Source organism: Stegodyphus dumicola, chromosome 9 (genome assembly GCF_044657685.1).
Source record: "Stegodyphus dumicola isolate Sdum_Otavi_A_Nest chromosome 9, ASM4465768v1".
Lineage (NCBI taxonomy): Eukaryota > Metazoa > Arthropoda > Arachnida > Araneae > Eresidae > Stegodyphus > Stegodyphus dumicola.
Genome location: NC_140776.1, coordinates 89,853,718 through 89,970,150, shown reverse-complemented (window position 1 = coordinate 89,970,150; position 116,433 = coordinate 89,853,718). Strand labels below are relative to the sequence as shown.

The following is a 116,433-nucleotide window of genomic DNA, read 5'->3' as shown; positions in this document are numbered from 1 at the left end:
TACGAAATCTTTTTTTTTATTTATAATATATGCAGTTTATGAATACGTGCCTCATTATATTTTTTTAATATTTTGCTACTGTTATGTATTTTATAAATATATTTTCATATTTATGTAGGTTTTTATGTTTTTGATATCAAAGAAAATTTCTCGCATTTGACGGTTATGGGATAGGAATAGATCGGAAGAGAATTTTTTTTAAAAAAAGGAGAGTATTTATTATTATTGGCAAAACAAAAGCAATGTTGATGTATATCAACATGACTCTTTTGCAGAAAACTCGAAGCACCATGAAGGAAGTGGCTGTTTTTGATAAAATTGAATATGTGTATAACTCATACACAGATAATAAAATAATTAAAAAAATCAAGGTCATAGTACTTGTTCACGGCTCACAATCACCCATTCAGTGTTCAAATTAGTAGTTGGTCGAACTGCCCCTGGCGGCAATGCATGGTTGAATTCGTCGAGGCAAGGAGTGGTAGAGTTTCCCCATCCTGCGACACATTCTGCCAGGCATTCATCAGTTGTCGCTCCAGATCTGCGATATTTTGTGGTGCCCGAATCTGGCGGCATAACATGTCCCATACATGTTCGACTGATGATAGGTCTGGTGACCTGGATGTCCAAGGAGAGTATCAACCGCAGGGAGACAATCCAGAGATATTCGAGCGGTATGTGGCCTGACATTATTTTGTTGAAAAATGGCCCCAGGATGACGTGCCATGAAGGGTAATGCAACCGGCCGCAGGATGGTATCAGCCGCAGGATGACTAAGACGACCTGCTGTCGAAAAGATGTCCTGCTGTCATAAGAAATAGTTCCCCACATCATCACAACAGGGGTTATGGCTGTATGCCTTTGTAAAACAAAAGCTGATTGGGACTGCTGGCCCCATCCTCTGCGGACACGAACACGGTGGTCATCTGCTTCAAGAGTGAAGCGGAATTCATCGCTGAACACTATACGATACCAGTCCGATGTCAGCCATGATGATCGCCGATAACAGTCGATGTCAACCATGAACTCTGAATATGAGTTCAAGAGTTCCCAGCTGGATACGCAACCGTCCCTTCACGTGAAGGGAGACTTCATGTACCACGACCCAGCTCTTGCACCAAACACAGACGGCCCAGGAGTAATCATATTTACAGCCGGGTCCAAATTATATGGAGAAATGGGGTGTGCTTTTGTAGCATCTAATAAAGGAGATGTACTAGCAACCTGGAAAGAACATATGAAACCTGGAAACATAGTGTTCCCGGCGGAAGTTCTGGCACTGCATAAAGCAATAGGTTGGCTAACAACAACCCGCCAACGGTACGCAACAATCTCCACCGACAGCCTCTCAGCAATTCATGCAATTAAAAACCCACGACATTCAGCACATCTTATTACGGAGGTGGAAAATGCTAAGAGAGAACATCCCCACTTCAAAGATCCGCATATCCTGGGTAAAGCCACCCGCTGGAACTAAGCATGTGGCAGGAGGAATGGGATACAATCCAACAAGGCCAGAGAGCTCATAACTTTATACATAGAATGACGACAGATCGCGTTATCTCCGCACCCTACCTCACGCGCTTCATAACGGGTCATGGATCTTTCCCGTCTTATTTCAAAAACAGAGGCATACTACCACCAATACCTGTGTCTGCGGCAATGAAGGGTCGCCCGATCATTATCTTGTGGAATGCCTTTTAATACAGAAAGGGTACATTAGCTTCGGTGGTTCTGAGGTCCCATTCAAGCGCTTTCTAATAAAACAACCGGCACTTACAAATAAAATTAAATGTATAATGGATAAACTCGAAGCGCTTGGACAAGAGCTGTGTCAAGCAGAATAATGTCTAAGAAGCTCCAAGTAGTGAGCTAAGTTATATGCAGCAAAATATTCGCTTAGTAAGTCTATATTTGTATTCCTGGTAACATTACATATATACTGCTTGACGTCCTGTTTTTGTCTTTTGTGCTAATTCACGAAAAGTCATGTTTCTGTATGCAATGTTGTGTAGGCCATGTATGCTATGACAATAAGCTCTTCTATGTTCAATCACATTTGTCTACGCTATGCTATGCCCACCTGCTGTACAGGTCATGTTATGCTGTTTATATATATATATATACTTATTTTGTTTGTTTGTTATAAAAATGTTGTGTCAATATGTATGCATCTAAGCTATGTCCATATGCAAGGCTATGTTCTGTATGCCGTGTAGGCTATATGACGCTATGTATTTTATGTCGTACATCTGTGATGTCAATATGTTATGTCGCAATGCTATGTATATTATGTCTATGAGATGCTATAGTATGTCGCTACGCTATAGCTACCTTTCATGTAGTTAAGTTACGTTGTCTATTTAATTCTTTAAATATGTAATCGTTTTCTGTGCTATGTCATAACATGTTGCAATGCAGTATCATGTTATATCTACGCTAAGCTATAATATGTCATCATGCAACATCCACCTATCGCATAGGTCATGCCACACTGCGAATTGTATGTCGTAAATATGTAACAACAACATGTTATGTCGCTATGTCTTATCTATGCGGTAATACAACGCTATGTAGATAATGCAACGCTAGGTATTTTATGTTGTAAACATGTTATGCTATAGATGGAGCGGGTGCCGGACTATACCCGATTAGTCTTTGAAAGCCGTCCGGGTGTCCGGCCCTGCTGTCACCTGTCACCTGTACCACGGGAGGTATAGACGTGGCTGTAGTGCGTTGAATATCGACAATGATACCGTTAGGGCGGTTCGGGCCTGGTGAACAATCATCCAATCTTGCTTCGCATTTGTGCTCCTTGGCCTTCCAGAGCCTTCATTTTGTCGGCAATTTTCTTGTAGCAACCATTGCTGCCAACATCTTTGCACACCAGTATCTGTACGCTGCAGGTGGCGGCCTATTGCTCGGTATGACCACCCAGCTTCACGCAACCCTACAATGCGACCACGCTCGAAGTCGTTTAGCTGTCTCTAAGGTCTTCGATGTCGTCGTAATGGCATCTTTAGTTGCTTCTTAACGGAATTACAATGGCAGCAACAAAAAAAAAAAAAAAAAAAAAAAAAAAAAAAAAAAGATAAATTTTCCGCCTTTGTTACTGGTTTTATACTTTGCGAATTGCGCACTAGAAATGCGCGCTATGATCGCAATTCCTGTTCATTTGCCTTAAAATTTTGATCATTTGCATGTTCGATGAAGATATTTTTGCATACCAAATTTCGTCATGATTGAAAAGTCCTTCTTGGTGCTTCTATTTTTTTGCAAAAGGGTGTATTTTGTAATTAAAAGTTAAAGATTATCATAAACAAAAGTTTATAAGGTATTTCTCACACTTCCCTAGCGTGCCTTCGTGGTGTAGTGGCTCTGCACACTGAGCAGGTATTTCAGAGGTCCGTGGTTCGATTCCCGGCGAAGGCGGTTGCATCTTTTTCATCTTTTCTGCTTCCAATTAACCTAATGTCTTTACAAGTTAATAAAAAGTTACAATTTATTTTGTGTGAAATTTCATAATTCATGTTGTTATTTGTATTCTTATTACTAGTATATGACATACACGTAATGCTGCATTAACGGATGCTTACATGATATAATATGATATGAGGGACGCAGCCCGACCCTCCTGGCAGACTTTACGTCACCCTATGGCCTTTTTGCGGGCTGCGCCAGAGCAAGCTAGAAACAACAACACCTCCAACAAACATAAAGAACATAACTAAAAAACAAAATCGAAATCAAAATCCTTACTGCAAGCTTATTATGATTAACCTTCTCCACCCTTTTCCTAGCAAATTTTTTCGGTCTTTTAAAATCACTTAAAATATCATATATTTAAAAACATTAATATTTACTATTATTACATGTATTATATATTTACAAGTTTTCTCATAATGCTCCGCAGTGCCCAGTTCTTTACAGATATCACAGATGTCAGACTCTTGTAATTTAAAACTTTTAAAATAGAATGGAAAACGGTCATGACTTGTAATGATTTGGTTAACGTGAATGTCTGAATAACATAAAACTTTTTTAAGCTTAACAAATTTCATTTAACATTTATTTCGATCAGTCCTTTCCCACTCCTCCTTCCATTCATCATAAATATAAAATTTTCATAATAATCACAGATTTCCTTGTTGATCCCTGTACATTAATATCACGAGCATTAACATAGGTAATTGCCTCCTTGGCCAGTGAATCCGCCCTCTCAGTTCCAGAATGTCCAACGTGTGCCTTCACCCAATTAAACACGATATTTTGATCTTCTCTTAATTCTTTATATAATTCTCTAATATCTACCATTAAAGGATTGTCTTGTAAATCAGGTCGTAAGAGAGCTTGAAGAACTCTCAGAATAAATATATTTATCATATTTCCCTTTAAGATTCTTTTTAATTCATTTCAATGAATAAAAAATAGCCGCTTGATAAACTGAGTTATAAATATTGAGTTTAAATTTATTATTCTCAATCTCTGTTCCATAATAATATATAACATATGCGAAAGCGATGGCGTCTCTCAGACCTGACCCGTCTGTATAAATGTCAATTTTTCCTATATTTGGAGCATCCAAATATAGGAAATAAAATTTTTTCAGTAGGGTGAATCAAATTTAAATCAAATTTTTCAAAAGCACACAGTGTTACAATAGAATTTCCATATAATTTAAAAATCAATATTTTCTGTTCTTAAACGAAATTTATCATAATAAAAAACAAATAATTTGGAGAAAGAGGGCACACCGGCTATTGATACAAACAACCTCAGTAGAGGTCGTTCTGAAGCATCTCGTAAGCATTAATAACCAAGCTCTCTGCATTGTGTTCAGTTTCATACGAAGTCTAACCAGCTCCTTTGTCCAGCTTAATTTATCATCCACAATCACACCAAGATATTTAATTTCTTTTCTAAACTTTATTCTCTAATTCTTGTATTTCAACCTTGGTTCTTGTGTCTGCTTTCCTGTACGGGGAAAGAACACAGCATTTGTCTTTTGAATATTAAACTTTAATCCTTTTCTACCCAATCTTCTAATTCCAGAACTAATTCATTAAAATAACCTTCGATTATTTCCAAAGATTTACGATTTATAAGCACCAGAAGGTCATCAGCATAGGCTACAAAGCGTATATTTTCAGGAAAATGTCTTTTCAATAAATCATTTGCAATGAGGTTCCAGAACAAAGGAGCACTAGAAGACCCCGGAGGACAACCCTTGCTAGAATTAATAATTATAGATTGACCATCTTCATTCTCATACGCAATCTTCCTTTTATTTAAAATAATCTATAAGAATGTTTAAAACTTCCTTGGTATTTTCAATTCAAGTAACTTGACAAGGAGTCACGGCCAATGAATAGAGTCAAATGCTCCAGTCACATCAAAAGAGACGGCCACCACATTATCTATCTTATTATTATCACTTATAAAATTAATAACATAATATAATACATCTTCTATGCTCCGACCGGCAGAAAAACCATATTAATTAGAAGACATAGATTTCTAGAAGAAATAAAATTAGATGACATCGTTTTTATATACTTTTGGAAGCAGGCAAGATGAAAAATTAGCAAACGCCTTCGCCGGGAATCGAACCACGAACCTTTGGAATACCGGAGAAGCGTGCAGAACCACAACACCACGAAGGCGCACTAGGCAGGCGGGAGAAATACCTTATAAATTGAATGGCTTTTTTATATGTTAAAAAAATACATCATATTATTATGCGTTTATCTGAAACCGAGATTTTTGTATTTTGAACGAATTCTCTTAAATAGAAGGGAGTTCATTGCAATGGAATCGATAATTACATCGAGAAATGCAAAAATTATATCAGAGTTTAATTTTAAATATTTAAGTGATTTTTATTTAAAATTTGTGCTTAAAATATGTTTTTGATCCGTATATTTTGAAGTTACACATGCAGCGCAAATTGACTAAAGCAATAAATTCCTATTTCAACATACCGCCAAGATATTGTTGAAAAGGGCTTTCTGCGATCTGTATAATGAAAAACTAACTCATAGAAAGATTCTGCATGTGCAAATATCAGCATCAGGACATCAGATATCAGAAGATACTCCAGGGTTCGCAAGTCAGCGCGGCCAGTGCAAGGCAACTTCAAAAGAAAAAAGTAAGGAACATTCCTCGCATTCTTCATGTGGAAGTGAGATTGTATGTGTAGTATGGTTACGAGGAAACATCGTAACACCTTAACACGGGGTAGAGTGACTGCCAAGCTTGAGAGCGGGCGTAGGTTGACGTACGTCGCCCAAGAGTTTGGGACTGATAAACAGGGCCGTTATGTTTAAAAAAACTTCATTCTCCAATATCACAACTGCCTGAAAAGTCATCATTCCTCATCTAATTGTTATTTTGAACCTCGATTGTCAAGTGTGCCTTTCCACATAGAAGAATAGATTTTCCGAATAAGAGCAGATTAGAACCTAAATGCATAAATTATCCGGATCTGCCGGATCTGTTGGTCATCCAGCCTCGCACCGTGGATGCCCCAAATTCTCAGTACTCAGAATTAGCACGTTTAAAAACGATAGCACTGTAAAAAGCAGTTACTTATGCTGAAGCATTAAGAAGTTCATCGTTTTGATGGCTCGAAGGATCAAGCCACGGTGGATAAATCTCATGTGGATAAAACTGTAAGCAATGATCAGCCCGTAAATTCAAAAATCAGCGAAGCTAATGAGCATCAACCCCCCGAAATGACTGAAGTCATGGAATTTCTTATTACAATTAAGGAAATGAATGATATTGTTGGTAAGAACAACATCTCTGCTATGCGCTATATTTTTAAGAAATACATGGCCAAGTTAAAAGATTGCAATAATTTTTACGATAAATTCATCGCAATCTTTGAAATTATGAACGAAACTAACGGTTAAGATAAAATAACACGCCGAACAAGTATTAATTTAGAAGTCAAAGAACAAAACCCAGTGTTATATTTTCGATTTTATTATTCAATGTTTTTACCAAACCATCGAATAATGAAATCGAAAATATAACTCTGATTTTTGTTGTTTGACTTCTAAATTAACGAAATTAACGGTATTTGTAAATAATACGTAAAAATTAACTCTAAACTATATCAATAAATTCTCTTAATCTTACATTTTTTCTCATTTTTCTTATTTATCTTTTATAACTGTGCAATGTGCATTCTCAGTTCGGACAATATTTTAATGTGTTAATCTTAAAAAATAACTCTTTCATTGCTCCACGTTTCCCACCCTCCCCCCATATATTCGGTTCTAACTTTCTAAAATGTTCTGCCACTGGATTTCAGTCTTTCCGCTCCTACCCCTGAAACCTGGTTATGCTACCTATTCACTTACAATCTCTTCCAGTCTGAATTGTCTTGGATTATTTCTCAGTTATGCCTTTAAGTAGATAATCATTATGTTCTTTGCTGTATTCAAATTAGCAAACAAATCATAATGCGCTGATCGTTTCTTGTACAGGCAGCTAGTCATTTAGAAAGATAAATTAGATATCTAACGCAAGTGAAGTAGCAACAGTTTCACATTTTGCTAACAAGCGAATTTTCTATTAGTAGCAGACTCAAACATTTAGATAAAACAATAATCTGTTTTCAGGTGTTAATAAATCAAACTTCAGCAACTATATAAATATATACGTCACTATCCTTTAATACTAATTCCATTTTTCTAGACAATAGTTACAGATCTAGTAGAGAACAGAAGGAATGCCAGTTTTTACTTAATGTAAAAGATACATCTAAATTTTAGTTAATCAGTGTTAGACAAAACTACATCTTGTCGAGTACTAATATCATTTTTAAACTACCATTTTGAAATTACTACACAGTTGTTATAAATTTTAAAAAAATTATAGTTTGATTCAGTTGCATTTTTCTGTTTTTCTATCCTTATTGCATCAAGGAAAGAGGAATAGGTTAAGTACTCCAAAAAAAAAAGCCACATAAATACATCAACATCTTTTTTGTTTAAATTATCATTCCAAAACTTATAAGTGAGTCACGTGCTCGTGCTCGTGCTCGACGATATATTGCCACTGCCATTCTGCTTGGTGTGATAATGTTTTCCGTTTTACATTTCGCATAAACTTCCTAAAACGAGACACTCTTTATGGTTTAAAGTGCACATTCACTATGATTTATCTCATTCTTCTGCATTCAGTAGCATTTCAAATGAAAAAAAGATGTTAACCAGAAGAAAGTAACCAACAATATGGTAAAATAAATAAAATTAGATCAATTTCTTAAAGAATTAGATTTGAAATCCTGTTATAAAATGAAAGACTTGTAACGATTAGTTTAAAACTTTAGAGTTTATAAAATAAAAATGTCCTTTAAAAGGTTTAGTTCGCATAGCTGAGAAGTAATCCTGAATCAATATTTTAAACATATTATTTAATTTTAGTTGCAGCTGAGTTTAAATTGTTCTTTGTAAGCATCTTGCAGCTGTGCTCCGAAACAGTTCAAGAGAATGAAGTAACCTCTTTCGCAGAATCAATTGCCTGAATGAGGATACAAATGCTCCCTTTGCTTGGAGAGCAATCGTCGGCAACTACAGATCGACAGGAAATTGTCTTTAATACTCACCATGCAGTTAGCAGAACATTGTATTTGAAAATGCTGTACAGCTTCTATGCAGAGAAAAACATCGACTAGCATGATCTCATCTTATTAAGTATTGCCATTTTGTTAACTTAATAAACTTATATAATAGCAATACTAGATCTTCCGATTACTAAAACATATCTATCACATAATTTTAAAAATTAAATAACTAGGATAACAACTAGTTCTTAACACGTAGCTAATAAAAGGAATAACTGTCAGAAGTCTATATTTTATTCAGTTCCACAGAAATTGATATGGAGACATTGTACGTTAATTTTCAATTTAAAAAATAAAATAATTAACGTGGACGCAGAGTAAGCTTTATGACAAAAAGTCTCGATGTTAAGTGAACGCTATCAGAACTACAAGCCGTTAAATCGAACCTTATAATTACTATTTAATTGCTGAGAAAATAACATCATTTTTTCTAGTTATTTAGTTTATATTGTAGAGTCATTAGGTTATTTTTGGAGCAGGAGACATGAAAAATGAGCAATGTCCTTACTGGGACTCGAACTTGGACCTTTTGAGTACGCGTCAAATTTGCTTCCAGTTACACCACAAAGGCATGCTGAAAGGAAAGAGGAAGTATTTTATAAACTTTAAATTGGTTTTTGTAAGAAAATTAATTTCATCAAGCTATCATTGGTTCTATGTGCATTCGGTCCATTATGAATATAATAATAATTATGTAACATCATTTAAAGCTTGGGATGAATTATTTTTATATAACCGTAAATTTTAATTACTGAACGAATAAGATTTTCTAATATTATGTGTAAAGGAAGAATAATAAAACTGTACTAAAAATTAATATATAGTATACGTCCTCTCAATAATGCATATCCAATACATGATAGGTTCACCTTTTTTTTGATCAGAATCTAAAAATTTATAAAATATAGTACGGAATATCTGGATAACATCATGGCATTCTAATTTGCGGCATTCTTTCACATGATAAAAGCATTACCCGAACTTTTAACAATTTTTCTTTTAATGCCTACCAAATATGTATTTAATAAATGTTTTTTATGAAAAATTTTTACAATACCTGAAATATAGGAACAGCGATTTGTAGCCTTAACTAAATATCCTATTAATAAAAATAAGGAATTTCTCTATCATGTTTTTGTTGGAAAATCGATATCTTAGAGTAAAAGAAGAGGAGAAAACAAAGTCGTGCGTTTCGTACTTTTTAAAGCAATTCTTAAATTTTCTCTTATCAAGTAGGAGAATGAAAAATTTGGATGCTGTGTTTCTTTGTGTATTCGCCGCACTGATAAGAACCCTCTTAATTAAAAGTCCGACAGTTAGTAGACATTCTTATAAATACAGATATAATGTGAAAGGTCAATTGTCCAAGCTTCATACAGTAACACTAAATAAACTTCCACTTTTGAAATGCCTAATGAAGGAGCTCATATTCAAAATATCAGCGGCAGCGAAAGCATGTTGGATTACTTACAGAATAAATTTGTTAAAGAATTATATTAACTATCATATCATAACAAGATACGTCAAACCATTTGAGAACACGGGCTACTCATGCAAAGAGACAGCACATAATGGTCTTCCATCCATGAAAAATGAAATCGGGAGTTCCATTCTCGATCACTAACCAATCACTCACACCTGGAAATAAATCCAAATATCAGGGAGACAAGCCGAAGGAAGAGCGCTTTTGCCTGTCGGTATGATACTTGGCTTCTATGTAACAGATCTCATTTCGACCTTCAAGGCCGTTTACAACATTCAGTGTGCCACAGGATTTGACGGCGCCACATTTCCCATCCTTGCTATCAGTTGATAAAATATAGAAAGCTTACCTGACGCTGAGGATACCACACTGATGACTATGAACACGATAAGAACACACACCTCCGTCCGCCCATGAAATATGTCGAACGCTATCACACGCTGCAAGGCGCCCCGCCCTATTGGAGCTGCACCCTACCAACGCAACGATCAACCACATCAGTTGACAGGGTTTGCAAACAACTGCCTGGGCTCAATTGCCATAACCAGCCGCGTCGTCTAGTACAGCATTAAAATGTTCCTGGGGAATGTATGGCACTTGCAACAGAAAATATTCAAATATCGGTAAGACAGGCTGAAACGCGCTTTTGCCTGGCAGTACGATATTTCAGTTCTACACAGTAAGTTTTAACCCAAAGGTCGTTTACCAATTTCAGAGACATTACGGATCTCGCAGCGATTCGCTTCCAATCCTTATTAATAGATGACATAATAAAACAATAGTAATAGTATGACGCGAGCAAACGTCGAGTCCCGTCAAGCAGTAACCAACCACGAGACTTTTTCAGCAACTTAATGCATGTAACCAACAGACAAATGCATAATGAGCAACAATGTGGCGCATATTACACAAGCAATTACGGTTCATGTCGCTCAAGTTTCAGATAGTACAGGTGCTGAAAACAACCCATAATCTGAAATGGAGAGAATTCTGCATGGATTTGCAAGAGCATTCGGAGGTGGATGCTTTCGTGATAGGCTCGTTTCCCCTGACGAAATCATATTTCACTTTGAGAAGTTGTCTGAAATCGTGGTCCACGGGCCGTATGTAACCTCTGAAGAAATTAAGTACATTTCCAAATGTATTTATTGCAAATTCGGTGCTTATACCTTTAGAGACATAAAGATATGGACTGAGCGATTGCTATTGAAGAAAGGAAATTAGAATGAATAGTTTGGGTCTTCGTCACCGTACATGTTTATGCCTGACCACGTGACTGGGGTAAGGTGGGAGTTTGCCAGCCGACAGCTGGTAGCGTTTTAATATTTTTCTGCATACTGTTTTAGGTTAGGTTAGGTTGATTATAGCAAACACTCTACGGCTATCTAAGGAGAATGAGTCCTTCCCCTTAGATACGCCAAGAGTGTGGACGTTTTAACGGAACCTGGCTCGTATCCAAATTATGACGGAGAATGAAGTCTTATCCCTAGGTAGACCAAGAGTGGGGACTTTTTAATCGGAACTGGCTCATACCCAAGTTAAACATGCGGAACAACTACGAAGACGCACATTAAGAAATCCCGTGATCGAACTACCCGTGTTCAGCGACCGCTCGGCAGCTGGGATGTTAGGTGAAAAGCAAACAACATAACCGGAGTTACCACTTGAAATAAAGGTCAGTTTAAAACTTAATATTTAGCTGTAAGTACGGTTGAATTAGGAAGTATAACCAACAAAAATATCTTGCAGGTATTAAAAACCTTTAGATACAAAATAAATATAAATTTGAATTTCTTCCTTTGTGTTGTTATTATTATTGTTTATGTATGTTTTGATAAGTAATTAGTAAGTAAAATTTAAAATTTAGTTTAATATTTTTACATTTTTTAAAAAAGCTATTCTGGACCGTCAGATTCTTTCAGATCATTCATTCGGTCCGCGTGTAATTTGAGACCAGGGGGCAAAAAAGGGATTTGATTTAGGAGATTTGAAGCCAAAGAAAAACCGCATGCCACAATAGAACATAAACTTAATTCTCCAAAGGCACAGGTGCAAGCATTTACCTCAAATCACATCTTCTAGAAAGCCAGAATGGCCATGCTTATTGAAATGGTGTGCCACTGACATTCTAGCCTTTCAGTTCGTCAGACTTAACGCCTAATGATTTATATATATATATAGCGTTATGTAAAGAACAAGGTTTTCATATCCTCACTTGCACCTGACTGCTGTAAATTGGGTTTAAATCGATTAAGTGTGTATGTCCTTAGAAACTTGAAAAGCTAATATTTCATGTTATAACTAAGTTTGTAAAATTAATTTCGTGCTCACATGTTATGCTTTCTTTTTTTTTTTTTTTTTTTTTTTTTTTTTATCATTTGTTTTGAGCTACGCTCTACTTTTAACTATTGGTATGCAAATGCTGATAGATTGTCGCCAATAGCGCGATAAACAGTGTAATCTGGACACTCTGCAAAAACGTTAATTTGTGTAACTCGCTTTCTACCTTACCTTTTTCTTTTCTCACATCTTAAGGAAAGGACAGTGATATGACTTACTCCTATATAACTCTCTTTTGTACTGCAGGATTTACGTATAAGCTACACAAGCTATGTTAGCCCCCTCCCCCTCCAAAAAAAATTGTCCCGAGTGAGCAATTGTCATATATACTTAAATATACTGTATCATTATTTCTCCCAGTGCCGTACGTACGGAACGTCCCATACTGGTGACCCAATTTTTTTAGCCTGTTTTTTCGAAGAACAAAGCAATATTGTGCCTAGGGTTTGAATTTGATAACCAGTATTACCGATTAATTATGATTACCGAAATTACTGATAAATTCCGACAAGAAATTCTGGTAATTTCGGTAATTTTAAAATTAAAAACTAAACTATACGCAGCCGCACAAACAGCCCTTAGAGAGCCATGGGCAGCAGTGCCCTGATATCTGCTTTCTAGACTGTGGACTCCGGGCTGCTTGTGCATCTTAGCCTGGACAAGTGGTCAGCTTGTCGCTGGATCCTCGGTGTTTAGTCCCCAAGCGAACTTGGTACGCATTTTATAGACCCACTCAACCTTCCCCAGCCCGGGGATCGAATCCCGGACCTTGGTGCTGGTGCTAGCCACTACGCCACCGGACTTTTAAAATTATTTCAGTATTATTTTTAGAGGCATTAGCATTTTTTTATGAACCAGGAAATGTGAAATCAGCAACGCCTTCGCCGGAAATCGAACCACGGACCTCTGGAATACGCGCCCAGCGTGCAGACTACACCTTGAAGGAAGGCACGCTAAGAAGGCGGGAGAAGTACCTTATATATTTTCCCTTTTAAAGGGCAACTGTGGTTTTTTGGGGACCCAATCGCCAAATCCTGGGTGTGGAGAATCATTATCCACCACCCTTTTTAGTTCGGGCGCCTGTAGAGACATTAGGATTTGTTTGGAAGCAGGAGATGTGAAATGAGGAACGCCTTCGCCGGGAATCCAACCACGGACCTCTGGAATACGTGCCCAGCGTGCAGACCACTACACAACGAAGGTATGCTAAAAAGGCGGGAGAAATACCTTATAATTTTATAATAGAAATGGAACGTGTAAAGTATATAATTTCTTTTACTATACACACTGGGATTTCCCTGTGTTGCTCCGCTACACTGGCTCCGGCCGTTACAAATTGCTTTGAAGAAAGATCTTTTTCTCAGCTGAAGAGGATAATAAATGAATTTAGGACAATAAATGACTGAAGATAAATTATGCTCCCCTCAGTCTTATGTGCATAGAAAGTGGCAAACTATGCAATTTATCATTTGATAATGTCATCACTGACTTTTTCTGGGAAAGACATGAAATAAAATATTTTAGTTTAATATAATTCCTTAATTCTTATAACATATTTCAAGAGATTAGATAATAAGCTTTTTAAAAGAACTTTTGTTTCTTTTTTACCAGAGTTTGCGTTTTTAAGTTTGCTAAGTAAAAATAATTTTAAGATAAAGATTTATTATTTCACTATCCATATACTTCTTAGTTTTATTTCAGTTTAACCCTCTAAGTATCTGAAAATCATATTTGGCACTGACCTATAACATCTGGACTTTTAAAGGGCCCCATATCTCAAATAGTTTAAGGCCTTATATTGTAAGGATCTTAAGTTTTACTAACGTTTATTTTATTTTAAATCTTTACTATCACTTCTTATTTTCCACTTCCGGCCAGAATTAAAAGCTTTAACTTATTTATGCAAATTTGTCTGGCGAACGCCAAGTACTTAAGTTGTGGCTTTTTGCCAAGCGAGAGAGAGGAAGGAGTTAGTCGAAGCAGGCCGCTTACCTTAGCAGTTTTACTCAGTTGCTGGTTGCCTTCCAGGCCAGAGGTTTAATCCTCGTGATAATTTTTAAACGTATTGTAGTGTTAACAGTTCTCTGTACTACATACGGCTTCCTGTTAATATACGGCCAATCTTCCACGTAGGCCCTTGTTTGTTACTCCAAAGTTAAGTTAGAGTTTAGTTAATGTTTTTATATTCTTACGTTCAGACCACAAGTAGTTGGTCTCTGTATTCCGAAGTACGGAAATTATTGTAAAGAGTGAAAAATAAAGGGTTTCGTATACCCTTCCTGTGTATCTTGTCTACTTACCACATTTATTGAACATAGCTTTAGTAAGCTCCCTGTTCCGAGTCAGGTCTGTGCATGTTCCCAAAGAAAGTAAGACGGAACATTGAACGTGATAATATCAAGTCTAGTAAATCCGGCCCTGCTCCTTTGATATGTATTAGAAAAACTACCGAATCTTAATCTATTATTATGTATTAATAAAATTTGTTTAAGATCTTCCAATTTCCGTCTTCAATCTCTTTTTCGATTACACGTCTCAGTTAGCTATGATCACGCTGACGCTGCGCTGGATACAAGATAAGAGAAATTACTTTACTCTCTACTTTGATAATTTGTTGAGAATATATTTACTACAAAAAAAAAAAAAAAAAAGTTTCCAACATTTACTGCGCTTTGGTCGGTACAGGAATGAGCGAAGGCTGGCTGCTGACATGAAACCGATGGCGCAGGTGTGACTTCCGCATAATATATACAAGTTCTCGGTTCCAGGGTAATGTTCTTGGTTATGAGACTCCTAGCTGACGGATGGCTATGTTCGACGAACAATTTCGAGCAAGTATCCAGCTAGAGTTCCTCGCTCTTTTTCTATTAAATGAATGTCCAGGAACCTAGTGAACTGTTAAGCGACTTATCACTGAGTTCAAATAACTAAAGTCGTAGACTCAAGAAGGGTTAACTACCCTTTGTTTCACTCTAAATAAGATGAACAGTTGACCCCTTTCCCGGGCTTACAACAAAGCCTTCACTCGAGCTTGAAAAAATTTAGCCGAAGCTAATAGAAATCTAACGTTAATTGGACCTTAATTTAAACTAGCCGGCTAATATCAAAAGGCACATAATATACGGCCGAGGGTAACAGCTTATGCAGAAACTCAGCCCGAAGGCAAACACGCGCTACTCAGGATTCTTAGCTCTCTCTCTCACGAAGTAAGTTGAACCTTCCTTTAATACTACTTCTAATTCATTTGCATTCAAAGCGATTCTAAAAACTCATTCTAGTAAGGAGTTGTAAGTGGAAACAAGAATCGATAGGAAAGTACATAGAAATTTAAACAACTGTTCTAAAATTAAAATATACCTTACAAGCATGCATAATTTTTTCCCTTGCAGCTAAAAATAGCATATCAAAATAATTTTCTCTAATAAAATTTATTGTATTTTCTCCCTCCTTTTTGCATGCCTTCGTGGTGTAACCGTAACACACTCGGCGAGGATTCGAGAGGTCCAGGTTCGTTCATTTTTCGTGTTTCCTACTTTAAAAATCTTAATGACTCTACAGTGGTGCCCGAACTAAAAGGTGGTGGATGATGATTCTTCATCGGCAGGATTTGGCAATTAAGTCCCCCAGTCACATTCGCCCTTTAAAAGGGGGAGTATATAAGGTTAATATCTCCCTCCTTTTTCTGCATGCCTTCGTAGTGTAACGGTAGCACACTCGACGCGCATTCGAGAGGTTCACGTTCGAGTCCCGGTGAGGGTAATGCTAATTTTTTCATGTCTTCTGTTTCAAAATAATCTAGTGACTCTAAAAGCAATTACAGAAAAATGCGGCAGAACATAGTGGCAAGAACAAATTACTTGGATTTTCCAAGTTGCATAGTTGTATGCACTAACAAGCAATTTTTTAGAAAATATGAGCAAAATAAAAGAGTTTCCGAATGAAAAAAGTATGAGATTTACTTATTTTAGAGGAAAAGGATTTAGGAAACGGAACATTTGTATTTTAATAAAAAATGGAAAAACAATTTTAAGTTATATTTTTAACCTGAACAAGTTATGCACTGCATTTGAAAGTATTCTCAAAATAAAAATTTTCTTGTCAAGTACAGCCGAGGAAAAACACTCTAAGTTTAAACAAAAGACTCATATCTTTAATATCATCTAAATATCTCTCTTTAAAGAAATCCAACAGATTTTCCTTTTTTAAGAACCAGAGTATTTTACGGTATATTTTCAGTGACATGGAGGAAAAAAAGAGCTGGCATCGAAATCTTTATAAAAGTAAAAACAATCGACAAAATAACACCACCCAATTGGTTGATGGCATTAACAAGCTGGATGACCTATGAAAACAAAACCCTCTTCAGATTTTCATCGCTATCCATTACCACAGACGTCGACTTGTATTCCGGCGCCGGCGCATGACCACTCATCAACAGGGACCCATTACATAAAGAAAAGCAGTGGCGAGTGCGCAATAAAAGAGTTCGCTCTTTATTGTGATTTCCCTTGTCTAGGGTTGCATGTCAATCTTTATCGGTGGTGACACATAACGCCACAAGGCTTCAAGGTTTAATATCGAGAAGTTTTTAGTATACTGGGTCAGCAGCGATCTAACCGAGTTTTTTTTTTTTTTTTTTTTAAAGTAATTTGAGCTATTGAACGCGAAATATTTTGAGAAATTGAGAAAACAGCCTAAAAACTGTATTCGTGAGATTTTTCATTCGTTTCTGCATTATGACACAAACAAAGAAGACCAAATGAAGATGAATTTACGGGTCAAAAGACACAACAAAAAAACACCGTTTTAAATCGAGCTGTTACACGTATAAATCATTGAACATTTTTATAAATTATTTCAGAGAAATATAAATTAAAAATACTTTTCTAATGGTAGAATTATTTGATAACCTTTTTTAAATAGTTGTCTGTCGTCTATTAGTTTCGTTACTTTCTTCACATTTTCAAAAATGTCCAGTCAGAATAAAATATTTATTCAAATAAAAGGCAGAAAGTTTTACAACTTGAACAACTTGATTTTATATATAATATAAATACGTTCACAACAACATACATTTATATACAAAATAATTAAAGTACAAAATAGTATCAGAGTAAGGTCTCCATCGTCTCATATTAGACTAATTACATAAAATTTTTAAAAAGTGAAGAGTAAAAAAAACATTTTTAATGGAAATTCATTTAATGTCTACAAATCATTTATGAAAAATCACACGTTAGTAAATTAAGTAAAAAACAGAAAACTTTTTTTCATAATCAGTAAATCATTTTTCACTGTCGAATAAAAAGAAAAATACTGAAGACATTTTTGCTGATACTATTGAGATATTGTAAAGCAAATTAATAATAATAGAAAGAAGCATATATTATAATATTACACCCTAATGTTAGCTTGGTCACACCAGGTTTCTAAAAAATTATACGATTTTACAGCATACGCTTACAGTCATTTACACTTTCGTGAACCTCATGGACCATTGAGCACAGCAAATGCACAAAAAGATGAATAATAAATACCATTACCAGAAAAAATGACAAACAGTTGGTTGGCAACAACGGCACAAATAAAAATCATGCATCTTCAATTACAAAAGAATGCATGAACGTAAAAATTTCAAATACTTTCCCTGACTTACAGAAATATAAACAAGTCTGAAAGAAGTAAACACTAAAATAAATAAATCACTTTATATAAGCCAGCAAAATCTGGCATCTTATCATTAAATCTCTGAAAGTAAAAATTTCAGAGAGAACAATTTTTAGAAGTTCTTAGTCACGTATACACAGATAATTACAAGTAAGGCTTGTACCAGAATGCAAGATGTTCTCCATCTTTTGGATGCAGTTTCTTAAGATCTAGAAAAGAAATATAAATATAAAATAAAATTATTTTCAATTTCACAATATAACAATTAAGAGCAAAATATCTATTATCTGGTAAATATTACACTGAAATAAATTTAACTAAAAACGCTAAACAAATTTCCAGAACATATGACCCTTCCTTTTTCATAGCCTAAACCATTTTTGCTCCTGAAAAATTCTATTATTTCTTTCCTTATGCGATTGCAGAAAGAACATTCTATAATGGGCTTTCGTTATTTCAGAGAGTGGGAAATTATATATTAAATATATATATAAGTGTGTTATTTTGTTTCCATTTCCATGAAGAGCGAATTACTTCAGAATCCTTTGAAAACGCTTCAGTTGTATTTTCAACCAGTCATAGAAACCAGTCGGAAGAACCAAAAACGGCAACTTACTATGGCCAAGAACAGAGAATTTTTTCTTCGTCTTTGAACTAAATAGATTACAATGTTTCATCTCTAGTCAATGAAACCAAAAGTTATTAAGATTCAAACAAACCCATTACTACTACTTTAATAAAAAGAGAGGTAGAAGAAGAAGAAAATCACTGCAAGAACCAGTTCAATGTTCCAGTTATATATAAAAATCTATGTTATAATAAAAGGTGAGTTAAAAATATGACTACATGTTTGACTGCATCGTGCAATTATAGCATTACGGCTATGGTAAGAAAGATGGTATCAATGAAAAGCCAAGTCTTCAAATTATTACACAACAGAAATAACCATACTTGCATTATTGCTCCAAATTGCTCACCGTTTATATGAACTTTCATAATCCTTACCGATGCATCGCCTTTCTTTTTTTGAATGTCCCATCTTAATTAATTTGTCAATTATCGCATTTAAAAGGAAGCAATCTATTTTAATGTCTCATCTCGAAAGCCTCAAGATCTTTCTGGAAAGCAATCACTTTCACTGCAAGTGTTGCGTTCCGGAGAATTTTCAGAGCCGTCTTGGTTAATGATGTAAATAAAGGCAAGTAACCTCGGAAAGAGCAGTCGCCAGAAAGCAATCATTCCGGAGAATTAAAATATTACACATATTTGTAATTAACTATAAAAAATGTAAAATATTCAGAATTATTTTCAGATAAATTTCTAAAAATTTTCCGACAACAGAAATCTTTATATATAATACAAATTATAGGACTTATATGACGATATGATATTATATATGATATTATATGACAATAGAATTTTAATTTTAATTTTTAAACCTTTAAAATATTTGTTAATCAGAAAATTCTTACTGTCTGTTTTCCCCCGTACTACATTTACTCAAATTTCTATGCATTTTTTATGCGTCATAAGCATACTTTGGCTTCACAGACTGGTTTTTAATTACGGAAAATTTTTGGATCACATCAGCAGAAATTCTAAGAAAGGGCAAAACTGCCATCCAAACACATATAATGATGAAGTCACTAATACAATACGATTACAACATTTCCTAAGAAAACAGCTTAGAGCTATTTCATTTAATTTCAGTTTTTCAAATTTACTTTTCCTTCTGAGTCCTAAGCTGCAACTTTTAACATATAATTCTGCTCGCTTTGAATCTGTTGAAAGGATGCCCGTTCTTTCCACCCTTTTCGTCCATGTCGTTATGTCCTTTTCTTTCGTAAATTTTTTACTTTTTAAATATCTAAAATAGTTGTACTCTAGAAAAAAAAGACGTTTTCTTCCAAACCTTTTTCGTGAGATTTCATATTAGTGCATCACTATGTACATATATTATTCAATTTAAAAATAGATCGTACATTTAGGAGTATATAATTTTGGGCATAGTGATCTTATTCCTATTTTGCTCTTATATATAAGGGTCTGAAAAACCAATATGTTTGAGGAAGACGGAAAGCATGAATTCTTTAAATGCAAAAAGAGGCTTGATGTGGCCTACAGGGAACAGATGATGAGCTCTACCATGCTGTATGTCGCTCTTCTTATTATTGTGTTGCAGAAACTTCATTTTTGGCAATATTCCCATTTTAAATCAAGTGTTTTTCTAAGATGAGGCATGATTCATCGACGTGGTTATATCTGTGGCCAAACATGGATCTCTGAAAACCTGCATCTGTTTATTGACTCTACGTCTTAAGAACATAGTTGTCTGATATGTCACGTCAAGACGATGAATCTGTAGATTCTTAATCTTTAAAAATAACCATCGACACTGAAACGTAAAGTACTGTCTGATATTTCATTGCTTTACTGCAAGAGCATGAATATCACACCTGGACATACTAAGATGTTACGAAACGTCAAGCACCAAGTTCCATCATGCAGATGCCGAAGAGATTTTCCCTCCGTATAGAATTATAGCTAAAGAGATCACAACCACTGAAATTTCCAGCCCTTACAGTTCGGAACACTTTATGAAGAAACGAATTACACTAAAAAAAAACAATTGCACACATACCTTAGAAAATTCTAAAATGAATATTACTGCTGCCATTCAGAGTAAAAACAAGGGGGAAAGCTTCATAGGCTAATACTACAACATACTTAATTATATTAATAATATTCAAATATTGAACTACAAGAATGTAATTTTAAAATAGTATACTACAGACAAGGTGTGTCTCATAAATATATACATTTACTGTTCCTATGAAATATCCACTTTTAAAATGAACACTCAAATTAATGCATGTAAGAGAAATTTATGTACGAAGTAAAAGATGATGATATAAATCGTGATTTTCTTTTTACCAATGGGCACAGTTTAAGAAGCAATGGCATATTTTTAATTTCCATCATGGCAAGGGTTAAATATTACCGGTCAATAATATTTAATCTAATCATTCAGGTTAATACTTAAACCATAATATTATTATTAACCTAAATGATTTATATTCACTTTTCCCGTTGTGTATGCACATGCATCACCAACAATTCAAAGGGATCGCGTTTCATCTTTTCGCATATCTGAACAAAATTGCTATTCAGTTTTAAATTTGTTAATCAATTTTATAAAACATCTGAAATTATTTAAGAATTAAAAAATTACAAAATAAATGCATAACTTGTACTTGTGATAAAAAATTACTACTTATTATTACTATTACAAAAATATACTACTACTACAGTTTTAAAATGTAAAATCTAAAAAAAATTGTAAAGTCTCACTCTTTTTGGTAACATAAACTAAGTGTCAAGACTAGTATAACTAAGCGAATTATCACTATGTCTGGATAAGGAAACAGAACGTAAGAAGGGTGTAAAAGGTCCTTTTATTAACTCAAATATATGAACAGAAGGCAAGAATGGTGCTTACAAAACCAACCAGCATTTATTGGGTAAATTCAAAAGTAAGAAATTCATATTTAAATGAAATCTAAGTGAGCCTACGGTTACGCAAATCTATTGAACGCGCAAGTTGTCTCAAACTAATACAGGCGTAACAGGACTATTTGCGAGAATAAAGCAACGCCCTAGACAGAAATGCTTTTGTATAATATGAACTAATAATATTAACGTGGCCTTCAACAGGCGGAACATGCTCTGTCTAAGCAATCTAAAACCTCCCTAACACTCTCTCTTTCTACTTTATTTAAATAGGGCCGAGCTAAAATTTGCATAATGGCAGGAAAAAAGAAAGGAAAAAGTGACATTAAAGATGCGTACATTAAAATAACTGATTATTTAAAATAAATAAACACATTACAAAGTGTAGAATATAATTTCTGAGCTGAGTAACTTTAAATAAAGAATAAAATAATTCGGCGACTGCAGAATGTTTTTAAAATAATCTAAAGAGAATTTTATAGGGTTAAACTTGATCTAGAAACTCTACTTTAGTCCTACAGCCCTAACGGACGTGAAGCGAGTTATCGCTATGTCTGAGATAATCCACGAAGTCATAATACACTTTGTATTTTAAACAGCCAGCGGCCGAGCGGTAAAATCGCTGAACACTGGTAGTTCGTTCCGAGGTTCGAGTCCCACGAACGGGCTGGGTGCATGGGCGTTTTCGTGGTTTTCCCCATGTGTAACGTGTATACGAGCCAGTTTCCCTTAGAAAGTCCTCCACGAAGGCATCCATCCTCTTAGGCAGATAGCCCTAGTGAGCTTTGCCGTATTCTTAATACACCAATATTTTAAACAACCTTTGTATATTAATAACAAACAACTTTTATATTTAAACCGAACTTGGACTAATTAGGCCACGCTCTTGTGCTACAATAACCACAATTCGCAGTGATGCAAATAAAGAGAACATTAATTTAAATTAAATGTAGCCAAAGACTGCACAATTAAATACTGAACTGGAAGCCGGTTCAATATATTTACCTGCGTGTCAATTTAAAGTTCTGTCGGCGAGAAACCGCAAAGCCGAATAATTACAACTATTAGAGCTGGCAGAAACTAACCGCAAATGCTCGAAACACTTTCTGTCTCAGAATCCAAAAACTGAGCTAAAACACTCGCAAGTAATTTACATTCTGGTGAGGAATATGAAAAGGAGAAGTTATAGTAAAAACCAAAATCATAATAATTTATTCATTTAAAATAATAACCTTCCAGCCTATCAAAATTGCTTTCTGCTTTTTCTAATCATGCTTTTTAAATTTTTTATCAATATGTTGTTATTATCAATATGTATGTTAAAGGCAAGTAACCTCGGAAAGAGCAGTCGCCAGAAAGCAATCATTCCGGAGAATTAAAATATTACACATATTTGTAATTAACTATAAAAAATGTAAAATATTCAGAATTATTTTCAGATAAATTTCTAAAAATTTTCCGACAACAGAAATCTTTATATATAATACAAATTATAGGACTTATATGACGATATGATATTATATATGATATTATATGACAATAGAATTTTAATTTTAATTTTTAAACCTTTAAAATATTTGTTAATCAGAAAATTCTTACTGTCTGTTTTCCCCCGTACTACATTTACTCAAATTTCTATGCATTTTTTATGCGTCATAAGCATACTTTGGCTTCACAGACTGGTTTTTAATTACGGAAAATTTTTGGATCACATCAGCAGAAATTCTAAGAAAGGGCAAAACTGCCATCCAAACACATATAATGATGAAGTCACTAATACAATACGATTACAACATTTCCTAAGAAAACAGCTTAGAGCTATTTCATTTAATTTCAGTTTTTCAAATTTACTTTTCCTTCTGAGTCCTAAGCTGCAACTTTTAACATATAATTCTGCTCGCTTTGAATCTGTTGAAAGGATGCCCGTTCTTTCCACCCTTTTCGTCCATGTCGTTATGTCCTTTTCTTTCGTAAATTTTTTACTTTTTAAATATCTAAAATAGTTGTACTCTAGAAAAAAAAGACGTTTTCTTCCAAACCTTTTTCGTGAGATTTCATATTAGTGCATCACTATGTACATATATTATTCAATTTAAAAATAGATCGTACATTTAGGAGTATATAATTTTGGGCATAGTGATCTTATTCCTATTTTGCTCTTATATATAAGGGTCTGAAAAACCAATATGTTTGAGGAAGACGGAAAGCATGAATTCTTTAAATGCAAAAAGAGGCTTGATGTGGCCTACAGGGAACAGATGATGAGCTCTACCATGCTGTATGTCGCTCTTCTTATTATTGTGTTGCAGAAACTTCATTTTTGGCAATATTCCCATTTTAAATCAAGTGTTTTTCTAAGATGAGGCATGATTCATCGACGTGGTTATATCTGTGGCCAAACATGGATCTCTGAAAACCTGCATCTGTTTATTGACTCTACGTCTTAAGAACATAGTTGTCTGATATGTCACGTCAAGACGATGAATCTGTAGATTCTTAATCTTTAAAAATAACCATCGACACTGAAACGTAAAGTACTGTCTGATATTTCATTGCTTTACTGCAAGAGCATGAATATCACACCTGGACATACTAAGATGTTACGAAACGTCAAGCACCAAGTTCCATCATGCAGATGCCGAAGAGATTTTCCCTCCGTATAGAATTATAGCTAAAGAGATCACAACCACTGAAATTTCCAGCCCTTACAGTTCGGAACACTTTATGAAGAAACGAATTACACTAAAAAAAAACAATTGCACACATACCTTAGAAAATTCTAAAATGAATATTACTGCTGCCATTCAGAGTAAAAACAAGGGGGAAAGCTTCATAGGCTAATACTACAACATACTTAATTATATTAATAATATTCAAATATTGAACTACAAGAATGTAATTTTAAAATAGTATACTACAGACAAGGTGTGTCTCATAAATATATACATTTACTGTTCCTATGAAATATCCACTTTTAAAATGAACACTCAAATTAATGCATGTAAGAGAAATTTATGTACGAAGTAAAAGATGATGATATAAATCGTGATTTTCTTTTTACCAATGGGCACAGTTTAAGAAGCAATGGCATATTTTTAATTTCCATCATGGCAAGGGTTAAATATTACCGATCAATAATATTTAATCTAATCATTCAGGTTAATACTTAAACCATAATATTATTATTAACCTAAATGATTTATATTCACTTTTCCCGTTGTGTATGCACATGCATCACCAACAATTCAAAGGGATCGCGTTTCATCTTTTCGCATATCTGAACAAAATTGCTATTCAGTTTTAAATTTGTTAATCAATTTTATAAAACATCTGAAATTATTTAAGAATTAAAAAATTACAAAATAAATGCATAACTTGTACTTGTGATAAAAAATTACTACTTATTATTACTATTACAAAAATATACTACTACTACAGTTTTAAAATGTAAAATCTAAAAAAAATTGTAAAGTCTCACTCTTTTTGGTAACATAAACTAAGTGTCAAGACTAGTATAACTAAGCGAATTATCACTATGTCTGGATAAGGAAACAGAACGTAAGAAGGGTGTAAAAGGTCCTTTTATTAACTCAAATATATGAACAGAAGGCAAGAATGGTGCTTACAAAACCAACCAGCATTTATTGGGTAAATTCAAAAGTAAGAAATTCATATTTAAATGAAATCTAAGTGAGCCTACGGTTACGCAAATCTATTGAACGCGCAAGTTGTCTCAAACTAATACAGGCGTAACAGGACTATTTGCGAGAATAAAGCAACGCCCTAGACAGAAATGCTTTTGTATAATATGAACTAATAATATTAACGTGGCCTTCAACAGGCGGAACATGCTCTGTCTAAGCAATCTAAAACCTCCCTAACACTCTCTCTTTCTACTTTATTTAAATAGGGCCGAGCTAAAATTTGCATAATGGCAGGAAAAAAGAAAGGAAAAAGTGACATTAAAGATGCGTACATTAAAATAACTGATTATTTAAAATAAATAAACACATTACAAAGTGTAGAATATAATTTCTGAGCTGAGTAACTTTAAATAAAGAATAAAATAATTCGGCGACTGCAGAATGTTTTTAAAATAATCTAAAGAGAATTTTATAGGGTTAAACTTGATCTAGAAACTCTACTTTAGTCCTACAGCCCTAACGGACGTGAAGCGAGTTATCGCTATGTCTGAGATAATCCACGAAGTCATAATACACTTTGTATTTTAAACAGCCAGCGGCCGAGCGGTAAAATCGCTGAACACTGGTAGTTCGTTCCGAGGTTCGAGTCCCACGAACGGGCTGGGTGCATGGGCGTTTTCGTGGTTTTCCCCATGTGTAACGTGTATACGAGCCAGTTTCCCTTAGAAAGTCCTCCACGAAGGCATCCATCCTCTTAGGCAGATAGCCCTAGTGAGCTTTGCCGTATTCTTAATACACCAATATTTTAAACAACCTTTGTATATTAATAACAAACAACTTTTATATTTAAACCGAACTTGGACTAATTAGGCCACGCTCTTGTGCTACAATAACCACAATTCGAAACACTTTCTGTCTCAGAATCCAAAAACTGAGCTAAAACACTCGCAAGTAATTTACATTCTGGTGAGGAATATGAAAAGGAGAAGTTATAGTAAAAACCAAAATCATAATAATTTATTCATTTAAAATAATAACCTTCCAGCCTATCAAAATTGCTTTCTGCTTTTTCTAATCATGCTTTTTAAATTTTTTATCAATATGTTGTTATTATTTTTAATTAGCGCTCGTCCAATATTTTGCAATGATCGACAACTTATTTTCGACCTCATGTTCCGCAAAATACACGCGAGTACAACATAATATATTATATGCCGTTTCCGAGAAAAGCCTTAGAGTTATATGAGCAAGCAAAATACAAATATCAGCAATCTAACAGACAATGAATACGAGAAAGCATTTCAGAAAATTTTATTTCTAAAATAAATAAATCTAGCTGTGTAAACTGAAGTAAACTGGATACAATTTTAAAAAAAAAATACTATTAAATTATTTCTTTATTTTATTTTCATTCTTTTAGTCTAGGTGACACTTTGTACAGACATTCAGTCGAAAAATAGTTTTTCAACAATGAAAAATCACTCTTAAAAAAAAACTCGCTTCATCACTTAGAAATGTTATCCACCACAAATGGGGACGCGTGCAAAATTTGAACTCGATAGCTTATCAGGAAATATTTGTAGTTTAAAAATCGATGACAAAGTTTTCAACATAGCGACAAATACCATAAGTGAGTTAAATAAAAAAAAACATAGTAATGTAATTCGCGAATATAACTACCCTAAGAGATAGTTTAAAAAACAATTCTAGAAAGTCGCTGAACGAGCATTTCTTCATCACGATGGTTTCGAAAGAGAGTGAAGAATCTGTTTTATAATCTTTGAAAATTTAAAATCTTTTTAACAAATACGTTTTTGATTGTTAGAATTTTAATGTACCGTTAGAGAAAATAAAACTACAAAAGTCAACTTCTGCAATAAAATGAGAAAAATGTAGGCAAACTATAAAACAGCAAAAATTTTAAATGACGCGATAGATTTCTTTGAAAATAATTGTAAACACCAATGACACAGACTTAAACAGTAATGTTTTTGATATTAATAATATGAAATGAAGAGTAAATGCAAACCAATCTATAAAAAAGGGGAAGAAACAGAATTTATAAAATGGCAGAAGACTGCTGTAGTAAGCTTAAGGACAGGGAGATAAATAAATAAATAAAACATTAAATTATACAGATGCAAGAAAAATGGGGTCATATAATGACATCATCATCTTAAAAACAGATTAACAAGTGATGTCGAAAAAACCAATTACTTTGGCTTCTACTTCATATTATAGCGTACTTTTTTTTAAGTGTCAGAAATCGCTCAATTAGTATCAATTTATCATTCCTTTTTTTTTATAAAGTGGGGGAAGAATTTATTTTATAATCTCTAAAAATTTCAAAATTTTATATCGTATGCATTTCGAGGTGTTGAAATTTTGAAATAACGGACGTTAAACAGTCGAAAAAAATGAGTTATTCCCGAATATCCATCACAAAAATCAGAAGTTACTTAAAAAATTTCATATCAGTTGCTTTTAAAAGAATTTCTTTCATTCCATATGAAGGTACAAACGGTAAAATTGTTAAAGTTTTAGTTTGTTTGTAAAATATGAGCAAAAAATGCTTTTACATAAAAAATATTTTAAAAAAAATTGGATCAAAACACCACTTCACCATATTCTATTGTAATCCACAGAGAGTGCATGTGCATACTCTGAGTTCGATAGCTATTAACTATAGTAGGTAAACACAATTAAATATATTCTCGAAAAAAAATATTTTTAGAGATAGTACCAGTTTCAAAAAGACACAAATTAATAAATGATCTATTTATATGTCTCCTTACCTCTAATCCATCGCTTGGCTCCTAGAAGTTTCAATCTGGCAATGGTCGAAGTGACATTGGACAGCTGTGGCCTAAACGGCAACGGAACTTTTCGGTACAAAGTCCAATATATACTGCGTTCAACATCTGAAGGTCGACCTGCAATGGAATTGACAGTTGCTCCTCGGGCAGTATTCAGAACTTCGTACCTACATAAATATTTTAAACTGCTGAGAATAACATTTATGTTGCTGTAAATATAACTTTTATTGTTATCTTCATATTTAACTTCAGATTCTAGGCATAAAATACAAAAATAAACTGCGTTCAAATCGTAATTAATAAAAGTTGAAAAAGAAAAGAAATACTTAAGATATTTCTTCCGCCTTCTTAGCATGCCTTCGTGGTGTAATGGCCAGTATACTCGGCGCGTATTCGAGAGGTCCAAGGTTCGAGTCCCGACGATGGATTGCTCATTTCTTCGATTTCGTTGCTTCGAAAAATTCTAAAATGTCTCTACAGAACTAAAAAAGTTGGTGGATGGTGATTCTCCACCACCAGGATTTGGCGATTCTAACTTGTCCTTTAAAATCCTAAGTTGTCCTTTAAAAGGGGGAGTATATAAATAAGGTATTTTTTCTTCCTTCTTAGCATGCCTTCGTGATGTAATGGCTAGCACACTCGGCGCGTATTCAAGAGGCCTGAGGTTCGAGTTCCGGCAAAAGCATTGCTCATTTTTGACGTCTCCCGCATCAAAATAACCTGATGACTCTACAGACTCTGAAAATTATTTTGGCTTACTGATTGCAGTCTTTTGATTTTGTTGTTACTATTAATCAGATATTCAGTGAATCGCTAGAATTCCAGCTATCCGCATTTCGGAATAGAATGTCTGTTTTTTCCAGAAATGAAAGAATGAAGAAGATTAATGTGAGCTTACGTATGTGCTTCTAAATTTTTCCTTGATTAAAATAATGCAGGAAACATAATATACTATAGTCCTTTTTTTTTTAAACGCCATCAATTTAAAGGAATATAGCGAAAGATCGACAAGGCACGTTCATGGAGTTATCCATTGCAATTACGGGAGTCAACATTAAACACACATGTACAGATAGTGAACACTGACTATAATGCAGACACCTTTAAAACTTTTTGCATGGCATCATGAAGAAGAAATGACCAGTTTTATTCCCCAAATGAACTGTAATTTTATTTCAAAAAAAAAACTCGGTTGAATCATCCTGCTGTACTGCTATGGCACTATCAGCACAGTGAGAAATTTATTTGTGAACACTAAAATATCCTGCATATAACCCAAACATAGTGATCTATAATTTCTAAGCGCTTTCATCCTTTAAAGGGCAACTATGCAGAAAGAAATTTTCTTTATATGAAATGGAGCGGTTCTTTTTTTTTTTTTTTTTTTCTTTTAAATACAAATCTACTACGACTGATGAAACCCATCAGAGCGAAGCGGTAAAACTTTTGAACATGATATACCTTTGATCATTGCTGACCCACATTCAGATGGCGAACTGGCTGGCTGCATGGGAGTTTCCGTGATTTCCCTCAAAAGGAACGAGACTAGAACCCAGCTTCCCTTAAAAAATTCTCCATGAAAATATTCCTCCTCTTAAACAAACAGCCCTCGAATGCTTTTCCATAATTTGAATAATCCACTGATAGGCAATTGTTTCTGGGAAGTAGTTACGAAGAAATGGAAAACAATACCCTTGGATATTTTATGAAAAATCCCTTTATCAAAGAAAGTTCAATGCAGATACTTCAGAAAAAGGCCATCAAATCAATTGAAAAATATTGACATTTTAAATATTCATTAAACGCCTTAAATAGCGTTTCAAAATGTATTAATACCCTTTGCGCATTTCAGCATTTCAGTGATTTTAATCAAACAGATTATTTTACTTCATTAAGCGTATAACATTATAATATAGAAATAAAATAATGGTAAATTATGGTATATTTTAAATTTTGTAGAGGACCGGAAATTTCGTATTCGACATAAGGCGGCATGTATCCTAATAATAGCCATGTTTCCAGCATTAAATACATGTACAGAAAAATATGTACAATAAATAATCGGTTCGTCCGAATGGCGTGAAAACTGGCAATGTAATTAAAAATAATAACGAACTTAAAATTTTATGATTTTAATTATGTTTTAGAATCACAAGAAATAAAGAATACACAAAGTATCACTTTCCATCACAGAACATAATTTGAATTTAAACCAGCTCCTATATTTCTTCCCACGATATTCAGTATGGCTTCAGTTATTATCGATTATTAAAGATATAATCATTATATTACATTGGATAGTAGTTCAGAACGCATGTCTTGAAAACAAGCAAATGCGAAAGTACTTTAGGAAAGAGAAACTGGTGCTACTACTTAAACCAATTAAATGATGATATATCGGAAATAATAAAAATAATAATGATGATAATAATAAAGTAAAAATAATAATAATCTTTCTTTTTTAATGTCACACGATAAATCTTCTAAGAAAAGAAAACATTAAGAGGTTTATTTAAAACTCCGCCTTAGATTCAACATGTATCGTAAAAAGTTTCTCTTAGAAAACCTAGCCTGAAAGTGAAGCGTTTTCCTATAGGATTGCCTTCACAATAAGTGTATTTTATTGTCACACCAATACCTCAGCCCATTTTATTTCTTGTTACTTTTGAGCCTGTAACATACAAAGTAGTCTCTTTTATTTCGTATCAGTTTTTTTTTTCCCTTTTTCTTTGCTTTCCTTTTTTTTTAACCAATGGCGGACCCTCAGCCGACTTCGACTTGGCCACTACTAAGACCAGAAGTGGTGGTCAATTTATTATGGAGGCACCTATAATCAGAGTGGACCCTCAGCCGACTTCGGCTTGGTCACTACCAGAAGTGATGGGCATTCTAATTATGGAGGTACTTAAAAGGTGGGCCACCTTTGGCTCTTATGAAGGAACGGACAGTTACAACCATGCCTTCTCCGGGATTCGGACCTAGGCTCTTTGGTATCGCAGTCGGCTCCCCTAACCACTATACCGTCTGGGCGGCTTAGTCCTTATTAGTTACAGTATTGTAACATAAAGCTGGATAACCAGAAAGAATTATTCAGGGTTGATGCTGTAAAACAGTTACTATTTAATTGTACAGATAATTTTACTTCTAATGTAATTACTATTTATCATATTTTTATAATTCGCAATAACTACAGAATTCGGAATCACCATTAAAACCGTGTGGCCATACAATTTGAAAAATATAAATTTTAAAATTATCTAATTAGGCTCATAAATACTATCAAGATTACCACTTTTTCTCTCTGCAGATTTGGTTACGTGTCTTAACACCATATTAAGTGCATGGTCATTAAAATTTGGCTAAAATTGATATAAAAAGGTTTGTTTGCAACAGAACAAAATCAGTGTCAATTTTTAGAATTCTTATTTCGATTAGAATAAGAACTTTTGTCATATAGAATTAAACTTCAAGAATTATTTAATGATATTTCAGCTTGAATTTTTAAGAGTATTGCTTAGAAGCTTTGGGAGTTAGCATATGAATTAGTTAATGCAGTAAAAAGCTATCCAGATAAGATTTATATTCATTTTTCACACTACAAGCGACGAAGTGACTCGACAACAGTAATATTTTGTACTCCTATCTTCAGATAAAATGTTCATTGAGTGCTTTACCGTATTTGATTAAGTGTAAACTTAAAAACAGTTTTTTTTTAATTTGAAATGTTTTATTTAATAATAATTAGAATAATCACGTGCTTTTAAAGTTAAGTGAAAACTGTTCAAAAGATTGATTGGAAATATAATTCTTATACAACGTCCAAATTTTCAACGATTTATTAATTAAATTATGAATGCATAAATAGAAAGTAAGAAGAATAAATTATGAAATGGCCTTGAATAAAACTACAAAAACCTTAGTAATTATTCCTCAACTTTGCAGACATTGCAAAACATGAAGTAGCTGGAAACTTTCGAGAAAATTGTCACCTGAAGTTTTGCGTAGGAACTGCATCTTCCTAGTAGATGCACTAAAATGAGTTGGGACTCTGAAATTCGTCCTTGAGTCCTCAAAAAAACCACTTGAGGTGAATCGCTGTCAAGTGCCTCGCAGGGAGAACAATAAGTCTTTAAATCAATCAACAAGCTGCTTCTTGTTTCCATAGGCTGAGACGAAGAAAACGCTAATCTTCAGCGGAAGACATTATAGAGGCAAAGTGACAGACACTGTTGTAGTATACTCAAGGATGCGTAAAAAGAACTCCAGAAAGAGTCTTTTCAGTAAAAAAATCATTAATCTGGACGGTTTGGCGCTGGGGATGACAGCATTATGTACAGAATTTGCTGTTAATGTGTCATGCTGACTTGTCAAGACCTGAATCTACGCTTGTTATACGACAGCTAAACACTCATACCATTACAAAGATACTTTCTTTCTATTTTCTTTTACGATTCAGTGATTTAACCCATTTTCGAATTTGTATTTCTTAGAACAAATCCACCTATCCCAAGGGTAGTATAACAGCATTTGCAATAGACTGACAACTATTTCATTCAGAGTTCCTGGACGTCCTAACAGCTACATCAAATACACGTTTACTCTTTACATGTCTCCAATCATTAACATAGCCCGCTGCAATTTATGGAGATTATGTGCTGTACAAGAATCGGAGTTTTAAGTAAGAAAAAGAATTTGGTTATAACATTTCTTAATTCATAAGAAATATTCTCGTTGTCTGAAATCATAAAATATATTATCATATATATATGTTGCGGTGAAACATCGAAATCTGGAGAATGTCGACTTTCACCGGTGAATGTCAACATTCACATAGTCGCTTGGTGTCTGTCCGAAATAGTTTCCAAATACTTTTATTTCTGACTTGCACCGGTAAATGTCGACATTCACCATGTACTAATGGTGAATGTTGAACACATAAGAATATTATATTTTCTTCTCCGTCATTCAGTCGCGAAAAAACGCACTTGAGACTTGAATAAGAACTTAAGAATATAAGAACTTAAAACACACAGTACATTCAAAATAAGAAAGGAAAATAATAGAAGTTAAAAAACTTGATAAATTATGTGTTTCAAATCTTATTTATTGCAATAACTTAAACTATTACGACACTTTGAATTGCACAAGAGGCCCTTGCTTTTGCGACTGCGTTTATTTGTGGAACACTTCCTTTTGCAATAACAGAGTGCACATATACTGCTCTCTTTTCGACCTACACCAGAGCATATCTGTGATTGTCGACATACACCGGTGAGACTCCGTATGTTCAAGAATGTAATGCAATATTCGATCTTTCACCGACGTATTTGGTGAATGTTGACATTCTCCGGTGAAAGTCGACATTCTCCAATTTCGGTCTTTCACGGTAACATATATACAATGAAATTAGGAATGCTAAATTAGAATAGTAAAAATAATTATCAAGTGTTAATAAATTAATATGCAATCGTAAAAGAATTTTAAGCGAAGGTTTTCAGCAAGATGAAGGAAAAGAAAGATGAAATGTTTCTGGTATCACAAAACGTGTTTTTTATTAAACAGAAGAATACGTTTACCTTACCTAAGCAGTTTGAGGAAGCTAAACATTTTTAGAAGCATATAATGATGAAAAACATTTTAGGCTTACTTGTAACGAGGATTTATTTTTATTGCTGCTTCCATGACATCTAAGAAATTTGAATGACGAGGCAGACCTAACGTAATGGTTTGGATTTCGTTTTTATCTCCTCCTATCCACAAAGAGTAGTGGACGTACATCTGCTTTTTCTTTTTTCCATCTTGTCTTTCGCCTTCTGAAATATGCAAAAGAATGACATTTGCAAGCAGTTTAAAAAGAGTGTAGAGCAGAAATCCATAATTAATCAATCATCTTTTAAAAATATAGTACTATATTTCTACAAAACTTGAAAATATTTGCGAAAGTTCATTTTATTAAAAACACAAATTTGAAATCGTATTCAGAATTTTATATTTTTTTGTTCCAGAAAAGCAGGAGGACTTTTGTTCCAAAATTCACCTCCACAGGCGTTGTATTCAGTCTCACATACTAATACAGTATAGTCACTTTATAAACGTTAATAATGTAAACTATAAACGTTAAATGTATAATGTTCATCTAAAACTTGGTCTTATTGTTTCCTTCATATGACAAAAAATTGGTTAGCTTATATACGAGGTTTCAAAAAGAAGTATCATGATCAGTGTTTGTTGTGAAAAGCTGGAAACTTTTTAACCCTTTGACTACTAACAGCTCTAAGTTGAAAGGTTTCGCGTGAGCGGCGTGCGGCTGCAGAATGATTGACCACATAAACGAGATTTCATTTTTTCTTGTTGCTAGGAGACGAACGAAGTAAGTGGTAAACGTATACGATAGAAATACATACACATGGAGACAGGAGTAATCAACCAAAGCCTTCGCCGAGCGCTCATTTGCGTCCATGGTTTTTGTTGGACGCGTCTCTGCCCCCATAGCAGTTACAGGTTAAATATGTACAGCTTTATAAAATATTATATAAATGACTTTTTTTTTTTTTAAATTGCCTTTGAACATTTAACTGCAACTTTATGCATTTCATCAGCAAGTTTGAAATTAAGTTTCATTTTAACCAAAATTGGAGTAGCAAAGATGTTGAAATGCAGTTTACGTCTTCTGAAATCGTGAAATTTATTTAAGATCTGATAAAATGATGCTCAGCGTGATGTAGTTTTCTTGTTGTTTTTATAACTTCGTTCGGCCAGTGGTTTAAAGCTTTATCTTGCTTCCGTAGTCCTCACCAGAATGCAAATTAGCTCGTAGAGTATTTAAGTAAAAATTTTTAATGTTTTGGTGTTAGAGCTTTTGGCGGTGTCGCCTGCAGTTTATGTAACATAGCCCAGCTCCGCCAGTGAATATTCCGGCTTTAACCATTTCGCTAGCCGACGTTAATTAAATATGCGCCATTAAAAATGTTGAGCGGGCTTAAGCAGGACCACTTTGTGTAGTCTCCGACTACGTTACTTTTAATTTGAAACTTCAAATTATGTTACGTGATGGTGTTTTGATTGTAAGCATGAGCTGTGCCTTCTGTTTAAATTTAAAAATTAAATAAAAAGGTTATTTAAAACCTTCTCAAGACTTTTAATATAAAATGACAATTTAAAACCTTAATAAATAAAAAAGGTTATTTAAAATTTTAAATAAAAATTATAAGATTAAATATAAAGGTTATTTAAAACTTTCTCAAGACCATGGTATTTTAGACGGAGTGATAATTCGTTTGTCACTCTCACAGATCATAATATTTTGATTTAATTTTAATACAATTAAGGCCCTATATGCTGTCACAATTTATTGCTATAAGACTGTCACAATTTTAATTCGATTTCGAATGCTGCCATTCTTTGAAACTTCTATTATTAGTTACTTTCGGCAATAAAGATGCGTTTCCTAAATATTATTGAACTAAATTTTCATTTCCAAATTCAACGTCACATGTGCTCATCGTTTCGTTCATCTGAGTTCCACTGTGATGACCGCATTAACGGGTTCTGATAGTTTCATGTGGACCACCGCTAGATACGCCTAGTTTAAAATATAAACTTTAATATATCTCAGATGTAAAAAAATAATTCCATGTTATTTATTTTGCATTCCGAATTCTAATTAAGAATAAGAAAAATTTTATTTCCATATGAGTAAAATGTTTGGAATTTAAGGAAATAAATTTTAAAAACAAATTAGAAATAAACATACTCTTCGGCTCTCCATATTAAAATATTCAGAGGAAATGTAAGAACTAACTGCAAAACTAATATGTTAGTTCTCGGAGTTATTTATGTTACAATGGCTAAATATAAAAATAATTATTTTGTTTTTTAACGCATATAAAATATTTCATTATACATTCTTATTCTCCCACGGAAGTTCACGCTAAATTTTGTGGTCTATTGTATATATTCATTCTAAATAACAAAAAAGAAATCTAATCACGGCTTAATTTTGAATATAAGTGGCAAGAAACCTGTCTTTACACTTAGAGAGAAGAATTAGCTTCATAACATATGATTTAATTGATTTCTTTGCAAGATTTCAAAAATCATTTTATTTAAACGCAATTTTCAGGTTCCCTTTAAACATAAACAGGCAAACTTACCCGTACTTTGCGTACCGTAAGGGTTAGGCTTACAGTTTCTGGTATGTATGGAGGCGAGACTTTTCATATTGAGAGCAGGTATTACAAAGTAATTGTCCACATCAGTACCGAAACTTCCCTGCCAGTCTTGTTTCGTCAAAAGGTAAGTCATGGCACGTCCTTTGGCAGTTTCTGTACCATATTCATCAGCAGCAATCAGTGCCTATAAAAATAATCACAAATAACTTAAACAGATTTGGTACTTTCCACTCAAAACTTTTTCTGCTTCTTCATGGATTAAATATGTAACACATTAAATTTCGCATACATACTGTGTTATCAATATGTTCAGCAATAAAATTTAAAAGCTGATGTGTACTTTCAAATACTCCTGTAAAATATACTAACAGTTCAAGCATCGTCGCTATGATTCGAACAGTGATTAGCGACGCTGGTTACAGTATCATTGAGTCTGAATTCGAATCCAGAAGAAAGCTTGGATATAAGCGTATACTGCCTAATGGAGCATTTAAAACACTGGAGACAGAAAGCCCTTAGAGGGGTTTGTGACAAAGGGAAAAGGGTGGGAGACCCTTGTGTCCGTTTTCCAACTTATCCTATTCAGAGGTTAGCGAAGTTGGCTACGCTATCGATGGACCCAGATTCAAATACCAGAGAAGGCATGAATATTTGTAAATGCATATTTCCCGTGCGGCATAAAGCGCTCAATATAATGGAGAGCCGGAAGTCTCCTCGGGAGGTTTTGAGGTACGGATAGAGAGGAGAGAGACTCTCGGACTTCTCCCCCTGAGGTGTTGATGGAGAGCCGGAAGTCTCCTCGGGAGGTTTTGAGGTACGGATAGAGAGGAGAGAGACTCTCGGACTTCTCCCCCTGAGGTGTTCTCCATTAAAATTCCAACGGATCTTTGCCTTGGTTGGATCCTACCAGTGCCCACACCCTTAACACGAATGATTTTGGTTATGGCGCGTATCGATGTGTACATGGACAAAGTTAAGGGAGTGTGCAATGCCAAGTTTGCGCTATTCTCTGATGTTTTTTTAAGTGAAAATAGGTCGATGTGTATGGATACTGAGTTTGTGCAATTATTTGACCTCTTGTTTTCAAGTTGGCGATTTGAGAAACGCGCGAAGCTGTGCGCACTTTCCCAGTTTGTGGCCAAGGGTGTGGGCTCTCCTAGTATTTTACTCTTTGCCTTTCTCATGGGTGTAATTCGATCACCTCTGGACGTGCATATTGACCAACGTTCTCGGTGATGAGACGGATAAATAAGACAGAAGAATTTTGCCAATTCCTGACGAACGCATTAAGTTTCAAGTGCCTGGCCATTTGCAACGTTATGCATTCGTTGTGCATGGCCGAAACAACAAAACATAGTTCCAGTACAGTGGTACGTCGGTATACGTCATTAATCCGTTCTAGGTCCTTGGACGTATGGCAAACTGGAATATACCAAACGTACTTTTCTAATAAGAAATAAAAGGAAAATAATTAATTCATTCTCATAAAAATATCCTGTTAATATTATTAGCAGAACGTACTATTTAATGTAAAATACAAATGAACTGGGTAAAAAAAAAAAAAAAAAATTAATCTCTGTGCACATGATACTGCTCATAAAACGTTTTTTGCTACCTAGATCGAAAGCAATTTGTCAACATATTCTAACTTTTCTTATCTTTGTTTGGTAACTAATTTGACCTCCTTCGCAACGTTAGCCAATTTAATAGCATCTTTGTTTTTCACAGTCGTAGACACCCTCACACTTGGTATACAGTACGCAACAGCCGAGTTTCAGATACGCATGCGATCTTCATACTTTTCAGCAAACTCTTCTTTTTTTTAATTTCCGTGGTCATCCTAACAATTTTCTACGTTGCGTGGCTCTTCTTATTATCTTTCCTAAATGAATTTATAAAACAAATTATGCAAAAAATATCACTTGAAAATTCAGAACTGGCTTATTACTAGAACAGGAAAAAAAAGGCATACTGACTCTCATGGTACTGTCGTAGCATTATCTCGAAAGAGGTAAACAAGTGTATTGCGCGCAGTCGTGAATCATTGAGCTCCAATTCAATTCCAAAAAAAAATTTGGCATACCGAACAAATTGAACAAGACGTGTACCAAGCTCAGCACATTTCAAAGCGGGCGTATACCAAGGTATTTTGATTAGGGAAAATACACGCAAAAATTATGCCTCATGCATGGAGAGTTTGTATACACTACTTCTAAAGAAAATCTGTCTGTGCTTCAGGCATCTGGTACGACTACACTTACCAACGATTCGTAGGAATGGATGGTTAATTATATTAAACTACGATAGACTTATCTACCTACAGACAACATACAGATCATAAAAACCATATAATATTATTGTAGCTAACTTACTGTTGTTTCTTCTTGAGTTAAATTGATGGCGCAATAAGTTAGCTTTATGGGACGTTTCATGTTTTCTAGTACGGAACGTAAATACAAACTGCGTAGTTTCAAGCATAAAAGCACATCCTCTGCTGAAGATAATTTCCGCGTACTTTCCATAAGCAAATGACTTAAGAAAAACATAATGTAAAACAGAATCCTGTATCTCTAAATCATCTCCCTCTAGTAGCAGATCTTATTCGTGATGACTTCGTAAAAAAGTGCGGCTATAATTCAAATAGTGTAACGTGTGACAGATTCTGTGAAAACTAGCAATAGATTGGGTAGAGAGATACGGCTGTAATAGAATCAGAGAGGTTTATTGCGTAGATATAATGGTGAAACTTTGCAAACAAATGTAGCCGTAGATAAGATATTATTTTATTGTTAGATAACTGATTCTTGAGACACATATTCTTATTCACACATCATCATGGGCGCAATAATAACTTGTAAGGATTATGTTAATTTTATTAATAGTTAAATTTTGAGTTAAAGCTCTTTTCCTATCGATTCTTAACTTCAACTTACACTTCCGTCCAGAACGTAGTTTTATAATCACGTCTGAATACCTAATGAGGAAGAGCGATATTTAACCGCAAAGTTCTTCGGTCTTAGAAAGAGAAATACTAGGTATACTGGCTGCACGCGTCCGCTTTTTTAGGCTAATCTCTCGTAAGCTATTATCACGCTCGGCTGTACTTTAGGCCCTTGATAGCTTCGCAGTCTATCAACGTGAAAGGGGCCAACTCTGTTAGAATTTTGATAGCTTCGGCTATACCTCTTTAATTTAGAGACGTATTTAAAATGCTGTTATTTGTTACACCAATAAAAAGATGTATATAAATTAAAGTATAGTTATTTGATCCTATTATCCGAAAATCTATTGATTATCAAACAATTCTAATCTAATATTCTAAGCTAATAACTATAAATACAATAAAAGCTGAAACATCATTAAATTTTTAGTACATTTTATAACTAATTACACAACGCTTATTATGCAGATAATTACAATAATTTTATATACAAATATACAGCAGTTACAATATTCGTAATTAAAGTTCAATCATCACACTTATTTTAGTATGTAATTCAATGTGTGTGTTCATACATTTATTACTAAAATACATCATTTCTTATCAGCGCCAGAAAGATTCAGAGCAGTTAACATTAGGGCAATTTTGCAAATGTTCTAAAAAATTGGGGGAAGAGAGTTATGAATTACATTCCTTCATACCAATAATTAAAAGATTTTTATTAGCATTATATGCATTTGGAATAAGAAAAGGAAAAAAAATAATGAAAATGTATAATAACCATTGCATCCAAATGAAGAGTATACAGGGGGGGATGCAACGTGCAATGGACATTATGCTTTCATACTGCGTTAGAACGAAGTTCTGCGATCGGTGGAGGGAGCTTAAGGCTAGTTTATTTGATACAGCAAAGCACACGAGAGTTGTCTTCCTAAGGGAAGGGATGTCTTCGCAAAGGACCTTCAAATGGGAACTGTCCCCTGCCATAACTTGTATATCTTTTGATTTGTTTCGGGAATATTGCGTGTCCTGAATAGGAACAGCGAGCTTACTCAAGCTATGTTCAAATATGTGTGGAATCAACGACACAAGCAGGAAGGGTTAACTTTACCCTTTATTGTCCACGATATTACAGGTGCTCCCGCACTTCGGGATACAAAGATGTGGTCTGAACGTAAAAATATAAAAAACTACTAACTAACTAAAAATAAGAGTTATCTTCGAGTGATTTACACAATTGACTAAGACTGGCCTTTTAAATTATTATGCAAACTGCCGAAACTACAATACGTTTTAAATATCAAGAGGACTAAACCTCTGGTCTTAAAGGCGAACAGCAGTTGATTGGAAACTCGCGTGTAATACAGTGGCAAGGCGGCTCACTTTCTCCCTCTCTAACTCTTGGCAAAAAGCCACAACTTAAATACTTGGGCATTAGCAAGTACAGTTTGCATAAACAAATTAACCCGTTTAATTCTGGCCGGCCCGGAAGTGGAAAATAAGGGAGGATAGTAAAGTTTTAAAATAAAATAAACGTTAGTAAAACTTCAGATCCTTACACCCCTATTCATATTACATACAAGAATAACCACGGAAACCAACCGTGTGGTAGCCTAGATTCGAAATACCGGCCTCCAACGGTCTTAACCGCTTAGCCACCGGCAGAAGCGTAGCTAGGGTTTTCACCGTCCAGGGACACCAGAAGATTTTGCGCCCCCTTCTGTGTGCCAAGAATGGAAAACATTTCATTCTAAAATTTCTTAATTACAGTTTGGCGTCCTCTGGATGCTGCGTCTGGGCACAGATGTCCCCCCTTGCCCCACTATAGCTATGCCACTGGCCACCGGTGGGGCGGTAAAGGGATGAAGCGCAATATTTGGGTAGGCGAGAAATCGTAATGTTAGATACTTGTAATACTAAATGAAGATTTCCTGTCTAATTTGATTTCCTGATATATCCGAACGGTGGAAAAATTGAAATTATGTGATTATTAATGTGATTAAACAACGGTATATAAAATAGTTTTAATTTAAAATACTAATAATCATTTAAAAAATCTAAAACCAGATACATTACATACTGTTGCAAGCTAAGGGATCGTTGACGTTTCTTTGAATGATAAGTCTAGATAAATAGAAAGACATAAAAAGTTCTTTAGGAAATAATAAATATATAGTACACACAGCACAATAATGGCTCGAAGTAATTCAAGGAGAATGCAGATATTTAGCAAATCCTCCTTGACACAGGAAATAAATCGGAAAGTGCCTCAAATCACTCTGAATGGCCCACTAGCGGCAGAGCAAAAGCCGCTGAACACTGGTAGTTCGGTCCGGGGTTCGAGTCCCGGCGAACGGGCTGGCTGCATGGGACTTTTCGTGGTTTTTTCTATGTGTAACATGGATACGGGCAGATTTCCCTCAAAAAGACCTCCACGGCGCATCCCTCTTTTTCCGTGCAGTGCCCAAGGTCGGAGCACGTAATAAGCAAAAAAAAAAAAAAAAATATCACTCTCAAAGTAAATTTGGAATTCAGGTAACGCTAAGTTACCTGAATTAATAGCTGGTAACGCTGATAGTTAAGTTAAACTCTTAGTTCTTTCGTCACTGAACTCCCCATTTTTCTAACCCGTATTTATACTCGCAGCAGGAGTTCTGGAGTAGTCGATTGTAGGACTTCGAAAATATGTTTTCGCTAGTCTTCCAGAAAGTCGCCAAGATGGCGAGAAATTGCCTGCATCTCGAGTTATACTTGAGCTACAATTCCAAAATCATTGCACTCAGAATTAAAAGCTCTATAATTCTATGCTAAACTTAAACACTTAAATACAAAACATGTGACCACAAATTACATAAAACACAAAATAAACCAGAAAATTATCATTATAAAAAGAATAAATAAATAAGTAAATAATACAAAATATTAGAACAATAGAAAAAATAAAAAAATACAATAAAAAGCATTAAAATACTCAAAATATAGAGATAGGGTTTTTATTTTTTATTATAAATGTTTTATTTTTTGCGTCATTTAATTATTACAACGTTTCTTTACCTCACTCTGTTTATTTATTTACTGTTTTCTATTTAAAACTATTAATTTCATTTTTTTCTTCGAAATTATGTCCGTGTATTTATTATTAACTTATCCCAAAGCTGCAAATAGCCCAGAAGGGCTGTTAATGCCGTTTTGGCATTTTGCGTTAAATCACTATAAAAGGCAAATCACTTTTTAAATTGTTGCCACCTAATATTAGAGACCTGTATTATATTTAAAGAAATTAAATAATGAAGAATCTGCATAAATGTATGTATGTTTCTCGCATTGTGATAAAACAATGAGCCATCAAATTTTGAATAACGTACGTCTCTACTATAATATGGGCCCAAATTTGGAATAAGGAATTTGTTTTATTATCTATTTCATACTTTTTAAAGTATTTACGAGTTTTTGACTAAGGAACTCAATGATTTCAAAGCAAGCAATGGTAACATTGTACTGTACACTTTTATCTCCAGTGCACAAGATTCTATATCGGAAATTTTAAAGATACGCTCACTTTAAAATTAATTTGCGATATTGCTGTTGAACAGAATTTCATAGTTTGAGTACGTATAACGTGATATTAAATAAAAAAAGGTAACACACAAAACGTTAAAAAAACGCTCCTTTGGACGTAATTTAAAATCTGAAACCTTTCGAAAAATTCTCTTGTGATTTTATTTCTAAATCAGTTTTATAATTTTTTTGGGAAAAGAGTCATTTATTCTGTCCTTACGTATAGATGTCACGCAAAAACATCGTTAAATTGCATTCGATAGCGGTCAAAATGCATATTTTCGTTGAAATATGATACCCGAAATTTTTCGGGATTACTATACTTCCTTTTTACACATTTTTTATCTCCAGCGCGCGAGACTGTGTATCGGAAATTCTAAAGATATGCTCTTTTAAATATTTTGTGATGTTGTTGTTGAATTGAATTTTATGATTTAAGTGAGAAGAACATGATATTTAATAAGTAAAGGTAACACTCAAAACGTTAAAAAAACGCTCCTTTGGACGTAATATAAATTCTGAGAGCTTTCAATTTTTTTTTTTCTTTTTAATATATTTTCTCTTCTTTTATTAAAATACTTTTGACTTTTTTTTGTGAATGTGTGTGTTCTGTGCATTTGAGATAAGGTCTGCTTACAGTGGACGACGTCACTTATTTTACCTTATCAATTGCGAATACCTTTGTAAATAATGCATGTTTTCTATGCTAAAAAATAATGGCCCATTCTTATACAAACAAAGGCTGATTGATGACGAACTATAATTCTAGGTGTAAATAAATAATTAATAAAATCCTTTACATGTTGTTTTATTTTTATTTTTATTTTATTGACTTGTTGTTTCCTTTTATTTTGTTCTTTTATTATTAACGTAATGTTTTATGCTTCTTTAATGTTTCAAATTAATAACATTCTAGCTCCAGTCTGATACCTTCTTCGTGAAACTTCTTTAGATTATATCACTTTCCTGAAATCTCCAGGGTAACACCTTCAAAAACGACATACCAGCCATGATAGAGTATTAAGGCTGGGCAGCAAGGAACTTTATACTCTTCTACGAAAAATAACTCCATCCTATAAATTAACTGTAACCGCATGGCGGAGAAAAGTTTTTTCTTGGAAGATTTTCGGGGCAGTGAACTGTTGGTTCCCCGAAACATCTCGGAGGCCTGCGTACGGGAACAAATAAAGAAGCATTGTTTGTTTGACTGATCATTTTCGCACAAATCGATAAGTTCTATATTGAAGGCCTTTCCAAAAATTTAAACATCTTATGTCTTAGTAGATGGAAGTATTGGATAATATTTTGTTTTCAGTAAGGTAATGCGAAATTTTCACGGAGAAAACTCACATCATATAAAGCAGAGTTCCTTAAACTTTTTGGTGTGGCGACCCCCTAATATTTACGAAAATTTTGTGGGACCCCATAAGCATTGCACAAATCCGACACACGCGTGATTGAAACTATCAGTTTCTTCACTTGTACTGTAATATACTATTGCAGTTTTAGGTCACTGACTTTCAATTTTTTAAGTAAAATGAACGACTCTATTATAAAAAAAAATTGCGTCGAAATGTTTTCGTTTTTTCTTTGTCTGTAATGCCTTATCTTTATGTACTTTTAAATATATTATGTAAAAATATTTGGTAATTATAAAATTATTATAATATGTTAAAGAAATATGAAAATTGCTGAATTTTTGGCGACCCCCTGCTGCAGATCCAGTCACGACCCACGGTTTAAGAAACTCTGATGTAAAGCAACAAAGATTCACAAAAAGATCTTAAGATTAAATTCCTAGAAAAAATTAAAAATTACTTGAAAACTGGGCCGCTGTATTTTTAAGAATACAGAATATCATTTTAGTGATAAAGTGATTAATTAATACATGTAACTTTTGTCCATCAGAAATCAAATTTATGATCTCTGTATAAACTTCTTAAATATTAAATTATTTACCATTATTACCAGTCCTTTCTAAATTAAAATTTTTATAATTACGATGAGAGCAAACAAGCTGCATCTTTCAAAAAAGTTAAAATATGTCTTAAGCTTACCGTATGATAATTAAATTGTCTTATTTTTTATAATCCATTCATATTAAGAGAGAAAGAATGCGGTAATTATAAACTCAAGTTATCACAGTTATAGAAAGAACTCACTCATTTGCGTTGTGTCTATCTATCAGAGATCAATTTTCTCCAAGTGCTCGTATTAGCGGAAAATCAAAATTACTTCTTCATTTGAGATATTAATGCTCACAAATTTCGCCATGTTTTAACAAAAATAAATTTTAAATTTCGTAGACAGTCATGATTGGATTTTTTAAATATTACTCATCTTTTTATTACAATTATTACATTGTTCCCTTAGTAATAATCCCTTATTTATTCCATTTTGCTTTCGTTCTGTTGTTAACAACAGTATGAAAAAAACATTATTATATAAGTAAATGAAAACATGCGGAATAGAGAAAGAAGCTTTGAATAGTACACTGTACAAAACATAGTACAAAGTAATTTCTCAGAATTAGAAATCTTGATCTTTTGAAAGCAACATGCTATTACTTACCAAAACTAACAAAAACGGTTAGAAAGACATAAGTAAGTATATTTACAATGGCCTCCCAATGCCTCGATCAGTATCACAGAAACAACCTTCATTTTGCTCCTGACCGATTCCATTTTTAAAAATGGAACGGCTTAAAAATAAATACATACTACTTCAAATAGAGCTGCCCTTACCCCGATCTTTCTTTTCTATTTAAAAAAAATTTGCTCAATAATAATTTATTTCCATGAATCCACAAGTACTGGCATTTCTTTTCCTTTTCGTTGATATATATAGAAGTATTCTCACAGCTCTAAGAAAGGACGATCTAATGTACTTGTAAACTTGAGTATCTGTGATAATCTGAGTATTTATAAACCAATATTTGGCGCTATACTACCTACCAAATATTATCGTAATTTAAGAAGAGAACCATGAAATAATACTGCAAATGTCTAACTGAAAATTCTCATTAAAAGCCTGGAACAGACAAGAAAAACTCCAACTAATAAAGATTATATATAGAATGAAAAACATAAATTGCACGATTAAACACGCTATTGTTTTGTCTGGAAAACAAGATTATATCTTAGATAGTAAAAAAGTACACTTTTTTCAAGTTCCATAATAATTCTTTTATTTTCTTGCTCTTCCTGCCCTTTTTTAAATATGTCTTTTAATGTTCCTCCTTTTTCTAGAAATTAACGTTTAACGAGTTTGTCTTGAAAAAGAATTAATGAACATATTACACTTTTCTATTCAGTTTAATTTTCTAACGTTTCATTTTACCGACTGGCATATTTTATATTTACGTTAATTTTGTTGAATACAATTTACCTGCAAGGCCAATCCAGTACTGTAAATACTTCCAAAACTTCCATCAGGCTGTTGCCATTCAGTGATATTACGGGCTACGTCTTTCTTGAGTAATGACCATTCCTTAGAATCGTTGAAGCTATTCATCGTTCGGCAGGAGATCGCCAATAAGACGTATGCTTGAATATCTATAAAGAAAATACTTAGTATTTCTTCACGTAAGGTACTAAATTCTATAGACTGTTGCATTCACAATTTGGAAACTATACTCTAAGGGAACGGAATACGCTCCAAATCTTAAAACGAAATTATTCGGTAGATTAATTATAGGTATGAAAAAGAAGATACTGAAATGTTAAAAGATGTGAATGTTTTACTTAGGAAATCACGCTACGCATGGCGAGATGTTGGTGCACCGTTGGCCCTTATGCAATTCGGATTGGCATTCACTCGCAGATTCGGAGAATGACCTCCTGTGACTTCTTGAGTATCTGTCATAATCTGAGTACAGCTGGGGGTTGTATTAGATTAGCAACATCCTGGAATGGCCATGCTAATCCCCCAAATGTGCTCTATCGGAGAGAAATCTAGCTATTTAGAATCTCTCTGAGAGAAATCTAGCTATTTAGAATCCGTCGGAAAGACATTTAGCTAATCTATCATATATCTGACAAGTACTAAAGCAATCAGCAAAAATGATTGCCGTAAGCGGTCGGGCAATATCCTCTTGAAATCCTTTTTTCCCTCGGGGTGGGAAAAAGACTAGACCCCCCCCAGAATTGAAATTTAGGGGTAATCGTACCAAATTTGGTGAAAATATGAAATATTTAGGAATTATTATTGATAGCAAATTGAGTTTTGCGGAACATTTTAAGCATATACATAGGATCACAGATAACATTTTAAAATGTTATAAATATAATTTTAGTGCTGATACTTTGAATAGAAAAAGTTCCACCTTGAGTGAAATTTTTAGAAATGTGATCATCCCTAAAATATTTTATGGAGTCGGAGCTTGGAGCTGCCGGACAGAGGAGGTACTTACGATTTGAATGAAATTGGACACCCTGCAGAGAGGCTGGATACTTGCCATTACAAGAGCCTTCAGAACCGTTTCAACTGAAGTTGCTTGCGTCCCTGCGGGTGTTCCGCCCCTCTCGATTCTATACAAATTATACTACAAAAAGTTTCTATTAGCTAATAAAATTATTATAGATACAGAAATTGGACAAAAAATACTCACAAGTAAGGCCTTTCAACAAGAGAATGAGGATATTATTCACCCAATAACACGATTTGGATTATTTTATGATCTTGGGTTTCCTTCTGATAGCGAAATAGACGTTTTTACAGATGGTTCTGGAATCGATGGGGGGAGTGAGTAGCGCAGTGGTAATTTGTTTTCAAGGAGTGGAAATAGGCAATGTGAGAATAAAACTTAAACCAATGAATTCAATTTATCTAGCAGAACTATACGCATTGACAGAGGCTTTGAACTGGATTAATACAAAATTAACAGTTCGATGTTTTAGGAATATTTATACTGATGCCCTATCTGCACTTTAGGTACTCGCCCAACTAGATCATAAAAATCGACATATTAATGAAAAAAAGACTTGTTTAAAAAGACTGAAAGAAAACATATTGTTAAATTACACTGGGTAAAAGTGCACAGTGGAATTGTCGGAAATGAAAGAGCGGACACCCTTGCTAAAATGGCGGCACTTGGGGATGGGACCGATAATTTTGATATCCAAGATTCAAGAAAAAAGACCATTGCTGAAATGGAAAACTGGATTTATACATAATGGAATTTTTGCTGGGAATCGTCTAATAAGAAAAAAAGAGTTAAAATATAAAGTTAAACAAGAAGATGAACATTATGAATAATGTTGATATAAATCAGGTACTGACTAATCATGGGCCTTTCCCGGCTTACTTAAATCGGTTCCATCTGCAGAATAATAATAAATGCTTAATTTGTGATAAGTTTGGAGACACCAGGCACTTCGTCGATGAATGTACGCTTACCCGGAGTGCAAGAGAGAAATATAGAAATAATTTTAAGGAAGATTTTAAAAGGAACTCTTCAAATTTGAAAGATTTTGCAGAGACAATAATGAAGATTATAAATACGAACAAAGATAGAGTTGGAATTCGGCACTGAGACTCAGGATTTGGACTTTATATGTTTTGTTTTCCTCGCCAGTCCCATTTTTTGATCATACGGCCGGCTTGTGCCGGCTAGGAGGATCGGGGTTGTGCCCTTATAATAATAATAATAATAATCCTCTTGAAATATAAGCCGCGATACCTCGAAATGAAGTAGTACAAAACTGAGCGTAGAGTACCGCCGTGCTCTAAGAGTGACACGGCCGATAATCAGGGAGTTCCTAATATCAAATTAAATGACAAAGCAGATTGTAACTCTCGTTTGTTGGTCTATATGAACGAGACAGTCAGTTCTGTGTCTCACCGCCATTTTGAACGTTTCTGGTAACATCTTCGTTAGCACTTGCAGCTCAATTCGAAGCTGGTTTCACCGCTGAAGACAATTCTACTCTGTCAGTGAGATTCACCGAACTCGACACCCATGCAAACGCCCTTGCTCGTGTGTCCCAAGTGAGATATAGTCAGTGCAATAAGCACCGCTATCACAGACACCATTATCTTAGTCGCTTATCAATGGTCTCTGCGGCCATTTGTGCCCCATTTATGCCTCGAATCGTTGACAGTGACAAACTATATGCTATGAGAATGGCTCTGACGATCGCTCTCTCCACGCACTCTGTCGTCTCACAAAAAACAACTCCTGCGTTCTTGATGTTGTTCCGCCATGTTCATTTATTTCTGTCAGTGTCACAGAATGGCGACATCGTTCCAATTCAAATGCCCAGCGCTCTGTTGATTTGATTAACATGTTTCATTTAGATCGACTGCATGCATATTAAACAAGTGACCCATATACTCAAATTATAGGTGAATACGTTTGCGAGGTATTGGTACATTTGAAGTAAGTAGACGGAATCAAATTCCAATAGAAGTTATGTCTTAGAACTCAAATTTCTGTTTTATAACCCCCTCCAGATGCTCAGTTGTGGTGCTGTGTACTTCCACCTATTCACTCACTGGAGACCACAATTTAATCATTTGCACGTAAGGAATGAAAGTCATTCGCGTTCGGATTATTTCGTTGCAATCAGAAAACTCTTAATACCTTTTTCTTTCTTTCTTTCTTTCTTTCTTTTTTTTTTTTTTTTTTTTTTTTGGTCTTAGAGAACATCTTTCATAAATCCATTAATTTGAAGTCTAATTGTCTAATTAAAATCATAGAACATTTTCACCACTTCCCACAACCACTAGGACGATTACTTTAATGATTACTTTTAGAAGTAGTATAGACACGGGGTTTAATTTAGAGAAACATTATAATTAATAAATGAATTGAAAAAAAATATGAAATGATATCTTTGATTTATAAAAGAGAGGACGGAAGAAAATATTAAAAAAAAAAAAGATTTTGTTCATATGATGAAAGAAATGGAGGTATTAAAATTATTACCTTAGGTATTATTGTTTAAATTCCAGCAGACGGTACTATAAAATATTTTTTAAAAGATATGCCGTAAAAATATTTCCAAAAAGAAATTATTGATCTAACTGATACAGAAGAATAAAATAAACAATATACCGTACAGAATTAATCAATAAGAAGCATTTTAAAATTGGCTAAACATATGTTGTCTTATGCATCCTTTCCCCGTTTCAAAATTCAACAAGAGTGACTATAAACTAGTTAAGACTATTCAACCAGATTTACGAATGCTCTACTATAAGCAAATCAAATGAGATCCACAATTCTTATGTAAAATTTTATTTATACTCAAGGGAATATTATTGTTATGTAACTAAAGGATCTGCACCTTTCCTGATAAAGCATTCGCCAGGAATTATGCCCAAATCAATTGGTCATTTAACCGTCTCATCAACGACAGCGTGGCCCAGGATGCATACAGTAGGGACAGATCTTGCATCCGAAGGAGAAAAAACAATACCTAAATAACTAAGCCTTACACGGGAACGGAACTCCCACTTTCGGATTCGAGCTAATAATCAATCCATTGCTCTATAACGTTCGTGGAGGAAATGGAAAATCAGAGCGTCATAAAATTCCAGCAATGAAAGATCATATTAAACATGTAACAGAGAAGAAAACATATTAAAACATATAAAAAGCTTTATTTCGAAATATCTTTCATTAAATGGCATTTTCTTTTTCAATCTAAAATTATAATCAATAATCATATTTTATTTCGCTCATTATTATAAACGCGAGACAACTTTAATAACTTTTTAGATTTAAATTTCGATGAAAATGATAACAAAATAAGAACACTAATGCTTGTTTTTCCTTTCAATGCACTAAGTGTGAAGAAGCTGTAAATAAACTTTGCCATGAATTAAATATCTGAGTGAAGGACAGAGATTTTGTTTAGCACTGGAAATATTAACTGATAATCAACTAAGTAAACTTGATACTGAGATGAGTGAATTTTGTCTCTGAGTACTTTCTTCCACCCCTTCGTAATCTTCCAGTAGTGAGCCCAAATGGTCATAATTTTTCCCAAGAGAAACAAAAGCAAAGTACAGCAGCCACTAAACAGCTGCTGTCGAATAAAGCGGTAAAGATTAAAGCAGCCAAACTCCACACAGAAGAGGTCGATGTTATCTTCTACTTTCACACCCAACGACCTTTCCGACCTCTTTATCCATAGCGGTCAAGAGTTCTGACTCTTAGATGTTTGCCGATGCTGTAGTATCTTTAGAACGAAGACAGAGTGGCCTCTTTCTCGCGATGAGGGAGATAGCAAACCGAATACAAGATTTCGGGGTTAGCCGAGTTACGGTTTGTTTACCATTTTAAAAATGATTCAACCAGATCAGGTTCACGATTACAAAAGGTTATCCCACTAGAACGTTCAGTATTAGGATCAAATGAAAGTTCTGTCTTAGATTAGAATTAAAAATCAGTACTTTTTTAGACAATAAACGGGCATTCAAAATAATGAGTCATGAAATACTGGTATGGTTTTAAAACACTAGCATCACACACTCTGCGATGTGAAAATCTGCCGATTTTTACGCAAATGTTACGATGGAATGTTGGCAGAAATTTCTATGGGATCTGCTAAATACAATTAGAAGATTTACTGCAATTTGCTAACACATATAGGTCTTAACGACTGCTTTAGAAATGTAATTTATGTTACAATTATTGCTATCTCGCAATTATGCATGAAAGCTTCTCCATAACTGTTGCAACGTAGCGGCAATATGAGTTCGCCGAGTTTCACGCATAATATGTTAAGCTTTTGAATGCAGTGGAACTAACACTTTGGATATTATATCCATTCATAAGAATAAATATGGGGTTCTTACAGAGCGGAAGATTCAAAATTGTTGCTCCAAAACCTATTACTAGGGAAAACCATAATATTAAGTTACTACTAAACCTACTACTCGTACTAGGGAAACAATATCCATAATTAAACATACTGCCTGGAAACATTTTGGAAGAACATTTCAGCTTACATTTTCGATCTATGGTATAGTAACGTTGTCGAAACAATGATGAATTAGGCTTGTCGCGGTGCGAAATTTTTAGTAAGTTTGCATTAATTGAAGTAGAAATCAAATTTCGAATGTAATGTTTAAAATGCGACTTCTTAACGAACTGGATGGAGTTTAATTTCTTCCTATTTCTAACAATGCTTGCATATATTTTTGCCCCATTCGCAATAAGCATTGTCATGATATATATTACATCCTCATGCCACCTTTCTAGATTAGCAAGGAGAAGCCAATAACGCTTCTATCCATGCTTTTCCAGCATTAGTGGAAGGATGTTTTCATATTTTCGTCATTAATATCTAGCCCTTAATTTTTTTTATTCGTTTATAATTGCAGAAAGTTAGAGTGAATGTTTTTCCTTTATAGTGCATTTGAAATCTTAGTGTATGACTCGAAAATGCCAAACGCGGTTCAGATTGACTGAAATTTTGACACAAAGACATTTACGATATAAAAGTGCTTCCGAAACAAATTTACCGAAAAATGCAAAACCTTTAAGTTTTGACCCTAGTGATAAAATATTTGTTCTGGAAGAAATTTTAAAATGATTGAAATTCGTCGGTAAAAGAAAGAGAAGCACAATTAACATTTTCAGCAAGGTAAGAAAAGGAAATAGAAAGTAAGATAACTTCAGCATAAAAACATGCAATTACAGTATAAAAATCATCGATTAAAAACGATTTGAGACTTAATTATTAAAACTTTTACGAACTAGATAAAAATTAATATAAAAAATATGATTGCAATAAATATTCTTATAATGTAAATTAATTTCTATAAATTCCATAACTATCTATCGCATGTGACTTTCATATAAAAATATATTACTTAATATAACCCCTTGTCCAAATACAATTTAATGAAAGCATTATGCACTGAATTCTAATACACTGAAGTGTTTAACGTATCTAATTATTAATTTATTTTTTAAAACTTATGAAGGATAGTAACGCTTCGCAGATTCTGTTTAAATGAACAGGATGGTCAACTGTGTTTTTGAAAGTTATAATGAATGATGAGGTATTTTAGATCCCCAAATGCAATAAATGAAAATAAGTTGATTAGCCAAAATATTAAAAATAAAATTAAGCTTAACAAAATTTTAATAATTTCTTGCTAATAAATCTTGCTAAGGTTTCAATGATAAATTATCCACCATATTCTCCCGACTTACCGTCAGCTGACTTTTCCTTTTTCCGAAGCTTAAGGAATGACATTATAAATGGACAGGGATTTGAAAACGTATCGGAAACTAAATCAGATGTTACCTGTATTTTGCGAACAGTTATTTTCAACGCCTTTAAACAGTGTTTTGATGATCTGAAGAAACGCTGTAAAATTTGTATAGATTCCTCTGTAGATTATTTTGAAGGAGATGAATTTATTTGAAGATTAGTAATCTTTTTCTTATTTATAAGAAATTTTTCGGTGACTTTATGGACGTACCTTTTATCAGTAAAGAAACAAAACGTGGATAAAAAAAGAAGTGAATTTAATTGCGTTTTCCTGCAAGATAATTTTGAATATAAACTACAAGTAAATTGCATAAATATTTATCATAACGCAAGGTCATCTCTGTCATTTATGAAAGCAAGCTGTCGTCGCGTTACTTGTTTTCCTCAAACTACAACTTCTCCAGCAGAATGATGGGTTGGCGATTAAGATGGCAATAAAAAGATGTCAATACCATCTCTCACAGAAATTTTAAAAAATTAAAGCAATTTCAAAATAACGAAATATATTAGGGGTGAAAAAAGTCCTACCCGTTCTGAAAATCTAAATTGCAATAAAATGACTTAGATGCTGCTGCGATGATTCGATTTTTTTTTACTAACAAGCAGTAGAATTTATAAAATGCACCATATTTGAAACTATTTAACTTTAGAATATGGCTTTCCGCAACCTTTATCAAACGTACAGAGCCAATAATGTCACTTGTCGCTGTTGACGTCAAAAATTTCAACGCGAAAACATAAAGCGTAAAAGTAATAACTTTCTGGACCCCCATTAATGAATCGTTTCTGAAGAAACTCTGGACCAAGCCATCTAAATACGAGCATAAATTTTGCCACTACTCAGAAAAAGTCATAGGATAGGTACAAAAGCTTCCATTCAACGTGATGTCTGACCGGTGGTTTTCATGCAGTTTTCTGAGAAGAAATAAAAGCAGGGAAGAAGCAATCAATCGTGTTCTTTGCGAAGCGAAATGTTTTGAAACGAATTTCTACAAAGTTGAGAAGTGGATAAAATGAATCATCAAAGATCCGTTTGCTGAGTCCTGCACCACCAACTTCAAAAGGAAGATTACATTTCGGAAAGGCTACATTAAATCTATAATGTAATGTTAAGATGCGAACTGACAACAAAGCAGCCAGCGGTTTTCAGTCACAAAGGCTAAATCACAAAGGTTATCAAGATAATGTAGACCTCAAGCTGATTTAATAACTTAACAAAAATTAGTGGATTTTGATTTAGGAAGTATTATTGTCTAGCGTATTTCCTTGAAATTTGCGGCTATGGACTTAAACGATCATTACAGAGCACCTTCGCTCTTCAAACCTTCTGTAGTGTGAAGTATGTGAATAAGGTAACTAGATATTTTTCCTTGCATAATATTTAGTAGCAATATATGAGTATAACCGAAAGTTATATATAAAGTTTCATAAGCATGGAATAACTTACATCACAAAGATGAACACAGATTACATATAATGAAAGCCAGTTTATATTAAATCTTAGGTATTTCGCATTTTGTGTTCTGCCTCTTTCTTTTCGGTTACAAAACGGATAAAACGTTTGCGTATATCTAGTACTTAATAATGTCAAAGTATAAAATCTCAGGAGCTTTTCGATGGATCAAACTGCTCTTCATCAAGAATGAATCAAACTATCGATCTTAATCTTTCAGAATGAGCACGCTTAAAAGAATTTTCATATTGACTAAAATCATCTTAGCTTATTCTCTCTCCACTTTTATGGGTTTGCGTACTGTACACCATGAATGTCCTCAGTTTTCCCCTGTATGTATCCTGCCCTTCCCTTACCCTGTCTCATTAATTAAAGGACAGATTGGTGCTCAAGAACTTTCTCCTTCCTGTAGTTATAAGATATAACTATTGTTTCCTATAATAATTATAGCATTATTTCACTGCATGAAAATACAAATTTCAGTTTTAATAGTTCGGATACCACTTGGAAGCATCTTGTTTACATAAGGTAGCTAAGTTACACGATGCAGTCATTAAATTTATCAAGGAATTTATATTCTCCAATTATTCATAATAATGTTTGGTATTGTAATTGATTGAAATATTTAAGTTACTTTCAAATTTTAAATACTGAGGAACTTAGAAACACATAAATACTACTCTGAATTCTCTGTATTGATTAGTTGGAGCAGAAATGAACTGAGAAAACTGAAAAAGCTTCAGCAATTTTTTTTTCATTCTTCTTTTGATTTATTTCTTTGCGCTTAGTATTATTTCAGAAACCAGTATACCACATTTGGATATTTATCACTGTAATGTTTATTTTTCTGGAAACCATTCGATCTGTTTGTTGTATAGTCATTACACTCATCATCATCTCTCTCTCTCTCTCTCTCTCTCTTTTTTTTTTTTTTTTTTTTTTTTTTTTTTTTTTTTTTTTCAGGTGAATGTGAACAGAAGGCAAACGTGTTCCACTTACATACCATATTAATTCCTTATTTTTACAGTCCGATTTATTATTAAAGGAATTACAAAAATCAATTAAATAGGCTCTTTTCGCTCGTTGTTAGCACAATTTTTCAACTGTTTTCAACAAAATTAAATAATTTATACATACTAAATTAGACTAAATTATTCACATGAAATACGTGACAAGGCAGATGTATTCTGTTTATATATTTCTCACTAAAAATGAACATATGTGCTATCTCATTCTAAGGTTTATAAAGTTAATATTACATGATTAGAAATAAATATCATGTCAATTTGAAATTCGATTCACGCAAAATTCAAATACAGATTATTTCTATAGAATTATATGCATTTCAAGTGATGCCGTCTAAGATTCCACTATTTCAGTAGCAAAATGTTTTGCCAATATGCGTAGAGTGTTAAAAGAATCAACGTCATATAAAAAGGAATTAACAATTTAAAAATTAAGACTATATTTACAGCGAATAGAGAGCAAAAAAATGCACTGAATTACTTAAATTAATTTGATTAATCAGTAAAATCTTCATATTAACCACAAATTCAACTTACTTCATGAGATAATCCTAAATAGAACATTGTTACGCTACCATAGTTATCTTTTCAGTTCTATCGAAATCTAAAGTTTAAAAGTTGCATTTCAAAGGCTAAATGCATGGTCTTAATCTTTTATGACTTCAGCGTCAATTCATACATCGTGTCAGCGATACAGAACTACCAGCGCAGGATTTACGTATAAGCTTCATAAGCTATAACTTAGGGGCCCAAAAAAATTAAAATATAGTATAACAGTTTGATAAAGGGCCTCATATCTCAAATAGCTTAGGGCCTCTTTAAGTCTAAATACGGCCCTGACAACTACATCGGTAAAAATCATGATTTTCCCAATATGCGTGTTTTTGTAGCAACAATGAAAATGAACCTGTCTGAACATGAACAGCTGGACCCTTTGCTCTCATACACTATGCAGCTAAAAGTATCTAAATACTTTGTGTAAAAAAAAAAAAAAAAAACCTTTTAACTGCTTTAAACAGTTTTAAACTTCCCCCTCCCCCCAGGTGAAAATGATAAACCTTTAAACGCCGCGGCTTTGAAACAGGCGTGCAACCAGTTGGTTTTTATCTGAATTTTGGAGAACTCTAGGCCATTGGCTTTATGCGTACATAAGTGCAATCGGGGTAATCGGCGAAAAGTTAAGCTCTGTTACCGTGGCTACCATATCATTTTACTCTTCAATTCCATCGCAAAAGTAGATAGTTCGAGCCCGTGATTTTCCGACAAGCAGATTACTCTACTATAATTTATTATAATGTAGAATTTACTTATAATGTGTCAACAAATGGCTTTAGGAAAGATAAAATACATAGATACAAAACTCCTTGGAGTCTTTGATGTACACAGCAATAGAGCAATGGAATAAGAATACAAATGAAATGCAATACAATTAGATAATGAAAATGAACATATGATTGATACGTATATATACACAGGTGCAATCACAATACAGATTGATATGCAGCATTGAAATGAATTGCGAATGGGCCTTTAAAGGTATTTTAAATAGTACGATCGTAGTCAGCTAATTGAGCAATATTGCACATAATTCATGCTCATAATTTGAAGATGCTATGAAAACTTGAAAACATATAATCTTGTGCATGTAGAATTTCAAGATCTTTGTGGAGCCATTGATTTCAAACAAATATGGGGCATTAGCAGTTGCTCTCAGGATTTCGTTTTGAAATATTATCATTTTCTTTAAGTCTTGAGCGTTGTTACCGATACCGGGATGGCTTAGAATAAAACAAAACGAATTAGACTGGCTGATAAAATTCTTTTGATGTGTAAATCTAAGTTTGATTTTCTCTCTATGAGACTGTAAATCGCCATGAAAGTAGGTTTGGCTTTGTTTAAGCACATATTATGCGCTCTCTGAAATTAAACTGTTCGTCTAAAACAAGTCATAAATACTATTTTATGTAATTTAAAAACAAGAAAGTTTGATTATTAAACTTGAGTTTTAGATTCACTCGTTGGTTTTTCTTATAACTCCAATTAAGTTTAAATTTCCATAAGTCACACCAATGTGCAACGACGTTCAAACTGAATTGTAAATTATCAACTGCATGGCTAGGCCTAATAGCTTTCATCTTAACAGCCGAGTCATCTGCCTATTTAAAAAATTTTCTATAGAGTGGTTCCGGTAAATTATTTATATTATAACATCTCGTGCACTTTGCTATCATAAACTAAGCTCGACGTTAGAAGACTGTCTAGAGAATAATCGCTAAGTTTTAGGGTACGACGAAGTCAGGAGAAGGGTGTAAAGAACCCTTTATTAACTTAAACAAAGTTTACAGATGGCACCAACTCGTGCTTACAAAAGCCATCACTTTTGCCTTAATTCAAAAAGGTAATAAATAACCTAGCGAGAATAGCTCAACGGCACAGAAATCTAAGCGCTAGGAAATCAAAGATAGTAACGTGGCCTTCAGGCAGGCAGAACACGCTCTTCAATTTCCAAAACCTTCCCTTAAATACTAACTTCTGTCTACCGCATTTGAATACAGGTGCTAGATGATATACATTCTGGCAAGAAAGTGAAAGTTGAAATCAAGAGCGATAGAAAAGCCGCTTAAGCATAAAAAATAACAGTTAAGTAAATTAAATATATCCTCATAATATAAATATTAAAAAAAACTCGTTTTGAGAGCGAACTTTGTGGGACTTCTGCAGGAGAAGGGAGAGTTAATTGGAGAGTTTATTTAAGGGAGAGTATCTCTCACTTTTATTTCAAAAGTTCGATATTTTAGGTATGATTTAAATACATTGATCCTTAATTACAATTGGTATGTTTATTTTTTTAATACCAAGGAAGCCGGCCGCTTTGCATTGTTTCGGTAAAAGGAATACGTCAGCTACGGTCTCTACGACAATTCAAAATTTGCATGATGGTGCTGTGTATTAAGCCTGAATCTGAACTGGTTATTATTAATACTGCCGTTAATTTTAAGGTGTTCCGGTAATCTTCTGGGAATAGTTCGTTCAGAAATCTTCCCTAGGTGGAAAAGGAGGCCTGCCTTGCGTTTTTGTCGGATTTTAGGAATGCAATTATCACTGCATGCTTCCACTGATGTAGAAAGTATGCAAAACACAGGGAAGCATGGATAAGGTTGATAATTAGAACGATGATCGTCCTTCCTGGGTGCCTTTTTAATAGCTCGATTTAAAATTTCATCGAAGCCTCTGGCTTTCCTGACGTCTAATTCTTTGACTATATTGGACACTTCATTTGGTGTGCTGTGCGGGATTGTTGCTGTGGAAATTAAGTAAGATCATTTTTAATCTCTTCATTATGCTGTGAATGATTAGTTATGCTCGGAATGAAAGTCTCTGAAAAACATTTGCGAAAACTTCACCAATTTCTTGATCGCTTTGCGTCATCTGATTGCCGTGCATTAGGACAGTGGTCTGAAACAGGGGGGGGGGCGAAACAATTTTATGTGGCCCGCGAATATATTTCACATAAACTAATTAGTGTTATTATGACAAGAATTTGAAGAAAAACTTTAAGATGTTAGTGGTTCGGACTCCAGTTTTACACTATTTTCTTTACCAAAAATGAATGTGTATAGTTAATTTACACAGTGATATATATCTTATTGAGAGATTTGAAGATACAAATTCGAATAACTCTTAATAATCAAAAGATAAATATTCTCAGTTAGATTTTGCAATAAAAATAATCGCTGTGTCTGGGAGAATTTTTATTTTCAAACATTTTTTTTTCCGTAAATGAAAATTAATAAGTCTACGAAAAGAACCTGACTGGCGATGAGAATTTACAATTTGTGATCAAGATACTTTCTAGTAATTTTGCTCCATGATTACAAACTATATGAAATCGAAACGCCATGAAGTATTGTAACTGAAAAGTGCAGGAAGAAACAAAGAACTTTAAAATTATTTACATACAAATATTATTCCTTTTTGCACGCATCACAGAAAAATCTAATAGATAAAAGAAAGAGAATAGGCTTCAGTATTTCTCAACTTTTTTCCTCTTGTGAAGTTTTCGTTTACCTCTTTTTCGATCAAATTAAAAGTAAACTACTTAGTGGTTACTTCAAAGTATTTACAATTTTTTCAATAAATGTCAATCTGAAAATTTCAATAGTTAGCTGCCAATGCGTCTGAATTACAAACAGTGACCAACAGAAATTTCTTGCAGATACAAGCTTTTAGATTTCAGGCAGAAAATAGATTTGAATTTTTTGTTTGCGTTAATGTGTATGTTTTGACAAATATGTGGTAAAAAAATTAATTAACAAATTTTGTTTTGTTAACAGAAAAAAAATCCCTTTTCCTTTCTTCTGCTTCTTCATTTTTACTTCCTTGTACGAAGTAAAAAAGGAAGTATTGTAATCGCGAAAAGTTTCAGGCACTATATTTCAACGAAAATATCCCATTTTGACCTCTTTCAAATGCAATTTAACGATGTATTTCCGTGATATCTGTATGTAAGGACAGAATAAAACATTCTTTTCCTCCAAAAAATTATAAAACTACTTTAAAATTAATTCTGAAGAAAATTTTTCGTGGCGTCTGTACGAACGTATGTATGTACGTACGTATCTCGCATAACTCAAAAACGAGTAGCCTCAGAACGTTGAAATTTTGTATGTAGGACTGCTATAACATGCAGATGTGCACCTCGTATTTTGGTTGCAATCGGCCGCACCAAACGTATATAAATATATTTATATATATATATACACTCTATTACCCGGCTCAGTGATCTCAGTTTCTTTACTCTTATATGTTTGTAAATTGTACATTTTTTGCTTTAAAAATGATTGAATTATGTTGTTTTTATCTTCCGGTTAAAGTTTTTATGCCTTTCGTAATTCTGGAAGCAATATTTGTACAATTATCAACAATTTAAAAGCTGTTTAAGCGCGGTTAAGTTTTAAATAACACGGCGAACATATTTGTTTACATTTGAAACAGCAAAATTGTAGATTTGTTGCCAATCTAGAGAGACTAAGCTTCGCAACACAAAAATAACGCCTTCATTTATTATTGCGAATTAAATCATGCTTAATCCTTTATGGAATTTTTTCGAGGAAATAAGTGTTTAAGATTTACTTCGTAATTTTTAATACAGATATTTTGAGTTTATGTATTTTTGCCTTGTCGCGAAGTGAAAACTGAATTAATTGAATGAGAAATACTCAATCATCCGTGAAAAATGTTTCTTTTTTGTTTTATTTGCTTAATTTCTTTTATACATCGTTTTAGCTTTGTTATAGTATTTGAATAGAACATGCGGTAACGATTAGATAATTCTTTAAATGATATAAATTTTGTGCATTCTGAGTTATAATATGAACGAAATATAATACTGTTAAGTAAACCTAGCGCCAGAGTGTTGCTATTGTACACAAAGTGAATTTTAAAGATGTATTTATTCTATTGTGGTGTATGCGCTGTCGGCGAAGTAGGTTTAATTCAATCTAATAAGTTTAAATGAAATGCAAGAAAAAATGCGTATAATTTAATATTCCGTACAAGGAAGTCATGTGGTGTACACATCAGATTTTTTTTTTTAATCGCGGCCCGTGAGCTACTTTCAGATCGTGCATTTGTCCCGCATGCAATTTGAGACCACTGCATATGGGGAACTATTTGGTTTGTGCACTCTGTTCTGAATGAACGAGCAGTTTTCCAGACGGCATTCTGTTTTATAGTCATATTACTTAGCAGCGAGTTCCATTTTTCAGAATTGGTAGTCTGCAGTTTCTTCGACGATTTCTCTTACCAGATTATTGACTCTTCTTTTCAAGTTTGGATCACGTGAGAGCTTTCCCTGTTTCACATCAACTTGTCGTTAATTTTCAATGCTCGTAATTCATAACTAAACATTTTTCACTACACGGTTTCGGAACGTTTTTTCTCCCTTGTACGACATAAAGAAAGTATTGCAATCGCGAAAAATTGCGGGTATCATATTTAAACGAAAATATCCATTTTGACCGCCCTCCAATCTATTTAAACGATGTTACTGTGTGACATCTGTATGTCCGGACATAATAAAGGTCCTTTTTTTCCAAAACGGATTGTAAAATGAAGTCAGATTTTTTTCGTGAGTTTTGTACGTACGTACCTATGTAGTATCTCGCATAACTCAAAAATGAGTAGCTTCAAAATGTTGAAATTTTGTATATAAGACTGCTATAGCTGTAGCTGGGAACCACGCTTTTTGATTGCAATCGGCCGCACCAGACTTGTACACATATATACCCACTTTGTTACTCGGCTCGGTGAGTTCAGTTTTTTATTCTTATGTGTTGGTAAATTGTGCATTTTTTCCACTAAAAGGTGATTGCATTATGTTATTTTTATGTTCCGGTTAAGGGTTTTCCGCCCTTAGCTAATCTATATACAATAAAAGTTGTTTAAATTGTACCGCCATTTGTTTACATTAAAAACTCTTAGCAGAGTAGTGAATTGTTGCTTTCTGCAGCAACTTCAGAGTCTCTTTGTCGAGTGGAACCAAAAGTAAACTTTCAATTTTATGCACCAAAAATCAGTCTTCTTGCCCGCTAGCAGAATTGCTTGTTTGTGCATGGAAACTCTTAATTTTAACTGTACAAATGTTTTTAACTGTATTTGGTGTTTTATGTTTTTTTGCATTTCACAATCCTAAATGAAGATGATTTGCGTATTTTTGTATTTTTTCCTACTCGTGAACTGTGAGCTGAATTGATTGAATGAGTCATATATCTGTAACGAAATTCAAGGAAATAAGTTTAAATAAAATGCAGCAAAAAATGTGTGAAATTTAATAAACCGTACAAAAAAGTTATGTGGTATCCACATTAGATTTTTTTTCTTCTTTTTTTAATATTTGACCGTGGCACGCACTCCACACGTTTGATAACTTTATGCTGTATTTGTAACCAAAAAGTATATATACGTGAAGCAGCTAAAAATATAGATTTGGTGTTTTGCTTTTGTTTCTTTAACATTAATTTTTGATGTCAGGCTGTGCATTGTCTGTTTTGGACTAAATGGTATACTAAAAATAATAATTTACTCTATGTATTTTTTAAAAATTATTTTTGTGATGCTTAAATTTCAGCTGTGCGCAAGTTAAGCTCTATAATTTTACAGAGATGGCCAAAATAGTTGCTATTTAAGAACGCATCTAATTCTGTTTCAACGCGCAATTTTTCCGAGAACTTTTGATTTAATATAGCTTAAGAACAGAATACAAGTCTCGTTTTATATCACTGGTCTTTAATTAAAACGGTTCAAGCTGCCTTTTTTTTTTTTTTTTTCTTCTTTTTAATCTACATCTGAGTTAGATTCTTAAAAATATTTTAAATCAAAAACTCTTAATATTTATGACTAATAATTAAAAGATGCCAGTATATTCAAATTTTCAGAAATAGGTTTAATTCAAAAAATTAATATTTGATGTATTAAATTCTCGAAAGTATAAATTACATTAGCGCAACTGCGCAAGAAGTTTTTCTCTGTATTTTTTATTCAAAATCAATAATTTCACATTTTTGCTTAACACTACTAAAATCAATTAGTAGGGAATTTAGAAAATGATATTTAAGTTGATGATAATAATAAAAACTAATAAAATTTTACTTAATACTAGAATATATTCATTTGAAATGTACAAAATTTTATTTACTCGGAATAAAGCTGCGAGAAGTGGCAATGAGTAATATGTGGTTAGAAAACATCGCATGCAAGCCATACTTTTGCGCAACAATTCTCTTAGTGACATGTTTTCTTTACTCAAAAATAATTTATTTTATGCAAATTTATTTAATTTAACATATACGCAAATAGGTAAAAACGAAATTAAGATTTAATTAAAGATATTAATATAATTTATTTGAAACAAAGTAAATTTTTATTTTTGAAAAAAAAATCTTATTTCTTCGCAGTTTCCGTTTATCCAGTCAAATTTTCTTTTCCTCACAATTTCTTTGAAAATCAATTTATCGCCTAGAAACAGGATTGGATGTATTTCTAGACAGAAACTTTGAATAACTTACATCCTCAGCATCACTCTAGCACAGCTGTCAAGAGAGAATTTCAAGTAAGGATTCGTGGAGTACGCTTCGAATGAAAACTAAACAAAAACTAAACAAAAACAGTAGAAGCGGAAGGAACAAAACTTCTTTTCTTCTCGGAAGTCAACCCATTCTTCAATTTCGGATATTCTCCGGGGCCTTCCAGGCGGCTGTTTACGGCTTCATGCAAATTAAGGAAGCCATAAATTTTGGCAGCCATTTCGCTATTCTCGGTGTCGATGACAGTGTTATCAGCTGTAAGGCGGAGGCTTTTGTTAATAAAAATGAACTCTCTCCGCCTCACGCTGATAAGCTTATTTTTGCTCCTGACCCGTTTTAACACGTTATGATGAAATAATGCGGTGTAATTAATCTTTTCGACATCTTTGAAAAATCTGCATATCTCTGCGTTACTGACTATATTAACTGACTGGAAGTAAAAGAAATATACGACGATTTTCGTTTTCCTCAAGATTGAAAATATGCTGAACTTAAGATGATTACTTTCAGCAAAGAAAACTATCCAGATTTGGTGTAAAGAAAGAAAAAAACTCTTATTTTGACAATAAATAAATAGTTTCAAAACAATATACTTATTTTCAGAATAGAAGAACCCACTCAATAAATAAATTGAAACTTTGGAATGTTGGAAAAAAATGAAAGTGTTGAAAATACTTTTAGGACGATTATTTCATATTTCCTGTAGTGAGTAAGTAATATGAATGTGCTCAGTTGAAAAGGACAAAATTTAAGAACAAAAATTAGCATAATATAGATAAAAGCCAATTCTTCTTATGAATTTTATCCTGTATGGAGAAAGTTTATTTGGAATATCCGTTTACGCTGTATAAGTATATTTTCTAAAAGAAATAAATATAACACTCAATTTGCAAGGGTATTTATTTTCTCACATTTCATTCTGAACGAATTAAATGCTTTTGACAAAACAGTTTGCTCAGAACAGTCTAATTTAAATGAAATATTTCCACAAATTTTCGTTAATTACATTTAAAAAAATTTAAGGTAATTCAATTTTATTCGGTTAAGGATTACAAAAATTAAGATCAAAGTTTATTGTATTATTAATATTAAAATTACGCATTATTTGTTTTATATTTACAGAGTTTCTTCCTAAAATACTTTCTCAAACATGGCATGATTTTGTAGCTTTTGATGCATTTTTAAATCGAAAATCTCAGTCAATTTATAATTAATGCTGTATTCGGTCCATTTCAAATTAGAGGGTCTTTTATTTTAATGGTGAAATATGTTAAATAGTAATGCTCATTTTCATGTACTGAACTTTGTCTGAATATTTCTGAAAGGGAATAAAAAAAAAGGATTTTTTTTTAATATTATTTAAATCTTGTAACTGAATTCTTATAAAATGTAAGGGAATAAATCTTTTAATACTTCTCAGATTTTTTTAACATTAATTTCAACAATAATTTGTAGAGACATTAGGTATTTTTGGAAGCAGGCAAGATGAAAAATTAGTAACGCCTTCTTCGGGAATCGGACCGCCAACCTCTCAATTACGTGCTGAGCGTGCAGACCACTACACCACGAAGTCTAGCTAAGAAGGCGGGAGAAATACCTTATAACATACTCTAAAATTCTTATTTACTACTTCCTTAAGCATCTCATCTCATAGAAATTGCTTTCCAGTACGAACAATTCTTGCTTGAATAGTTTTATAAACATATTTGTCAACAGAATTTCAATTTTTACGATTTAATGTTAAGTTTATTACATATTTAGATAATATTTATAAACATTATAAATTTAGATATATTTAATAACTAGATTTCTTCTTCACAGTACCTTTCACAGGAGTTTATTAATCCTTCATTTCAAATACATTTATAAATAATTTAATAAATATTTACGCATCTTGTTAAAGGCAGATACATGCTTCTTGCAAGTATATGCATAAATACCCATACATATTTCATATTTTTCATTTTCGGCTTGTGCAAATCTTTATGTTTTGTGCATTAACTATATTTTTCGAGTAATTTACAATAATTCAGCATATACCAGAAATTTTTTGCATAAGAAATATGCGTAAATATAATTAATCTTTAATTACGATAATTGAGAGCAAATATTGCAATATGCTTCAGTTAGTCATTCTTTATCTATGAATGAAACCTGCGTTCATTAAGAAGCGAGCATGAACCTGGAATTTTCGAGAAAAAAAAGACTTGCGTGGGAGTAAACAGTACATGTTACAATTATATGTGGAAGGCAAAAAAATTTATTTTTTTTAAACGATTTTGGTGTTTGGAACATAAAATAAAAGTAGGGTATCGAAAGGCGCATACAATTTTAAAGGTACCGTAAGGTATTTTTCATTCTTTAAGCATAACATTTTTGCTAAAATATATATTTTTGTAGTTCAACTGCTTAGAATTTTGTAAAACAAATTTATAATCAAAATTTGCGTTTGTTAGTTATCGAAAAATAACCAAGATGTGATTTTTGCGTACATGTAACTAAACTATACAAATTGCTATTATCCATCACACAATGAATATTTCTTTTATGCGGAAGTGTCCCGTTTTCGATTTGTATGGAACTGTCGTGTATCGAAATACTATCAAAGCGCTGTTAAGGGAGCTTCTGGATGTAAGCAAAAAACACCCGATCTGGAGAGCGAAGCCTGGGAAGAGTGCTTCACTCGTAGTGCAGGGTTGGCCCCTCCTTTCATTCTCACCTCCATGGGCGGAACTGAGCACAGTTGTATTGTCAGCTCTTTGTTGCTCAAGGATCTTGCCAACAACAGGCGCAGTCTCCCTCTTCTTGCCACGATGTATTCCGTGGGCTTGTTCTGCTTGTTACTATCAGACAAGTGAGATAAGTCACAATAAGAACACTTCAGCGTGTTCGGCGCAAGAAAGGAAGAAGTATGTAAGCCACCAGACCATCACCTTTTACAAATATGTTTTCAAGTTTTACAATTATAGTCGTCATCACACTAAGCAGATATGTTATGAATAACCAAAAAATCAATAAAATAAATTCCTAGGAACATTCAGAATGGGCTGAATGATATGACTACAAATTTTAAACATGAAAAAGAAAATGCATAAAAAGATTTTCTTACCAAGCCATCTCTGTTCAACACTTCTCTTATAAGCCATATTCTTCAACTTTCTTATATATGAATCTGAAAATTCCCCAGCGTTGCAAAGAGCCAAATAGGCAATGGGATTGACAAGGAGACTTTTGGCTTGTCGCTGAGCCACTGACTTTTTCAGCAGTTTAACTATATTCACACCATGGAAATTCTTGGGGTTGTTACAGGTAACCACTAGTGCATGGATGTAGTGGGACAATTCATGCATGCGCAAAGCCTTCTCTGCATGTCTGCTCGGAGAAAAAAAAAAAAAAAAAAAAAGTTAATATTCTTCCTCGGTAACGAAGGAGATAAAATTAAATATTAATATGTAGAAGTAGGATTTCTTAAAAGAAATTTTGAATTAGTGAGATGCACATGGTCGAAGTGGCAGAACACCAGAATAACTCATCAATTAAATAAATAAAAATAGAAACTATCATTATTAAAGCTACCATTACTGAAAATAAACCACGGCAACAATCAAAAATTAAAAGAAATCAATGAAATCTTATAGTCAGTCATACATTTTACTGAATCAGCGAATCAATGTAATCTTACAATTAAATCAATGAGATCGTACAGTCTTGTTAGAAATTATCAGCAATATAAAAGTTAAAAGTAAGGAATAAGTTAAAAAATAAAGATAAAAGAATAAAGAAAAGTGGTTTTTTTTTTTTTTTTTTTTTTTTTTTTTTTCCCCCATTTCAAAGTTGGAAGGGAAAAAGTTTTACCTTTTGTGTCACGTTTGCAAATAACAAAAGTACCAATGTCTTGTACAATGGCAACGAGCAGTATTATATACATTTTTGTCAAAATTAATAATTTGCAAAAATTAGCCATTTTGTAATACATAATTCATTTTATTTTGAAAATTATATCACCATCTAGATGCTGACTTGCAAAGTACATGCATTTCGGAAGTCTCACTCTCTACTTCTGCACTACCCTTTTAATCATGCCTGATGGCATTATCATGAATTCCGGTCTGATAGCATCTTTCAGTTCACTGGTTGTCCTCAGCCATCTTTGCAACTTAAGTCTTCACATACCCCCCCTTCAAGTCGCGAACTGCAAGATCAGGAGAACGAGCTGGCTATAAAATGATACCTTAAAGTGACTACCTTAAATTATTTTACGTAGCACATTCATCGTTATGCTTGCTGGGTATGTTGTGGCACCATCTTGTTGGACCACACAAAGGTTTATTTCCTGACATAGATGAATAGTCGGAAAGAACAAGATTTACCATTTTATTTCAGTAATAAATCCTGTTCTTTCCATCTGTAAAATAAAATCTCGCACAACAGCTATTGTTGCTTCGTTATTTACATAAGAAATTCGGGAATTATTTCTGCCGCATCCCGTGTTATTGACCTACGCACTTTGGGCTGAAATGCCGAACACTGAAATCACTCAAGCAACACAAATTGTAGCAATAAATAGTTTTCTCTAGTATTAAGAGGACATAATTAAAAGTTAGCAAACGTAGATTTATAGCAAAAAACGTTTTGAGATATCATTCGTGATAAAGACACTTTTTGTCAAATTATAAGTTTGCAACTGAACTAACTACGTTCCCATATATAAAGAAATGCTTTCTTTCTCTGCTGCACTCCTTCCTAAAAATTCCGAGAACAGAACTAAAATATAGAGTTCTGAGAATTTGGAATTCTAAGACATTTACTCATGCTTGAAAAAACTAAATGCAAATCCAAAAATTTCATTTTTCTCAGTTTTTAATATGTTATTAAGATATGTTTCCTAGAAATTCATATCTATTTGTAAATAGAATTTTCTTTGTGTTGGCACAGGACTTTAAGCATTATCTTCACTTATTTATTAACAGGTGTATCACTAATATATTCGACCAGTGCTTTTTCATACCTACTGCTGACAAAATGCAACAATAAATGCAAATACTACAGTACTAACTGGAAAACCAGAATTTCTCTTTTATAAAGTATTTATTATAAAGAATAAAATAATTAAAGTACGCTTTTCACCATAGTATTAAATCTATTTCAATACATTCACATCTGTGCTTGGGGTACAGAATGTAAGTTACAACAGAAGATGGATTCTTTCCGAAAAGTACGCATCTCCTCACGTATCACCGACCAAACCTCATCGTAGTTCCGGAACATCGTTCTATTCAGAAATGTTGCCAGCTCTCATCTCCAGTAGCGGTATTCTGCAGAATGTTTTCCCATCAGTCTCATATCGAAGGAGAAGCTCTTAGGAAACATCAACGCGTTTTGTTTTCGGTTCAATATCGAACATTCATGTGCCCCTTCTACACTGTAGGCCTTCAACGTCAGGACTGATGTGCTGAGCTGATCCGACATCAATATCTGACATAAAGTCTTCGATGCGTTGACTTTCCTATATCATGTTCTTCATAGAAGCAATGCTGTCTTCCATAACTTCTTGACCTTCAGCAAGAAAAATCTTCCACAGTAGTGTTCAGTCTTAATCTTCTCTCTCTGTCCATTATACTTATATAACTGATACAGCTGTCGCATACTGAATTCTAATCTCGTGATGAATTAAAATCTCCCAACATTTCGCTGTTTTTGGCTTAATATATTTTTGCAAGAGCAGTGCCATTTTGTCATTGCTCTTGCATCAGTGTACTAATTTCTCATATTCCTGTGCGTGTCACAAGCATGCTGACACCATCCAGGTCGACCTTTCCCGATAACATGAAGAAAGGACAAATAATACTTTTCGAGAAGAAGGATAGGAACCCAGAAGATCCTTCTGCATTTCGGCCAATAAATTTGCTGCCCGCCATAGGAAAAGTTCTAGAAAGACTTATTGCCGGGCGGTTGATATATCACTTTATCAAAAATCATACAATCAGTAAAAACCAGTACGTATTCAAAGCCACCACAAGCACTATTCATGCAATTGATATAATACTGAAGCAAATCCAACAGAATAAATCAAAAGGTGAACATAGTGCACATTTTGTGTTGATTTAAAAAGTGCCTTCGACTCACTATGGTGGTTTTCAGTATTACTTGCACTTAATAAAGCCAAGGGTCCTTCTAATATTCAATTACATTACTTTCATAATAGAGAAAGCATATTCATTCATAACAACATTATAACCAGCACAAAACTTACTAGAGGATATCCTTAAGGATCCTGCCTGAATGCTGATTTCTGGGCCCTCATCTTTAATGACGTCTTAAAATATGAATTTCCTGATTATATGATGATCTTGGCGTTTGCGGATGACACTGCGTTGGTTGCTAGTGGTAGGACTAGAGACATCCTCGAAAGGAATGTGAACGGGTTCTCTCAAATAGCTTAACATAGAATGCCAGAGGTTGAAGCTCTGCATTTCGCAAGAAAAGTTCAATGCTATACTTTTTAACAAAACCAGGCCAAAAGCTTTTAAGGAAGTCCGCCTTCCTCCTGGATGGAAAGAAAATTAAGATTACCCAAGTCCTGAAGTTTCTGGGCATCCACATAGATAAGCAACTTAATTTTATATACCATCTCACGGAGACTCAGAAAAAGATAATTCAAATCGCCATACAGAGACCTTTTCTCCTGAGCACCTGTAAAGCCTATAGACCGACAGCTAATTACTCTCTATGCATTCTCACTGGGACAGCTCCCCTTCATTTAATTGCGATGAAGGATTCAATCAAAGTACTCCAATCAAGTCAAAGTTGAAAGAAGATGCTTATCTGAACCGCACCACCTTTTATGCCTCAAAGTATGAGTCTCCTGCCTTAACATTGACTTACCCTCCTGCAACGTATTGTAATTTAATAATTAATACGGACGCACCAGCAATTCAATAGTCAAGAATGTCCAAGAACATTTAAAGACGGATCTAAAATTCCTAGAGAAGTGGGCGTAGCGTAATCTATTCATTTTCCTCTATTCCAACAATATGGCAAGGAAAATTATCTCCAGAAAATTCTGTTTATCAAGCTGAGCTGTCAGCAATTCAATCTGCAGTAAATAAAGCTATATCACATAATTTCAGGACAATAGCTATCTATTCAGACAGTCAATATCCATTATACGCCCTGAAGGGCAGAAACAATAAGAACCAACTGCTTCAGGATATTAAAAATATAATAAATGCTCACCCAGAAATCCAGTTTTTCCTCAATTGGGTGAAAGCCCACAACGGGAACGACGGAAACGAGGGGGCTGACCTCCTTGCAAAGGATGCAGCGACTAACATCAACAGTGAGGTAATTCATGTCCCGTGGCCCAAGTTCCATATAAAATTTACACTGAATGCAATTGTCGACTCAAAGTGGCAAGAAGAATGGGATTCTGCATTGCAAGGCAAAAGAGTCTACGATTTTTCCCAAGATCTGACAAAGAGGCACTACACTATGAACATCTTCTGAATCAGTATATCACAAGGCACGGTCCTTTCCCCACCTATTTCCATGCCAGAGGCGTGTGCTCCACGGATCTCTGCATATGTGGCGAAAGGGGTGACCTTGATCATTATATTTTTGACTGTAATCTAACTGACGGCAAACATCTGAATAAGCCTAACAACAATCTAATACCATTTAAGAAATACGCAATAAAGAATAGTCACCTTAGGGCCAAAATAAGAGACGTTCTTATACATATCCACACTCGGACTGGACATTTGTCATATCTAACGCTTATTCATCTTCATATATTTCTAATATGTATTTATTTATTTTCTTTATTTTAATGTTCCAACAATTTCATGATGGACGGGAGCTCCAAAGACTTGCTTAATACACCTTCCGCCTTAGAAAGGACATTTGTTCTTACATTTAGGCTTTTGGAAGCATCAGTTGTTGAACTTTTCAAGGACAATCTTTTCTCAGTATAATTTGTGTACACTATTAATACCAGTCAGTTATCTCAGAAAGTTCTCTCAAGGGGTCGATGGTAAAAAAAGAAGGGCGGGAGAACCTCGTACCCCCCCCGGGGTGTTCTTCCTCAAAACTGGGGTGAAAAGTTGAACAGTTAGCTAGGTTCAGCAATACCTGTGGTACTAAGGAGGTGCTGGCCTAGCTTCTACCTGTACCTGTCATTAATACCCAACATGATGATGATATCAATTACACAAGCGATTTTTACTATAACATTTCTGGTCTCCTTCTGAATGGTCTAAGCGTTGATGTCTGTCTTCAAATTTAGTTTATATAAATTTGAAAGGCTTAATCATACGCTATTTAGTATTGCAAATAAATTGCCGGTTAATTTAGTTCAATTACTGCCAAAATTACTGTTCTTCAGAGCTGTCACATTTTTCATAACCAAATAAGATTAAGGTATGCAAAAAAATTAGAAACTCTTTAGAAGAGGGAACAAAATAAGAAGTGAAAACTAGCTTCTTGAGTCTTCATTTGTATACACATCATAAATGACCCCCCATGACGTATGGAAAAACCAACCTGATTACTATTTATTCAACCTATTTCCCAGAAGCCGAAGTAGAGTCGAATTGGGAACATTCAACAAGCTTATCAACTCTAACATTGGATAAGGACCACCCGGCTGCGTAGTTATCATAGAGTTTGAAGAAACTTCAGCTGATGTAAACTTCTGCACAGTAATGATAGCTTTGATACAACTAAAATGATTGTATAAAATTAATCAGATAGTAAAACACACTAATCGAAAACGAAGCCAAATATAGTTCGCTCGCATTAGAATGACTCTCGATACATACCCGATATAACGACGATGACAGCCCACCCAATATACCAAAGCATGCGAAAGTTTGAACTGAACTATAAATCCATTATATTTTTTCTCAAAGTGAAAAGACCAAAATTCCATTTTAACGGCCTTCTTGAGAACGTGAATAGGGTAAAATATAAATTTATTTTTCTAAAATGTAAATTAATTTTTTTATGAAGACCATAGCTTATAAAACGAGCCAGAATTACTTCCTCTTTTTTGAACTAGGAAAATGTCATAAACCATGCTTTTTAAAGGTCTAAATCTCAGCTTGTATTATAAAGCAAATACAAAAGCATCAATAAAGTATCTTTGAAGAATGGTCTAAAATTTGAGCAAAAACTGATATCGAGGGAAAGAACTTTCTTTTTACTTATTAGTAATTACACTGCATATTATTGAAATGTTGGAATAAATTTTAAGTTTGTAAAAACTGAATTCTTACTCCTAAATGATATTTCAGTTTTAAATTTACTGATCAAAGAGCAACCCACAGCTTCCAAAATCATTATTAATGACTAGTGATGAATAATATATTCACTGGCTTAAAAATAAAAAGACTAGTGATGAATAATGTATTTTTGGCTTAAAAAAGATTATGATGAATAATGTATTTACTGGTTTAAAAATAAAAATATATGGTATAAATAAGACAATTACACTTCACTTAATAAAAGTCCCTGGAGGTGAAGTTTTCATATCGATGATTTGCGATTGCTTTCAAATGTAAGATTTATGGACAATGGAAAATTTGTCCAAGGCTTACCTGATATACACGAAGCATCATATGTTATGCCAGATATATAATGGGAAATAGTTATAAAGAAAAGGCCAAAACATACTGATATTCCAAAAAAATAATCTATGAAGATTGTCCTGCAGCTAATAAAATTATTCATTCATTGAACAGAAGATTTACCCGACGACAATTTAAGTCGAAATTCATTAAATTCTGAATGAATCCACACAAATCGGTCATTCACTAAAAATATGCAGCGGAAATAAAACTCATATTTATCAGTAAATGACAAAATAAAAAGCTATTGCACTTTTATCATATTTCGTTCATAGGGAAAACAACTACAAATTAGTGCTTATATAAATTTAAACTTTATAAACAGATTGAATCAGTATTCAAGATGTCATCTAAAACAACTCAGCCCAAAGATTTTATCAAAAACGCTTTGATTGCTTCTTAAGTAAACTGTAAATGGTTGCTTCACTCGTTCTTACTTTTTTACTGGATAAAGGAAATTGAAAAGAAATATTACAGAATGAGAATTTTCAGGTTATAGAATTTTTAATTATTTGATAATTTATTAGAAATAATTAAAATTCTAAACATATAAATAAGAATAATAATTTAATTCCTCAGATATTTTAATGTGTAATAATATAACAACAAATGCTTTTTGCTGATTTAAATATAAGTAACATTTAGTTTTCGTCGGTTCCTAGAGAGTTCTTAGAATTCTAGTCAACTGTAATAAAATTTGAAGATGAAATTAAATCACATTAGTCTAATACATACACTTCTCAAAATTTGTTCTACGTCTTCATATATTCATTCCATTTAAAACGTATCTAAAGCTTTAGATATTTACCTCATAAGGTCTAATGCTAATTGCACTTCCAACTGCTTCTTTGTCATCAAGCCATCCATATTATCGAAATCAAAATAGCTGTCGTTAGCTAAATAAAGTGCGGTGGCGATTCTAGGAGTGGCCTTACCCCATCCCCATCTGATGTCTCTCTCCTCAATGATATAACGGACAGACTTCCGAAGAGCGTCGATGCGAGTGGGAATCCACGACACATCACCTCTAGAAGAGGACTTAGGTGGAAATGCTGTCGTCGTTGTGCTTGTTGTTGTTGTAGTTGTGCTAACTGTGGTAATTGGCGTAAGTGTCGTAGATATATCCAATGAGTCTTCATTCATATCAGAGTCATAATCGTAGTCTGAAAGACATTAGAGAATTCGTAAGCAATGATTCTTTCCTAACGAAATGGAAGACCAAAAAGCATAAAAATGCGTTTGTTATATTTTGCATTTTTTTAATTACTTTTTAATATAGAGGACCAAAAAAGTAATATGAAGAAGTTACACACTATAACTTAAGTATGAAAAAACTGAAAATTGTTCTACTAATTTGAAACAATACATTTTTTTCGACGAACGATGTAAAGATTTTAGATATATTTGGTAACTATTTATGGTACTGAAAAAATTTTACATCTTTCATATCTTAAAGAGCATCTAAAGGAAGAAAAATATCAAACGTTGCACACAGCAGTTTTAAATCTTTAGTTTTTCATTTAATTTGCAACAGAATTTTTTTCTAAATGATGGCTTCCTAAATACACGAGTAACATGCTGCTTACATTGTCGGGAGGAACACATTCAGAAATTTTAGTATTTGGACCATTCAAAATACTTATATTTACTAAATTAATTTTTATTTCATTGAAATAATTATATTTTTCAAAGCCTACTTCATTGTGGTGAAGAGATAAAAGTCTTCTTTAAGAGCAAATTGTTTCCAATTATCTCTCGATGATCGAAACAGGAAATTGTACCTTCATGGTTTTTCGAAAGCCCCCCCTGATCAATATTAACATATTCCGTCTGTTGAGCTTATGTAAAACACGAATAGGGTCTTATTTTTATATCCCTCTGAATGGTACAGCGAGTTAAAGTAAGTTCTAATAGCTACAGCACTTTTAATTATTTTTTGGTCACGAGACAATCCATATCATAAATTTATTCCGCATGCAAACTGTTGTTAATACTAATCCTCCTGACCTGAACCTCAACCAGATCAGGTCCACGAATTTTATCCGGATCAAGTGACAAAAGCTGCACCTGTCGTAAGCCTGGGGAATCTTGTAAGTGATATTATGAGTTTCCCCAAGTGCCTCTCTACACTTAGAAACATCTATACCTTCCTCAGAATTCGAATGCATGCCAAAGCCTATGGCAGCCGACTTCCCTACCGCCATGGCAAGAGGCTGGCAAAACACGGACTAATATATTGTATAGCAGCGGTTCGCAAAAAGTGCGTCGGCAGACGATTTTTGCAACTGCAAATAGATGGATCTCGAAAAATCGCTACTATACAGAGATAGCCCATGAAGCTGAAAATTTTGAAAATACTCCAATCTTTAGGTTTTTCAATTTATTCTTAACCTTCTGTTTATTATATATGGTACGAGTACTTTACTAATAGTTTGAATTTCATTCAAGGAAAGTTCTTATTAGATTCCGAGCTGCGAGATAATTTTGTAATAGTTTTAAAGAAATTTTCGATAGCTATTTTGTTCATTTATTTTGTAAGTCTACCTACACTTATTCATGCTTTGGAAAAACAGACACGATAAAATTCTGTAGGTTTTTTTTAATATATTGATTGGCATTATGATGATGTTCTCACCAGCCTCTGCAATTTAAGTAAGAATCAGTATCATCTCAAAATCATTGTGGCCTCAAAATATTTTTTGGATGTTACTTCGCCTCAGTGTTGTAACCCTCACAAATTTGGGATATCCACAAAGCCCCTGAACAATTTTAACAGCTTTTTTTGCCTGGGAATGGAACAACTTATACCTTTAGTACTGGTCACAATTTCACAAGCAGCGTTTAAAGATTCTATAACAAGTAACATAAGTTACACAACTCTGACGTGCGCGCCATTGGTTAAGCGTAAAATATCAAACCGATATTTCAACTCTGTCCATTTATAGGCAACATGACGAGATAAATAATTGCAATACCACTGCTGATTCTTTGACACTTTCAAATGATAAGAAGTGGCTTTAACATAGTCCCACAGAAAGAAGTCCTTAAATAATGTAGTGGCCTTGGAAGAGATCCAACCCTCTGGATCCATCTGTTGAGAAAAGTTCTGTCAAGAAAACTGCGAGCTCACAATGTCTAGTGTGGTGGCGCGCCATTCTGCTTAATAGAGATCTCTGGTTGACAGTTTTCCAACTGTGGGCAAATGTAATTATTCAATTTATCGAGGTAAACTCCAGCTGCTATTGTTTGTTCATGGGAGAAACAATGGTCCTAAAATCCACATCACTTTGATCTATCCCACTTTGACTCCCTTATGACATGAGTATTTCAGGATCCGCAAATACTCACATAATGGAAATATTAAACCAAAATAAACTGTTAGGGAAAATATATTTAATAACACCAAATTATTTTTTTTAATTAAAATTTTATAGTACTACCTCTCACAGGATGCCCATAATAAGAGTAAAATTGTTCAGTGGGACAACATGAGATTAAAATGGTAAAGATATATTATCGTTGAAAGATTTCTCATTTATGAAAAGTTTGAAATGGAACAATATTTGGCATCATATTCGTTTTCCAGCATTTATTCGTTGCCATGACAGATAAAAAAAATTAATAGTTTTGTACTTATTTCATTTAACTAGGCCGTTTTAATGCCCGTTCGTTTAAATTAGGTCATTGACAGCTCAGTGTAGGACTAATGAATCATTAACATAAAATTTATCACTTAATTTCTTCAATTTTAAGAATTCAAACATGGTCATTGCTAAGATAATAGACTTGAAAGACTACATCATACCTACCACAACTTTCCTCGTCTTCTCCATTCTCACAATCTGGCATGTCGTCGCAACGACCTGCCTTTGGAATACACATTCCGTCGTCACAGCGGAAGTACTGAGACTTGTCACAGTTGTTCAAGAAACCTTCTTAAAAGTAAAAATAAAACGAATTAGGAAAAATAAAGATAAATTATTGTATCCTGAATTTCTTCAGAAATCTTTCGGATTTATTATTGAAATGTCAACTACTGGTGGAATATTTAACTGTACAAATTTTATTTAGTAATTTGCTAATGTATTTTAAAATATTGAATCTTGATTGCGATTCTATTCTGCTCTGTAATGACTCATCATTAAATTCTGCTCAGATATCAAACTACCAAAATATTTGACATAGCAAGTTCTTATTATATTTTACTTCCTTTTATTCAGTTTGAAAGGTCATCCTGTTGACTAAAAGGCTGAATGAATTGAAAGAAAGAATGCTCAGATGCTTTAATAAATTAATGACCTCAGTAGTCATCTTCAGATCAAAAGATTCCGGTTTCAATTTCCAACCGAAAAGAAACTTTTTAGAAGACAGCTTGAAGATAATAAAGACAACTTTAATAGAACAAATACAAGAGCACACTGAAATTTACACTGATTTTATATAAGATTTGACTAAAATATTTAAAGTAGTTATTTACATACATATTTATAGTTAGTAATCGAAAGGAATATAAATACTTCCTCATGAACTTAAATGCGCAAAATAGAAAAATATTTATTAATAAATATAAAAAATTATATATTTCTTTAATTTGAAAAGAGTTTTCCTTTCTATTTACTTCTACTCTTCAGCAAATATGCATTTTCATTTAGACTGGAAAATTTAAGAGTTATAGAACATCGTTTAATGCAGTTAAGAAATGCACATATAAATTTCAGTAAAGATTTGAACTTTTAAAAAGAAAAAAAAACGTGCTTTATCTGATATTGTTATCAGAAATAAAATTTCTTCAAGGAAAACTCTTTAAAAAATTTACAAATATGATAATTTCAGATAATTTTTGCATTTTTAGATATTTAGAGATCAAGCAGAACTATAAAAGCATTAATTATGATATGAAATTAAATTCGCAAGGAAATTCGTAGAATTTTTTTTTTCTTTCTTAAAACCACTTCTTTATGCTTTTATGGCTCAGCCGAAATCAGATTTCTTATTTTCTCAAGTGCTGAGTAATTAGCTTAAATACCAAAATTCAATCTATATATAGGTTTAAATTATAGATAACCATTCCAGCTACATATAGTTTAAATTGTAATTCACTGTAAGGATATTCCATTTTACATATTTTGCGCTATTTATATGCGAGTTAAATTTATGCTAAATGTATGGATTAAGGTGTAAGGATCTTAAGTTTTACTAACGTTTATTTTATTTTAAATCTTTACTATCACTTCTTATTTTCTACTTCCGGCCAGAATTATAAGCGTGAAGGATTTTATGCAAAGTTTGTCTGGCGAACGCCAAGTATTTAAATGTGGCCTTTTTGCCAAGCAGAAGAGAGGAAGCAGTGAGTTCGAAGCAGGCCGCTTACCTTAGAAGTTACGCAGTTGCTATTTGCCTTCCAGGCCAGAGGTTTTAATCCTCTTGATAAATTAAACGTATTGTAGTGTTCACAGTCTCTGTGCTACATACGCTTCCTGTTATTATAAGGCCAATCTTCCACGTATATTATTCTAAAGTTAAATTAGAGTTTAGTTTTATTTTGATATCTTTTACGTTAGACCCCGAGTGGAGGGTCATTGTATTCCGAAGTACGGAAGTCATTGTATATAAAGAAAAATAAAGGGTTTTGTATACCCTTCGTCTGTATCCTGTCTACTTACTACAATTAGTGAACATAGCTTTAGTAAGCTCTCTGTTCTAGTCAGGTCATTGTATGTTTCCGAAGAAGGTTAGAAGAAACATAGAACCTGATAAAGGAAAGAACGTAATTCACCTTCACAAACATTAAATTTATCTTCCTTATTTATTATTACAAACATGATTTATCACTGCTAATAAGCTTCTTCTACAGTTATTATCTACTTTGAAAAAGTTTCAAAAATATAACATTTAATGTTACTTTATTAAGCTTTAGCCTGGAGGCCATTAAAAAATAATTATGCCTGCGTAAGCTAAGTTTGGACTACGTTCTAAACCCATAATCCAACACACAGTTTCACTGGCTGTCATTGTGTCAGTCACTAACTGAATTATACTCCGACTGTAAGGAAGACTCTGCCGTTCAGTGCCGGCAATGTTCCTCCCTCCTCACATGCGAGTTTCAAATGATTATAAAATTCAGCAACCGAAGTGGATTTATTCTGTCACTACAATAAGCTTAAGATACAATTGATAAATATCATAAAAATATCGACTTCAGTTTTACAACAGTATCAAAAAAAGATAAATGGTTTGAGGTAATTAAATTATAGTAAAAAGTAGAGAAATTTCATCAAATAATACTACATATGTCACCACATAGTTCCTATATGAGATGTTTCTGAATTTTATGTAATTTGCATCGAATAAATACCCGTTACAAGCTATCAGCAGGTGACAGGTGAGAGCAGGCCCAGACACCCGGGGGACTTGCATAAAATAATCAGATGTCCAGATCCCCCAACTATCTAAATCTACACTCTGATATTAAGACATTACATGGCCATACAAAGGCAATGTCAGCAACAGTTTAACACTAAATATGATTATTTTACAAGTTATTTCCCCCTCCTTTCCGCATGCCTTTGTGGTGTAACGGTAGCATATTAGGCACGTATTCGAGAGGTCCAGGTTCGAGTCCCGACGATGGCATTGCACATTTTCCAGTTTCTTGACTTCAACAAATTCTAAATGATTCTACAAGGGGCGCCCGAACTAACTGGTGGAGGATAATTCGTCACCACTGGCGAAAGTGCCCTCATCCACAGTCGCCCTTTTATTTTTCTCTGCTTTCCGCATGCCTTCGTGGTGTAACGGTAGCACAATCGGCGCGTATTCCAGAGATTCAGGCTCGAGTCCCGGTGGGGGCAGTGCTCATTTTTCATGTCTCCTACTTCAAATAAAACCTAATAACTGCGATTTGTTCAATTAGTTGTAGGAGTTACATCCATATAGGCTACACGCAATAATAAATGCACTATTTGCAACTTACAAACTCATCATCAAATTAACTTCAGACATAAATCTTAGTAATTTTTTTCAATCAATGAGATATTGATTATGCTGATCAGTTGCCAGAACTTAGTCGACTATGGACCCCTATCCGATCCCTTGTAACCATTGACCCTTTTAAAATTTCATCGACCCTTATGGAGTCAATACTGACGCATTGGGAACCCCTGATTTAGGAAAAGATGTGTTAAAAAACATTTAAAACGCATTTCAAGCAGTTCAATATATTTTACCAGGCTATTTAAAAGAAAAATTTTTTAACTGTAAGTAATACATCGAATATATGGCGTTATACATTCAACTCACTTTTTGCATCATTCGGGTTGCCAATCTTGCAATACATTTCGTCTGATCCGTCATGACAATCTTGAGGTCCATCACACCAAGCTTTCCTGTTTATACACTGTCCGTTTTCGCATGGAAGCTCTCCAAATTTGCAAGATGCTGTAAGAATATTTATAAAAAATCATATCACTTAATAGATTAAACAGAACTTTTTGTATTCCATATAATATTTCATCACACACTCTTCGATCTTTTATGAGGAAAGGAAGTGAATCATTATGATATCCACCACTTCATCAAGATGATTTGGTTTCAAAGGTGTAAAAGTTCAAAGGTGTAAAGCTAACCATAGAATTAAAAACTTATATTCAGTTTTCCAGATACCTTATTTATGTCAATTATTCGGTTTTAAGTTTAAGAAGAGGGATTTTACTGTCATTTTGCTTGAAATATGGGTAAAAACAACTTTTCAGTTTCATAACTATTAATACTTACATTAACTATTTATAATAATAAATAGTTAATGTAAGTATTAATAATTTAGCCATAAAAATACAGTGAAAACATTACACTATTCACAGTTTCAGACAATTTTAATCTATAATGAAATAATTATTAGGCAACATGACAATCGGTGATGTCAATTTCTATAATTATTGATCTTCTTTTACTGAATTCTCTTGAAACACTTGTCATTTTCAGAATTATCTGTCTATGGGAAGAGGTCGCTGACCAGCATCGCAGTATTATTTAGCTACACTTAACAGAAAGAACAATACCGTAATTACTATATCAAAAATATAAGACAGGTATTTTAAAACACAATAACCTGTAATAATAATAAGAAGAAAATTAGGTAATTTTTATGCCTTATATCAAGCTTTATACAGAGTTTATTTGCCTCTCTGCGAACCAGCAGAAAAATAAACATTCTATTCCTAAATAAAAGTTTCAAGATTAGACTTCTGCGATACATTTTACGTTTCTATGCTCAATTTTCGGTGGTTATAATAAGTTTTCGAATATATAAAACATGTTGTAGAAAAGCAATCACTAGAAGCAAAGAACTTGTCCCAGTAATATTGATACTACTAATATTGATACTATTGTTTATTCGGTTGTTCATGATTCTTCATGATTTGAAGAGACTATTTAAAAGCGTTACTGCTTTTAATTATTACCTTGTTTCCATTTACAAGTTATAATATAGATTCCATGTACATTTTAATATGTAGGTTTCGCATTTTACACATTTTTGCCTCGATTTAAACTTCGAATGAACAGTTTAAAGTTTCTGAACTAAAATCTACACAGAATTGCTACCTCGAAAAAAAATAGTGCATATTTTCTTTACTTTAGTCTTCTTTAGTGTACTTTATTTAACATGGAAAAAGTTCGTTTTTTGCATAATATGAAAACAGCCAGCAAAATACGAAATGGAAGGAAATATATAACAATATAAATTTCAAAGTAAAATAATGCAAATTTAAGTTATCAGTTATTATTGAGGGAAAAAGTCCGATACCTTCGAAAAATTTCCCAAAATTATTACATGAAATATATACCATCAGCGGCAATGCACATCTAAGCCAAGGGTTGAAAGTTTCCTTTATCAAGATTTAATATCACAAGGACCCCGCCTCTGTTAAGTTTCAGAGAAGCCATTTTCGAAGTTTTGAAACTTTCAAGAAAATCAGGCGTACAAGCTTTTCTTGTAAAAACGAGCGCCATCATGTTGTTACCATATGTAGGTTACATATGCCAGAAAAATTCTTATTTTTTGTAAAAGAAAATCAAGGACAACAGAATTCAGTTTGTTTCCATGCAAAATTATTACTATTTTAAATAAATTAAAGTGCTTTTATTAAAGAGATCATTATTTTCATAAGCTTATTTCTCATTATTTCCTTTAATTAACTAACTTTACACTACTCAAAGTTAAAAAGGGTATATAAAAACATAAAAATGTGTGTACTTTAGAAGAGCGTCTAAACTATACGAATTCATAACGATACATAACCCGCGCGCGCGTGTGTGTGTGTGCACGCACATAACGATAAATGACAGAACGAAGCGCTTTTAACCATTTCAGGATCCTGTACCAAGGATTTATTTGCATTATTAAAATCACTATTGCACCGAAATCTTCGAGCGAGTTTTCTCTTGAACATCTAATAGTTTCTTCTGGTATCACAATCAACTCGACATTTTTATTTCTAGCGCGAATGAAATATTGCATTTCTGTATGACAGCAGATGACAATCTAAGCTGACACTTACCTTTTACCAGCTGCTTTTGAAGACAGATACAATTTTATTTTGAATAACTAATTATCTTTCGATCTTACAACTAACAGAGTCAAAAGCAGGTAAGAAAACTTTAAAATAAATAAATAAATAAATACGTTTCACAGCATCAAATTTCGTTTGAGAATGAGTATAAAATATAAATATCAGGAAAGCACACACGCAGTAAGAATAAAGAAAAATTTAATATAGAATTTTCAAGACTGACATTTTTATGTTTACTTAATGCCCGTTTCAGATCTAAATTCCACATATATATCTGTCAAAGTACTTCTGCCGAATAATACAGTAGGAAGAACCTGTTGAGGGATACAAAGGTGACTGAACCGATCTCCTTCCAAGACCTGATTTTCAACATTTATTATTTAATTGAAAAAGAAACCGATCTTTTAAAGCCCACACAAACAGAAAGTATAACCAAATTCAACATATCCCATCAGTTTTCATTATTAGAAATAAACAGGCAAGGTTATTTTATTTAACATTCACTCAGAGGAAAAATATAGTTACTACCTGCAGACTCCACGTTACCTCATTTGTAGGTTATCGAAACAGATTATAAAAAAGCGGCTATCATTTTAATTATTAGTCACGACAAAAATTAAACTTTGAAACTTTATAATACACGATAAAGAAATCTAGGTGAGGTTTGAGAATAAAAATAAATGTCTGACACAAAAATAGTATCTAACATCTATAGCAATCAAAGTTTTGATAGCTTTGTCAGTTAGTTGGTAAACTATAAGATCTGATACCTCGATTTATATATGTTTAATTTATTATTTGCTTTTACTCACAAAGTCAAACCCTTCATTTTGTTCGTACACTTAATTTTCTACACAAAAGTATTATAGTAAAAAATTAAGAAAGAAACAATCAAGTAATTCTGCAAACGTGCATAATTAATCACCTTTTAGCCATTCTACCTGTCGCCAAACTGCTGTTAACGTATCATTATTTCATGAACTTCTAAATTAAGGACATAATGCTCGCAGCCTATAGAAAACATGAAAAGTGTTTGTAGAGTCATTTGATTATTCTGAAACAGGAGACATGAAAAATGAACAATGCCCTCGCCGGGGTTCGAATCGAGTGTGCTACCGTTACAACGTAACCATTCAGCCGGACAGGGGCACCTGGACAAGCGAATTTTGAATTTCGAATTTGTTTTATTATCTATTTAATACTTTGTAAAACTTTAACAACTTTTTGACTGACAAACTCAACGATTTCAAAGCCAGCAATGACAACACTGAACGAAAAAAAAAAAAATTATCTCCAGCGTGCAAGACTGTGTGTCGGAAATTCTTAAAGATATGCTGTTTTTTAAATATTTCAGATATATCAAAGCGGCGGCATATTGATTGATAAATACATAAAATATTTCAAACCGAATTGTATATTGCCGTGGTCCACGTGCAAGATAAAGTTAGAATTGCTGTTCTATACTCAAAAACTGAACCTGAGTACCGATCATATACTCGATGCCATTTTTCTGACTTTGGAATATAACGAGGAATGTAAAATGGTCTTGGTCGGAGATTCTTCGGAAGGAAGGCAATTCGACGAAGAACTTCAATACATGCATCTCGAGTTGAAAACAGATCCTAAACACTTTACTACCAGAATTTAAATGAAGATCGATGGAATATTTTCAAATCAAAGCATGAGAACGGATGTGTACATGAGTACGTAATTTACATGAGTACATGAGTACGTAAATAAGTTTTACCATTTTCCGTCATATGGAAGAACAAAACAGTTAAAAGTCATCAATAGACAAAATATTTTATATTATCCACTAATGTATGAGCAATTGCAACAACGCTATTCCTATATTATTTTTTTCTTTTTCTTGTTACAATTAATATTTTCGAATAGTCGACTGGGATCCTATCCTGAATTATTATACAGGATGTATGAAAGAATACCTGCATGCTTTATTTCCTTTTCCTTAAATATTGATCCCAGACATAAACTTCCAGTTACAAATTTTCTGAGATTCAGAAGTAAATTTTAAGATTACCGTTTCGGCCTTAGAAGTAGAATGGTTTTCAAGAATATAAAATTTAACTTTAATATGGTAACTTAGAGCAAAAGCTTTTCTAAAGTTTAGTTTTCTTCGGGAGCATAAACCAGCTCAAAACTCCTAACAGACGTAAAGTGAGTTATCGCTGTTATTGAAATTAACTACAGAGTCTTGGAAATGTTTAAAATAAATCTTTATATTTAAACAAAAGCTTTGGCCGTAAATGTACTTTCTCGTGCTAACAGATTCAACTTCCAATTGTGGCGATGAAACTAAAGAAACAGTCAAATTCAAAATTTAAAAGGTAGACTAGTCATTAAAGACTACACATATTTAAATCTAAGCTGGCTCAAAAACTCGCAAAGCCGAAGAGTAACATATCAGAGCTGAAAGAAACTACGTAAAATGTGACTGCGAGAGGCAGAAACACGCTCTGTCCTACAATCCAAAAACCTCAGCTTAAATATTGTCTAACTCATTTACACTTTTGGTGAGGAAACAGAAGCAGAAGTTACACTAAAGGCTGAAATTATAAATAACTGGTTAATTTAAAAAATAAACCTTACTGTTTATTAGTATTCATAATGAGCTAAATATAAAGTTTTCGATTATTTAACGCGAAAATTCGTGGTTTTAAAGATGAGTGTCGACGACATATTTGCTACGCCAAACATTGTTCATTTGTAGAATTAGGAAAAAAAATTATCTGAAAGTAGCGTAATAGTAACTGCGTCACAGCTAAGGCACTAATACTAAAATGATACATAAGAAAATTTTTCCTGCCACGATTTTGAGGTAATACACTTTTCTAAGGATGACAATATTTTTGTTATATTAATAAAATTTATGTGCATAAATTTGCTTCTAAAGTGAAGAAATCGTTCACACATAAGTCATCTATAAGATGTAAGTTGAATTCAGAAAACCGACTTTTTCCTGGAGTCAGCTGACATTTTATAGATAACTTATGTTCAAGATTCCCAGTTTCTTCATTTTTTCCATCTCTTATTGCACTATGCTATTTTCGTTAAGAGTAACCAGAAACAAACACAAAAATGAGCATTCTTATTTCATATGTACGCACAATGCGTTTATACTCGTACAATTCTAAGGCAGAATAGATTCACCAGAGGAGTTACAGAATAGGACGAAATCATTTGGTATCTGTCCTCAGGTTATAACTCCCTGCTGAATACGAGACAAGCGGCAGTGAAGTCAATACTCCACCCCTGTTCTGAAGTCCCCAGACTCATCTTCGCTGATCACGGCTCCTTCCGAAATGGGACTCATCGCATAACAGAAAGACAGAGAGATCCTTTTTGGCAATATTAAGCTGTTTGGAAAGCTGGAAATGCTCAGCAATTAATAATTTTTTCTGTCGCATATAACTGCGAGTCATTACATTTGAAAACGACATTTAGAAAAGGAAGTTTAAGATTGATTAAGTCTCACCTGTAGCAGAACGGTTAAGTCTGCTGAATACAGGGATTTTGCCTGGGATCAACCTGGATAAGCAAGCTGGCTTGCGTGGTTGTTTTTCGTGCCCCCCTTAATGTGTAACATGAATACGAGCCATTTCCTCTTGGAAAGTACTCCACGAAGATAACCCTTCTCTTCGGCAGATAGATCTCGTGTGCTATGCTATATTCAAAAAGGTTTGATGGAATTACATTTTACTTTTGCACTACATTATTGTATTTCGGCATGTTTTATTACTAGAACTACAGTATTGGCTTAGTACTAGAAATAACGAAATGCGAGCTTAGTATACTTTGTTTGAATTAACTGTTCACCAGCAAAAATCTCTTTAAAAATGCAATTAATACCGATTTCTATATGTGATATTTTTTAGTTCAGCTATGTAAAACTATATATTGATTTTTCTAACCTATCTCAGAAAAATTCTCAAGTAATTAATTTTCTACTGTTTTTTCTCTCTATTTCAAATCTTGACACATCAGCAACTCTATAAATATTATCTTTAAATTTTTGGTCACGCACACAGTGGGTTCTTCCTATATATGTTCACATATTAGGACTTAATACTATTTTTGCCCTTCTGATATTTATTCGTAGAACTCTTTCCATTATATTTTACAAAATATGTGAGATGCGATCACTGTTAGTTTTATTTAAAGCTGAAGATTCCTTGATTCAAAATGCTTTGGTGTCTGGTAGAAAACTGGTAGAAACTTTCATTTGAAAAATTGATTTCGTAACAGGTTCTTTTTACTACAGCATCATTTTTACCAAAGTTTCAAAGTAATTAGATATAACTTCCCTATTTCGTAAATGAAAATATTAACGTCTAGGCAGAAAGCCAATGGCATACGTAACATCTCCATGACTATTTTAATACCATACTTTTATGAAAACTAGCTGTAATGCTAACGTACAGCTAAGCAGCATACGGTTGATGACATAAAATAACCGATTATTGTTCTTGTTATCAGTAATCTTCAAAATTATCAGCAACAGCTACGTACAGAATTTTCCCTCTCTCTTTGGATTGCTGTTGTACGTTAATTAACTCTGAATCAAGAAAACATGAAAAATTCATGTTTTGGTTCAAAAAGCACACGCTATTCTGCTACCAATCAAAATGTACTGAATTCGAAGAAATGCGTCATTTGAGTTGCTCGTTACAAACCATGCGATTCAACTACACATACTGAAAAAATAATAATGAATAAATATAAAATCAAATACAGCCACTAGAAATATCATCATCCATCAAGAACATAACAGTATTTTCTCTTTCCCTAATCGTTTCCGCTGAAACTTAATACCAGACTCTCGTTCCAAGAATTTAATGGGTCTGGTGTCTGGCTGATTGCTGTTTCCATAGAAACAAATATTTAATATTCTAAAACTGAAAAAGCTGAAATTATTTAAATCAAATTCTTTACCTTTCGATGAAGATTATTATTTCATCAAATTATTCATAAAGAGCATATAAAAAAACACCGCTAAACTAAAACGTGATATAGCTCTATATTTAGTTCAGGGTTTAGTTTTTCATTAGTTAAATTTGATTTCATCACATTACACATCTGTTTATGATTTATACTCCCTCTCACGATAAGCGGAATATCTGCTATGCGCGGGGAGGGGGGAGTCACATAGTGTGGATCTCTTTAGAGCACCTATTCCATAAGTTGGGAGGAGGGGAGTTCGTTGTAGGTATTTGGAAGCACATAGCAATTCGAATTCAGACAATAATGTTTAATTTAAGTAAGCTAGTTGCTTAGTTGATTATGATAAATCAGGCAAGGGTCAAAAAGAGTTGCATCTAGATAACGTTTTCAGAAAATACAAGAAAACGACTATGTGCTGTTATGTCATTTTTTAATTACATTTCTGTTTAACAGTTCATTTTACCAGAATGCGAATCTAAGTTTAACTATCAGCGCTCAGAAATTTTATCCGTGTACCCGCTCGGTCATTACCGGCTCTAATTCGCAGAAGTGAGACTGAAACGCCGTTTTATAGAAGACGACGCGAAATGCCGAAACGAAATTAAAAGCTCTTCTGGGAAAATTGCCCCTTTAGGCTAATAAGGGATTGCACGGCAGGGCATCAGTTCAAAAGTTACTTAATAATGTGTTTTCAAAAGCTACATAATGAAGTTTCAAATTTCATGTATACTAATTTGATGAGATCGTATTTTTTTTAAATATGGCTTTTAATTTTAGGGTTCCTGTTTCAATGCTTATTAATTAATAATCATAAATTGTTCAATATTATCTTCCTTACATTGAGTTGTGAAACATTAAATACTAGAAAATAATCCATTTATAAATAACGCGCAAGTTTCTTCCTACCATCCCTCCGCTTCAAATACCAGACATTTGTTAGCGAAACGATTTTGATAATAAAAAGATACGGAAGAGTATACCAGTGTTCAAAAATTTAATCCCAAAGCTCTTTGTAGAATGCCATCTAAAAGATAATATTGATTTGTAGGTGTTTTATGTTGATTAACCAATTTTCTTGTGATCTGCAACTATACCGTTATTTCTTTTCATTAGCTCCCATCAGGATGTCAGTAAGATATGTGTATTGTTTGTTTAATAAATTGTTTAAACATTCTTTGGACTCAGTTGTTATTTACATAGATGGGGCAAAAACTCGCTTGCCTGTCTTAGTAGGCATTAAAAAATCAAGTTAATTAAGGCGTGAAATCCTATAGATTTACCGGGAAATAGAACAGAAAACAAAGAAAGTATTAAGGACCAGATTTGACCCTTTAAAGTTTAATACGCTTTCTTGTACCATATGGAAAATGACTTTCCATTAGGGACTTAAATCAGACCACATAATTTTTATTTTGCGTAAGTTAAATTGCAAATAATGTTTTTAGAAAATATAAAAATATATCAAGGGAAGTCAGAAGAACGGATAGCACAATTAAAGATGCATAATTCGAAATGTCTATTAAACCTCAAACTTGCTTGCGAAGAGAAGGTCAGTCGCACTCATATGAAATACGTCATTTCCTTCGTCATAAGATAGTTTTCTTTGGTATAATGTTAGTTCTTGTGATGTCTCAATTTTAGTTATTAACTCCACATGAAAGAGGACACATCTGCATTTTATTCTCCAGCACTTCATTGTTAAAAGTCGAAATGAAAAATTTACTAACTTCTGCATAAGCCTAGGTGCAGCACTTCACGACTTTTTTCAGTATTTAATGTGCATGTCACATTAATATTATTTCTGTCTGTTCAAAAGGATAAGAAAACTGTAAGGAGAATGGAAGAGAAATAACATTATTTTTTGTAAAAATAAGAAGCATGTACGATAAAATAAGAGTCATAAGACGATTAATAAATTTCTAGAAGCAACCAAGCGTGGAAAAAACTATCTCCTTTAACATCTTCATTTAAGAAGTTATTCTTACTTAAATCCACTAAAGAATCCTCACGTGATATTGATCCGTAATTCATAACTCTGCGACCTTGAGAAATTCTTACCAGTTGCTAACGCAGCAAAAAACCGGAAAAGGTATTTATTTATAAGCGAACGACTGGCAGCACCACACGCATACAAATTAAGTTGTTTATAAGACTCAGAGTTTTCGAATAGTGGAGTTAATTTTCAGAGCTTTGTGGTTTCGATTCTGCTTTTGAAGTTTTAGTAAAAATCGTTCTTTGTCAGACTACTATGAAGAAAAGACAATGTTCCACTTCAACTACAAGAGCACTTCAACGTTCCATAAAGCTGAAACACTGCAACTGTTGTGGGATGAATGTTCTATGAGAAGGGTTTATTTAGAACTTATATTCTTGCGAATTTCAAACCAGAAAGTGTTAGGGTAGGTGAGATTTTTTTAAATTCCTTTCTTGGACGCGCAGTGAAGCAAAACAACTTTTATACGAAGTAGTTTTTTTCAAAAGATAAAAAACAGTTATGGTGTCAGTTTTCATTTTGAAATTATGTGTTATATATTCCAATTTTTGACTGTGTTATATATTTTGGACGTAATTAATCTGAACAGTAAATAAAATTCAGGACTTGAAAACGATGGCTATATAAATGAAAAGGATAGTTAAATGTGCATATCAGAACAGAAAAAATCGTAAACGTTGGCTAACAAAATCTCTCCAAAATGGTCATAAATTAATATTAAACATAGCACAAAATATACACAAACCCAAACTATTCAAAGTGTATTTGGAAATAGGAATTTTTAAGGCAAGTAATGTTTATTTCTCAGTTATTTTTATCGTTATTTATCACCTCGGATCGGTATTCATAGAATATTTTCTGAATTCAAATTAAGAAAAATTCATATTTAATGATTGGGCATAACCTAAAAAATAATGTTGTCTAATAATTATGTACACTGATGTCAACAAGTAGTTAGTTAATACACATATAAATAAAACAAACTTTATATACTAATGTCATGATCGTATCGCGAAACCAACGACAATAAAACTAAATTAAGAAAACAATTTTAAAACCCCTATTAAGTACATTAAATAATAACAGACCGTGATTTCCAAGTATAGTGTACTTAGTCGCTTCGCTAATTAATACGAGTATCTCCTGCAAAAATTAAAAACTTCTGTAAAACCTCATATTCCTCATATGGATGCTAAAACGTTTATGGCCTACTAATACTATTTGGGGAGAACAGTTTTAAGTTCTAAAATAACCCAGGAATTTTTAAGTTCTAAAATAACCCTGGAAGGATCAGTTCATGCTTTTAATGTTTTACTGTATACATCTTCTATCGGATTCATATTCGCACCATTTCATCTTCTTTAAAGAATAGAATGCCTTAAACGTTCTGAAAATTTCCACATTAGAGAAAATGAATCTATCTGAGCTCTGCTAAAGATATGCTTTATCATTCATTAACTATACCATGGACAAGCAGAATTTATAAAAAATTTAATCGATGTTCTAGTACATTATTTTTTGTATTTCTAAGCATTAACGAATGGCCGTGAAAGATATAAAACTTTTCAGATCCAATAAACATAATGTTTGTGTCTATCATGCCATGACACGAATTGGTTCCTTTCCCTCAAACTCACTGGGATTTTAACGTGTCCCCTCGCTGTCCTCAAAGATAACTTCTGCAAGCTTTTAATCTGGAAACAATGTATACTCATTAGTAACAGCAATTTTCTTCACAAATTCAGACTGCAGATCAAAGACCTTTGTGCTACCTCCAGAAGTCATTGTGATCCCTCATACTGATCTTATTATTCTGAAGTTCTCCCTGTTGTTCTTAAGCAATTACGATAATTCAATACCAAATGACTATGCGAAATTTAAGTAACATATTATACTTGACGTACCGCCAACCGTCAGTTTAAAATCACTGTTCGTGTGTTATTACAATTAGTGCTAATTTTGAAAGTAATATACGAGTTTTGATATCAAAAGCACGAGTTGGGAGGGGAGAGCAATACAGATTATTATGATACTTCTTTCAGACTCCTCATTGAGAATAGAATTCTATTCTTGGAAATATTTTAACGCACTGGAAGAAGGCATGCGCAGGATTAACTTTCAGCTGTTTTTTAAATGTTGTTATTAGAAATAACTATAAACGGAAAAAATGTAAAACATTTTGCAAGGTTTAATAAAAAATTAACGGCAAATAGGAAACAATCACCTGTTAAACTACAGAGTCATTAGGTTTATCAAAGAAGGCGACATGATAAATGTGCAATGCTCTCGCCGGGATTCTAACTGCGGATCTCCGGATTACGTGCAGGATGTTCTTCCAGATACATCACGATGGCACGCGGAAAAGAGGGAGAAAATAACTTTTATAATACCCCTTTTAAAGGCGACTGGGGGATGAGAGGATGCAATCACCAAATTCTAGAGGTAAGGAGTTATCATCCACTTTTAGTTCAGGTGCCACTTGAAATCTTAAAATTTCTTTCTATGGCAGGAAATTCAAAAACATGAAAACATTTCCCATCACTTAGCTCTCATTAACAAAAATTAATATTTAATGGCAGCAAGTGACTAACAGGACCATGACTTCAGCCTAGAAGAAATTATAATCACATTGTGTTGTACGGTTCTTTTTTTTAAAAAAATTTAACTAGTTATTATGATTTTGATATTTACTTTCTTTCCATATTCCTCGCCAGAATGCATTCCTGGCACTCGCGCTGCGCAGTTAGATTTCTTCCACCTCTAGCTAAACGCAGTTAGCTCGACTATGCATGCTGTAGAAGCCAATACTTTAAACTTACGTACCATTAGTTTATTTTTAGCCAGCTTATAGCTTAGTATTTGTCTTAAACTACTCATCAACGTTTAAATTTATTTGACAATTCTTTTTTAATATGCATTATAACAAGCAGTGATTACCTGTAGCACGAGACGTGCTTGTTTTGTTATAAGTTCAATTCAGTTAAAGGTTATTTAAAACCTTTGTATGTCTTATGCTAATTCAGACATAGCGACAACTCGCTACCTGTCTAATAATGTTATAGGACTAAAGCTCCAGTATCAGACTAAGTATAATCGTATAAGTGGCTCCCGAATCGATTACGAACCATGTCGCAAGGTCAAACAACACGCCCCCCCCCCAAGATTTCTAGCTCCTCCGGCACTAGGAATTCCGATGGAAGGCTTTGAGTTCATATTAGACTGCATGAGCGCGGTAATGAAATCGGCCATCATTTTTTTATGGTAGAAGTTCCGTTGTGACTTTCTTAGAACAATTAGAAACTAATTTTTTACTATAATCTGTTGGAGAATTGCAAAAGGTCACCGTAGCAATCGCTGGCATCAAGGCAATGGTAAATTCTTATTGGATGAAACAGGTAGCGAAAGTTATAAATTCGATGTGTTTAAAATTGCGCTTTTGAAAGCATCCTCATGGCGAAAGATAGGACGAAATTAAGAGCGGAACTTTATGGTAAATATCAGACTAAGGTATAAGAAATAACTGACTTCATTTTGTGAACAAGTATAGGTAGTAAACGTATTGTAACGACAAAAAAAACTGCCTAGGTAGGTCAAATATTACTGCCTAGGTTGGACTCAGATTCAGGATTTTGTTCAGCTTCGAAACACGGGTACGCAATAACTATTTGAATGGGCGGTGAAACTTGAAAGCAGGCGAGTATCATTGAATACACGTATAAGCAGTACATGAGCAGAGGTTGAGAGGACATTTTCTCAGACCTGTAGCAGAAGAAAGGTTGAAGTTTGACGGCAGTACACGATTTTATAACCAAAATATTTTTTATTTTTCAAAAACATCTTAAAAGAGAAAACTGGGAGGAACATAGGAAATCTTTAAACTTTGCAAGGGTTCTGAAATACAGAGCATATAGCCACCACAGAGAACCTCTTATATTCAATGCAATACGATGCTAATTAAAAATTTGTCTTTTCCAGGGCTTCAGATTGTGTTAAATAGCATACCAGAGGATGCATTATTAGATGCAGGAGGCCAAAGAGAAAGAAAAAACAAGGAATTTATCCAAGGGTCAAGGAACAGTTCAATAAAAGTTTGTTAAGTGTCTTGTCATGCTATTTCGAACAAAGCAATAACTCGTTTTATCTACTTCACTATTTTTCACTTAACGCCATCTACTTCATACATTCGCCTTCTCCTCAATACATTTATAAGGTATTTCTCCCACTTCCCTAGCGTGCCTTCGTGGTGTAATGGTAGCACGCTGGGCCGGTATTCCAGAGGTCCGTGGTTCGATTCCCGGCGAAGGCGATTGCTAATTTTTCCTCTCTCTGGCTTCCAGAAAAACCTAATGACTCTACAAGTGGCATCCGAACTAAAAGGGTTGTGGATGATGATTCTCCGCACCAGGAATTTGCGACTAGGTCCCCTAAAACCCTTGTCGCCCTTTAAAAAGGGGAGTATATAAGGTATTTCTCCCACTTCCCTAGCATGCCTCCGTGGTGTAACGGTAGCACGCTGGGCCGGTATTGCAGAAGTCCGTGGTTCGATTCCCGGCGAAGGCGATTGCTAATTTTTCATCTCTCTGGCTTCCAAAAAACCTAATGACTCACACATTCGCCTTCATACATACACAGTAAAATTCATACATACACAGTAAAATTAATACACATTCGCCTTCATACATACACAGTAAAATTAAGATTTCATCTACTTTATCTGTTTACTATTTTTTATACCGTATTTCCATCGGTTCTGGGTTATGAATTTAGGCACAAAATACTGTTGTAAAATTAATCATCTATGGCCCAGGAACGAATTAAACCATTTTATATTAACTCCTACCGAGAAAACAAATTCGGTATACGAACAGTTTAGTTTACGAACGGCCTTCAGAAACGAATGAAGTTCCTGAGCCGAGGTATTACTTAAATAAAAAAATGAGCTTCCATGAATATGCTGATTCCGCTGAAATTAAAACTGTAAAAATGAATACATATCATTCAACAGCAAAAAATAAAACTGAGTTCTCATACTGCGAATAAAGGGGAAAAAAATCTAGATAATTCCTAGGAAGAGATAAAAGTTTTCGAATTTTTTTAACACATTTTTTTCCTATGATGTTATGAAATTTCCCCTCAAAGTAAATTAATTCTTTAAAGGAGAGAATTACGATGTTCAAAAGATTTAATGTTTTTCATTTTTACTTTTATTATTTTCTTTTCGTTTAATGGTTTTCTTCATTTATCCTATCAAAGTAGAATTATCTTCATATTCATACAATTCGATTCCTTTACGAATCTCATGAATTTTATGAAGCTGAAAAAGAAAATTTAGGTCATGTGGGCCAAAATGGATTTTAAACTTTGGGAAGTAAATTATTTCGACACTTAATGCTATATTTCATTATGTGCAAGACCAGAGCTCATGCAAATATTATTTTCAGAAGTATAGTAAGAATAAGAAACAAAGAATAACGGCAGTGTTTGCATTTCAGAATTCAGTTATCGAATTTCTAACAGCGGAAGTTTAGAGATATGTGGGTGTATTTACCAGACATCAGATCTCAAAACCACATGTAGGATTGTTAGTCATTATCGATAAAACAAGTTTTCCAGAATGCACATAAAAATTTAGATTGAGACGCAGGCGAATCAAGAAGTGCATGGCGCCTTTTGCTTGCTGAGGAAACCATTCCTTACATATTCGTCATTCTTTCATATGAACTAGAAGAAATATTGCGTCAATCATATCTGTCAACAGGTCTGATAAATGATCAAAGAGTTCCTTCTCATTATGCAAGAGTTCATTAAGTATTATCATTTCCGGGGATGTTTGCAAAAAGTCTGAAATGCATCTTCATTTCATTGCATTCTTTAAAACACATCTCGGAATGACTAAACAGCCAGCCACACAAATAAACAAACTTCTGTAAAATGGTTGCTCACATCCATTCTGAGAACGGCTATTCTTGGTTGGAATTAGAAGATTATAAGATTAATATTCCTTTTGACCACCGGTCCATCAGCGGCCGAGCGGTAAAGACGCTGAACACTGGTAGTTCGGTCCGAGGTTCGAGTCCCGCGAACGGGCTGGCTACATGGGCGTTTTCGTGGTTTTCCCTCCTGTGTAACGTGTATACGAGCCAGTTTCCCTTAGAAAGTCCTCCACGAAAGGCATTCCTCCCTTTAGGCAGATAGCCCTCGTGTGCTTTGCCATAACTGAATAATCCAATCCAATCCTTTTGACCACCAACGGTCGAACAGGAAAAGGTCGCTGAACACCAGTAGTTCGGTATGGGATTCGAATCCAAATGTATTTCGGTTTGGGATTCGAATCCCGGCGAACGGGCTGGCTATATGGGCCTTTTAGTCGTTTTTTCCTATGTGTGAGGTGGATACGAGCCAGTTTCCGATAAAAGCACTTCCATGGGACATCCCCACCCCCTTTCCGTTCAGGCCTTAATGGCGGATCACATAATAAATTTTTAAAAAATATTCCTTTTGATTATGATAAATGGCCACAGGAAAATAAATAAAATTATGATTAAAAGCCCAATTTTGTAGGCAAATATTGATCAAGTTAACTAATCTAAAATAAAAATTATTTCAAAATTTAAGAGAAATCTATTCTTTACGAAAATGATTAATGGAGGCTAGGTATGACTAGCATGTTCAACTTGGGCAGCTTAAAAGAAAGCCATAAAAACATATATATAAAAAACATATATACACTTCGTATATTGGCTGCAAATGAAGATACTAACAAGATCTCAAAAGGGAAAATATGTATATGCAAAAAGCTGCTAGTTGGATTCCCATAATTCATTTTTAAAACTGTCAATTTTTCCCCCTCAATTAGAATTACTCGCATGTGAAAGACTGCAATAATTATAAGAATTTATGCAGTTCAGAATAAATATTACAATAATATTATACAAATGTTAAACTGTTATACGTTAGACATTAACTATGGTTAATTATTAAAATGTTACATCATTTTATTGTTAAACTCAATATGCAGCAGACAAAAAATGCACTTAAATTCTATTGTAATTGAGAATATTGACGATCTCTCTCTAATGATTAAGTAGAAACTAAATAAAATGCTTGTTTACAGTTCATGGATGTTTCTGAAATAAAGTTTAATGAAATTTTATATTATGCTTGCTGGATATTTATATCCTGACATAATTTACATATTGGTTAGAAAAAGCGCTGTTATGAAAATCATATTTAAATATTAAACACGAAAATAAAACATTTCATAAATAGGTGAAAATCTGCACAGGAACAAAATCACCACAAGAAATATGAACTGTTTATATTGCTGGTAAACTGGTAATGCCATTTTTTTGTTACTGATGAAAGAATTTTTTCAGACTTTTTTCTTGGAAGAGTTATGCAAATTTTTTGGCTTATTTCTGCATTATTGTTTTTTCCTGATAACATTTTACTATTATCCAATTGTAAAAAGGAATTCGAATTTAAGCTGAAGAAAATTTAAAAATTTTATGTGTTCATTTTTTTACATTGAATCATCATGCTTAAACCAAATCTTGATCAAATTTTAACTGTAAGTTCTCAAGAGTTTCTTTGAGAATTTGGAAGAAAGGAGGCGTAAAGGTAATATTATCATACTTCCACTTTAAAATCATTTTATCATCTTTAAAAATTCTTACCCGACAAATCAAGCTACTTCAAATTCATAAAACCATCAAATGCTTCGACAAAAACATAGTATCGATTCACTGTAATTGCACAATATAATTCAAATCATCCAACTACACGGTGTAATTCAAGTACTTTTAGAACTTCAAAATTTTTTACTCGACACACTAAACCACTTCAGGTTCAAATCCATAAAAGAAACTGAGTATTTCAACAAAAATACATGAACTGTGTGTTTATAAAATTGAACTACACGGCTTAATTTAAGTCATATATTAGAAAGTTTACAAAATATCATTTTTGCCTGAAAATGAAGCAATCAATAAGTATTTTAGAATCTTTAGGAATTGTCAAAAAGCGATATGGTAAATTCAGAAACATTACTAATTATCTTAAAATCTTAATTTTATCTTTCAGACAAATCACACAGTCTCAGAATGATGCTAATTATATATTTTGCCTCTCAGTTTAGACATTTTTCGTCCAGTGATTCTGATGATTTTAAGTACATGTAAAAAGTTATGGGTGATATGTTTATACAGTTTATTATAATCATGTGACAGGAAGTAAAGTTAAATCTCTGATGCTGTGCAGTGTTTACAATGTCTGAAGGCCATGCTCATACATGACGATCGTCACACAGTAAGCTACGTTGCTACGTGCGCGTCTTAACTACGTTGTGAACTGTACAAATTTCTGTTGTGAAGCCCATATGCTTTTTTCATTATCTGTTTGGACAACTATTGTATCGCCCAAACAGATAATGAAAAAAGCATATGGGCTTCTCAACAGATTCAGAAAAAATTGCCTTTCATTGATAATAATTTATATCACATTCTTTAGTAAGATAAGTCGACTGATCATTAAATTACCACCAATGAGAACGGCGTTGTCGCAGTTTCCAAAACATGATATCAGCTTCATTTCTAGAAACAATAAATCATTGGATTAATAAGAAATCTGACTCATATACTGTTAAAATAATAACATATTTTAGAACTGAACTTTTCTTTTTTTATTATCACAGTTTCAGTTTAATTTTTCTACTGAACTACTATAATGTTAATATAGCCTTGAAGACAAATGGTAAAAATCAAAACCTACGCTGACTGATCCTAAATAAAACGAAAGATATTAAATGGAGGCCAAAACTATCATATTGAAATGTACTGATCTCTTCAATGCTGGGTTATTATTCACCAACCACGTGCCCCAAGATGCAATATCAGCTCCTTCACATAATGGAAAACATTCTATACTTCTAGGATAAATCCAGCAGGATTATAGCTATTACTTAATTCGTATTCTATCCCTATTCTATTTTCATTCTATTCGTACACTCTTCGTATTGTATTCGTACTCTATTCGTTTGATATATTTTAATTTTCAAAAATTATAGCAGCAGTCCATGAACATCAATTGATATTCGTCTACCTTTAGAATTTCAATTTTTTGAAACATTTTAGTAACCAGCATATAATTTCGTGAGAATATAATAACAAATGAAGTCGTGAGATCATAGTTCGATATGTTATTATGTTATTATTACTTTTCGCCGTCAGCGAAAATCAGCCCCCCCCCCAAAAAAATAGTTAACTTCAAAATACATTTTAAAAATAAACGAAAATTACGCCCCCCCCCCAAAAAAAAAGAAAACAGTCAGTTTGAAATCCTTTTTTTAAAATAACTTATACTGAAGATGAAATACTACATAATTATATACTATGAAATACTATATAACTATAAAAATAATTTACACTAAGACTGAACACAACTCAAGCACCACCTATCGAAGGAAAATACAGCCATTCTGGCAATAAAATCTTTCATTATCACAAAAAAACAAATGTCTTTCTGCGCATTTCTATGAAAAAAGCAAAAAAGGCATCTCGCTGCTGTCTATAACTTGCGAATTATTGCATTTTTGTTTCTTCGATTACTTCTGGATCACCCGGTATTTAACTTTCTCCCTTCATTTTCAGAACAGCGCCAGCTACCCAATAGTAGTGTTACTAGTTTCTTCGAGAAATTACACGCACTTCAAAAAATTTCAAAGACAGAATCTAATTTCAAAATCATTTTGTAAATAGATTGCGTCATAAAGTGGCATTTAAAATATGTTTTCAAATTTGCATGTCTTTACTATGGCGGTATGATCTTTTTATGTCATGCATCAGGAAGTATTGTAAACAAGTTATTATGCTTTGCTATCATTTTTAAGCATCTTTAAGAAATCTCACAATTTACTCAATCTTAAGGAATAATTTCATTTTGCTGGCGATCGGTTACCTAAGAAATTTATATAAATATTGAAGAAACGATTTATAATTCATCTTGTTTACTAAGGAGCTTATCAAAAATTTTTCCTATATTATTTGCATTAAATTAGCATCTATTTAAGTACATATGTTTTGATTCTTATAACTGGCGAGAAAATATGATATAACTTTCATGTTACTGAGAGATGACTTAAATTTGAAATGTTTACACCTTCATCTGTATTTCCTCCTCTCGAAAACTATGGATCACTGATGTACCGTTCTTATGCAGTTTTATATATTCCGTACATGTAATATAGCAATGAAGAGTTAATGTCGTATCAATGGTACAGTCTGCATATGCATATCGTTCACGCATAATAACTATAATAAGGGTTCATTAAAAACTAGAATAAAATCTTGTTAAAAGTCAAGTATGTTTACATTAATGCATAGTTTTGACGACATTTTGCCCATACGTTGTCAAAACTCCAGTTCAGCTTTGTTAGAGAAAGTACAAACTTTTTATTATCATATATTGCTTAATGATCCATAACAGAACTTCGTTTTCAGTTAAAATTGGACTTCGAGTATCCTAAACATTTCTTTAAGTTATCATCTTAAGCGAATTGGATTTTTACAGAATTTTCCACTTTTATTACATTCATCAACAGAAGGTAATCCCATTTCACGATAGATGCTACATCTATTATTGCTATGAATATTCTGAATATTATCCCTATTATGTTCCCAATTTCCAGTATTCTATTATTTTCATTTAATTATTATTTCAAGCTAACTCACTTTGCTAACTAAAAAAAAAAGCGAGGTACTATAAAGTAAAATATAGAAAAATTAAATTCTATTTTTGCATACCAAAGTTACCAAAACTTAACTAGATTTTTATATAAATTTTTGAAATTTATGAAAAAAATACCTAAAAATACAATTAAATTTCCTTTTAAATAAGCTAAGAAATAGTTTTTTATTTAGACTGGGAAAATATACTTTAGCACATTTCGTACTTCATTATTATTCTGGCACATTAGAAGCTTCCGCTAAGCCCTCTCTTTAGGTATCTAAATATTTTAAACCTATTTAGGTTTAAAATAAATAAATAGTAATCAAGATATAAATTTGTAAAAGCGAATTCTATAAATAGTTTCACACACATGTATAGCCATCCCGTATATCTCCATGCTCCTGTAATAATACGACACGGAATTTGGAAAATATACGTATTTCTAAAATATAGTTTCGTTAAAGTATGGTTTAAGTTATGAAACGTGCTTCAAATTTATTGGCGATTTTGACGCCAGAAATGTCTTTAGAGAAGTCGTTTTCAAAGTTTCGGCCCGATATGTCAATTTCGTAATGCGAAAGTGCATCATTTATGTGACTTGACGAGTGCTGTCCTGGTGTGAAACATAAAATCTTTCATTTATTTCATATGTAGCCTCGCAAATACAAAATTTTTTGGGTGCTGCCGTTAGGCAGATCAGTATATTTATCTCTGAAATTTACTTATTGAATTACTTATTTCTACTTTGAAATTGCTTAACAAACTAAGCGATTTGAAAGCAATAGTGCGCAATAATATTCTAAAGCAGCAATTATTAATGTTATTAACTGATACAATTTTAAATAAATCCTTTTATATATCGAAATGTTTTTATGATTGCTATAATTAAATGAAAAAACATTTCTTACTCTAAATATTACATATTTTGATGTGATTTTCTTTTTCTATTCTAAACATACTTTGAATTTTCTTCGTAATATATCAATGAAACCATTTTTAGAACGCTTAATATATACATATATTATTTTTTGCTTTTCATTAAATTGCAGAACAGTAATACATCTGATGGAGTTTAGACAAAAGTACCTCTTAAATGACATTCCTTAGAATAAAAAAACGCATTTTGGGTAGCCCTAAAAAGAGAGAAAAGTGCCATAGATTGTTAAAAACTTTAAATTTACAGAAAGTAAAAATGCCAAGACAGAATTTTCAGGATTTTTTTAAAAAATCATTGAATTTTTAATGATTTGAAAGGTAATTAGTACAGAAACCAATGTCACTTAATTAGGCGTAGCGGTGATGAGAAAACAGTTAATGTGTATTGTTTAACATCGATGTACAATTCGTTTGATCAATAATCAATACTTTTAAAGAATATATTTTTGACTGGTAAACGAAGTCAATGAAAACTACAACTAGCTCTAGGAAAATATTGATCATATTTCAATTTATATGTACCAGTAAAATAAAAAAACGCAGAATGAGTTTCAAGATAATAATTTTCCGAAGGCAAAAGACGTGACTCACTTTCGCGAGTTGCCTCATTAGGCTCGGTAAGTTATTTGTTTTTATCATTTTAAAATTAATAAAATACCATCTATTTTCCGAGATAGCTTTCATCGACGGCAGAAATGTATACCAAGATTTTAGAAAGAATTTTTTAAATACATTGAGTTTGTTGTGTTTAAAGTTCATGTAAAGAAAAATGAAAAGCAATTTCAAAATTCTATACAGACATATTTCTTACTTGAACCATTCTCAGACAAAATGTTAAAAAGGGTAAAGAAAATACGGGAAACAATTTCTGATACCTTAGTTTGGAAAAATGATCAATATCCGCAACAAATTCCTTTTTTACTTAAGCTATAGGTTAAATTGAAAAAATAATGCTCGTATTTGCATTTCTTATCGCACATTGCAGTTACATTTGCTAAGCTATCATTAATAGGAAAGAATGAATTTAAAAATTTACTACCTAAAGTCACAAGGAGTTTTTTTCATATTACTACATGAGAAAAAAAAAAAATATTTGAACTATCGATTCCGAGAAAATATTCATTTTCTTTTGAAGATAATTAACATCATATATTTCGAGAAGATCTTATAATATAAATAGCTTGTACAAAGGTTATTATTTTATACCGTATATGTTCGTTTATAAAATGAGGATCAAGATGTTTAAACTTTTTAGCCAAAAATTTCAATGCACATTTCGAAGTACGAACATTATATGGGTCATTCAGCTCTTAAAACCTGCACTTATTTTCCTTTGGAAAGTTCAGGGTAGTATATTTAAACTACGAAATGCGTAAAAGATAGGCATATGTATAGTTATTAAATATTTGAAACAAAACTTTCTACTTATATACCTCTGCGGTTTGGGATTCCTTACTTCAAAGTGGGCAGGAACATGTGCTTTTAATAATAATTTTTTAACAGTCATTTTTAGCCCGAATGGTGTTAGCCAAGAAGAGCTATTAGTCTCAAAACGGAATTTTGCGTAGAATCGTTATAAAAGTCTGAATCACTTTTCAAATTGTTGCCACTAAATATTATCGCTTAATATTATATTTAAAGAAATTAAAAGATAAAGTATCTGGATGAACGTATATATGTTTATCGCATTGTGAAAAAACAACGGTACTTAGAACCATCGAATTTTGGATAACGTAGCCCTCCCCTCCAATATGAGCACCTGGAAGCCCGACATAACAGTTTCGAATTTTTATTGTCTATTTCATATTATGTAAAGCTTGAACGAATTTTTGACTAAAAAAACTCAACGATTTCAAAAACAGCATTGGCAACTCTGTAAGGAATAAAACATTCTTATCTCTGGCTCGCGAGACTGTCTATCGGAAATTCTAAAGACAGACTGATTTTAAATATTTTCAACCCAAAGTGGTGTTAGATGCTCAAATGCACGAGCTTCAAATGCTCTCGAAACATGTAAGTGTCTTTAAACGAAAAAACGCCCGTTTGGGCGTAATGTAAAATTTAAAAACGTTAAGATTTTTTTTCAATAATAATTTTTTAGCAATTATTTTTAAAAGCATTATATTAAAACAAGTTTTACTGCATACATTCAACCCCAAGGCGTCCGCACACACACACACACATACACTACACATATTTATATATGAAATGCACTTTTTGTACGGCTGAAAAAAAATTGCAAAGTAGAAATGCTTGTGCAAGGTAAAAGTACACGGATCAACACTTTTTTCCTTACGTTTGTTCCAAAAAATTTAAGATGAGGATACTGCACGAACGTGTAGGTAATGATAAGACGTATGAAAGTAAAAATGATGTACTGTTTGTTAGGTTTGGAACCTATTTTCATGCTTGTTTTCACTGCTTTTTAGTTAAGTTATTTTTAGTTACTTAACTTATTTACTTAGTTAACTTATTTTATTATTACTAAGAATAATACTTAGGAAATTATTTCCACTTGGGATTTGTGTAATTAATATGTAAACACTGAAATTCACATAATACATTCATATAATACAATTCATATAATACATTTTCGCATAATGTAGTACTTCTTACGGACTTAATTGCAGAATTATATAGCTGTTATCTACAATCTCTGCATAAAATAACACTAAAATTAGTTTTAAATTATTAGATAATCTGGTACACTAACAACGAAATAGTTCAAATATTATAATTTTCGCGTGCACAGTTTTTGAAAGAGGAAAATACTTTAAAATTTAATAATTCTCCCACAGTGAAAAACTCAGAAACTTTAATCTGTGCTTCATTATTATTGAGGAAAGCAGCTATTTATTTTCATAATATAACGGAATTTTTTTTATAAGCATACGTACGTCGGTAACATTTTTTTTTAAATTCGATCTTATTCTGAAGCTTAAACATAAAATGTCAGCATAAGATCAAAATAAGGAAAAAAAATATGATCGCAATCAAATTTGTCAACTAAAAGACAGTATTTGTTACCACACCCTAACGTAAAAAAGAAAGAAATTCGATACCTCAATTAAAATAATTCTTTTCCTTCTGAATCTGAACTACCAGTACACTCTTAAAAAATCTATTTAAGCAACATTCCCTCACCAAAAGAAAATTCTCCTTCACTTGTTAAGAGTTCCATCACAGAAGTTACACGATACATGCTAAGTTCTAACACTCACGCATCAATCTTCTCAGGGTGTCAGTTTATGACATCCCGGGTAACACGTGGATTAAAAAAAAATTCCTCACATCTCTAGCAGGATGCACAAAAAAGTGCACCAGAATTTACTTACTCTAATGATTTCTGATGAGAGTTATGACTGGTAAACCAATCTAGAGTTTAGAAAAAATATCTTACATATTTCATTCTTAGACGCAGGAGAGGGGAATTCACATATTTTTATACACATTTTTCATCAATATAGATCTAAGAATAATACTTAGGAAATTATTTCCACTTAGGTTTTGTGTAATTATTAAATCGTGTGCAAAACACTGCATTTGGTTGGCAAACAGTAAATTCTAATAATTCATTTTACAAGTGAACTTGTTCTGCCATTATTTGCACGAAGGACCAAAACTATTTCTTCGTACGTGCGACTATGGCAAAATAAAACCCACCTGCGGCGGAGTAAATAAGACCACTGAGCAGTTGCATTTCATCAACCTTCTAATTCCCAATATTTAAACAAGCCAAAGTAGTACGCATTTTTTCGAAAGAGTTTCATATGTTATATTAATGTGCCGCCCAGACGGGAAAGTGGTCAGTGACCCTAACTGCTGTATAGAAGGGCCCGCGCTTGAATCCCGGAGAAGGCATGGATGTAAATTATCTGTCTCATCACAGGACGCAACGATGGTTCACCTATTAGGTGCCTCCATAATAAAGTGACCATCGCTTCAGGCCTTAGTAACGGCTAACGGCTAATGCCCGCCATTGGAAATAAATTTTAAAAAAGTTATATTAATATAAAACAGTTTTTTAGGAACTTCTCAATGAAAAGGCATTCTTTCTAAGACATACAGACCTCAACTGCTTTCGATAGAGATAATTTATTTACCGCAGAACACAATTAAATATTTTGATGTAGGTTCTTATGCAATGAATTAGACAAAAAGAACTTACAGAAATATAATAATTTTAGATACTTCTCTTTAAGAGTTCGGATATCAAGCAAGAGAATAATAATTGAAAATATTTTAGTCCATCACCTACAGATAAGGCATTGCAATGCAGATTCAGCATTTAGTGATCTAAAGAATGGCTGAAAATTGGATCCTTTGTTTGATGTTAAAATGCTTAAAAAGCTCATAAATGAAGAATTTGATTTAAAATGTGCTTTGACAACTATTTACGTTACGAAATGGTAAAACGTTTTTCCCTCCATAAATCACGTACAAACCAAGTTACAGGTTAAACACACATCCGTCTAAAGCGACGTTCTCAACCGTCCGTGTAAATTTTTCTGATGGTTCGAGAAGCATGTAACAGTCAACAATACAGTTTTGTCTATTCAAGGTTTATCATCCAGTAGACAATACTGAAAGCTGGAATATCATCCAGCTTTCAATGTTTATGTTTCTTGTTTCATTTTACAGTCGATAAACATTTCAAAGACAAAATTCAGAGGGAGTGGTTAAAAGTAAACACAATTTTCGTTGCCTAGAGAAAATATAACAAACTGAGTTTGAAAAATGTGTAAATGCATCCCATGCGTATTAAATTTATTTTTCCAAAACTAACTGAAAAGCTTTAAAAAAGACCAGTTTCAAACTGATATATCTAACTGTGAATTAATTTCACAAGATGTTAAAAATGGCAACATCTAAGAATATGGGATGCCAAGTAGGAAGAGTGACGCATCAGACTACGAAAAGTTAAGAATTTATTTCTATTTTAATTTACAGCAAACAGCAGCTTTTATTTTTTATTTAATTGTTTTTTATTGATTTCAACAGCAGTCAATCGTCAATTCAGCAGTCAGCAGATTCCAGCAGTCAATTGTCAATTCAGTTTCTTATTTTTAGAGTAATAACTTCTTGCAAAAAATGAGTTATTTATGAGCTGTTTACAGGGAAAATTTTCAGATTACCCAGAATACATATATTAAACTACAAAAAATTAAATTTATGTATAAAGTTATTATTTCCTCTGTTAATCAAGATATAGTGCAAAGAATAAATCCCAATACAATAGTACTAGAAAAGAAATTTAAATATTTTTCGTTTCTTGATTTTCTATTTTTAAAATATTACAATAATTTTGAAAAAAGGAACCGTGGAAGTACGGAAATATTTATACAAAAATATATTTATACACGATTAAGATATTTGAAAAATACATTTATACAGTATTAAGGTTTAATGAAATTTGGTATAACTATGGATACATGGTACATTAAATTTTTAAATATCGATTTTCCCTCAATTTTCATACAACTTATTTGGTCAACATACTTGATCAGGAATTTATGATAAGTATGCACTTATGAGTATCCTTAGAAAATTAAACATGCAGATTCACCAAAACGTTTTTTTAAAACAATGTCATCACTGTTATGTTTCTACACGGTCATAGAGGTCCCAATGCATCTGAAATGCTTAAACTAAACTCACAAGCAAAAATATGAAAATAACGTATCTAATGTAAGCATAGAGCCTGTTTTACCAGTATACAGTTTCAAAGACATAATAGAGGTCTGAAACGTATATTCAAGATATTTATCTGAAATTCTGTTTTATTTTTGTACATTTTTGAGAAAATGTTTTATAAGTGTCTCGAGCAAAGAATATTCGCAAGGCATTTGAAAATTTGTATTCAGCAAGTGAACTCTATGAAAGCATACATAAATAAATCCTTTTTATGACACATTTCACTTTGTAATTCACTGCACTTATTTGTTCGAAGGTAAGCGTGTGAAAACTGAAAACATAAGAGCTCTAAGAATATAACTGAGAAATTAAGAATAGAAAAAGAATTGATAGCAGGCAGTGATTAGAATTTTCACTACTACGAATCTAAAAATCTTGTATTCGATTCCGAAACCATAGACTGTATTTTTACAGCTTTAAGTACCTTTATTTTTATTATAATATTGTTATGCGGTACTAGTTATAATGAACGAAATTTTGTGAAAGATGTGTTAATGATCTACAGGAAACCATTCGAGGAATATTTGCCTATAGAATTTCAAGGAGGATATTCTAAGGAATTTTTGGCTTCCAATAATATGAGAGATAGGAAAAAGGCTCATGTATCTAAAGTAAGTCTCTCCCAAACACGGCTTGCAGGCCACAATATGGCCCGAGAAAGTTTCAATACGAACCGTCGATTGCTATTTAAAATGTAAAAATCTTTAAGTAAGAACGAAAGAAAAAGTTACAGATAAAAAATTTTTCAGAAATAGAGACAACCGCAGAAACCCCCCTTTTCCCTTCAGAGTTATAATTTTCAACAAAAGAGCGTAAATTTTGCACCTGACATAAACCTTTACCAGATGTTCATGTTAACATTTTGCTTTTAAAAGAAAATGCTTCTCTAATTAAAAGTTTTTCTTGCTGAAAAAATGAAAGTGAATTATTAGCATGTTTTACAATAACTATTTCTAAAAGCATTTTTTGTTAGAATTTTTGTATTAAGAAATATATATTTATATTAAGAATTTAAATTTTACTTTCATATTAAATAACACGAATATCTATTTTGTTATCACAGCTATCATCAATATTGTACCAGCGGATCTGTAAAGAAAAACTGATTCTAAATGCTCACCTAAAAGTGTCTGGACAGATGAATTTTTGTTATTGAGCATAACGAAGACTTATTGAAGAGAACCTCACAAAAAATTTTTGAAAGGAAATTTTACTGTGAAAATATACGATTTTTTGAAGCATGCTAACAAATATGACTGCATCAAAAGTCGAGAAAGAATTCATTGAATGTTCTCTCTAAATAGTATTACACCAATCTTTTTCAAAACTACAAGCCAAATTTCTGAAACGGCTATCAAGAGTACACCTTTATTAGTCAAGACCTATAAAAACCCATCAATTTTAATAGGAAGTTATATTATAAAAATAACTACTTTTTCCCGAAGCATCCTAACATAGAGTCTCCGTGTTTCTTTTGGTAGCATACAGCGTGACCTCTACGTACAAGACGGACGAAGTAACGAATGCTCGCTATGTCTTTGAAGAATAAATAAATACTGCAGAAAAAGGTTTTAAATAACCTTTTTATTTAAACTAAATTCAACAGATGCACGCACTTGGTGCTTACAATTAATTCACCATCACTTGTGGCTAACTAAATTAACAGAAAAATAAAAACTGTAAAATGCACATTAAATTAAGAGGGCCAACGACTGGCTCCTTAGCTTAACTAAACGCTAAATCGGCTGCGTACAGCAAAGCTGAGCCTAGAAATATCGGTATAAACTGAAAGGTGTCTAACACCCACTAGAGAGCTAAATTCAAACACGCAGCATAACCTCGAAACTAACTCCGCTACTACCCTTCTCGAACTCTTGAAACGCAGCTTAAATACTGCTTCTGAAACACGTTTAGATTAGCATACTATGTCATTAAAAATTTACATTCCGCAGGAAACTAAAATCTGGAGGGAAACGAAAGTAAAACTAAAAACAATTGGTTAGAACAGAATAAAATAAAATCCTTACAATATGAATTCATTACAAGAAAGAACTGATCGAATGCCCTCTATAAACATTATCGCACCAGGTTTTCTTAAAGCTGAAGGCCAAAGTTCTGTAACGGCTATCAAGAATATATATTTATTACCAGGCATATAAACCGTTTTCAGATAAGGAATTTTTGTAAAACTGTTTGAGTACAATTCCATCTGTCTTGTTTTTAAAAAAAATATGGTTGTTTGTGAAAATGAGCTTTCGCGCCAGGCAACAGCTACAAGAGTAGAAGACATACTAGAATCGACATCGACAGTTCTCTAAAATAAAAAACAAATTCAGCTATTTTTAATGTTTAGAAAGCATTCAATATACTGGATGATGCAGTAAATTGACAACCCAGGTACTGTGATACTTCTTTGGCGATATGAAGCAACTCCAATGATGGAACACAGCAATAACTTTTATTTAACACTCAAAAAAATGGCGACATACAAACAAGAAGAGAAAACATATTCTAACATTTAAAAATAAATTACATTCTTCGTGCGAGAGTCGCACGTGGCACTCGAGTCTGGTTTCAAATATTGCCAGTAATCTGTACATTATTTATTATTCATCTATTTCAAATGCACGAGAGATTAATAACGATATTAAAGCTGTTACAACCTCTCCCCCAACGGAGAGACTTTTTCCGAAGGTAAAAGTTCTGTAAAATTTGACAGTTTAATAAGTTCGGCTTGCTCAATTGCTTAAAGAGTAAAGGTAATTTCTCTTATAAATTTACAAATTTCAGGCCAAAGATTTTAAGTTTTAAATAAATACTTTTACACCACATTTAAATAGAAAAAAATGGAGAATGATCTAGTCTTCCTTTTTTTTTCTTGACGGCGCCTAGATCTCTTCCATGGTGGACCAGTTCCTCGGCTATAATTCACAGCAAAGCCTTTCCTCAGTTCATCTGTGCCTTTCGGATAATATTCAATTGTCATTTGCTTTCGGCAATTGTTTTCTTCGTCTATTAGTAGCGGCTTTGATATTAAATCAAAAGCCGAAAGATGATGATAACGCTGCAATGCAAAATGATTCTCAATATTAATTTCTGTATCGTTTTTCACATTTTCGTGAAAATCTTCCACGTTTAATTCCGGTGATTGAACTTCTTCAAAGATATCTCTGGATGCTTTATTTTCTTCTTTCATCGGTTCCAAGATCTTCTCTTCAGCTATTTTTTTTCCTTTGAACTCTAGTAGAGACGGCATTAAAATGGTATCACTAAGTTTACGTTCAAGTGATAAACTAATAAAATAAGTCAGTTCAGTGTTAACAGGAATTAATAACCTGATATCACTAATATTACGTTCAGTGATGAACTAATAAAATAAGGCAATTCAATATTAACAGGAATTAATAACCTGATATCACTAATATTATGTTCAGTTATGAACTAATAAAATAAGACAATTTAATATCAACAGAAAGTAATAATCTGGTATCACTAATATTACGTTCAGTGATGAACTAATAAAATAAGGCAACTCAATATCAACAGGAAGTAATAACCTGGTATCACTAATATTGCGTTCAGTGATGAACTAATAAAATAAAGCAATTCAATATTAACAGAAAGTAATAATCTGGTATCGCTAATATTGCGTTCAGTGATGAACTAATAAAATAAAAATACGCACGATTATTCGAACTTGGTCGGTGCCTCCAAAATAATTAAGATTGTGATACTTCTTTGGCGATATGAAGCAACTCCAATGATGGAACACAGCAATAACTTTTATTTAACACTCAAAAAAATGGCGACATACAAACAAGAAGAGAAAACATATTCTAACATTTAAAAATAAATTACATTCTTCGTGCGAGAGTCGCACGTGGCACTCGAGTCTGGTTTCAAATATTGCCAGTAATCTGTACATTATTTATTATTCATCTATTTCAAATGCACGAGAGATTAATAACGATATTAAAGCTGTTACAGTACGAAGAGTCGCCGGAAGCTGAAACAGTTGAACAGCTACTGGATTAACGTCAACTTGCTACTGAAAATAAAACTTTTAATGATGTAAAACGTTACTTGGTTTTATTTTAGTCTTTTCTACGAATCATTTTAAAACGGTCAAAAATAGACAGACCTCAAATTAATCAAAATCGATTAGCAAATCTAACATTGAGATCGTTGCTTTTTGATGGTATCGATACTTTAACATCATTCTTCAAAGGACCATAAACATGAAAAATACAACAGCAATGGGAACTATTAAGTTACTCGGAGTGTGTCGGAAGAATTTTCATATGGGAAACGTAACAGAAAATGTTATTTCTACAGTCAGTTTAACAACACAACAACAGATTCGGCCTCAAAATTTTAAAGCTTTTTTTGCAGAACTTGGATTAGTCGATGATAATGTAATTACATTGTGAACGAGTATTATGTTATTCCAACGAGTGTGACTGCTGACTATTACTGAACATGTATGACTTGATCTTTCTAACAGATATTATTAAATATACTGAAGATTTAAGTGAAAAATGATATGCCAAAAAACTGTACGACAGCGCATTAAATAATTTAAGATCATTTCAGAAGTAACTAATTACGAATAAAATTGTGCATTTCACTATTCTATTAACGAGGATAGTGAAATGCACAATTATCCTATCAAAAACGTATAAAAATTGCTCCAAATTTACTGAACTTTAAGTTCATGGAAAACTAAATTAATTTCTTTGAAAAATGAATTTGCTTCGTTGACAATTAAATGCACAGATCGATTTTATTTATTTATTTATTTATTTTTCGATTTCAAAGTACATAAAGATATCATGAAGCTATGTTATGTGTTTGGTTCTCTATATGTTACAAATGTTATTAAATGAAATTCTGAATGACTCTGACAAAAAGTACTTTCGGACAACAAGCTTAATTTCAAGCTTAGTAAAAAGTATATCCCCTGATATTCTTCTTCAGATGCTTCAAAAGATACCTTTCAACTCCTTTCACAGCTAGGAAGTATATTATTTCTGCGAACAACTGTTATTAAGGTTGAAAACCTAACAAACAAAATCAATGTGTCTTTTGACAGAAGAACATCTTAATGGAATATCTGCATCGCTATGTCAAGTACATGTGTAAGACGCTGACTACTAGCAAAGCAAATCTAAACTTAATATTAATTCAGAGTTGGACCTACAATGGAAAATAAGTTAACCTATTAAAAAAAGATTTTTAATAACAGTAACTTCCAGCATTAGTGTGCAAATAGGTCACTTCTTATTATCTTAAGAAACAAACAGTTATTGTATGCAAAACCTTAATTACCCTCTGAGTAAAAAAGCTGGACAACCGCCATGAAAAATCAAGCAAATGCGAAATTACCAGCATTCAGTCATTGGTGGATCTAAATTTGCTTAGTAGTTTCATCAACGATGTTTTAGTAGTTCCATCAATGCAGGTAATTGGTCATAACGCATTATTTTAAGGTTTAAGTATAGTAATTACTATATTGGCCATAATTTTGAAACTGAACTTCGAGCTATTTGTGTTTCCTAACCTAACTTTCAGTTTTAAAATTAGGAATATCGTAGCACGTTTATAATCCTCATTACTGAAGTATTGATATGTTCACAATTATATTCTTCAGTATTATTATGTGCATATTTCATTTTCCATTATTAATATGAGTTAGTATTCTCCTTAGCATAGTTTCTCCTGCCCTCGAGCGACCTCTTAAATGTTATGCTTCTCTGACTTCTGTACTGGAAAAACTTGGAAAAAGAATAAATAAAGGAAAAGAACATTTCAATTTGTTTATTAAATTCAGATTAAATATTCCCTCGAATGTAACGCTTTTCATTATGTTGCTTATTATGTTGAATGTGTTTTGCAAGAAATGTAATGAATACTGAATGAATGAGGGGTTTCTAAGGGATTCAGATACTATACTTTCAGTAAAATCTAAGCAAACATGTTTCTTTCTAAATTAAAAATTTAATAATAAATGGCAAATTACTTTTAAATCAAGACGCAAGAACTTTTAAATGTTAAGCTACGCGTATAAGACCGGTTGAGGTTACATAATGGCATTTTAAGAGAAAAACCGTCTTATTATCTTGGCAATACGGATATTAACTCACATTTGGCTTATAAAATTAATGAAAAAAATATTCCTATCATTATTAAAAGTGATTAAAGTTAGATTATTACCATATTATTACCAAGTTAGATTATTACCATATATTATTTCTAAGTTTGAAATTATTTGTCTGTTATCCGCTTAATAAGATAAAACATTTTATCAGAAATAAAGAATATATACGAATTAAATTCAAAGCTAAAAATTACAATGCAAAAGATATGGCAGGTTTGGTTTATTTGATTACGGTAAAGCACACAAAGGATATCTGGCTAAGATGAGGGACGCCCTCGTGGAGGAGTTTCTAAGGGAAATCGGCTCGTATGCACGTTGTACACATGGGGAAAACTATGAAAACACCAATGTAGCCCAGTCCGTTCGACAGGATTCGAACCAGTGTTAAGCGATTTTGCAAAAGATATGACAGAAATTCACATAAACATATTTCTAATTCCCATCAAACGCATCAAAGTAACATGATATAGCGATAAAGGAATATTTAACACATGAATGTTTAAAAGAACTTTCAAGAAAACTGCTTAACGATTTATTGCAATCTTGATAGCTTCATAAAATACAGCAACATTCGAACTGGAAATATCAGAAACTATCAAAAAGATATAACATTAAATGGAATTTTTTAGCAAAGTTAACCGCATTTCTAATTATGATCAATATTATAGGCATCAGTATAATTTAAGAACGTAATGTTTACTATTAACAGTAATATTTCGTTAATTTTACGTATGTATCTTAATCTATTTTGAAAAATTTGAAAAAAAAAAAAAAAAAAAAAACCACTCTCTCGTCCCTCCCCCCCCCCAAAAAAAAATTTATTCTTCCTACACGTAATTTGATTATAAAATGAGAACTTAAAGTAAATAACATGTACTTTTATCTCAATGGTATCAATTCTATAAAAATAAATAAACGGAGATTTAATTACTATTTAGAATTTATTAAGATAACCGGGAGAAACTCGCACCCTGGATAAACTTTCTTTTCAGCTCTACTCCGCAGCCACTTTTCTATTTTTTATGAGTATTAAGCACATATCGTCAACAAGAATTCACTATTATACTTTGATTGATAAAATTAATGAATAATAAAATCTGAATTTATAAGTCTAGAATTTACATCTAAGAAGAATATAGGACTAGTAATTATTCATCAAAAGATATTTTAATTTATATGAAATGACTAAAAGGAGTTTTACGAAGTCTATTGGAAGGATTTCCAAATCGCTAAAACTCATAAATGAGGAAAGACTTTAATTCCCAACTTATGGTTCCATACATATATTTCAAAATAGAAAATAAAAAAAAACAAATGAATATATCTCCTTTTAATCATCGGTGGTACACAAAATTAAATCAGATATGATTATCTATTAAAGTCCAATTTATTCCATTTAATTTATCATTAACAAAACTTTCATTCAATTCTATTTAAATTCTCTTAAAGAAGGGGCAAATAAAAAAAGGAAAAAAGTGGGAAAATTGCTTTACAAAAACTCCATATTTACAATTCCAATTACTTGTAAAAAATAATAAACTGAGGAATACTCAAAATGTTTTTTCCTTTTTTTTCGGGGGAGGTGGGTTCATCTGCACAAAAGCATAACGTTCCGTACGCTATCCGCACAAAAAAAGATCAAATTTTCTGTGCGGCCTGGCTGCAGGTTCTAAAAAGTCTACATGGCCTTTGATATAATAATAATAATAATAATAATAAAAAAATAAGAACTCTTACAACACGCGCCTCTCCTTTACATTTAATGATACTCATTAAATAAAATAAAGATTGCTAGAACAAATAATTGATAAATTATTAAAAGAAAAATTATTCCAATTAATTAGATGATAAATGAACATGTTTGACAAAACAGATTAATTACAAAAACTCACCAACGTCGTTTAGTAAATAGCTACACTCCACCTGATTAGAGAAAAGAAACAAAAAAGGGAGAGTTGCTAGAAAGCTTGTCGCCATCGTCCAAGGGAAGAGTAGAAACCTTGAACTCGGTTAAAAAACGAATACTTCGTCCTAAACTTCGACGAAGAAAGTCGAATTTTGAACAGGGTTGCCGAAGTGTCTTGATATCGCCAACTGAGATCACCGCTCGCCAAAGAGTGACCTTTTCAAGTTCTTTTATATTAAAAGTTCATCAGAAGCAGTAAAATTCCGAAATATCAGAAAGCAAATTTAAATAAAAGCTTGCCATCTAATTCTTCATATCACAGACAGATATCTTGAATTAAAAGAAAGTAGATTTGAAACGTGTGAATCCATCAACTTTTTCTATTAATGAGTATTATTATTCATATGCACTTATGATACAAATTAAACAGGAATTGTAAATGAGAAAGTTTATGAATTAGTCTGCGACACAAACATATAAAGAAGAATGCGAATACTTTTATTTTTAAACAAAAATACAGAAAAATGTTCGCACATTGTTTAGACGAATTTGCTTTGTTATAAAAAATCGCCCGCTTGGAAAAAAAATTAACTGCAGCTATATTTTTTAAAGTGTAAATTATCGTCTGCTACTTGATAATTTTATTTTCATGCAAAATGGTGAAGAACCAGTGGAAGGAAGGCTATGTTTGTGCTCTTTCCGAAGAAAATTATTCGTATTTAATTATTTAAAAAAAGTGCTGTGAAAGCCATGATTTTTTGGTATCTGAAGCAGCAATAGATAATATTGTCAGTAAGAAAGGAAAAAAAAAAAAAACCTCCAAAGTTTGACTTCAAGGGAAAACATTTTTCAAAATGCATATCCAAGGCCAAAACGGAATGCTTAGAACGTTGCAAAGGTAAGATCTTTAATGTTAAAAGAAAATCTGTGAAGTCAAAGGACAGTGTAATAATCATTAAAATGCTCATTGTCAACTGTAAACAAAGTGATTAATGTTGATTCGTATCTGAAAGAGTCGAAAAACTGTATATGCATCTTCTTTCTCCACGACATATCGCCGAAAGCAGAATGCGCTGCAGAACTCTCCATGAGAAACAATTATTCGGACAAAAATGGGAAAATGTTGCAACAATAGATGATCTTGGGTATGTTTAAATGACTGATAAATAGAGATCCATTTATTATCATCAAACAGAAGAAGAAAATTTTAGAACACGGTTTCAAAAAATCTAATGAAAATTTTTCAAAGGGATTTATGATTGTTGCTGGTTTTTGATATAACGACAAATAAAAATTAAAGACAGTA

At 33.0% G+C, this 116,433-nt stretch overlaps 1 protein-coding gene across 5 annotated transcripts; it reads right to left on the bottom strand.

The window, feature by feature from the left end:
- Nucleotides 1–17,430: 17,430 nt before the first annotated feature.
- On the bottom strand, nt 17,431–115,271 carry LOC118189722 (uncharacterized protein CG3556-like). Of its 5 annotated transcripts, none has more exons than XM_085823751.1 (10): nt 115,114–115,271; nt 80,485–80,622; nt 76,995–77,120; nt 73,994–74,348; nt 66,669–66,931; nt 46,153–46,319; nt 36,249–36,450; nt 33,743–33,908; nt 28,075–28,280; nt 17,431–18,334 (listed from the first exon to the last, which is right to left on the bottom strand). In XM_085823751.1, exons 1-10 carry the CDS (start codon nt 115,196–115,198, stop codon nt 18,270–18,272), a joined length of 1,773 nt encoding a protein of 590 aa, XP_085679877.1. In that variant the 5' UTR covers nt 115,199–115,271; the 3' UTR covers nt 17,431–18,269. The 5 variants fall into 5 exon arrangements, with proteins under 5 accessions (XP_085679877.1, XP_085679878.1, XP_085679879.1 ...); XM_085823752.1 differs by having other exon boundaries at nt 76,995–77,117; XM_085823753.1 differs by having other exon boundaries at nt 28,075–28,262; nt 115,114–115,270.
- Nucleotides 115,272–116,433: the final 1,162 nt, after the last annotated feature.

Bases quoted from the DNA above. Each gene is read 5' to 3' on its own strand.
- LOC118189722 (XM_085823751.1), bottom strand. From the start codon at position 115,198: ATGGCGACAAGCTTTCTAGCAACTCTCCCTTTTTTGTTTCTTTTCTCT. The intron at 46,320-66,668 runs GTAAGAAAATCT...TTTTCTTTATAG, and splicing joins TGTTGAACAGAGATGGCTTG to ATATTCAAGCATACGTCTTA. The intron at 18,335-28,074 runs GTAAGGAGACAT...TTTCTTTTCTAG, and splicing joins AGCCAAGCGATGGATTAGAG to ATCTTAAGAAACTGCATCCA.